Genomic DNA, 144179 nt, shown 5'->3' with positions numbered 1-144179 from the left:
CCTCCACTCCTCAAGGGCCAGTTTGACCGCTAGCAGTTCTCAATCCCCCACATCGTACCGGGACTCCGCAGGACTCAGGCGGTGGGAGAAGTAAGCGCAGGGGTGCAGCTTTCCTTCCGAATGTTGAGAGAGCACCGCGCTGACACCACTGTCCGAGGCGTCCACCTCCACGATGAATGGTTGGGAGGTGTCCGGGAGGACCAGAATGGGTGCCATGCAGAAGCGGTCCTTGAGGTCTTTGAACGCCTTTTCCGCCTGAGGAGACCAGACATAAGATCCACCTGTCCCTTTGGTGAGGTCCGACATGGGTGCTGCTACAGAACTGAAGTTCCTGATGAACTTGCGGTAGAAGTTAGCAAATCCTAAGAACCGCTGAACCTCCTTAACGGACTTGGGAGTAGGCCAGTCCCGGACGGCCAGGGTCTTGGCAGGGTCTTTAGCAGCCTCTGGAGAACCTGGCGGACATGGTGGCAGTGCTCCTGCACGGTCTTGGAAAAGATAAGGATGTCGTCGAGGTAGACAAAAACGTACAGGTTAATCATGTCCCTTAAGACGTCGTTGATTAGGGCCTGAAAAACAGCTGGTGCGTTGGTGAGTCTGAAGGGCATCACCTGGTATTCGTAGTGCTCAGACGGGGTGTTAAAGGCAGTCTTCCACTCGTCTCCCTGTCGGATACGGATGAGGTGGTATGCGTTCCGTAGGTCCAACTTGGTGAAGACGGTGGCGCCTTGGAGCAGGTCGAAAGCTGTGGACATCAGCGGAAGGGGATATCGGTTGCGCACAGTGATCTTGTTCAGGCCCCTGTAGTCAATACATGGTCAGAGCCCCCCATCCTTCTTGCCGACAAAGAAGAAGCCGGCACCAGCAGGTGAGGTGGAGGGTCGAATGAACCCAGAGACCAGGGCGTCTTTGAGGTATTCCTCCATGGCCTTGCATTCTGGCTGAGAGAGGGAAAACAGTCTGCCATGAGGAGGGGTAGTCCCAGGGAGCAAGTCGATGGCCTGGTGCGGAGGAAGAATGGCGGCCCTGCTCTTGCTGAAGATCTCTTTGAGATCCCAGTACTCTGTGGGAACTTGAGATAACTCTGAGATCAGGGGGCTCGGCCGGAGACACAGGAAAGCTAGAGAGCAAACAAGAGGCATGGCATGCAGGGCCCCATTCCACAACCTGGCTTGTTACCCAGTCTATGCGAGGGTTGTAGCAAGTAAGCCAAGGAAGGCCTAGAATAACAGAACTCAGGTGAAGGAATCAGGTGCAGGGATATTTCTTCCTTGTGACCTTGAGACTGGAGGAAGACTGGAGAAGTAACTTGGGTGACTCTTCCATCACCTAACGCTTGGCCATCGAGGGTAGACACAGACAGAGGGACTTCAAGAGGTGCAGTCGGAACATTGATACTTTGGGCGAAGTGAATATCCATAAAGTTACCAGCTGCCCCTGAGTCTAACAAAGCTTGACAAGAATGGACAGACTCACCCCAGGAGATGGAGACCGGGATGTAGATTCCTTGGCCAGGGAGTCTGGGAGAGAGGGTAGGCCCCGTCACAACCCTCCCTCGGCTGGACGGGGCGGTCCTTTTCCCGAGAGTTCGGGACATGATGCTCGGAAGTGACCAGGCTCGCCACAGTAGATGCAGTACTTGTCCCTCCTTCTGCGCTCCCTCTCAGATGCGGAGAGGCAAGTACGACCCACTTGCATGGGTTCTGGACAGTCACTGAAGGAGGTAGATGGGCTCCAGGTAGAGGTAGGGAGGCTGGGGGGGCTCAAGACTTGGCTGCGTTCTCTAATCCTGTTGTCCAGACGAATAGCATGTGAAATGAGAGTTTCGAGGTCACTTGGGCATCCAATAGAGGCCAGACCGTCCTTGATGGGGTCAGACAGACCATGGTGGAAGGCTGACACCAGGGCAGTCTCGTTCCATCCACTTACTGCTGCTAGCGTCCGGAACGAGATGGCGTAATCTGCGATGCTTCCTCCTTGCCAGATGGACATGAGCTTTCGGGCTGCGTCGGTACTGATGTCTGCCTGATCGAAGACCCGAAGCATCTCTTCAGAAAACAGCTGGAAATCAAGGCACTCAGGTCCCTGTCTCTGCCAGATAGCAATAGCCCAGGCTCACGCCTTACCAGCTAATAAGGTTATCACAAAGGCAATCTTGCAGCGATCCGTAGTGTAGGTGGTAGGCTGAAGCTCAAAGGTGAGTTGACACTGGGTAAGGAACTCTCGGCACTCACTGTGCTTGCCGTCATACCTCTGTGGTGCAGGAAGGCTGGATTCGCGAGGTGAAGAAGGCAGCATGGCAGGAGGCACTGGAGCAGGAGCTGGATCAGGATGAGGAGAAGCAGGCAGAGATGTCAGCTGTGCCAGGGTTTTCCCAATTTGCTGAAGCAGTTCCTCGTGGCGAGCAAGGGCCTCACATTGGCTGGTGAGCGTACGTCCATGAGCGTCCATGGTCGCTCCGAAGCATGTCAAAGCTGCCATAATTCCCTGAAGTTGGCCGGGTAGACAGTTGAAGCAGCCTCTGCTTAGTCGGTCATGATAGTCCGGGAGCCATGGGGTCGGACCTGGAATTTTTGGTTAAAGTTTTTTTTTTTTGCTTTATCTTATAGATTTGAGGTAGCTCTTCAAGATTTAAGAGGGTGCCCGGTGATATCCCTTGGGCAATTTAATATATTAACCCTTTAAATGCCCTATATGCCCAAATAATGGAATACAAAAAAAAAATAATATCAGTGTAAATACTGATATTAAATGCACCAAGTTGGCTGTATCTGATAGGTATTCACATTTTTCTCTATATTTGTCATTCAAATACATCAAATGTGGATTAATTAACCCTTTCATAACTTTTCCAAATTAGTGATTTTTATACAAGTATTGCATAAACTCTACAGTTAATACAAAATAATGATCAATATCTATGTAAGAACTATACAGCATGCAAAAGAACTATATACAGCATGCACACACACACTAATGACCAATAACTATGTAAAAGAACTATATACAGCATGCATACACTCACACCAATGATCCACTATGTAAACGAACAATATACAGCATGTATACACTCACACCAGTGATCCACTATGTAAAAGAACTACAGCATGCAATAGAACTATATACAGCATGCATACACTCACACCAGTGATCCACTATGTAAAAGAACTACTGTATATACAGCATGAAATAGAAATATATACAGCATGCATATACATTCACACCAGTGATCCACTATGTAAAAGAACTATATACAGCATGCATATACACTCACACCAGTGATCCACTATGTAAAACTACAGTATGCAATATATCAAGCATGCAAAATGGCATATACAGCATGCACACACACAATAGCAAAAGATACTGATTTTCAATTAACCAAATTGGCTGTACAGTATTCACGCTTTACTGTCATTCAAATTAGTCAAACGTGTAATTGACCCTTTCATAAATTTGCAAAATTAACAATTTTGATACAAGAACTACAGTACATAAAGCATGTACATGCATACGCACACTAATGAGCAATAATGTAAAATTACATACAGTATGCAAACACACAAAACAAAAACTATTTAAGGAAAGAACTAAGAGTTCAGATGAAAAAAAAAAAAACCCTCTAAACCCTTTGCCATTGCTTAGTGTCTAAAAATATGCTTATGTACTGGATGCCAGCTAGTACAGAGGAGAAATGTTAAGTAAACCTTACTCCCCAACGTTTTAAAAGTCGTGATAGTCAGTGGAAGAGCAGTGTGGTTTGGAGTGGGGGTGAATCGGGGACAATGCCCTGAATTTTACTAGGGAACCAGGAACATTACTATTTCAACAGTCAATATCGTTAAAATAAGCAATCTATTAGCTTAATGTATTAGCTTAAAAAAATCAGTGACTAGCATTTACTAGGTAAGAGTTGGGTGTGCTAGCCAGTGTTGTGAAACTATGGGTCTAGTTCACTGGTGAGCAGTGAGTACATGTCACTGCTCTTTCATGATTACAGTCAAATAGTTTCTCTGCTTAGCTTATGCGTGCTGTGATCTTTTGGGGGCAGTGAGATTGACAGAGTTAGCAAGATAGCTACACAAGTTGGCTTGAATTAGCCAATTGTGTCCCTCATATGCCCCTGCAGAAGTAAACACAAGGATGACAATGGAGTGTATGCCTAATAATTTAAGGCTCGCATTAACAACCAAAGTAATAGAGTAATAAAGGGCTTTTTGGTATAAGCCCCACCCCCAACCATGGCTGGAACCCCAACCCCAGGCCTTAAACTCATCCTATTATGTTAACAAACACAAAAATAAGTATGACAGACTTTGGTGAACATAAAGTGAAGAATGTCAAAATGTCAGAATTTAGGCTATGACTGCAGCACATCCAACAATAAAGGGCCAATATCCGGAATTGCCCAAGGGATATCACCGGGCACCCTCTCTTATCTTAATGAGTAGACCTTGGACAACAACAAACAGCAAAAAAAAAAAACTTTAACCGACGAAGCCAGGTTCAGCCAAATTTGGGCCTTTGGCTCCCGGACTATGATGGAGTCTTTCAGTTAGGGTTTTGCTGGGATTCAAACCTGGTTCGTTAGTGTGATAATCCAGCAAACCCCCACTAGGCCACCAGGGGGATGACTCAAATGCAGATGTGTGAGGCAGAAGTAGAAAAAAGTACCAAAAGGTTTATTTACAACATACACAAAACAATCCAAAAAGTAATAATCCAAAAACGCTCAGAAGATAAAGGGAAAAAATAAAAAATCCAAAAGTACAAAACAAAAGCCAAAAAACAGAAAAAAGGCAAAAATACCAAAGCTCAGAAGATCCAAAAACACAGTAACTACTAGGTCCAAAAGCAAAGCAAAGTGCAAAACAAAGAACACGGTACAGAGGAAACTGGAGATAAACATAACAGCACAAAGACTCCGTGACAAGAGGACTGAACTCAGGGGTATAAATACACAAACTAAATTGAACACAGGTGAAAATAATCAGGACTAAACAGGCAATTAACACAAACACAAAACACAGGAACAGTGGCGGCCTCTAGAGGCCAAAACAAACATGACACGAAAAGGAAATAGCGGCCTCTAGAGGCCAAAACAGTCCTAGTCCTAACAGCTTGTCCAGGGTGTACCCCACCTTTCGCCCGTAGTCAGCTGGGATAGGCTCCAGCTTGCCTGCAACCCTGTAGAACAGATTAAAGTGGCTAGAGATAATGAGATGAGATATTTACTCAGCTACACTCTTCCATGTTATCTCCTGGGTCAGGATTCCAAAAGAAATCCCGACGGACCAAGGCACTACATTTATGTGATGCACACTGTGTGAACTATGAGGTTTTGGTTATTAAATCTATCCGCACCAGCATCTATCACCCACAAACGGATGGTTTGGTGGAGCAGTTTAATCAAACACTTAAATTTAATTCGGAAATTTGTAAGTGAAGACGCACGTAATTGGGATAAATGGCTTGAGCCCCTGTTACTTGCAGTACGAGAGGTCCCACAAGCCTCTACGGGATTTTCACCATTTGAATTTTTATATGGGCAAAAGCCACACGGCATTTTGGATGTGCTACAGGAAATGTATCTGTGTAAACAGACATTAAACCTGAAAAGCAAAAGGAAAATAAGTGTGAATGTCATCTCTCGCTTCTGCACTCCACCTACATCAAGGATTTATTACACACAGATTTACAACAGCAGTTTAATCCCAGTGGCATTCATTGCAGGTGGGGCCACATTTTGTTTCTTAGCAACTGTGAAGCTAATAATAATAATAATAATAATAATAATAATAATAATAATAAATTGCTTATAGCACACAAATTAACATGAAATATATGATCAAATGCGCATTACAAGATATTATAAAAATATGGGCATATACATACATGTGGCGTGCGCATTGCAAGCACATGCCACATGTATGTGTGACCGGGCGCAACCGCAACCACAGCACACAATGGAACCCGACTATGCCACCCCAAAGGGACAACAAGGTTTTGCCAAGAGACGGCACCTCTAACACATCAGCATGTACTGGCACACAAGTTTACAATCAATAAAGGCAGCAGAGACTCAGTGTTCAAGTTCAAGCAATAATTTATTTTTAAGTATATGGAAAGTGGATGTAACTGAATGCGGATGGAGCTGGAAGCTAAAGCAGAGTAGTCAATGCAAAAATATATGTTTATTACAATATTAATTTTACGTAAAATTGAGCCTCATATTTAAATAGACTTATAAATATACACACATTTACATAGCCAGCTGAGCCTACCAGCAGGGGGAGTAGCCAGGTACAAACCACTGAGAGCGCACAGAACCAGAGGAGACACCCAAGACCTGTGATGGAAATAGTCACACGCGCACACGCACAGCAAGTCTATCCACACGCACTGCAACAATACAGAAAAAGGGTGAACACTACAAAAAGCCCACTAAACATGCAGTGAACTAAAAGCGTTGAGCTGACAGAAGAAGCCAAAAAGATCCCGCACTCCAGTGGACCTGGCAATACCTGCGGCAGAACTAAGCACAAGCGGCAAGGGCTATGCAATGCAACATGGTCAAGATAAAAAAAAAAAAAATAGAACCCCACAGTTGGTTTGAAAATTAAATCAAAAACACCGTTACACCTGGACCATGACGGGCGCGAAGCCCCAGCTGAACAGTCTGTATTCAGTCTCCCCGCACTCACACTCACGGGGAAACAGAATAGAATAGAGGTGCGGCAGACAGACTCGCGAAACAAATGGGGAAAGTCATAAAGCAAATCGGAAAAATAAATACGAAACAAAACTAAACAAAGCAAAGCAGCAGTAGTGCAAAGCAGCTCGAGTCTTCCCTACAAAGGAACAAAAGCGTCATTAGACCGAGGCATTAAAAAAAAAAAAAAAAAAAATCACCAATCACCGACTACAATGTCACACAACATTACCTTGCCTCGGTACTAATGACGCCAAGTCCCTCACTCGGTCATCACCGTGCTGAGCCCTCCTGCTAACAAATCCCAAAGGAAAAATTAAAACCAACTTAAAAAATAAAAAAAAAAACTTTTAAGGGGATAAAACGCACCTGCACAAGGAATCAGCTGGCTTAACGCGATAGAGGCCCGCAGTGCATTCACGCGGGACTCACAAGCCACAGAAACCTATCAGGCAAAATACACAGATAAGTAAAAATTAAACTAAATAAAAAAAGTGTGCACTACAGACCTTGCTCACCTGCTAGCAACAAAAGTCTAGGGCCAAGATAGTCCAAAAAATCAGGCTGTGCACCGAACAGGAAAAAGGCTGCTCCTATAAAGCCCCTGCAATTAATTAACTGAACACAGGTGCGCTACAATGCGGGCCTGCACTGTAAAAAAAAAATCTTGTCAAATTTACAGTGAAAAACTGGCAGCTGTGGTTGCCATTTTTTCCACCGTAAAAAATACAGTGACAGTGTATATGGCTTTACGGTAAGGTATATCAACACTTGTAAAAACAACAGTTTGAAAATGTTCAATTTTACAGGTATTCAATGTACAATAATCAATACATAACTGTTAATTTTACGGATATTCATTGTACAATAAACAATGATGGTTACAAGCAATGATCTACTAGACAGATATATATATATTTTTTAGAATTTTTTTACCTTTATTGGATAGGACAGTGCAGAGACAGGAAATGAGCTGGAGAGAGAGACGGATCTGGAAATGACCTCAGGTCAGAATCGAACCCGGGTCCCGGATTCATGGTATGACACCTTAGTCGACTGAGCCATGACGGTGGGCATGTTTTTATTTTTTTAACAGGGCAATGATGTAATTTTAACTATCACATTCTGTTTTAGTATTACAGTTTGTCTGTGTTTAAACTACAACAATTTGTAAATTCTACAAAAAAATATGATCAATTCAACATATTCTTACTGTTAAATTAACAGTGGTATTTGGTGAGGAGTTTTACAGTATCTCGTCTCGTCTCGTCTTCTTCCGCTTTATCCGGGACCGGGTCGCGGAGGCAGCAGTCTAAGCAGGGAAGCCCAAACTTCCCTTTCCCCAGACACCTCGGCCAGCTCCTCGGGAAGAACACCGAGGCGTTCCCAGGCCAGCCGAGAGACATAGTCCCTCCAGCGTGTCCTGGGTCTTCCCCGGGGCCTCCTCCCGGGGGGACATGCCTGGAACACCTCCCCAGGGAGGCGTCCAGGAGGCATCCGAAAAAGATGCCCGAGCCACCTCAGCTGATTCCTCTCGATGTGGAGCAGCAGCGGCTCTACTCCGAGCTCCTCCCGAGTGACTGTGCTTCTCACCCTATCTCTAAGGGAGCGCCCAGCCACCCTGCGAAGGAAACTCATTTCGGCCGCTTGTATCCGCGATCTTGTCCTTTCGGTCATTACCCAAAGCTCATGACCATAGGTGAGAGTCGGAACGTAGATCGACCGGTAAATTGAGAGCTTCGCCTTTTGGCTCAGCTCCTTCTTCACCACAACGGACCGGTAAAGCGACCGCATCACTGCGGAGGCTGCACCGATCCGCCTGTCGATCTCACGCTCCATCCTTCCCTCACTCGTGAACAAGATCCCGAGATACTTAAACTCCTCCACTTGAGGCAGAACTTCTCCACCAACCTGGAGAGGGCAAGCCACCCTTTTCCGGTCGAGAACCATGGCCTCGGACTTGGAGGTGCTGATTCTCATCCCAGCCGCTTCACACTCGACTGCAAACCGCCCCAGTGCATGCTGAAGGTCCTGGTTTGAAGAAGCCAACAGGACAACATCATCCGCAAAAAGCAGAGATGAAATCCTGTGGTTCCCAAACAGGATTCCTTCTGGCCCCTGGCTGCGCCTAGAAATTCTGTCCATAAAAATTATGAACAGAACCGGTGACAAAGGGCAGCCCTGCCGGAGTCCAACATGCACTGGGAACAGGTCTGACTTACTGCCGGCAATGCGAACCAGACTCCTGCTCCGTTCGTACAGGGACCGGACAGCCCTTAGCAAAGAGCCCCGAACCCCATACTCCCGAAGCACCCCCCACAGAATACTACGGGGGACACGGTCGAATGCCTTCTCCAGATCCACAAAGCACATGTGGACTGGTTGGGCAAACTCCCATGAACCCTCGAGCACCCTATGAAGGGTATAGAGCTGGTCCAGTGTTCCGCGACCAGGACGAAAACCGCATTGTTCCTCCTGGATCCGAGGTTCGACTATTGGTCGAATTCTCCTCTCCAGTACCCTGGAGTAAACCTTCCCTGGGAGGCTGAGAAGTGTGATTCCCCTATAATTGGGGCACACTCTCCGGTCCCCTTTCTTAAAAAGAGGGACCACCACCCCAGTCTGCCACTCCAGAGGCACTGTCCCTGACCGCCACGCGATGTTGCAGAGGCGTGTCAACCAAGACAGCCCCACAACATCCAGAGACTTGAGATACTCAGGGCGGATCTCATCCACCCCCGGTGCCTTGCCACCGAGGAGCTTGCAAACCACCTCAGTGACTTCGGCTTGGGTAATGGACGAGTCCACCTCTGAGTCATCAGCCTCAGTCTCCTCAGTGGAAGACATGACGGTGGGATTGAGGAGATCCTCAAAGTATTCCTTCCACCGCCCGACAATGTCCCCAGTCGAGGTCAACAGCTCCCCACCCGCACTGTAAACAGTGTTGGCAGAGTACTGCTTCCCCCTCCTGAGGCGCCGGACGGTTTGCCAGAATTTCTTCGAGGCCGACCGATAGTCCTTCTCCATGGCCTCCCCGAACTCCTCCCAGTTCCGAGTTTTTGCCTCCGCAACTGCCCGAGCTGCAGCACGCCTGGCCTGCCGATACCCGTCAGCTGCCTCGGGAGTCCTGGAGGTTAACATGGCCCGATAGGACTCCTTCTTCAGCTTGACGGCATCCCTTACTTCTGGTGTCCACCACCGGGTTCGGGGATTGCCGCCACGACAGGCACCGGAGACCTTGCGGCCACAGCTCTGAACAGCTGCGTCCACAATGGAGGTAGAGAACATGGTCCACTCAGACTCAATGTCCCCCGCCTCCCTCGGAAGCTGGGAAAAGCTCTCCCGGAGGTGGGAGTTAAAGACCTCCCCGACAGAGTGCTCGGCCAGACGTTCCCAGCAGACCCTCACCATACGTTTGGGCCTGCCAGGTCTGTCCAGCTTCCTCCTCCGCCAGCGGATCCAACTCACCACCAGGTGGTGATCAGTTGACAGCTCAGCCCCTCTCTTCACCCGAGTGTCCAAGACATAGGGCCGGAGATCAGATGAAACGACTACAAGGTCTATCATTGACCTCCGACCTAAGGTGTCCTGGTGCCACGTGCACTTATGGACACCCCTATGCTCGAACATGGTGTTCGTTATGGACAAACCATGACTAGCACAGAAGTCCAATAACAAAACACCACTCGGGTTCAGATCGGGGAGGCCGTTCCTCCCAACCACGCCCCTCCAGGTGTCACTGTCATCTCCCACGTGAGCATTGAAGTCCCCCAGTAACACAATGGCACAATGGTGTTTTACAGTATATTGATGTAAATTACACACTGCTTCATTGTTTTTGTATTTACAGTTTTTTTATGTCATGATTTTACATAAATTCACTGTTAATTCTACGGACATTTTTTACAGTGTGCACTTCAGACTTCGGAGGCGGGGCACCCGGCTACATATGCATACATACATATAACATGCACGCATACACACATGCGCATACACATAAAAAACTTAGAAAAAATATTAATAGTAATCCCTTATATAAAACTAGCTAGTTGTAAACTCTCTTGAATAGAAATGTCTGAACTAATTTCTTAAAGTTGTTAAAATCCTTCTCCTGTCTAATCTCTCGAGGAAGTGTATTGAAAAGTGCTGGCACAGCTGCTGCAAAGGCCCTATCGCCCAGCGTCTTCTTTGTCTTAGCACTGAATGGTGTAAGAGAAATTTCATGGTTTCTGTGTAACGCATATGTGCTACATGACTTAATCTGAACCAAATTATAAACGTATGCTGGTGCAAACCCATGCATTGCCTTGAAAGTTAAAACTAACATTTTAAAAACTATTCATTCACTAACCAGGAGCCAGTGCAGATAGCGCAAAACCGGAGTAATATGAGAAAAACGAGGCATAGCTGTAATAAGCCTTGCTGCTGCATTTTGGACTTGCTGTAATTTGCTAATAGACTTGGCCAGAAGGCCATACAAAAAACTGTTGCAATAGTCCAATCTACTTGTTATAAAGGAATGAGCTAAGATTCTAGAAGTATCAGCAGAAAGATATTTTCTTATTCTCCTGATGTTATGGAGATGAAAAAATGCAGTCTTACAAGTGTTATTGATATGAGGTACTAGACTCATATTACTGTCAAATATTGTTCCTAAATTCTTGGTGGTTGAGACAGGTGCAACACTAACTTCACCCACTGTTAACTTGTGAATGTTAACCTTCTTGAGCTGATGTTTAGTCCCTATAATTAAGAACTCAGTCTTCGCATCATTCAATTTAGTCTTGTCCATTGCCATCCATGCGCGTACTGCTTTGATGCACCTCTCCATTGCGGCAATGCGCTCCACTTGACTTATACTGCAGTCCGGCTTGAACGACAGATATAATTGGGTGTCATCTGCATATGCATGTGCCACTGGTAAGTGTTCCTTGATGATATCAAACAACTTACTGGCATATAGTGAAAAGAGTAAGGGTCCTAGACAGGTGCCCTGTGGCACTCCACATGATAACTAGAACTTGTCCAAAAGACCCTTGCCATATACCACTCGCTGTGCATGGCCCGACAGATAGGAAGCGAACCACTGAAGTACTCTTCCTGTGATACCAAATGATGTCTCAAGTCGACGGAGGAGGATTGTATGGTCGACCGTATCAAAGGCCACACTCAGATCTAACAGCACAATTAAAATGACATGCTGACGGTCCATGCTCAGTAAAATATCATTTTGCACTTTTAAAAGTGCTGTCCCCGTGCTATGGCTCTTTCTGTAGGCTGACTGTAGTTCAGGAACTAAGCTATGAGTTTGCAAGTAGTCAGATACTTGTTCACAGACTATGTATTCTGTCAGCTTAGAAATGAACTGTATGTTGCTAATTGGGCGCAGGTTGTTAAACACAGCATCTAGTCCCGCTTTCTTTAGCAATGGCTTAACAATAGCCTCCTTCCAGACTTCAGGGAAATATCCATTAGCCAATGAGGAGTTGATCAAGTGAGTGACAACTGGTAGTAATATATCCAAACATTCTACCAAGACTGGCGTAGGCACTGGATCCAATTCACAGTACTTCTTAGCAGAGATCATGATGAGTTTTAATGTCATCCTCACTAAGCTGACGAAAGGAGGACAACGCAATATTGCAATCCACAATCCTCTTGTCATCAGGGGCCATGTCACGAGAGGATGATTCCAGATGCATGGCATCAACTTCACTCCTAATTCTTGAGATTTTATGCACAAAGAACGAGCCAATATCATTAGACAACACTGTGTCATCAGAAGAATTTGGAAAGCAAAGTTCACTTTTTGGTATTAGTAACACTTTTGCAGCTCGAAAGAGTTTGCTTTGATTATCACAATTTTCAGAGATGAAGTCAGTGTAGCAGGCTTTCGTCTAAACAGGGGAACAGGGGCGCTGCGCCCTCTTACTCTCGGCGTGCGCCCCCTTACTGACTCCATGAAAACATCCCAGCAACACTACGTGACAATGTGTCTGATCATCAAATACGTTATAATTGCTCCAAAAATATTCCAATCATAGTAGATACACCGCCAGATGGTGCAAAAACAATCCGAATTGGCGTTTTCCAGACTGAGGCGCCATGTTGTTTAGTTGTCGCGGTGGCGGCACGGTGGTGTAGTGGTTAGCGCTGTCGCCTCGCAGCAAGAAGGTCCGGGTTCGAGCCCCGTGGCCGGCGAGGGCCTTTCTGTGCGGAGTTTGCATGTTCTCCCCGTGTCCGTGTGGGTTTCCTCCGGGTGCTCCGGTTTCCCCCACAGTCCAAAGACATGCAGGTTAGGTTGACTGGTGACTCTAAATTGACTGTAGGTGTGAGTGTGAATGGTTGTCTGTGTCTATGTGTCAGCCCTGTGATGACCTGGCGACTTGTCCAGGGTGTACCCCGCCTTTCGCCCGTAGTCAGCTGGGATAGGCTCCAGCTTGCCTGCGACCCTGTAGAACAGGATAAAGCGGCTAGAGATAATGAGATGAGATGAGACTTGTCGCGGCTGCTCTCGCGAGATTTGACATGGGTTACATACAACGTCAGCTGACTTGTAGAGCGAGATTTCTCGAGACTGAATGACCTTTCACCCACCGGCGTGGGAGTTTTTGACAGAAGTAGTTCGCGAGTTGCTTTTGTTGACACTTGGGCATTTAAAGATGTCATCCCGCGGCACGAAACGGAAGAAAGCCAAAGACTGTCCGGGGCAGAAGAAGATTACTTCTTTCTTTTTCAATGTTGACAGACAATTTGTTACAATTTCCCTCTCAGATAGCCTCAGAATGCCCCATTGGAGCATTTTTCAAAGGCTTTGCATGGCGGGGGGGGGACAACCGGCACCATCTCCCCCCCCCCCCCCCGCCCCCCCTCGCTCCCTCGCCATGGTGAGCGCCCTCATACTAAATTTTTCTAGAAAAAACCCTGGTGTAGTATGTCTTTTTCGCTTCGTTTATCAGACGAATCGCATGATTTCTCTGGGCCTTGAATAAATTAAAATCTTCAGTTGACTTGCTCTTCCGCCACGCCCTTTCAACCTTCTGTCGATGTCTTTTTGCAACATCAATCTCCGCGTTGTACCAAGGAGCAGTCTGTCTCACTCTGAGTATCTTAGTCTTCAAGGGGGCGTGCCAGTCCATTAATTCAATCAAGGTAGAATTGTAAACATGTACAAGAGCATCAATTTCCTCTGCTGGCTGATTTTGTGACCAGCCAAGGTCAGTTGAACACAGTGTAGATTCAGACACGTCTCGCCTCAGTGCATCATAATCAGTAGACTTCAACTTCCGGTAAGTGACTCTGCATTTCAATGGCAAGGGCTTGCCTACATGAAGGTTGCAAATAACAGAGACATGATCTGAAATAAAGCTTAGGTGGGTTTCCAATGAATTTTTTTTAATATAAAACCAAAATAAAATGACTTCTTTCTTCTTCATCTTCCTTCCAGTGATGGATTTAAGATGCCACTTTTAAAAATGTGCAACGTGCACTCTAGAGCAGGGCTTCTCAACCTTTTCTGCTTTGAGGCCCACCTATTCATACTTGTAACGAGTCAGGGCCCATTAAAAAAAGATCCCTAATTATTTTGGCTCATCTATTCTATTAGAATCTAATAATCTATTGTAACATGTATTAATGGGATGCAACATCACTCCCTGTTGCAGATGGGAGTCCAGGAATTAAATAAATGCAATAAAAACAAACTGTTTTTAATTGTAGGTTTTGTATTTAAAACTGTATGGATGTGCCAGAAGTCAACATAAAACCATGCATGCATGGCATTCTCAGTCAAAAGGTATTAATGATCCAAAAGTGGAGTCTGATTGATTAACACAAGAACTTATTGCAGTGTTTGTGTACAGCAAACAAGCAGGTTATTAAAACCAAGGAGTGGATATAGAAACCACTCAATGTGATAGATCCTTACACGCTAACAAAGAAGGATTTTTCCTAAGAAAGAAAAATTTACTAGATAAATATGACAGTAGAATACATTTTGATCCTATTGTAGCTGTAACTAAATGCAAAAACAATAGTTATGCATACTATTAATTAACTTAATGTGAAGATAATTAACAGATAATCAACAGATTTAAGATTTTTTTTAAAGATTATGTATATGTTTAGTCTTTTGTATTTGTAACTATTTGTATCTGTACACAACCCCACCAGCTCTGCTGATCAACTTATCGTGTTTAAATAAAGTCATTCATTCATTCATTCATTCATTCATTCATTCATTCATTATGAGTTGGAAAATTATCCATCCGTTGAGTTTCCCAACATCTCAAACTACCTGGTGCTGCAGACATCATTCTACATGAACAAACAGATGAAAACCTGGAAGACCATGGAGGAGAACAACTTTTTATATGTGGCTGGGTTAAAGATCTGGGTATCAGGACACCACAAAATAAATCCTGTATTGTTTCTGCCTGGGTAAATAGGAGTTTCTGAGCTTCTTGTACGCGTCTTTGAGAAGGTTGCTAGGATGGTACAAGTTTTAGTATCGGGTGTAAACACACCACAGCCACTCGATTCTCAACCCTCCCTGCTCTTCTCTTCCAGCAGGCATCACAGATCCATATAATTTACCCACAAATGTATTTATTTATTCAGCCTGCCTCTCTCTCTCTTTCTTACTCTGTGCATGCGTGAGTGGGAATGTGACAAAATAAAGGCTTGTTCTTCTTAATTTACCTACAAATGTATTTATTCCATTTGGAAAAGTATACGGTAAACCAGCTACTGGATTTGGGACCCTACGACATCCTGAACTATGTAGTATCTGGCTTCAAACTTGGAAAAAATTTCATGGCCCACTAGACCACGCTAGTGGGCCATGGCCCAGTGGTTGAGAAACACTGTTCTAGAGCCAGTGTTTGGCTTGTCCGTTCTGGGCTACTGTAGAAATGTGGCAGCCTCTGTGGAAGAGGACTTGCTCCCAGTGTAGATATAAAGGGCACATTCTAAGCTTACAAAAACACAGAGATTCATAGTTAAAGGTGATTATACACTAATGAAAACAATTATGAATACTATATTCGATTTTTTTGTTCATGGAACCCCTTAATCCTAAGCAACAGACCAAGAGAGAGACTTTGAATACAATATTGTACAAAATAAAGAAAACATAACACAAAAAACACAAACAGTGGGCCTTAGTGATGGCCAAACGAGGCTCCGAAGTGTATATTGAGTATAGGGGGTGGGCTAGACAAAGCCCCGCTGCATGGCGTGCAATGTTTAGCAGAAAACCATGTGACTGACAACAAATGAGGCCTCAGGTGTGATTCAATAAAAGGTTCATTCCTCAAAGTCTCATTCACAGAGTTCACTCATGACACCTGCTACTAAGAGAAATGTATAACATGTTTTAATTTCTACATCATATCAGTGATATGCCACTTTGCACAATGCTCCATTTTAAAACAACTGTCATGTAATAAGGTTTTTTTTTTTTTACAATCCCAATTCCAAAAAAAGTTGGGAGACTGTAAAACATAAATAAAAACAGCATTTGATGATTTTCAAATCTTGGAAACCCTATAATTCATTGAAAATAGTACAAAAATAACATAAAATGTTGAAACTGAGAAATTTTGTTTTTTGAAAAATATATACTCATTTTGAACTTGATGTCTGCAACAAGTTTCAAAAAAGTTGGGACAAGGGCAAAAGAAGACTGAAAAAGTTGTGTAATGCTAAAAAAAAAGAATTTGGTTATTTGGCAACAGGTCAGTAACATGATTGGGTATAAAAAGAACATCTCAGAGAGGCTGAGTCTCTCAGAAGTAAAGATGGGGAGGGGTTCACCACTCTGTGAAAGACTGTGTGGGCAAAAAGTGCAACAATTTAAGAATAATGTTCCTCAATGTAAAATTGCAAAGAATTTAGGGATCACATCATCTATGGTAAGTAATATCATTAAAAGATTCAGAGAATCCATAGAAATCTCTGTATGCAAGAGATAAGGCTGAAAACTGGCATTGGATGCCTGTGATCTTCAGGCCCTTAGGCAACACTGCATGAAAAGCAGACATGGGTCTGTAGTGGAAATCATTGTATGGGCTCAGGAACACTTCAGAAAACCATTGTCTGTGAAAACAGTTCATTGCTGCATCCACAACTGCAAATTAAAACCATATATAAAAAAAATATCCAGAAACACCGCCACCTTCTCTGGGTCCAAGGTCTTTTATGATGGACTAAGGCAAAGTGGAATATTGTCCCCAGGTCTGACGAATCAAAAGTAGAAATTCTTTTCAGAAATCATGGACACCATGTCCTCCAGGTTAAAGAGAAGAGGGACAATCCAGCTTGTTCAAAAGCCAGCATCTGTGATAGTACAATGTCTTGCAAAAGTATTCATTCCCTTTGGTGTTTGTCCTGTTTTGTCACATTACAAGCTGGAATTAAAATGCATTTGGGGGGTGTGGTAAGCACCATTTGATTTACACAACATGTCTACCACTGTAAAGGTGCCAATTGTTGTTTTATTGTGACACAAACAATAATTAAGATGAAAAAACAGAAATCTGGAGTGTGCATAGGTATTCACCCTCTTTTGTATGAAACCCCTAAATAAGAGCTGGTCCAACCAAGTCACTTCCTAAGTTACATAATTAGTTGATTAAGATCCACCTGTGTGCAATCAAAGTGTCACATGATCTGTCACATGTCAGTATAAATCAACCTGTTCTGGAAGGACTCTGACTCTGAGTATCTCAGAAGAGCAAAATTGATGGAATTTAAGAATTTAATTCTTTTTCTTTTTTCCCCTCCCCAAGACAAGGTGAAGTTAGATATCCTGATCCACACTCCATACAAGTTGGTGGTGGTAATGCACCATAACGTTGTTTGCCAAAAACCATAAAATGCCAAGAAGAAGAAGAAGAAGACGACCCTGACTCTGCAACACTACTAAGCAAGCAACATGAAAACCAAGGAACACTCCAAACAGGTCAGAGACAAAGTTGTGGAGAAGTTAGTTTTTTTTTTTTAATTCCAAAGTTTGAATATCCCATGGAGCACCATTAAATCCATTATAGCAAAATGGAAAGAATATGGTACCACTACAAACCTGACAAGAGAAGGCCACCCACTAAAACCCACAGACTGGGCAAGGAGGGCATTAATCAGAGATGCAACAAAGACACCAAAGATAACACTGAAGGAGCTGCAAAGATTCACAGTGGAGATGGGAATATCTGTCTAGAGGACCACTTTAAACCATACACTTCACAGAGCGGGGCTTTATGGAGAATGGCCAGAGAAAAAGCCATTGCTTAAAGAAAAAACAAACAAACGTTTCAAGTTTGCCCAACAGCATATGGCAGACTCCCCAAACACATGGAAGAAGATTCTCTGATCAAATGAGACTAAAATTGAACTTTTTGGCCATCACTGGAAACGCCATGTGTGGCACAAACCCAACACTTCCCATCACCCTGAGAACACCATTCCTACAGTGAAGCATGATGGTGGCAGTATCATGCTGTGGGGATGTTTTTCATCTGCAGGGACAGGAAAGCTGGTCAGGATTGAAGGAACGAGGGGTGGCGCTAAATACAAAGCAATTCTAGAGGAAAACCTGTTTGAATTGACCAGAGGTTTGAGACTGGGATGAAGGTTCACATTCCAGCAGGACAATGACCCTAAACGTACTTGCTGAAGCTACACTGGAGTGGTTTAAAGGGAGACATTTAAATGTCTTGGAATGGCCTTGTCAAAGCCCATACCTCAATCCAGTTGAGAATCTGTGGCATAACTTGAAGATTGCTGTAGACCAACACAACCCATCTAACTTGAAGGAGTTGGAGCAGTTTTGCCTTGAGGAATGGGCAAAAATCCCAGTGGCTAGATGTGCTAAGCTAATAGAGACATGCCCCAAGAGACTTGCAGCTGTAATTGCAGCAAAAGGTGGCTCTACAAAGTATTGACTTCAGGGGGTGAATACCTATGCATACTCCAGATTTCTGTTCTTTTTTTTCATCTTAATTATTGTTTGTGTCACAATATATTTAAAAACTGCCTTTAAAGTGGTAGGCATGTTGTGTCACTCAAATGGTGCGAACCCCCCAAAAATCTATTTTAATTCCAGCTTTAATGCGACAAGACAGGACAAACACCAAGGGGGATGAATACTTTTGCAAGACACTGTATGAGGGTGCATTAGTGACATGCCATGGGTAGCTTGTACATCTGGGAAAGAATCATTAATGCTGAATGATATATACACATTTCAGAGCAATATGGTGCCATCCAGACAAAATCTTTTTCAGGGAAGGCCTTCCTTCTTCCAGCAAGACACTGCCAAACTGCTTTCTGCACATATTAAAACTGCATGGCTCCACAGTAAAAGAGTCTGGAGGCCAAACTGGCCTACCTGTAGTCCAGACCTGTTTCCAATTTAAAACATTTTGTGTATTATGAAAGGCAAAATATGACAAAGGAGACCCCAAAATGTTTGGCAAATGAAATTGTATATCAGGCAAGAATAGGACAACATTTCTCTTTCAAAATTACAGCAACTGGTCTCCTCAGTTCCCAAATGTTTACAGAGTGTTGTTAAAAGTAGAGGTGATGCCACACAGTGGTAAACATGCCCCTGTCCCAACTTTTTTTGAAATGTACTGCTGACAGCAAATTCAAAATAAGTATATATTTTAAAAAAAACAATAAAATTTGTCAGTTTCAACATTTGATATATTGTCTTTGGACTACTTTCAATGAAATATAGGATTTCGGCAGCACGGTGGTGTAGTGGTTAGCACTGTCGCCTCACAGCAAGAAGGTCCGGGTTTGAGCCCCGTGGCCGGCGAGGGCCTTTCTGTGCGGAGTTTGCATGTTCTCCCCGTGTCCATGTGGGTTTCCTCCAGGTGCTCCGGTTTCCCCCACAGTCCAAAGACATGCAGGTTAGGTTAACTGGTGACTCTAAATTGACCGTAGGTGTGAGTGTGAATGGTTGTCTGTGTCTATGTGTCAGCCCTGTGATGACCTGGCGACTTGTCCAGGGTGTACCCCGCCTTTCGCCCGTAGTCAGCTGGGATAGGCTCCAGCTTGCTTGCGACCCTGTAGAACAAGATAAAGCGGCTAGAGATAATGAGATGAGATGAGATATAGGATTTCCATGAGTTGCAATTTCTCACATTCTGTTTTTATTTACAGTTTGCACAGCATCCCAACTTTTTTGGAATTGGGGTTGTACGTGCCTTTATTTGGTGTCTACTTGTAACGGTTTTAATGAAGGGCAGAGCACAGAGGACGGCAGGACAGAGATCAGGTTCGTGAACTGGGGTTTTTATTGCCACACTTTTCAGTGAACATTAACTAACACAGACACACACACACACACACACACACAACCGGTGTCTGGTTCAGGGATGAGCTCCTCTGCTCTCGCTCTCCCTCCTTAAGTAGGGCGAGGTCACTGGGAAGACACACAAACACAGGTTAATTGACCTCAGGTGTAGTGATTCTGCCACTTACCTTCCCTGACCCCGCCCTCCTGTCACAGACTGGCACTTGACCACGCCCCCGCTGCCACATAACCCCACCGCCCGACTCAGGCCGGGCGGCTGTCCGGCCTGCAGCTGACTCCCCCCCCCTTGACGGGAGAGGAAGTCCGCCACGACCATCTGCGCCCCCGGCCTGTGGACCACCTTGATATTAAAGGGTTGGAGTGCCAGATACCAACGGGTGATCCGCGCGTTGGCATCCTTCATGCGGTGGAGCCACTGGAGGGGCGTGTGGTCCGAACAGAGGGTGAAAGGGCGCCCCAGCAGGTAGTAACGGAGGGCAAGGACCGCCCACTTGATTGCCAAGCACTCTTTTTTGATTGTGCTGTAGCACCCCTCACGCACCGACAGCTTCCTACTGATGTATAAGACTGGGTGGTCCTCCCCCTCCACCTCCTGGGACAAAACAGCCCCCAGCCCTCTGTCCGACGCATCCGTCTGTAACATAAAGGGGAGAGAAAAGTCAGGGGAGTGTAAAACTGGCCCCCCACACAGTGCGGCCTTTACCTCAGAGAAAGCCCGCTGGCATTGCTCCATCCACTGGACCGGATCTGGTGCCCCCTTTTTAGTGAGATCAGTCAACGGGCTGGTGACGTCCGAATAATTAGGTATAAACCTACAATAATAGCCAGCCAGCCCCAGGAACTGTATCACCCCCTTTTTGGTCTTGGGCCTCGGGCAGGCCGCAATTCCTGCGGTCTTGTTAATTTGGGGACGCACCTGCCTGTTGCCCAAGTGGAAGCCCAGATACCGTACTTCCACCCGTCCAATCGCACACTTCTTTGGGTTGGCTGTGAGACCCGCTCGCCTCAGCGACCTAAGGACGGCCCTCAGATGTTCGAGGTGCCTCGGCCAGTCATTACTATAGATGATAATGTCATTGAGGTAGGCGGCCGCATAGGTGGCGTGGGGGCGGAGGACCCTGTCCATCAGCCGCTGAAATGTAGCAGGCGCCCCAAACAGCCCAAAAGGAAGTGTGACAAATTGGTGTAAACCGAACGGTGTGGAAAAGGCCGTTTTTTTCTCGGGATAGTGGAGTCAAGGGGATCTGCCAATATCCCTTCGTTAAATCCAGTGTCAAATAAAAGCGAGCAGTGCCTAGTCGATCAAGCAACTCATCAATACGAGGCATTGGGTACGCGTCAAATTTAGACACCGCGTTGACTTTCCTATAGTCCACACAGAACCAGACCGACCCGTCGGCCTTGGGTACCAAGACCATCGGGCTGCTCCAGTCACTGTGGGACTCCTCGACGATGCCCATTTTGAGCATGACCTTGAGTTCTTCCCGAACCACTTTTTTTTTGTGTTCGGGTAGCCTGTAAGGGTGGCTATGCACTACCACCCCCAGGGGCGTCTCAATGTGGTGCTCTATGAGGTTGGTGTGGCCGGGCAGGGGCGAGAACATGTCCGAAAACTCGGTCTGCAACTGGGCAACCTCCGCGAGTTGGGTCGGGGAGAGGTGGTCTCCACAGGGGACCGGAGAGGTATGCGATGCCAATGAGCCCTTTTGAACCTCCGGTCCCAGCTCCGCCTTCTCTGGAACCACCGACACCAATGCTACGGGGACCTCCTCGTTCCAGAGTTTGAGTAGGTTGAGGTGGTAAATCTGTAGCGCCCCACCCCTGTCCGTTCGCCTCACCTCATAGTCGACGTCCCCGACTCGCCGTGTGACCTCAAAGAGTCCTTGCCACTTGGCGACCAATTTGGAGCTTGACGTGGGCAACAGTACGAGTACTTTATCTCCCGGTGCGAACTCCCTAAGGCGCATACCCTTGTTGTACAGGCGGGTTTGTCGTTTTTGGGCCTGCCGCAAATTCTCCTGGGTTAGGTGGGTGTGTGTGTGGAGTTTTGCGCACAGGTCCATAACGTATTGAATTTCGTTTTTACTTTGTGAAGGTCCCTCCTCCCAATTTTCGTGCAGCGCATCTAGGATGCCGCGCGGCTTACGCCCATATAATAATTCGAATGGGGAGAACCCCGTGGAGGCTTGGGGGATTTCTCGCACTGAAAACAACAAGGGCTCGAGCCACTTATCCCAATTATGTGTGTCCTCACTTACGAATTTTTTAATTGTATTTTTGAGGGTGCGATTGAATCGTTCAACTAAACCGTCCATTTGTGGGTGATACACGCTGGTAAGGATCGGCTTAATCCCTAATAACCTATACAGTTCATTCAGTGTCCGTGACATAAACGTGGTGCCTTGATCAGTCAGAATCTCTTTCGGGATTCCAACTTGGGAGATGACGTGGAACAGCGCCTCCGCAATACTGCATGCTGAGATATTGCGGAGAGGCACTGCTTCCGGGTATCGCGTTGCATAGTCCACCAGAACTAATATAAAGCGGTACCCTCGTGTTGACCGATCTAATGGCCAGACGAGATCCATCCCAATTCTTTCGAACGGGGTCTCGATTAATGGTAGAGGGCGCAAAGACGCTTTTGGAATGGCCGCTGGATTTACTAACTGGCATTCGCGGCACGCCATACACCACCTACGGACATCGCCGCGAATCCCTGGCCAATAGAATCGGGACATTATTCGGGCTAGTGTCTTGTCCTGCCCTAAGTGTCCAGCCATGGGATTAAAGTGAGCCGCCTGGAATACCAATTCCCAGCGGCTTTTTAGAATCAAAAGCTGTGTGATTTGCTCTTTCGTCTGAGTGTCCTGCGTCACTCGGTATAATCTATCCTTCATAATAGAAAAATAGGGGAAGGATGGGGTGGCATTCGGCGGGAGCGTTTGACCATCCATTACTCTCACTTGGTCAAACGCATGCCGCAGAGTCTCGTCTTGCGACTGCTCTAATGGGAAGTCCATCAGGGATTCCCTGAGAGAGGGAGGAGGAGCCTGTGGCTCCTCCCTCTGACTCGGAGATGACGTAGACGGCTCTGTGACAGCTGCTCCCGCCAAGGCGACACCGGGACCTCCCCCTACTGAAGTATAGCAGGACCCACTCTCCATTAAATGGCTCATCAACTCCCTGAATCCCGGCCAATCAGTCCCCAAAATTATCGAGTGGGTGAGGTGAGGATTAACCGCCGCTTTTACTACAAATTTTTCCCCTCGGAAAATAATGTGGACCGACACCAAAGGGTAGCTGTGAACATCCCCGTGCACACACAACACCTTCACCCCCTGTGCTCCCCCCAATTTCTCGTCTTGCACCAGGCTTTGGTGAATTGAGGTCTGATTACAACCAGAATACACCAATGCCTGATATGTATCCCCTTGAATACTCACCGGTATGTGATACGCTCCGGCCCGATCAAGGGCGGCTCCTGGCATGTGGGGGATCTGAACCACCGCGCCCACCTTCATTACCGTGCACTGTTGTTGGAGGTGGCCCGGCTCCCCGCAGTGCCAGCAAACCGGCCCGGGCTTCCTCTCCACACCGGTGTTCTGGGGCTCACTCACCTGAGGGGGGGAGAGACAGACACAGAAGGGAGAAACGGGAGGGCACCGTGGGTGCGGCGGGCCGGCATGGGTGGCGCCGGCCCCCACCTCCGCGGTGGGGGAATGGGGCGAGGATGAGACACAGGAGGAGAGGGAGAGAGAGAGAGAGAAGAGGAGAGGAGAGAAGAGGCTGTCTGCTGTCCTGCTGCCAGGACAGCCACCAAATGGTCCTCCGCCAGCTCGATTGCCTGATCCAGCGACGCCGGGCGGTGGCACTGGACCCACTCCGCGGTTCCTGCTGGCAAGCACGCGATTTATTGCTCCAGTACCACCTGGTCGATGATCCCCTTGGCGTCGCGGTTGTCGGCCTTCAACCACCACCAGCAGGCTTCCCGGAGTTGCTGGCCAAACGCGAACGGCCGACCGACTTCCTCCAAGCGCAAAGCGCGGAAGCGCTGATGCTGCTGCTCAGGGGTACGCCCCACACACTGGAGGACGGCCCGGCGAAAGTTCGCGTAGGCCAGCCGGCGGTCAGTGGGGAGCTGTAGCGCATCCAGCTGCGCCTCTCCCGTTAGCAGGGGGAGGAGGCGCGCCACGCGCTGTTCCATCGGCCACCCCGAAGTCTCCGTGACTTGCTCGAAGAGCGTGATGAATGCCTCGGGGTCATCCTGTGGGCCCATCTTTGTTAGGGTGAGGGGGGATGGGCCCGCGGTGGGAGCATTGGTGGACCCCGCCGACGCGAGGAGGTGCCAGAACGCCTGACGATCTTCTTGCTGGGCCAGCACCAGGGCCTCGAACCGCTGTTCCTGCTCCTTTTGGAGGGTGACTAGCACCTGGTGCTGGCTTTGCTGGGCCGTGGCGAGGGCGTGGACCAGATTGGCGAACGGGGAGGACTCCATGGGGCTGTTCGGCTTCTGCGCTCCAGTCCAAGGTTTCGGCACCACTGTAACGGTTCTAATGAAGGGCAGAGCACAGAGGATGGCAGGACAGAGATCAGGTTCATGAACTGGGTTTTTTATTGCCACACTTTTCAGTGAACGTTAACTAACACAGACACACACACACACACAACCGGCGTCTGGTTCGGGGATGAGCTCCTCTGCTCTCGCTCTCCCTCCTTAAGTAGGGCGCGGTCACTGGGAAGACACACAAACACTGGTTAATTGACCTCAGGTGTAGTGATTCTGCCACTTACCTTCCCTGACTCCACCCTCCTGTCACAGACCGGTGCTTGACCATGCCCCCGCTGCCACACTACTTTTCTTATTTTCACACCCACCCACACAAGCACTTTATGTCTTTGTATGAATTTATACTCAGTGTAATTTTGTCTGCACAATAAAAAAGATGCACAAAAACATGTTTGTGTTTAGTGCTTGTGTTATGGAACTACAAGTGCTACTGCAGCCGTCGACTGCACATAGTAACCTTTAGGAGAACCTTTATTGCTTTTTGTTTAGGAACAGAACTTTTTCACTGTGTTTGGATCGAGACAGTTCCTTTTCTTAGAAATTACTTTCCCAGCTGTGGAAAACACCCTCTCACGTGGTACAGAGGATGCTGGTGAACATAAAAACTGAAATGCCAGCTGGTAGAGGTGGAGGTACATGTTTTTGTTTATGCCAATATACAGGGTGGCATGGTGGCGCAGTGGTTAGTGTTGTCATCTCACAGCAAGAAGATTCTGTGTGGAGTTTGCATATTCTCCCAGTGTCGTTGTGGGTTTCTTCCAGGTGCTCCGGCTTCTCCCACAGTGCAAAAACATCTTTTTCTTGATACATCATTCCAGGTTGTCAGCCAGCTGCTTTGCTACATCACTATTTATTCTCTCTGAAACACTCAGTATAGAGTGCTGTAGAATTTTTAGCAAGGGTATGGCCTTTTGAAGCAGATACTTTTTTCTCCTCAGATAGTTCCACAGTAGCCTGGTGGATTGGGGCCAAAACATGGAACCTATCTCCAATAGCTTGATTTTCCTGGGCACTGACTGGGTAGATGACTGTCTTTAGAGATGCCATGGCTACCCTCACTGGTTCTCGTTCATTATAAAGGCATTCTAGTATGTAGAATATGATGTTGCAGTATGTATCTACCTCTGTGATCATCTTTAGAATCCACCTCCCTATTTGCTTCTGTAGCTGGCATAGCCTTTCTTTTGCTGTAGTACTTGTCCAGGAAAAAGATATGTTTTTTTCTGGATTTTGAGATGTCATCAAATGAAGTTTGCACTATTAAATTAAGTGTGCAGGGCGGCACGGTGGTGTAGTGGTTAGCGCTGTTGCCTCACAGCAAGAAGGTCCAGGTTCGAGCCCAGTGGCCAGCGAGGGCCTTTCTGTGTGGAGTTTACATGTTCTCCCTGTGTCCACGTGGGTTTCCTCTGGGTGCTCCGGTTTCCCCCACAGTCCAAAGACATGCAGGTTAGGTTAACTGGTGACACTAAATTGACCATAGATGTGAATGTGTGTGTGAATAGTTGTCTGTGTCTATGTGTCAGCCCTGTGATGACCTGGCGACTTGTCCAGGGTGTACCCCGCCTTTCGCCCGTAGTCAGCTGGGATAGGCTCCAGCTTGCCTGCGACCCTGTAGAACAGGATAAAGCGGCTAGAGATAATGAGATGAGATGAGAATTTAAAACTATAGCCTATTTAATTGTCAATGCAACTTAAGTATGTTATTGAAAAAGTATATTTTAGAAGAATTAATTTAAAGTATACTTTATTTCAACTTAGGATGTATGCACTTAAGTGAATGTATTTCTTCATGTACTGAAAAAATACTTAAAAGTATGCATGAGTAGTAGGCCTCTGTCAATCAGAACTGACCATGGATAATACACCCTAGTTGATTTCACTGCATCTGGAGCAGCGCTGTCTCTGGCTGATGAGCCTGATGCAGGAATGACAGTCCCTGTTGCAGTGGCTGTAGCAGTGTTTTGTCTCTGGATGACTCTGGGAGGCTTGCTCTTTCCTGTTGCATCTGCGCTCTGCAGCTTGGCTATGAATTTTCTCCTCCCCTAGATGGAGCTTTTGGCATAGGAGGCAACACCAGCTGCTGCGGTCTTCTGCAGTCTGCTCCCAGGTTTTGGAGTCAATTTTGCGGTCTACCACATTGCGCTTATAGCAGTCCGTGTAGCACAGGTGGAAGTGGCCTACTGTCCTCTTGCCAGATGCCACATCACCATAGAGGAGGTCTTTTGGTGTGTGGCCATCCTCCTGATGTGGCCCAGCCATGGAAGTCTGCATTGACATAGCATGGTATACATGGTTGGAAGGCTTGTATGTGCCAGAACCTCACTGTTTGGTACCTTGCCTTACCATGAAATTACAAAGATGCGGCAAATGCAGCATAGATGGAACATATTTAGCTGCTTCTTTTGCTTGGCATACTTTGTTCATGCCAAACTACCATAGAGGAGAGTGCTGATTATGCAGGCATTGTATACTGCGGCTTTGGTTTTCCAGGTCAGTTTGGCGTTTTCCCAGACGTGAGTGCGGGATAGGGTTGAAGCAGCCTTCTCCATAGTTTGTTGACTTCAGCATCCAGGGAGAGGTTGTCAGTGATGATGGAGCTCAGATATGTGAACTGAGACACAACCTCTAATACATAGTCAGTGATGGTGATGATAGGTTGGTTTGCTGTGCCTTGTGCCATAACATTGATCATCTTCAGAGTGATAGTGAGGCCAAAGTTGTTACAAACATGGGAGAACCAGTCCACTGGAGATGTTACACACTGTGGGTGACAAGTGCAGCAGCATCAGCAAACAGCAGATCTCTGAGAAGGGTCTTATAGAGTTTGGTTCTGGCTTTCAACCTGGATAGGTTGAACAGCTGACCACCAGACCTGGTGTGCAGATAGATACCCTCAGCTGCTGTTCAGAAGGCATGTTTCAGGAGCACTGAGAAGATGCCAAAGAGGGTAAGTGGCAGATATCAGCCTTGTTTGACTCCACTGTGGATGCCGAAGCTCTTGTACTGTCCTTATATTGGACTGTCCCTTGCATGTTCTCATGAAATGACTTGATCAAGCTAAGGAACTTTAGAGGGCACCTGATCTTTTGAAACACCTGAAACAAGCCATTTCTGCTGACCAAATCAAAAGCTTTTGTGAGGTCTATAAAGGTGATTTATAAGGGCAACCATTGTTCATGACACTTCTTCTGAAGCTAAAATAGAGAAAATACCCTGTTCACAGTTTATCTCTTGGCACGGAAGCCACACTGGGACTCTGGGTAGATACGTTCAGCCAGTCTCTGTAACCTGGCTAGAACAACACATGCAAAGAGCTTGCTGAATACACTAAGCAAGGCTATCCCCCTGTAGTTGTTACAGTCACTCCTATTTCCCATGTTCTTGTATGTTCTTGGTGCCTCGTACGTATGTCCTGGGGAATGCTTCCCTCTTTCCAGCACTGACAGAGGATGTTATACAGGGGGCCCAACAGGGTGATTTTGCAGCTTTTTATCAGATTGGGGGAATATCATAATTTCCTGGGGCCTTGCCAGGTGCCAGAAAGTCAGTAAGCTTACTGAGCTCACCAATGGTTGTATCTGCATCAAGTTCTTCCATTGTTGGCAGGGTTTCGATAGTGTCAAGTACAGAGCTGGTGACAGTATTTTCCCTAGAATAAAGATCAGAATAGTGTTCTACCCACCTCTCCATCTGTTGGCTTCTGTTGGTGATAACTACCCCATCAGCTGACTTCAGGGGAGCTATTCTGCTCTGAGTGGGACCAAGGGCCTTCTTGATGCCATCGTACAGGCACATCCCGCTGATGTTGCCCATTTCAGCTGCTGTCTGAATGTCATTACTGAGTTCTTGCCAGTAGTCATTCACAGCCTTGCTGTTTGCTGGACTTTACTATGGGCACTCCTAAGGGCATACCTGTCAACCTATAAGGAATAGCTGTAAATCTTATGGATTTTTAGATATTTGTCAGGCTTACGGGTGTATTTTAATAGTCATGGATTCCTAGGGTTTTTTTATTTTTGTTTTTTTGCTAAAATGTTCTTTTATTCTGAAGTATTTCTTAGTGGGGTGCATTACATGCGAAACAAGCAATAGACCAGAACCAGAAACCATTGTGTTACGCAGGCACAGACGGCCTCATTTAATATTTTCATGCCATTGGATTATGAGCTGAACAAGAGGGCCTAGAGCCATTCTGTTTTTCCAGTTGAGTAGTTTTTAAAATGTCTTCAACACAGAGAGAGAGAGAGCAGTGGGAACCCTGGTGAAAAGAATGAGGTACAACAGGAGGTTTCTTCCTGAATGGGCTGTCCTATTTAAAGGGTAGATTGTTCCCATGAAAGATGAACAGTATGCTCACTGCAGTGTGTAATCGTGACAAAGGTGGAGGCCTCTAGGATTTACAATGTCAATGAACATATGAAATCATATCTCCACCAGTGAAATCAACATCATCACCAGAATCAGCTGCGGATGACTATGTTTGTGAAACCCAACCCTGAGAATACACAGTCAAAATGTTCTGCATTGTGAAGCACTGAGTAATTTTATTGCTCAACGCAATCTACTGCTTGCTGTGTCAGATCATCTCTCTGACTTGATTAAAGAAATTTGCCCAGACAGTGAAATTGCAAAGAAAATGACTTACAAATGCACCAAAACCACACAAGTAATCAAGAGATGCCTGGCACAGGATGCAACACAGAGAGCGCTTGACCAGTGCAAAAACAAAACCATTTTCACTGATGATTGATGAGTCCAGTGATCAGAAATGGGAGAAGAGACTTGCGATTCTAGTCAGGATTTTCAACCAAGAAATTGGTTCCAAGTCTAGGATTTTTTACATGCTTTTCTGCAGCATTGGAACTGTAGAAGCCATCTTCACCCAACTAGATGATGTGCTAAGGTATGTTGCTAGCTAATGTCAAGATGTCGAAATTAATATATTATTTCTTGCTGAGTGAACCGTAACAAAACAAATAATTTATGATGTAATTTTTTCTTGTTAAATCTCAAAATTGGTTCACAAGATGACTTCATAATGTCAATATACCTGACCACAGAAATGATAAGATCTTGTATTCATTTTAATTTGTAATGCCCTGATCATAAATTTTTTCTACCTTTGTGTGTTTCAGAAAACTTAAGATTCCTTGGGCCAACTGTGTGAGGTTTGTCTTGGACAACTGAAGCATCATGATTGGAAGAAAAAAAATTCTGTCCTTATCAGAATCAAAGAGAAACAGTCTGACTGCTTCAACATCGGCTGAATCTGTCATCTCGCTAGCCTCTGTGTCAGTGTGGGTGCCAAGGGACTAACACTGAAAGTTGACAAGCACTTTATCAACATCCACTTCCATTTCAAACACAGGTATTTATGTTAATTGAACTGAAGTGGAATTTACACTGCCCCCTCCCCCCCCCCAAAAAAAAAGTCGCTATTTGAATTTACATAAGTACATACACATAACAGCCTTTGATTGGATAATTACTGCAGTGATTAATGTGTTTCAGCTGGCAACAATTCTTTTAACCCTAAATGATGCAGTGAGTAGCTTCTCATTTCTTAAACAAATATATCAGAAGACATATTCCGTGCTCATGTAAAAGATGTGACTGTGTTTCATAAGGGTCAAATTATTGGAGATTGCAGAAATGACTGGAATTGGGTTAAGAACTGTCCAATGCATTATTAAAACCTGGAAGGATAGTAGTGAACCATCAACCTTATGGAAAAAATGTGGTTGGAAAAAGATCCTGACTGACCATGATCAGAGATCACTTAAATGCTTGGTGAAGTGGAATCATTAAAAAAAAAAGAGCAGTAGAACTCACAGCTATGTTTAATAGTGAAATTAAGAGCATTTCCACACTTACAATGTAATGAGAGCTCACAGGATTTGTACTAAACCACTGTGTGGCCAGAAGAAAACCACTTGTTAGTTAAACTAATCAGAGGAAAAGGCTTCAGTTTGCTAGGGAGCATAAAGATTGGACTCTGGAGTAATGGAAAAAGGTCATGTGGTTTGATAAGTCCAGATTTACCCTATTCCTGAATGATGGGTATGTCAGGGTCAAGTCAAGTTTATTTTTATATCGCTTTTAACAATAGACATTGTCGCAAAGCAGCTTAACAGAATTTTAATGACTTGAAACTTGAGCTAATTGTATCCCTAATCTATCCCCAGTGATCAAACCTGTGGCGATGGTGGCAAGGAAAAACTCCCTCAGACAACATGAGGAAGAAACCTCGAGAGGAACCAGACTCAAAAGGGAACCCATCCTCATTTGGGTGATAACAGATAACATGATTATAACATTTTTAACAGTTTTCACATGAAGTCTGTTTTGTTGAAGTTATAAACTGTTCATTGATGGAAACTTGAGTGCAAAACTATTCATGACAACTGCAGTCCTAAAGTTAGCAAGTCAACTGTAGTCCTCAGCCATAAAAGCATGACTGTAAGTATCCAGAGCGTCTTCCAAGTGTGACTTTCAACTGTCCATATGGGGCCGTCCTCCACAGGAGCAATGTGATGAGACTCAAGCCAGACTTAGGGCATCAGGATGGATCAAGCAGGTCTGAGGAGCAGAAGAGGTCAAGATCTTGATTTCACAATTGACATGTAACTCAGAGGGACAGACAGAGTGTGTGTGGGGGAGAAAGAGAGAGAGAGAGAGGGAGAGAGAGAGAAAACACAGGTTGTTAAATATGCCCAATGTCACCTGATAAATAGGAACAGTATACATTTTGTGCTGAGTGCAAGCAGGGAACTAACTATGACAGCATAACTAAAAGGGGAGAGCCAGAAGGTAACACAGGCATGAAGGATCCCTGGGACATAAAGCAGCAGCCATTACAATGTCAACAAACTCAAGTGAGCAAGTGAGTGGGGGACTGACAGCATCCATACATCCCAGTTTACCAAAACATTCTATGCCTGAGGACCCTCCAGATCTACTCCTTTACCTCAAACACTTGTAGGGATGGATTGCCATGCCGTAGCCATAGTAACCATTTATGAACCGTCTTCTCCCTTTCACTGTACAGCATTGAACACACCAATCCCTGTACTCGATGCCATGTTCTATCTCCGCCCATTCTTCTGACTTTTTATACCCAGTCATGTTAATGACCTATTGCCAATTGACCTAATGAGTTGCAATTTGGTCCTCCAGCTGTTCCTTTTTTGTACCTTTAACTTTTCCAGCCTCTTATTGCCCCTGTCCCAACTTTTTTGAGATGTGTTGCTGTCATGAAATTTCAAATGAGCCAATATTTGGCATGAAATCTCAAAATGTCTCACTTTCGACATTTGATATGTTGTCTATGTTCTATTGTGAATACAATATCAGTTTTTGAGATTTGTAAATTATTGCATTCCGTTTTTATTTACAATTTGTACTTTGTCCCAACTTTTTTGGAATCGGGGTTGTACATTAGCATGGTGACGTGCATATATTATTACTCAGACACATTTTGTATAAGATGAGATAATGATCTGAGATAACTTCAGACTGTGGAAGTATGACTATATTTTCTATATTTAACCCGAATGTTAGTATTAGATCAAGAGTATGGCCACCATTATGGGTAGGCCCTATGACATTCTGATTAACCCCTTCTGAATCTAAAATGGATGCAAATGCTGTTTTCAAAGGGTCTTCTGGGTTATCAAAGTGAATATTAAAATCTCAGACAACTAAAGCTTTGTCTAAGGAAATAACTAGGTCTGAGATCAAATCTGCAAATTCAGAAAGAAACTCAGAATATGGCCCAGGGAGCCTGTAAATAATAAGTAATGGAATTAACTGGGTAGACTTATTTTTTGAGGCTACATACATTATATTAATATGAAGAACTTCAAATGTATTAAATTTATAACCAGGTTTTTGTGTTACACCTAGATAATCATTATAAATAACCGTGACGCCTCCTCCTCTGCCAGTTAGACAAGGCTGGTGTATATAACTGCATCCAGGAGGACTAACTTCATTTCATGCTATATATTCATTAGGGTTAATCCATGTTTCTATTAAACACAGTACATTAAACTCCTGATCAGTAATAAGTTCATTTACAATTAGTGCTTTAGATGCAAGAGATCTAATATTTAATAGCCCTACCTTTAGATCAAAGGTGCTGGCAGTGGCTGTACTGTCAGTATGATCTAATTTTATATTGATTAGATTACTGGAACAAACTCTCTGAGTATTTCTACTTTTTTGTATAGCTCGGGGAACAGACACAGTCTCAATGTAGTGGACTCTGAGTAACGACTCTGTGCAGCTAGCAGACAGTTGATTTAGCCTGTTTGTCTGCTCCCTGGCCTTGGCTCTGGATTGTCAAACGCTAACTAGACCTGTTCTGAGACTATGAGCCATGCTGCAAGAAATGAAAGCAGCACCTTCCTGAGTGGGATGGATACCATCCTGCCCTAACAGGCCAGCAGTGCCCTCAAAATTAGTCCAATTATCTATAATGCCCACACTGTTTTCAGAGCACCACCTGGACAACCAGCAGTTTAGCAACTATAACCTGCTGTAAGCTATATCACCACACCACATTGGGATGGGGCCAGAGCATACTACAGCATTGGACATTGCCTTTGCTAATTTAAACACCTCTTCAAAGTTACTCTTAGTAACCTCAGACTGACAAAGGCGTATATCATTAGCTCCTACATGAATAACTACAGTATCTTGAGAACCTGTGCTTGCCTAGGACCCTAAGATTACCTGCTATGTCCGGCACCCTAGCTCCCAGTATACACCTGACTAAAGCTGCTGGTGCCCCTAAAGGCCTAGCTAATTTCACATGCTATATGATAGAGTCCCCTATAACCAGAGCTCTTTCAGGTTTCTCAGTGGGTGCATCACTGAGGAGATCGAACCTGTTTGACACGTGAAGCTGAGAGGAGTGGTGCTCCCATGGGCGAGCCTCAGCGGTAGCTTTGGCTCTATTCTTATGCCGCCGAGTCATCACCCATTCGCCCTGCTGAGAGGATTCTAATGCCAGAGTTGGGGGATTACTAACTCCACTTTGGGCATCCAGACTTTCCCCAACAGAAACGACACTGTTCTCATTCTCACTAACCTTCTCTGAAGTCTGGATATGCACCTCCAAAGCTGCAATCTTCTCTGTCAGAGAGCTAACTAATCTGCACTTATCACAAATAAAGCTATCACTAGTGACGGAGGAATAATGACTAAACATCCTGCATTCAGCACACTGAACAAGCTGAAGGTGTGCCATAATGAAAAGATTCACGTACTGTAAATCGAGGATTTGTTGATATTAAAGCAGATCTGATGTGGATGGCCTCTGCTTGCAATCTTTATGTGGGAGGAGAAAGAAAAAAAAGAGAAAGCTTCCGGTCTTGGCGTTCTTCTGAAAAAATTAAAAATGTGGAAAAAGGAAAGTGAAAGTACAATCCAAAATGAAAAGGATACTGGAAAATTATTTGTAGAGAAAATAAAAAAAGATTAGCGATTAACGCCAACACTTGCAGAAAAAAGACTCGTCACAAGCAACTTGGAAACCAGGGAAGTATGTCACACAGAATGCCTATGCGCCCAGGGTAAAAAGGGAAGCACATAAAGTGATGCATCCATCATGCATAGTTGTCACTGTACAAGCCTCTGGAGGCAATGTTATAATCTGTGTTTGCTTCAGTTGGTCAGGTTGAGGCTCAGTAACATTATGGGGCAATAAATTGAAGTCACCTGATGACCTGACTGTAATGAATGACCAGGTTGTCACATCAATGGATTTTTTTTCTTCCCTGATGGCACAGGCATACAATTAGGGTTCAGATTGTGAAAAAGTGGTTCAGGAAGCATGAGCAGGGACGCCGCCAGAAATTTTGGGCCCCATGAAAGATTAGAATTTTGGGCCCCCCAACTTTGCCCACCCTCGTCACAATTGCACTATTGTCATTATTTGACTTTTGATAGCCCATGGACCTTGAGTTTGTGACTTTGTTATTACATTTTATGTATTAACCTACCAGGGACGAGATTATTACCATTATTACCGTTATTAACTAGATTACCGGTGGCATGGTGGTGTAGTGGTTAGCGCTGTCGCCTCACAGCAAGAAGGTCCGGGTTCGAGCCCCGTGGCCGGCGAGGGCCTTTCTGTGTGGAGTTTGTATGTTCTCCCCGTGTCCGCGTGGGTTTCCTCCGGGTGCTCCGGTTTCCCCCACAGTCCAAAGACATGCAGGTTAGGTTAACTGGTGACTCTAAATTGACCGTAGGTGTGAATGTGAGTGTGAATGGTTGTCTGTGTCTATGTGTCAGCCCTGTGATGACCTGGCGACTTGTCCAGGGTGTACCCCGCCTCTCGCCCGTAGTCAGCTGGGATAGGCTCCAGCTTGCCTGCGACCCTATAGAACAGGATAAAGCGGCTAGAGATAATGAGATGAGATGAGAACTAGATTACCGTTATTAGCAACACTTTAATCTAGCAAACTGTATATGGCGCTCGCTCATTAAAAACTTCAATCCTAAAGCATTTTTGGGTTGTATTGCTGTTTACCTCCTTCTCCAAAGGGGGGTTCAGTGGTTTGGTAGGGCGGAGGCCTCCCTGAGGCTGAATCTGTGCATATTTAGGGCACCCCATTAGTTATGAAACTGGTTATTAGCACCAGCATAACGTAATATTTCATCTTGTTTATCACACAAGTCAGTTCAGTTATTAAAATGGAAAAAATGTCACTGTACAAACTGTAAAAGTGTTCTCTTGATAGGCTAATCCAACCACATTCATACTGTTCATTTACCATTCACTAATATTTTGAACACACATGTGAGCGATAGCTACCTTTCTTTGGGAAAAACTGAGTGACCAGTTGCCTGCCTCCCCGGTCCCTCTCAGCTTTCAGCTGCCTTTCTTTACGTTTTTGACAGCCACTCTTCATATTTAGTGATCATAGACTGTACGCACTCCACTGCTGGCTGGCTGGCTGCTGCACCGCGAAACAGCAGCAAGTAGCGTTGCACTGATCAGCACACAGATTTAATGCATCGCGCTTCTACCAGAACTGGACCGTACCATTTCACAAAAGGGGGAGGGTTAAATGACAATATGTTGAAGAACTCAAGAAATAGGCAACCTTGTTCAATTAGCTCATTTTACCAGATGGAATATTGCATTGTTGTTATTTCAAAAGTCTTATTAAAATCATTAAAAGCATATTATCAGCCCCTTAAAGGGCCCCTTGGCAGTGCTGGGCCCCTAGAATTGTTCTAACCTTTCCCCCCCGGCGGCGCCCATGAGCATGAGGAATCATTTTCACACATGAATTGGCCACCACACAGTCCCGATCTTAAGCCCACTGAGAATCTTTGGGATGTGCTGGCGAAGCCTTTACGCAGTGGTTCGACTCTCCCATCCTCAACACAAGATCTTGGTGAAAAATTAATACAACTCTGGACTGAAATAAACGTTGTGACATTGCGTAAGTTTATCGAAACATTGCCACTGCAAATGCATGCTGTAATCAAAGCTAAAGGCGGTCCGACCAAATATTAAAGTGTGTGACTGTTTTTATGGCAGGGCAATGTATTTTCTATATCATTATTATTGAATGTTTGATTTTAAAGTGGGTGCTTCCTTAAACCTGATCATAAAATTTCCACCACCAATTTTTAAACCACCAATTATTGTGATGATTCACTCAAAACATTCTTTAGTTTAATCTTTTTTCACTATGTAACATATCTGATATTAGAGGTTTTCTGCCTACTCCGATATGCTTATATAGTTTATATTATTATATGTTGGACTTTTGAGGGCCTTCCTTTGCGGAGTTTGCATGTTCTCCCTGTGTCCGCGTGGGTTTCCTCCGGGTGCTCCAGTTTCCCCCACAGTCCAAAGACATGCAGGTTAGGTTAACTGGTGACTCTAAATTGACCATAGGTGTGAATGGGAGTGTGAATGGTTGTCTGTGTCTATGCGTCAGCCCTGTGATGACCTGGCGACTTGTCCAGGGTGTACCCCGCCTTTCGCCCGTAGTCAGCTGGGATAGGCTCCAGCTTGCCTGCGACCCTGTAGAACAGGATAAAGCGGCTAGAGATAATGAGATGAGATGAGATGTTGGACTTTTTATTTTTTCAGTTCAAAGAGGAAGCAACGATACAACAAATTCCAGGACTTCACAGATGTTGAGCATCTTGAAATCCTGAAACACTGCTAGACTTGCTGGTTGTCCCTGCAAAAGGTTGTTTGACGCATCCTCAATCAGTATCCAGCCCTGTTCGACTATTTTCAGAGCCATGAGGATGTTGAGAAGCCTGGGAGAGTGGAGAGGATCAATACCCAAGTGTCATCTCCTCTAACCAAACTGACACTGCACTTCCTGGAATATGTTCTGCCATTGATCAATGAATAGTCCACTTGCATGTGACGTCACAGCCGATCCAGATTGTAAACAGACGCCGTCTTGTCGGTCAAACGCCATATTTCCGCCATCGCAATTTACCGACACTGACTTTCGTTGTTTTTCGCCCAAATCTGCAAATATTACCGTGCCACAATGCCGGAGAGTTGTATGGCATATAATTACCCCTGTGGGAAATTGTGAGAGTGATGCAGTGCGCGTAGCAGCCACAAGTGCAGGAGCTCCACTGAACTGTGTGAATGTGTGACTTGCCCTGATGCTACAAGCCTGTGTCTCTCTGAGAGGAAGCAGCATCTCCCTCCTGTGTGTGTGTGTGTGTCTGTGTGTGTGTGTGTGTGTGTGTGTGTGAGAGAGCGAGCATCCCCTCCCCCACCCGCGCGCTGCGCTTAGAGACACAGAAAGGCACACAGAAAGGGCAGCATTTGCTCAGAGTGCACCCTCCAAACAATGGGGATTTACACAAAATCAGAAGGAGATATTCACAAAATTTTTTCACATTGAGTGCCACAAGGCTCTCCTGAACACGCTGATGTAATTTTTTTTGTCTATAGTGTAAAAAATGAGGATGCTAGAGCAAGGACGCGTTATCCTAATGGGCTTCATGGGCAGCTGCCCAGGGCCTCAGCCACTAGGGGGCCTCGGAGGTAGCGAGATCGGAAAATATGAACCGATATTTTCAGAAGTTTTGATCATATTGATAACATTTTTGATGCATTTCGCCACTCGTAAGGAAGCCCACCTTGTCCCGTCGCATAAATCACCCGTCATTGTCAATATGATCACTGTCCACCATGTCTTCACACGCTACGCCAGCTTGAGTTCAATGATTTAATTAATGACTTCGCTTTACAGAAAAGTAGGAAAGTGCCCTTGTAAGTTGACCCATGGCTGTCAAACTGAATGCGCAAAGCTGTGTGCCACTGCTGTTTGGGACATTACGTGTGTGAAAGGATGAAATGTTTCACATAGCCTAACATTTTGAGATTTATTTCTGAGAAGCAAGATAGAGCCCTGCACTCCCGCGGGACCCGACACAAAGCAGTGCGGCGCGGGACAAATTTTGAAAGCTCATTGCGGGCGCGGGCGGGAGTGCACAATGCGGGAGCGGGCGGGAGAGGTGATAAGCTGCAGTCCCGCTAACTAAAAACGTGTTTAAAATAAAATTTATAAATTATTAATTTATGTCTATCATATATAATTTGTGCTGGATATTTTATTTGGCATTAATAAAAACATTTTAAGATGCCTAAATTTGCGGATGTGGTCTAATCTCGCGTACGTTTCCGATTCCTTTCCGCTCTTCCGTGTTTGAGATCTCCGATCATGGCAGAAGAGCAGAGCTCCTCTAGTGAAGCTCACAGTGCGTCAGAAGTAAGTGCTGCTTTAAAAAGAGGTACATTGCTTGAAACGCACCCCTGAACGTGAGCTGTAGATATTTATGCTCAAATCCACTCAAAGTAGGGGGCGGGGCACCATCACGCTGTGTCTTTAAATTATATTAATTTCTTATAGGCCTACTTGTATTTCCTAGAATGTAAATGTGAGGAGTGACATATAAGCTATGTGCAATGTACAATATTCTTAATATCCACTGTAGATTTTGGTAGGTGTGTTCGGTATCTCTGTAAAGCCTCAGCTGCGCATGCCGCCTGGCAACGCGCACCCTCGCTACGTGCGCTAGGTGAAGGATTGGTCAGTGGAGAGCTCAGCTAAGCTCAGCATGTTTAATTCCTCAAGCCAATGACAAGAACTTTCGTGAGAAATAACGCGAACGTCTGCATCATGCGGGATTTGCGGGCGGGAGCGGGACAAAATATGGCAGGCGCGGGCGGGAGCGGGACTGAAAATCATAGTTCTTTGCGGGAGCGGGATTGCACAATGTGGGAGCGGGACTGAAAATTCTGTCCTGCGCAGACCTCTAGCAAGATATTTTTCTTTCTTTGTTATCGCTCTTTGTTTTCACAAGTTAAAAGCCGCCTGGATTCCAAAATGAAAACGAACGGTTATATACCAAATGAATGTTCTTGTTCTGAATACTACAGAAACTGTTGTAGGCCTAGGTTATGTTCTTGACATGTTGTTCATTGACTCATTCATTCAAAGGCTTCTTGAGGCTAAACTTTAGTTAACCAGACTTGTTAACCGTGATGTCTGATGGATTTTTTCACCATGCAATTGTCTTTTTCACCATTGCTTTTTCTCGATTAAATAGGTGTTGATGGATATAAAGTTTTATCGTTCAATAGTATTTCTAATTGTGCCACTGTCATTATTTAAGTTTCTGTGTCTAGTTAGACAGGCATGTCTGAGGGGGTGAATTTGCTGAGTGCAGTTGACAACAGGCGGGGGCGGGGCCTCAGGGGGGTGTCTGCCCAGGGCCTCGGCAAGGGTTAACGCGGCCCTGCGCTAGAGAGAGTTAGAAACGAGTGACTTTTCTGATTTTGCAGTACAAGCGCTGCCACGTTTATAATGGGAGTCTATGGGGAAGCGCGCCTGTCCTCTCCTTACTTTAAGGCTTCTCATTTAAAAACTGTAGGGGTAATCGATAAGGGTCACTAATCTGTAGGTCGTTTATTTTAGACATATATCTAGTTATCTGTTCATTAGAAAAATGAGCCGTGTAGTCCGTCAGTTGAAATTGATCCATTTTGTATACGAGTGCAACAATATTCAGCTGTGTTGTTGACCGACAAGATGGCGGCTGTTTACATTCGAGCCGGGATTCGGTCACGTGACTGCAAGAGGTCTATTCATCAAACAATTCCAGGTTTGTGTTTGCTTGAGTGAAATAGAATTATTGAGATTGGAAAAACAAAGACTTTTGTAGACTACAGTACTTCATGAATTTCAAATTTCCATTTTCTGATTTCTCATTCGCATTTCAAATGTTTTACTGTTCATTTTGTTACAGGCCCTGTATTTATGGCTGGTGTCTTTCTTTCTCATGCATGTAGGTGGCTCATCTCTAATCATCTGTGGTTACCTGCAGGTGTGAGCTGCCTTTAAAATCTGGACACACCCTCCTCTTCTGGCTCCCTCTCACAAATGCTGCTGCTGCTGGTTGCCTGGCAGCAGGATTTGCTGCTTGCTCGCCATTTATCTTTTCCCTTTTTTGTGTTTAATCAACACATTAACGTAAACTTTGTTTTGTGTTCTCCTTGTGTTGCTTCCCTTTGAGCCGGAGTTGTCACATAATGGGGGCTTGTGGTGGAAAAGTGTAATAAAACTCCAGGCTGTTAGGAAGAAACAAACAGAAATATGAATTTATTGAAAAGATGAATTCAAAGTATACCACTTGCAAGGGGGTTTTCTTTAATGAAAAATTTTAACCCAAAGAGGCGCATCCTGCCTTTCCACACCCATTGTTATATATTTGTCAAAATAACAATAGCACAATAGATATCTTCTTAATGTCAGGGTGTCCAGCCTCGGCACCCTCTCTATCACAAAACACTGTCTCTGCATGTACGCATGTTTTACTAACCTAGAAAATAGAACATAAACAACATTCTTAAACAAGAGACAGTGTCTGACCTTCTAAGTCTCAAAGAGACACGAGTTCTCTAAAAATTATATTCTTCCCCTACACAGTGTCTTTCAAAGCTTACCTTTCTAAAGATCACTAAAAGCATAAGAATAAATCTAAAAATTAGATTTTCCTCTACACATTCCCCCTTTTATCAATTCTTTGATAACTACAATATAATGAAGCAAAAAGTCTTTCCCTCATACAATCTTCCTTTTCTTGTCTCTCCTATACAGGTTTTCCAACAGGCACATAATTTTCAGGGAAAATAGAAATGGTTATACTGCTGGTTTTGTGAGACATAGACATCTCTAGACAAATGGCAAATTAACAGATAAGAAAATATGCAGAACCACACTATATAAATCAAACATAACTATCATTATAAACATTACATTTCATAACAAAAATCACTATTCAGCCAACAATAAGCATAAGTAAAAAAATCTCTACCGTTCATAATCATCCACATTTGAAAAAGGGAGCTCATCACTCTCACAAGGCCTCTGAAGCCAAACCATGAGCTCCTCTGGATACAGCTTCACCATCTGGTAATTCTTCATGAAAGCATATATCATTTTCTTCATCATCTCTCATACATTGAAGAACACACGATACAATCAAACATGTCAAAAGCAATACACATATTACCGGTGTAAGTATACAGTGCCATGAGAAAGTTTGGGCACCCTTGACAAATCCCAGTATTTTTCATTCATATATAATTGGGTGTTTGATTCTACAACTTAGTCTTGACATATGAAATAAATAAAAGACACAGACATATTTCAGCATTGAAGAGAAGTTTATTGGGCTAACAGAAAAAGTGCAATATGCAGCAAAACAAAAATAGGCCCGTGCATAAATTTGGGCACCCTAACAGAAACATTCCATCAATATTTAGTGGAGCCTCCTTTTGCAAAAATTACAGCCTCTAGACGCTTTCTATAGCCACCAATGAGTGTATGGATCTTGGACGAAGGCATCTTGGCCCACTCCTCCTTGCAAAACATCTCTAATTCCTTGAGGTTTGAAGGTCTACGAGCATGGACAGCTTGCTTCAATTCATCCCACAGATTTTCAATGATATTCAAATCTGGGGACTGGGATGGCCATTCCAAGACATTGTACTTGTTCCTCTGCATGTATGCCCGAGTGGATTTTGAGCAATGTTTCGGGTCATTGTCTTGTTGAAACATCCATCCCCGGCGCAACTTCAACTTTGTTACAGACTCTAGCACATTATCCTCAAGAATCTGCTGGTATTGAGTGGAATCCATGCGACCGTCAACTTTAACAAGGTTCCCAGTACCAGTACTCGCCACACAGCCCCACAGCATGATGGAACCTCCACCAAATTTCACTGTGGGTAGCAGATGTTTCTCTTGGAATTCTGTGTTCTTTTTACGCCATGTGTATTGCCTCTTGTTGTGACCAAATAACTCGATTTTTGTTTCGTCAGTCCACAAGATCTTATTCCAAAAGGATACTGGCTTGTCCAAATGTGCTTTTGCATAGTTCAAGCGACTCAATTTGTGGCGACTGCGAAGAAAGGGCTTCTTCCTCATCACTCTCCCGTACAGTCTTTCCTCATGCAAATTGCGCTGTATTGTTGCCCTATGCACAGTGACCCCATCTGCAGCTAGATCCCTTTGCAAGTCTCTGGTGGTGGTCTGTGGGTTGTTTTTAACAATTCTCAGCATCCTTCGTCTTTGCCTCCCTGAAATTTTTCTTGGCCTACCACTTCTGGCCTTGACAAGGACTGTGCCTGTGGCTTTCCATTTTCTTACAATGTTCCTCACGGTAGACACTGACAGCTGAAATCTTTTGGAAAGTTTTTTGTAGCCTTCCCCTAGTCCATACTGCTCTATAATCTTCGTTTTGAGGTCATGAGAAAGTTGTTTTGAGGCCCCCATCTTGCAGCTCTTCAGAGGACAGTCAAAGAGAAAGAGAACTGGCATTTGGCCACCTTAAATAGCCTTTGTCATGATTGGATGCACCTGCCTATTAAGTTCAAGGCTTAATGAGCTCACTTAACCAACTTGATGTTTTCAATTACTCTGTGATGATTAGTTACAGGTTTTCAAAGCAACAAAATGTCAAGGGTTCCCATACTTTTGCACAGCCTATTTTTCACATTTGATTTAATTTCATACAAAGGAATACACCAATAATTAAAATCAGTGTCTGCAAAACAACCCAGCACTTGGCTCTGATGGGCAAAGGAAGGACATGCCACTAGGGTGTTTTTCTGTGGAGACAGAGTCAATTATTGTACAACCTCAGACGGGGTGCCCAAACTTTCTCATGGCACTGTAGTTAATAACCAATGTCCCCATCCATTACCCCATTGGAGAAACCATGAATACCAAAAATCATCGACCACCGGTGGAGTCATCACTGCTTTTCGCATATGAGCAATGATGGAGGAGATGTTCTGATAGTTGTCTGGTATATGGAAACAACAAGAAGTGTTTAATTTTTTATACACTCCACTTTTTTCTGCAAGTGTGAATGGTTGTCTGTGTCTATGTGTCAGCCCTGTGATGACCTGGCGACTTGTCCAGGGTGTACCCCGCCTTTCGCCCGTAGTCAGCTGGGATAGGCTCCAGCTTGCCTGCGACCCTGTAGAAGGATAAAGCGGCTAGAGATAATGAGATGAGATGAGACCTTTTTCTGCCAACAACATGTCAAGTGCAAGTCTGTTCTGAATCACAGCCCTCCTAAGGGCATCTTGTTCGTTATTTATGAGTGTGAAGGCTGACTTTGTCTCATTGGCTAACCTTAGCAACTGCCATTCCAACATTCTGTTAATCTCATTTAATGCTGCTGTTGTTCCTCCTCCCAGGAATAACAACCACCCCACATTTGCTCGACGTGATGTCCAGGGGTCAGCAAGGACATACCCATAATGTCTAGTGGGGGTTAACCTTCTCATCATATGGTGAACCTTCTTCTGAAATGGGTTATCTTGAGCAATCATTAGGCCATTTGCTGTCTGATGTATATCCTTAGGCATGTTTGTACTATGAAGTAGTTGCTCTATAAAAATAATTAATTGCATACTCTCACCCAACCAGCATTTAGTCTTATCCTTGTTGAGCTCCCCAGCCATCTCATTATCTAGTGGCACATTAGCCCAGTTTGAATGCATGAGTCACTAATTGATAAATTCTTTGCAGCTACAGCCAAGGCACATGCTGTGTTTTTGTGACACTTAGTCAACGACTCAATTACTGCCATCACCCCATTTATTACCATGAGAAATAGGGTTAAGCTTAGAAATAGATTTATCACCACCACAGAATTTATGCTTGACTTTTTGGGTCTTTAGCTGTGTTGTGTCAGTTGTATTACCTACTAATGGTTGTGCTTCGCCCTCAGGAAAACACCTACCACAACTTGGTGAGTGCCCCAGCAACTTACAAAACCAGATAACGGGCGATTGATATCGCGGCGTCAGGTAAAGAAACATTGATAGGTGCTGTTAGGGGGTGACACTTCGCCATTCTTGACATATTTTGGTGCTACGAGTGCAGGCACGCCCTTTCGCATTCTTCCCACCTCACCAAACTCCATGACACCCCACTAGCCTCACCCACTCACTGTTCTCTTCCTCCTTTATCTCCGATGGTTCCTCTTCATCCTCCTCTGTTCCTCCTGGCAATGGGATGCACTTGCAGTGTGAGGCGTGAATCCAAGTGGCTCTTTCCCCCAACCGTAACAGCTGTTTGCATCATCAGCAGCACCTGCTATGGTCTCAACCACCACAATCCTCCTCAGGTCCTTCATTGCAATCCAATCACCATGGTCTGGATGTGTGTCCTTCATCAACTTATGAGTGATAGTGAGAGCAAAAAAGAAAAAAGGGAAAGAGAAAGATCCATACAATAGCACAACATTTCATCATCACACCACACAGTTAGGGTTTGTGGTTTAGGCCCTGAGCTCATGCCAGTATTGGGTAGTCTGCCAAGAATTTCAAAGGGGCTGAGATTGTTTTATTTATTTATTCATTCTCACATGCGTTCTTATACGAAACAACACAATAGGGATGGCCTTCACCCAATTCAGGCCCGTATCGTCACAACATTTGGCCAGTTTATTCTTCAATGTGCCATTCTCTCTCTACTGCACTGGCACTTGCCAGGTGATAGGTATAGTGGTGTCTTAGGTCAAAGCCCATCACCTCACTTACTTGTTTCAATGGCTGATTAACAAACGAAATACCATTATCACTGCTAATTTTCTTTGGCCTGCCCCAATGTGGAATAATTTCAATCAGCAGGGCCTTTTCTACTGCACCTGCATCTTGTTTGGAGGTTAGAAACCCACTTAGACAATACTGTATATCAACAATCACTAGACAGTACTTTTTCTTATTCGGCAAGAACTCAATGAAATCCATCTTCAAAGAATCAAACGGCATGTCTGGTGTTGGGGGCGTACTGTAGCTGTAGGCATAGTCTGACTTTTTCCTATATTGTGTACAGCACAGATGGGACACTTTTCACAAACTTTTTTGAGAAAAAACTGAAAACCCCTTTGTAAACCAATACTTAGCTATATAACTCATAATTCCCCCTTTTGAGACATGGTCCCACCCATGTATTAACTTGGCAACCATGGGGAAATAATAACTACACAGACAGGGCATTCCCTCATGACCTATCAGGACCATACCACACCCCATTACATTTTACACAACTAGTCTTTTCCCAGTATGCTATCTCCTGTAATGTGGCTGGTGACTGGACCTGCTCCAGCATAGCAAACCTGAAAAGAAGATTCTGAAACACAGTTAGGGTTAATGCAAGCGCAAAATGGGGAAACCCTGGAAGCAGCTGTGTTTCCTGCAGGGACAAGATCAGTCGAGTGAGTGAGTGAGTGAGTGAGTGAGTGAGTGAGTGAGTGAGTGAGTGAGTGAGTGAGTGAGTTAGTAGGGCATCATGTTTACAAATGGAAACCTGCTTAGGGAGTAAAATGTCATCTAACATGTCTGTAATAAATGTATAATATACTATAAGTTTATCTGTAGGTGTTAGCAATCCATGATGGTTCCACAATGTACCCAAATCATGTGATACTCCAAAAGCATACCTACTCTCTGTGGATATCATCACTGTCTTTCCTTCTGTGAATTTGTAGGCCTCTGTGAGTGCCATTAGTTCAGCAGCCAAACTAAGTGATTTGGAAGTGCTGAAAGGTGACTTGGAAGCAACTCTGAAACAAGGGTTTACCTGAGTCTGTTTTTTTTTCAAAGCAGAGCCATCCACGAAAAGCACTAAATCTGGGTTTTGCAAAGGAACCTCGCTGAGATCAGAGTGAGGCGAACAAACCTGGAAATACTGTAGATATGCAATAGTGAGGTTCACTGTCATCCTCAGTGGGTAACAGCATCGCAGAGTTTAAGATAGAACAGTTTCACTGTGATATTAGTCATTTAAAGTAACACAGCATTGTGTCTGAGCCAGCAAGCTGCTGACAAATGAAATGTTTTTGTTCTAGAAGAAAAGCATTAACAGCATGTGAATCATTAACTCTGAATAGCCCACTATGTCTCGTGAGGCTACTACAGCCTGTTCAACTGTGACAACAGCTCTGAGACATCACGGTAATCTTGCTGCCACAGGACAATAATATGCAATGAGTTGTAACTTATCTCCATACTGTTGTAGTAATCCTGATGTCATACATCCTCTGAATTCTCCTCAACTGTCTGGATGAAAAGATGCCCCCTGGATGCCTCCCAAGGGAGGTTTTCTGGGCATGCCCCACTGGGAAGAGACCCCGGGGCAGACCCAGGACACGCTGGAGAGATTACATCTCTCGGCTGGCCTGGGAACACCTCAGTATTCCCCGGAAGAGCTGGTCAGGGAGAGCGAAGTCTGGGCTGCTCTGCTTAGGCTGATCCAGATGAATAGAGGGATATATATATATATATATATATATATATATATATATATATATATATATATATATATTACATACACACACACTGTATATATAGTATACATGACCCAATATATTGGCCATAGAGTCATGATGGGCCATGTCTTCAAATTTGATTGACACATAACTTTGAAATAGATAGTCACATCAAAATTCTTTGTAAAACTTTGTGTAAACATGGTATACAGATGATGGATACCAATTTTTCTGAGAATGGGATGAACAGCCTCTGAAGCATTCATTTTAATTTCACTTTTGTTTCTTGAAAATGATGGGAAATTTAATTTGTGGAAACGAGTCCATTAGATTTGGGTGCTTCCAAGGAATCAGATGGAAAAAAAAATTGTTCTTACCCATACAGTTCCCAAGATATGAGTAAAAACTTAAAACTTTATTATTAGAGACATATGGAGGTAATTACACTTTTCTGAGATCTCTCCTAGGTCAGGAACCTGTATACCACTTTGGGTGCCTGTATGACTTAAGGTTTTTACTGCGCACATACTTTTATGAAAGAAAAAGGAAAACACCACCACCACTAATAATAACAACAGCTAAAACAACAACAACAACAACAACAACAACAACAACAACACTTACAAAAGCGGGTTCTAGAAGCTTCACCACTGGGACCCCAATAATAATAAGTATACAGTGCCATGAGAAAGTTTGGGCACCCCGTCTGAGGTTGTACAATAATTGACTCTGTCTCCACAGAAAAACACCCTAGTGGCATGTCCTTCCTTTGCCCATCAGAGCCAAGTGCTGGGTTGTTTTGCAGACACTGATTTTAATTATTGGTGTATTCCTTTGTATGAAATTAAATCAAATGTGAAAAATAGGCTGTGCAAAAGTATGGGAACCCTTGACATTTTGTTGCTTTGAAAACCTGTAACTAATCATCACAGAGTAATTGAAAACATCAAGTTGGTTAAGTGAGCTCATTAAGCCTTGAACTTAATAGGCAGGTGCATCCAATCATGACAAAGGCTATTTAAGGTGGCCAAATGCCAGTTCTCTTTCTCTTTGACTGTCCTCTGAAGAGCTGCAAGATGGGGGCCTCAAAACAACTTTCTCATGACCTCAAAACGAAGATTATAGAGCAGTATGGACTAGGGGAAGGCTACAAAAAACTTTCCAAAAGATTTCAGCTGTCAGTGTCTACCGTGAGGAACATTGTAAGAAAATGGAAAGCCACAGGCACAGTCCTTGTCAAGGCCAGAAGTGGTAGGCCAAGAAAAATTTCAGGGAGGCAAAGACGAAGGATGCTGAGAATTGTTAAAAACAACCCACAGACCACCACCAGAGACTTGCAAAGGGATCTAGCTGCAGATGGGGTCACTGTGCATAGGGCAACAATACAGCGCAATTTGCATGAGGAAAGACTGTACGGGAGAGTGATGAGGAAGAAGCCCTTTCTTCGCAGTCGCCACAAATTGAGTCGCTTGAACTATGCAAAAGCACATTTGGACAAGCCAGTATCCTTTTGGAATAAGATCTTGTGGACTGACGAAACAAAAATCGAGTTATTTGGTCACAACAAGAGGCAATACACATGGCGTAAAAAGAACACAGAATTCCAAGAGAAACATCTGCTACCCACAGTGAAATTTGGTGGAGGTTCCATCATGCTGTGGGGCTGTGTGGCGAGTACTGGTACTGGGAACCTTGTTAAAGTTGACGGTCGCATGGATTCCACTCAATACCAGCAGATTCTTGAGGATAATGTGCTAGAGTCTGTAACAAAGTTGAAGTTGCGCCGGGGATGGATGTTTCAACAAGACAATGACCCGAAACATTGCTCAAAATCCACTCGGGCATACATGCAGAGGAACAAGTACAATGTCTTGGAATGGCCATCCCAGTCCCCAGATTTGAATATCATTGAAAATCTGTGGGATGAATTGAAGCAAGCTGTCCATGCTCGTAGACCTTCAAACCTCAAGGAATTAGAGATGTTTTGCAAGGAGGAGTGGGCCAAGATGCCTTCGTCCAAGATCCATACACTCATTGGTGGCTATAGAAAGCGTCTAGAGGCTGTAATTTTTGCAAAAGGAGGCTCCACTAAATATTGATGGAATGTTTCTGTTAGGGTGCCCAAATTTATGCACGGGCCTATTTTTGTTTTGCTGCATATTGCACTTTTTCTGTTAGCCCAATAAACTTCTCTTCAATGCTGAAATATGTCTGTGTCTTTTATTTATTTCATATGTCAAGACTAAGTTGTAGAATCAAACACCCAATTATATATGAATGAAAAATACTGGGATTTGTCAAGGGTGCCCAAACTTTCTCATGGCACTGTAGCTGCAAGCAGCGATCATCAGGGTCCAAGCACCATTGCAGAATTCACAAATAATGGTGGAATTAGAAGTGGTTCAACATCTTCAACAGCATAAGTGACCAAGTACAACCACACGATTTTAAATGCCTAGCTGAATTGGTTCTCAAGATATTGCAATATTTCATTTACAGCACCCTCTATGGACAAAATGTCACAAAATTTGATGTACTTCCAAGGAATATAATGCTGATGAAGTGTATCAAGTTTCCTGAAATTTTAACTTTTATGTCACAAGATATTGGCCATAGAGTCAATAGGGGGCACATCTTAATATTTCATTGGCTCATAACTTTGAAATGGCTTGATAAATCAAAATTCTTTTTACAAATTTTCTCAGTATGCGTTTTAGATGATGTACACCAAAATACATGCAAATTGGACAAATGGTCTAGGACAAGTTGGAAAAATTCATTTTTGAAAATATTGACTGCTAAAATTTGATTATTGTTGGCCATTTTTGTTGAGCAAAGGAGAGTAGGGAAGACTGCAAAAACTTTTATGTACAAAAGACAAGTATGGACAAAGACTATAAAAGGTGGAGCTGAAGGTACCAGATTTGCTCTTGGTCCTCTACAATTTCTGTACTGAGGTGTTAGCATATAATTTGCAGGAATTAGATTCACTAACCCTGGTGTTCAATCAACTACATTACCACTGCAACTCTGAAGAGCATCATAAAGCTCATCTCCCAGAATCATACTAATGATGTTAACCTTATACTAATGATGTTAACCTTATATTATAGCATTCAATCACTTGCCATCACCCACCATAGGAGATTTCTCGATTAGTTAAAGGGCCAAGAACATTTAATAGATGAAGCAGGTGGAATATTTTCCATAAATTTTATTCTGAATGCTGTTTTTGGTTTTCATCCTTGTATTTATTATTATTATTATTATTATTATTATTATTATTATTATTATTATTATTAACATATGTTGGCAAAAACCTGTGGACTGTCTTTGAATTGCATAACATGAGGAACTCACCATAAATAGATGTAAAGTGACAAAAAATGCACAGGAAGAGAATATGTTGATGTGGCTGAACATGATCTGGTATTTGACAGTGGCAGACTCCACCAGAATCTCCTGTCAGCACTCCATAAAAGGATTGTGTTGGCATTATAGAAGACTGTCACTGCTTCATGAAAGATTCCCTAAACTGCTGCTGAGTGGTAAGTGTGTTTTTGATATAATTTTTGAGCAAACTTAATGTATTTTCCCATTCTTTTAATATAGTGTTTCCCACTAATATTTACCCTTTCTTGTCAACAGGTTATTTATGCCTTACAATAACAACAATGTTGGCCAGTCACTTATTCTATGAGGCCCATTGATAACCTTCACAAGAACCTGCAAACCATCACCCTTAAGAGAAGATGCAATCTGGCCAAAGACCTTGCTGTTATAAGAGGCACAGTCCTACATCTACAATGGGTCTGTTGGCAAGGAAGCTCATGGCTGCTAGTGACAATTCCATCATCATTACTAGCATTGGTTGTATCTTGCCTGGACTACTGCAATGCACTACTAACAGGGCTACCAGCATGGACCATCAAACCTCATTAGATGATCCAAAATGCAGCACCTGGGCTCGTTTTTGATTAGCCCATAAGGATAGTCCAAACCACTCTTCACTTCTCTGCACTGACTTAAAATCAAGGTACTGATGTTTATCTACAGTGTAGCCACCTTGACATGAACCAAACTTAACTTCCTATTCCAGATGTAACAGCCATCTCGGCAACTGTACTCTGCCTCTGAGCAACACCTAGTAGTGCTTGCACCATTTGCCAAAAATCCCAAGCAAGGCTTTTTGCCTCAGTGGAATGATTGCCCATCTCCACACTCCACACCAACTCTCCCACTATTCAACAAGCAGCTGAAGACCCATCTCTCTCACGACTTCCTATAAACTTGAATCTCAATTATTGTTTGTTTAAATCTCTCTTTTTGTAAAGACAGTGGGCTGACAGCTATCTTCTCCCTATCTGCAGGTGCTCCTTGCTGCGTAGTGGTTGTGGTGCTGCAAAGACAGCACCCCGCTCATTGCACTGAAAGCAAGCAGTGACCGTTCAGCACCACAGGCAGAAAACAGCACACACACACACACACACACACACACACACACACACACACACACACACACACACAGGGAGTAATGGCTAAACACGGCACAGCTGGAAGATACTAATTATGGAGCATGCATTCACCCTCCAGGAGCTTGTGGCAGATTATATCAGGGCTGTGCACAGCATAGTGAGTGAGTACAACCCCCAGAACACTCATTCTAATGACCTGTGCTTTTGTGTGCCAGACACCAGTTCAGACAATGCACTCACACGCTGGAAAGACAGAAAAGCTGTTTCCTCCAAGTAAGAGAAAAAGCTCATCACTCTTTCCCTTCTGGGACCATCTTCGCCCACCTCCCCTCACCTGGTTCACCACTCACATGCTGCCTGGCTCACTCCACTACAAAAGAAAATAAATAATAATAAAAAAAACCCACCTGCTTTGAACTTGTCCATGTCACTCCCTGCCACTAGGGGCACTACACTGATGTGGGCAGCAGTTGACAGAGACTCTGGTGCCCTGGCCATGGACCCTGTGGTGAGCCATATCTTGGATGTCAGTGTGCAGCAGGGGCAGATGTTCCAGGAGTTAGCCCACGGCCTCCACACTGTTACCCAAGAGCTTCTTAGCTTAAGACAAATGCTGGCCACAGCCATGGACCCCTTCCCCAACCCATGATGCCCACTTGCAACTCTTACCATATGACATCCAAAGCTTTTAACCACACAATAGCAAGTCTGTGTTTAGTAGTTAAGTGCTCCACAAGGATAATCAATGGTAAAGAAAAAAAAACAATTGTGGTTACAAACAAGCTCCTCTAAATATTTGAACTCATAAATTGTTCCTCAGCTCAGGTTAATGGAGCTTAGTGTAAAAAAAAAAAAACGGTGTAGAGTATCATAAATTCAAGCTAAGTAATACAATATATTTCTCAATGATCTTAGAAAAATATTTCTAACAGGCTAATGCACCTTTGTTTCTAACAAAAACACATTCCAGTTTGACCTGTTGACACTTGTATCACAGACAGCCTGGCACAAAGATAACCATGGTCACAGAAACAGAAATCTTAACACAGTTTGAAGCACTAAATAGTAATCTTAGAGATCTAAAATAATCCTACATTCCCCCTTTTCTGACTGACAAGGCAGACTACAACAAGGAATCTAGGGGCTGGTAGATTCCTCCATGATGCCCTCCTGAAGCACCTGGGCTACTTTCACTTCGATAGCTTGGCAATGGAGCACTTGCATGTGACGTCACAGCCGATCCAGATTGTGACAGACGCCATCTTGTCGGTCAAACGCCATATTCCGCCTTCTACTTCTGGTTCTACTTCTGCTTTTACTTCTACCTTTTCTTCTGGAAAACCCTACTATATACAATTCTACTACAACGGCTGCGGCTACAAGCTCTCCCTACCTGTGCACGTTTTTTATGTTTTTTGTGTGTATTTTTGCGTGTTGTTCGTCTGTACCAGACCTCAATATCCACTACAACTGTATGGACTTACTGGACATTGGTTTCCAGCAGAAAATGATGGTTTATAGCGATTTCCATCGCATGCACAACATTCCGGACGAGAAAAAAAAAAAAAATTCCGGACGAGATAGCGAGACCAGCGGGGTCTCCGTGGATTGTTATCAGAAGCAAAGCAAAGGAGGCGGTGCCGGGAGCGGAAGCAAAAGTGAGGCTGCAGAGCCGGCCTGTTGACTAAGCTCAGAAAACAGCCACTCAAATCTCCACTGCCAAGCCTCTATCTCTCCAACGCCAGATCCATGTAAACAAGACAGACGATTTGGAATTACCTTATTCTATTCTATAATCGGCTGGTCAGTGCTATACTTAATACTTAAGTGACTTACCCATCCAATGAGGATTCTTGTTTACAAGATGCCACATCTGAGTCGCTGACAAATCCTGAATTTCTGTAAAGATAACTGTCCAGAGATTTATAGGCACGCAGTGCTTCACCACTGAACAGCGAGGGAAAGTTAATGAGGTAATTATACACGTCCGGGTATTCCGCTGACAGTTCAAAATCCGGTCGTGAAAACTCCGTCTGGTAAGCCATAAGGGTCACAAATCTGTAGATCGTTTATTTTAGACATATATCTAGTTATCTGTTCATTAGAAAAATGAGCCGTGTAGTCCGTCGGTTGAAATTGATCCATTCTGTACACGAGTGCAGCAGTATTCAGCGGTGTTTTTGACCGACAAGATGGCGGTTGTGTACTTTCCGGTCACGTGACTGCAAGATCTCTATAGGCCTCTGGGACTCAGTAGAGCCCCTGTGGGTTGACTATTCCTGGAGGGGTCTTGATGTACTGCATGATGCAAGTATGCCCAGGCTCTGCAGAGAGCATGTACCTAAACTGATCATTCAGTTCCCTCAGCTCTTGTAGCTGGGCAGGTATCAAATCCTTACCTTTGTTGACCTTCTCTGGCCCGGTGGGACTTGCAAAGGGACAGAGAATGCTGAGAGAACAGGCACTGGTTCAATCCAGCATTTCAACAGGTTAAATGTGATATATAGGTAGTCGTCGACTTACGACCTATGCGACTTACGACCGATCAACTTTACGACCGTCTGGTTATGACTGGCAAGTGTTTCCCAGCTGAGCTAGCTGAGCGTATGACAGTTTCCGCCCCAACTCCCGGCAGCACCTCTCGCCGCGTACAACAGTGCCTCTCGCTGCGTACAACAGTTTCCGCCCCAGCTCCAGGCACATGCACAATCTCTCTCGCATGCCCTCGCGCACTCCGTCATACAGTTTCTGCCCCAGCTCCAGGCACATGCGCAGTCTCTCTCGCGCGCCCTCGCGCACTCCGTCATACAGTTTCTGCCCCAGCTCCTGGTTTATGAAACGAGCAAATGCTCCCGCCAGCCCAAGCGCTGCAACAGCTGATGATGACGTAGACAACCCACAGCCAAGCACCAGTGATGCCAGCGGTCACTAAATTTTGTATTTTGCTATGTTTTACATTTGTATTTTGCTATGTTTCCAACTAAAATGTTTTCTATTTTTCACACCTGTATTTCGTATTTTTTGTTTTGCACATATGAAACGAATTGTACTGTACGCAGTGTAGTATGCAGTGTTTGACTTAAACCAAATAATGAGCCAAGGTAATGAAATAAGAAAATGTTGATAAAATAAGACTTTAAGATGATTACAATATCATTACACATCACAATATACTTATGTTCATTTAACATAGGCCGACTTACGACCAGATCGGTTTACGACTGGTCAGTCGTGACCAAACGCAGTCGTAAGTCGACGACTACCTGTAGTTGGCTGTGAGGTCTTTTATCTGGCTGCTGCACATGGTACTTCACAGGACCCACTCTCTTCTGACCAAGGTAAGGGTCTTGCCAAAGTGCAAGGAACTTGCAGCTCACACTTGGGAAGAGAAGGAGCACATGGTCGCTGGGTTGGAACTCTGAAGGCTGGGCTGGCTAGTTGTAGACCTTTTGCTGTTCCCTTTGGGCTGCCCCCATGTGCTTCTGTATGATGGGGGGGCACCCTCTCAATCTGCTCTTGCATATTCTGGACAAAGTCGATGAGGGAGCAGAATGGGGATGGCTGCTCCATCCAGGCTTCCCTGACAGTGTCCAGTAGGCCCCTGGGCCATTGGCTGAAGAGGAGCTCAAAGGGTGTGAATCCTGTGGGGGCCTAGGAAGTCTCCTGCATGGTGAAAAGGATATAATGCAGGAGTAGGTCACTGTGGCAGTTTGGAGCAGGTGGGTGGAGCACAGAGGACGGCAGGACAGAGATCAAGTTCCAATTTAGTATTTATTGTCACACTTTTCAGCATAACATTCACTCACAGACACACACACACACAACGGGTGTCTGTTCAGGCAAGAGTCCCCTGCTCTCTGCTCTCACTCCCTATATAGGGCGCGGTCACTGGGAAGACACACAAACACAGGTTAATTGCTCTCAGGTGTAGTGATTCTGCCACTCACCTTCCCTGACTCCGCCCTCTTGTCACAGACCGGCACTTGACCACGCCCCCGCTGCCACATACCCCCACCGCCCGACTCAGGCCAGGCGGCCATCCGGCCTGCAGCCGACTCCCCCCCCCGACGGGAGAGGAAGTCCGCCATGACCATCTGCGCCCCCGGCCTGTGGACCACCTTAAAATTAAAGGAGGGTGAGGACCGCCCACTTGATGGCCAGACACTCTTTCTCTATGGTGCTGTAGCGCCCCTCATGCACTGACAGCTTCCTGCTGATATACAGGATGGGGCGGTCCTCCCCCTCCACCTCCTGGGACAAAACCGCCCCCAGCCCTCTGTCCGACGCATCGGTCTGCAACATAAAGGGGAGAGAAAAGTCAGGGGAGTGTAGAAGTGGCCCCCCACACAGTGCAGCCTTTACCTCTGAAAAAGCCCGCTGGCATTGCTCTGTCCACTGGACCGGATCTGGTGCCCCCTTTTTAGTGAGATCAGTCAGCGGGCTGGTGACGTCCGAATAATTAGGTATAAACCTACGATAATAGCCAGCCAGCCCCAGGAACTGTCTCACCCCCTTTTTGGTCTTGGGCCTCGGGCAGGCCGCAATCGCTGTGGTCTTGTTAATTTGGGGACACACCTGCCTGTTGCCCAAGTGGAAACCCAGATACCGTACTTCCACCCGCCCAATCGCACACTTCTTTGGGTTGGCTGTGAGACCCGCTCGCCTCAGCGACCTAAGGACGGCCCTTAGGTGTTCCAAGTGCCTCGGCCAGTCATTACTATATATGATGATGTCATCAAGATAGGCGGCCGCATAGGTGGCGTGGGGGCGGAGGACCCGGTCCATCAGCCGCTGAAACGTAGCGGGCGGCCCAAACAGCCCAAACGGAAGTGTGATGAATTGGTGTAACCCAAACGGTGTGGAAAAGGCCGTTTTTTCTCGGGATAGTGGAGTCAAGGGGATCTGCCAATATCCCTTCGTCAAATCCAGTGTCGAATAAAAGCGAGCCGTGCCTAGTCGATCGAGCAGCTCGTCAATACGAGGCATTGGGTACGCGTCAAATTTAGACACCGCGTTGACTTTCCTATAGTCCACACAGAACCGGACCGACCCGTCGGCCTTGGGTACCAAGACCACCAGGCTGCTCCAGTCACTGTGGGACTCCTCGACGATGCCCATTTCGAGCATGGTCTGAAGTTCTTCCCGAACCACCTTTTTTTTGTGTTCGGGTAGCCTGTAAGGGCGGCTACGCACTACCACCCCCGGGGGGGTCTCGATGTGGTGCTCTATGAGGTTAGTGCGACCAGGCAGGGGCGAGAACACATCCGAAAACTCGGTCTGCAACTGGGCGACCTCCGTGAGTTGGGGAGAGGTGGTCTCCACAGGGGACCGGAGAGGTACGTGATGCCAATGTCCCTTTTTGAACCTCCAGCCCCAGCTCCGCCTTCTCCGGAACCACCGACACCAACGCCACGGGGACCTCCTCGTTCCAGAGTTTAAGCAGATTGAGGTGGTAAATCTGTAGCGCCCCACCCCTGTCCGTTCACCTCACCTCATAGTCGACGTCCCCGACTCGCCGTGTGACCTCAAAGGGTCCTTCCCACTTGGCGATCAATTTGGAGCTCGACGTGGGCAGCAGTATGAGCACTTTATCTCCCGGAGTGAACTCTCTAAGGCGCATACCCTTGTTGTACAGGCGGGCTTGCCGTTCCTGGGCCTGCCACAAATTCTCCTGAGTTAGGTGGGTGAGCGTGTGGAGTTTTGCACGCAGGTCCATAACGTACTGAATTTCGTTTTTGCTTTGTGAAGGTCCCTCCTCCCAATTTTCCCACAGCACATCTAGGATGCCGCGCGGCTTACGCCCATATAATAATTCGAACGGGGAGAACCCCGTGGAGGCTTGGGGGACCTCTATCACTGAGAACAGCAAGGGTTCGAGCCACTTATCCCAATTACGTGCGTCCTCACTTACGAATTTTTTAATAATATTTTTGAGGGTGCGGTTGAACCATTCTACTAAACCGTCCGTTTGTGGGTGATACACACTGGTGCGGATCGGCTTAATCCCCAATAACCCATACAGTTCGCGCAGTGTCCGTGACATAAACGTAGTGCCTTGATCAGTCAGAATCTCTTTCGGGATTCCAACTCGGGAGATGACGTGGAAGAGTGCCTCTGCAATACTGCGTGCTGAGATATTGCGCAGAGGCACTGCTTCCGGGTATCGCGTTGCATAGTCCACCAGAACTAATATAAAGCGGTACCCTCGTGCTGACCGATCTAATGGCCTGACGAGATCCATCCCAATTCTCTCAAACGGGGTCTCGATTAACGGTAGAGGGCGCAAAGGCGCTTTTGGAATGGCCGCTGGGTTTACTAACTGGCATTCGTGGCATGCCGTACACCACCTACGGACATCGCCGCGAATCCCCGGCCAATAGAATTGGGCCATTGTTCAGTCTAGTGTTTTATCCTGCCCCAAGTGTCCAGCCATGGGATTAAAGTGAGCCGCCTGGAATACCAATTCCCGGCGGCTCTTCGGAATTAAAAGCTGCGTGACTCGCTCTTTAGTTTGAGTGTCCTGCGTCACTCGGTATAATCTATCCTTCATAATCGCAAAGTAGGGGAAGGACGGGGTGGCGTTCGGCTGGAGCGTTTGACCATCGATTACTCTCACTTGGTCAAACGCATGCCGCAGAGTCTCGTCTCACGACTGCTCTAATGGGAAATCCACGAGGGATTCCCCAATAGAGAGAGGAGGAGCCGGCGGCTCCTCACTCTGATGTGGGGATGACGTAGACGGCTCTGTGACAGCTGCTCCCGCCAAAGTGACACCGGGACCTCCCCCTGTCAAATGGCAGGACCCACTCTCTACTAGGCACGTCATTAAACTCCGAAATCCCGGCCAATCAGTCCCCAAAATTAAAGAGTGGGTAAGGCGAGGATTAACCGCCGCCTTCTCTATAAATTTTTCCCCTCTGAAAATAATGTGGACCGACACCAAAGGGTAGCGGTGAACATCCCCGTGTACACACAACACCTTCACCCCTTGTGCTCCCCCCAATGCCTCGTTTTGAACCAGGCTTTGGTGAATTGAGGTCTGATTACAACCAGAATCCACCAACGCCTGATATGTAGCCCCTTGGATACTCACCGGTATGCGATACGCTCCGGCCCGATCGAGGGCGGCCTCTGGCACGTCGGGGATCCGAACCACTGCGCCCACTTCCATTGCTGTGCACTGCTGTTGAAGGTGGCCCGGCTCCCCGCAGCGCCAGCAAACCGGCCCGGGCTTTCCCTCTGCACCGGTGATCTGGGGCTCACTCACCTGAGGTGGGGGGAGAGACAGACACAGAAGGGAGAAACGGGAGGGCACTGCGGGTGCGGCGGGCCGGCTGGGGTGGTGCCGGCCCCCGCCTCCGCAGTGGGGGAATGGGGCGAGGATGGGACACAGGAGGAGAGAGAGAGAGAGAGAGAGAGAGAGAGAGAAGAGGAGAGAAGAGAAGATGCCATCTGCTGTCCTGCCGCCGGGACAGCCGCCAAATGCTCAAAGAGCGTGATGAACGCCTCGGGGTCGTCCTGCGGGCCCATCTTGGTGACGGTGAGGGGAGACGGGCCCGCGGTAGGAGCGCTGGTGGGCCCCGCCGACGCGAGGAGGTGCCAGAACGCCTGTCGATCTTCTTGTTGGGCCAACACCAGGGCCTCGAACCGCTCTTCTTGCTCCTTTCGGAGGGTGAGTAGTGCCTGGTGCTGGCTTTGCTGGGCCGTGGCGAGGGTGTGGACCAGTTCAGCGAATGGGGAGGACTCCATGGGGCTGTGAGGCTGCTGTGCTCCAGGTCCCGGGTTTCGGCACCACTGTGGCAGTTCGGAGCAGGTGGGTGGAGCACAGAGGACGGCAGGACAGAGATCAAGTTCCAATTTAGTATTTATTGTCACACTTTTCAGCATAACATTCACTCACAGACACACACACACACGACGGGTGTCTGTTCAGGCAAGAGTCCCCTGCTCTCTGCTCTCACTCCCTATATAGGGCGCGGTCACTGGGAAGACACACAAACACAGGTTAATTGCTCTCAGGTGTAGTGATTCTGCCACTCACCTTCCCTGACTCCGCCCTCCTGTCACAGACCGGCGCTTGACCACGCCCCCGCTGCCACAGTCACAGCTCTGGCCATCTTCATCTTCCACCCTTTTCAGCATGCATTTGAGGGTCTGGTTGAATTGCTCCATGAAGCCATCAGTTTGAAGGAGTTTGCTCCTCCTACTCAAGCGAGTAGGATGCTTTTTGCTTTGCTCCTGCTTGAACTCCTCTTTTCTGCTTTTTTCACTATTTCTCTATTTTTTCTTATTTGCTTTCTTTTTACTTACATTCAACAAGATAACCTAGAAGTTAGACAAACCTACAGTCTATGAATACCACCAGGCTGAAAACTACAGATATACACAGCCCATTACACTCCAGAACAGATTTCAGTGCCTTACAGACATGGAACCAGTAGTTCCTAGAAAGTGGCAGAATTTGAATAACAAAAATAAAGCTCACAGTAGAGGTAGAAAGCAGCCGCCAACACCTGTTAATCCTACAACCCTTGTTGTGGGTGATTTCACTGTGGAAAATATTGGAGGAGAGTCCATGGTTGTGTGCTGTTTTCCTTACGCTTCCATCTCAGAGACTATAGACAACATTTCAAAAATGCTGTCAAACTACAAATCAATTAAACGCATTATTGTGCATATTGGAGCAAATGATGTTTTCAGGGAACAGCTCACTGTGAGGAAATCTTTCAAAGACCTTTTTTCTGCCCTAAACGGACTTGGAATGCCTTTTTTTTTTTATCAGTGGTCCATTACCAGGATCTGTGATCGGTAATTACGGGTTTTCCCGACTGCTCAGTCTCAACACCTGGCTTGCAAAGACATGTTTTTCATCTGGCATTAATTTTATTGACAACTTTAACCTTTTCTGGAAACGCAAAGCCTTTTTCAGCCCAAATAGCACAGAACTCAGCTGGACTGGTGCCAAAGTCCTGGCAGACCATTATCAACACTCTGTCCACCATTCCATGCCGACCTTGGGTACACTCTCTGATAAGCGCTCTGTAGCTGCACTGAAAGGAGCTAACAACACTGATACAAACTCTGTTTGGGTACAAACTGAACCTTCCAGGGACATCAACAAAGGCTCAAAAACAATACGGAAACACACTGCTGAGGTTCAAACTCAAGCAGTGAATCTGCAGGCAGAAAGAAGCGGGACTAACGCTCACTCTGATGGATTCAAGCAAAACTCCTTGTCACCAACGAAGGCAACTAAGCCCCCAGCAACTACAGAGGATCATGCTGACTCATCTGCCCCAATACAGTTCAGGAAAATGATCAGAGGGTGGATCTATCACCACACACATCCCCGTCACTTTCCAAGGCTAGCAACATGATATCTGAGCTAACGGGTAAGCTGGCAGAACTATCAGAAAGACAATCAGATAAACAAGCATCACCACAACCTCCTGAGACTGGCAATAGGCAATCACCAACAACAGCAGTGGATGTAACCCCAAGCCCCTCTGTATCTCCTTCACCCCCCAGACTGCGTTTTCCTGAGAAAATGGAGAGACTATTGTCTTTAAGCCGAGTGTCTTTGGCAAGCCCAAGAGGACACTCAAATCAAGTACCATACACAGAGCTGTCTCATGGTCAGGCCTTGTGTACCCCATAATCTCTAATGATATATCCAACTGCCACAGCACCCAAGAAACAGAGGGCACCACCTCCCCCTGTGATTACAGATAAGACTCAAGGACCATGTGCACAGCTACAGTTCACCAGCAGCAGTGAAGACCTTCATGTTGGAATGAACTGATATAATCTGGGTCCAGATGGTAGTTTTGAAAATAAGCTGGGACCCACGACGTACTTTTCTATTCCTGTGCTAACAAGAAGGAGAGGTGATCTTATTCATCCTATCAATGGGGTAAACTCATCAAATCTCCTTCCAGTTCCAAAACAACCACAGAATGCTTCTGTGGAAATTATCCCCACATTCACTGTAAAACTAGCTCTTCAGAATGTAAGATCACTTAATAAGCCTTTTTTAATTAATGACTTCATCAGTACACACAAACTGGATTTTATGCTTCTTACTGAAACTTGGCTTGAACAATCAAGTAGCTCTATTACTCTTATTGAAGCAACTCCCCCACTCTTTGATTTCATGAGTGTTGGAAGAGCCAATAAACGGGGAGGAGGAATAGCAAATATATACAAGGCATGTTTTCAGTACAAACAGACAACTCTTGGTGATTTTACATCTTTTGAATACCTAAGTGCAATCCTAAAATGTTCTTCTAACATATTAGTGTTGACTATTTACAGACCACCAAGACTTTCTGCACCACTGTTCCTAGAGGAGTTTGGGGAACTGTTGTCAAATATTTGTTTAGAGTTTGACAATCTTGATGACCCTTGTCATCACTAAGGGTCTTAATGTATCTACTAGTGTCATGGACCTGGGTATATCTGATCATTTCTGTGTTTTCTTTGATGTTTCCATTTCCCCTCACTTTCAAAACAAGTCTGTGACTGTAAAAAAGAGGGTAATTACCAATGGCACAGCAGCTCTTTTTGAGCAGGCGCTCTCAGAACTCCCATGTCAATCTTCAGATTGTGCAGATGATAATTTTTAATTCAAGAATGAATCATATTATGGATGCTATTGCTCCTTTAAAAACCAAAAGAGTCATAGACAAAGGAAAAGCACCCTGGAAACTAAATCCAACAGTTAAAATGTTAAAGAGGGAATGTAGAAAGTCTGAAAGAAAATGGCGTAAATCTAAACTCCAGATTCATTATCAACTCTACAAAGGGATGTTATGTAAATACAACTTAGAAATTTCTAAAGCAAGACAGTCTTTTTTTACTGACATTATTAATAGGAATATCAATAATACCCGTGTGCTATTTTCTACAGTTGAAAAGCTAACAAACCCATTAAAACAAATGCCTTCTGAATTTCTCTCAGTTAACACATGCAACGACTTTGCATCTTTTTTCAAAGGAAAGATTGATAAAATACGTATGAATATAGCCACACAGGTGCAAACACTTCAAAATCTGGAACCATTGGATAACAAGAGAGGGGGTCGTAATACAATGTCAACATTTAGTTTAATTGATGTTGAGACTCTGAGAAAAACAGTACAAAGTCTCAGCTCCTCCACATCTGAACTGGACATTTTACCTACAGTCTTTTTCAAATCTGTTCTTCACCTAATATCAGACGAGGTACTTCAGATTATCAACACCTCCTTACGAACTGGCATGTTTCCCTCATCTCTGAAAAAAGCGGTTGTAAAACCCCTACTGAAAAAGAATAACCTGGATGTCTCAGTACTCAACAACTACAGGCCCATATCCAATTTGCCATTCGTTGGTAAAATAATTGAAAAAAATTGTTTATCAATTAACTGCCTTCCTGACATTAAACGGATGTTTTGATAAGTTTCAGTCAGGTTTTTGTGCCAATCATAGCACTGAAACAGCTCTTACTAAAGTCATGAATGACCTACACCTTAATTCTGATGCTGGTAAAACATCAGTCTTGGTGCTTTTATGGCCCTTTTCCACTACCCTTTTTCAGCTCACTTCAGCTCGCTTCAGCTCACTTCAGCCCGACACGGCTCGCGTTTCGACTACCAAAGAACAGCACGACTCAGCTCGCTTCAGCCCTGCTTAGCCCCTAAAACTTGCACGGTTTTGGAGTGGGGCTGAAGCGAGCCAAACCGAGCCGAGTGAGGCTGGGGGCATGAGCAGACACTCCCCTGTGCACTGATTGGTGAGGAGGAGTGTCCTCACACGCCCACACACGCCCTGCGAGCACGCTGGGATCTGTAAACCCGGAAGAAGAAAAATTACGAATTACAAGAATTTCTGAAGCCTTATGCGCCTCGCCTCATCTATACACTCTTGCCAGTATCTGTTGGCGTTGTCGGTGACAACAAGCCACAGAACCAAGACCAGCAACACTAACAACTCCATGTCCTCCATGTTTATTGTTTACTCTCCGGGTCGTGAGACTACCACTTAAAAGCTCACTGATGTCACTGTTTGCGCTGCTTAACGACATCACGTGACGTCCACCCACTTTCGCTAACTCCACCCAATGTGTCCACCCACTTCCAGCCAGCACGGTTCAGCGCGGTTGTAGTAGAAATGCAACTTCAACAGCCCCGCTCGGCTCGACTCAGCACGGCACGGCTCAGCCCAACTCAGCCGCGTTTGTAGTGGAAAAGCGGCATTAGACTTAAGTGCTGCATTTGACACGGTAGATCATTCCATACTGTTACATCGACTGGAGTATTGGGTTGGATTTACTGGTATAGTAATCAACTGGTTAAAATCTTACCTACAACAAAGATTTTTTTATGTGGCCATTGGAGGCCACAGTTCATCAGCCGTGTCCTTGAACTGTGGGGTTCCCCAGGGCTCAATCCTGGGACCATTACTATTCAACCTTTATATGCTCCCACTTGGACAAATTATTAAGAATAACTCAATAAACTTCCATAGCTATGCAGATGACACTCAGCTTTACTTAGCTATGTCACCTAATGACTATGCCCCTTTTGAGTTTCTTCATAGATGCATTGACCAAATTAACAAATGGATGTCTCACAATTTTCTTCAGCTGAACGCAGATAAAACTGAAGCAATTATATTTGGCAAAAAGGAGGAAAGGCTTAGGATTGCCAATGTTCTTGAAACTAAGGGGCTTAAAGCAAAGGATACTGTAAAAAACCTTGGTGTCCTTATTGACAGCGAACTTAACTTCAACAGTCATATGAAAGTGGTAAAAAAGTCTGCATTCTATCACCTAAAAAACATTTCTAAACTCAGGGGTCTCATGTCAAAACATGATCTAGAAAAACTTATTCATGCTTTCATCTCCAGTAGGGTTGATTACTGCAATAGCCTTTTCACAGGTCTTCCAAAAAAGACCATCAAAGAGCTTCAACTAATCCAAAATGCAGCAGCAAGGGTTCTTACAAGAACAAAAAGGGTAGTCCATATCACTCCAATCCTAAGGTCTCTGCACTGGCTCCCAGTGAGCTATAGAATTGACTTTAAGGCATTACTTCTTCTATTTAAAACATTAAATGGGATGGGACCCAGCTACCTACTGGATATGTTTCAATTATATGCACCAACTAGGTCTCTAAGATTACAGGAGAAAACCTTGCTAGTAATACCAGCTGTCAAAACGAAGTGCAGTGAAGCAGCCTTTAGTTGCTATGCTGCTAAGCTTTGGAACCAACTTCCAGATGATATAAAAAATGTTCCTACTGTTGTTAGTTTTAAATCCAGGCTCAAGACAAAGCTGCTTTCAGATGCTTTCACTTGATTAATTTTTACCTAAGTAATTAATTTCCTTTAACATAATTTCTTTTAATTTTGATTTTAATGATTTTACTTTATTTTAATTTCTTTTTAATCTTGGATTTTAATGATTTTACTTTTACTTTAATTCTTTGTTACTGTGATCCTCGTAGATTTTGTCTGCGGGACGATTTTTGGTGATCCTCGTAGATTTTATCTGCAGGACGATTTTATTTGGTGATCCTCGTAGATTGTGTCTGCGGGACGATTTTTGGTGATCCTCGTAGAAGAGCCACGGGAAGAGCGTGCTTTATGTGATCCTCGTAGATTTTGTCTGCGGGACAATTTTATTTGGTGATCCTCGTAGATTGTGTCTGCGGGACGATTTTTGGTGATCCTCGTGGAAGAGCCACGGGAAGAGCGCGCATTATGAGTTAAACCCATAATAATAATTAATCTCGAGGCTGATTCCTTTTTTGAACTTTTATTTCATTTTATTATTTTATTTCTACTATTGTTTAATTCTTATTTTTCTTCCCCAATTATTTTATGTAATTTTATTTTCTATTGTTTACTGTTCTGCTTTTACTTCTGTAAAGCACATTGAACTGCCACTGTGTATGAAATGTGCTATATAAATAAACTTGCCTTGAAGGTGGTAGATTGAGGTCCTGAGGTGTTTGATCTGCAATAACGGACACTGGTTCACCATGAGCTTGGAAATAAGCTTGCGTTCATTGGTCCATAGGCAGATCTTTGAGGAGTCTGACCTGAGGAGTCTAGCTCTTTGCATAACAGCAGCCAAATTGGTTTGTCTGACCACCACTTCATTCATCGGAAGTAAACTCACAAGCAAGTCACGTGACTGAATACAACTGATGGTCAAGTCAAATCAAGTTTATTTTTATAGTGCTTTTAACAATAGACATGGTCACAAAGCAGCTTTACAGAATTTAAATTACTTTAAACATGAGCTAATTTTATCCCTAATCTATCCCCAATGAGCAAGCCTGTGGTGACGGTGGCAAGGAAAAACTCCCTCAGACGACATGAGGAAGAAACCTTGAGAGGAACCAGACTCAAAAGGGAATCCATCCTCATTTGGGTGATGACAGACAACATAACATTTTTAACAGTTTTAACATGAAGTCAGTTTCATTGTTATAACCCTTCCTTGATGGAAACTCGAGTTCAAAACTGTTCATGACAATTGCAGTCCTAAAGTTAGCAAGTCAACTGTAGTCCTCAGCCATAAAAGCATTACTGTAAGTGTCCAGAGCATCATATCAATTGTCATATCGATTGTCAATAGGACGATGAGAAACACCGGACCCAAAAATGCAGACAAGCTGAAGGCCACCATCAAAGCAACCTGGGACTTCAATAACAAGTCACCAATGCCAAAGGCTGATCACCTCCATGCCACACCACACTGATGTAGTAATTTGTGGTAAAGGAGCCCCAACCAAGTATTGAGTGTATGAATGAACATACTTTTCAGAAGTTGGACATTTCTGTATTGTAAATTGTTTTTTGATTGATCTTAATAATTTGAAATACTTGATTTCTGATTTTCATGACCTATATGCAATAATCCTTAAAATTAAAACAAAAAAGGCTTTTCACATTGTGTAATGAATATAAAATTTTAAAGTTTACCTTTTTTAATTAAATTACAAAAAAAAGAATGGTATTCTAATGTTTTGAGGTACAGCAGTTAGCTTGATTGATACAAGCATGTACTTTTACTATTCCTTGTACAAATCTATGTATGTACCCCTTGTCCCCAAACAGTAACCTTTATGTCAGCAAAATGTTTTTATTGAAATGACAATACAATTCTTAACAACATAAACAGTAGTCAATATAACATGGCAAATGTCATGCAATTTTTAAAAGAATGATAAAATTTTATCTTCTCATTTGCAAAATTGTTAAACCTGTTACTTAAAAATAAGTAGCATTGTGAATATTCATTGTAGCATCAGATAAGCCCATTTCCTTATACATATTTTTAAAGTAAGCATTATTCTTCTACAATTTGTAGAATGGAGGAAAGGGAATTAAAATAATCTGAAATCACTGAACAGGTATTGGATCAAAGATTTCATGAAAAAGTAAAATTACAAAAAGTAGACAGGGCTAGAGCATGTTTAAAGAAATGTTTTAGATGGGCGAGTTGTTCATTCAAATGGCCCCTACTGAAAAATAAGGACTTCTAAATAACCAAAATAAAATGAAGTAATTGCGTCCCAAATTACAAGCCTTCACAAAAACAAATACAGAAATAATATTTTACAGCAGAGTAACATGAAATCCTAGTATATTCTGTTGAGATTTAAACTCCTCACATCCGTTTGTTACATGCTTTACATGCAACAATTCTATTTTATCTAAGCGCTCATCTACATCAATGCAAACGAAAATTACAGCAGATATAAATTCAAGGAAAAGATAATGTGGGGGAAAAAACCCATTTAATACTCATTAAGATGCATAATGTGAAGCAGCATGGGTCAGCTGTTCAACCAATATGAATTGACTTGGCTGGTGACTAGTAAAAGTTAAGAGTGCATTAGAACCTGTCTAAAAGGCACCTAAAGGGTCTGTAAGAAGTAGGTCTACACAGGCACCAAAAGTTTAGGTGTATTCAGATTTTAAATAAAATCAAATCAAAAGGCCATGGGCATCCTGTTTAGATGTATATGACCTTCTGATATTGGGGGGGAGGGCTTTTCTTTATTATTCTCCAAAAATGTATCCACATACAATATTTGTAACAAATGTGACTCTATAACGAGCAACATTTTTATTTTATTTATTTTTTAATTATACCAACACAAAGGCTATATAGTACAACAAAAAGACAAAAGCTTATTGTTCCAACAGTGTGAATGACTAAAGTGTGTTTGTAACAGCTATTATTGCCCTCATACATTTTAAAAATGTCTTTAGCTTTCCCAAGGGAAATGATGTCTTGGTTATATGCTGGTGAACTGAAAATATAAAAAATATATTTGAAACGCAATGCTATAGAACTGTACTTGCTTAACTGTTATGTCGCTGTTGTGTAAAGTACTAATTGTAAATTTTGACAACACCAGCCTTTGAAAATTTCAAGGAAATTACTGCAAGTTGCTGTTGAGTTTGGTCCACTCGAAAATATCCTGCTCACATACAATGTCTGTGTTGATAAGCAGGTAGCGGTCACCAACACAGAAGTGCTTCTGACAGGCTGCACATTTGAAACACTCAAGGTGGTACACTTTGTCACGGACCCGCATAGTCATTTCAAATGCCCGGATCCTCTTCTCACAGGAAGCACAGAGTCCATCCTGACCAAACAGTCTGCAAAGGAAAGAGGACATCTGACTGAGTTTATGCACCTCACAGAGTCCCACAGTTATGATTTTTTTTTTACTGGACATTTATAGAAGTTGTATACACTGGGCCTCATTTATCAATCTTGTAGTGAAGCGGTGTGTGAATATTTGCGTGAACAAAGCCAATCTAAAGTTTATCTCCGGATTTACAAGTTTTCAGAAAGGCTGATTTACTTTGTACACAAGTGTGCATGTTGATCGCCCATAAACTGCAAAGAGCATTTCCAACACCTCTTATTTGCATTTTGTGATACCCAGAAAACATTCAAGTGCACAGAAAAGAATGATCAAGGTAAAAGCCAAACTACAGAAGTGGAAGTAATTTTGACTCCTATGCCAACCAAAGATTTTATAATAACTTAACAAAAAAATAAATAAATAAATAAAATAAATAAATAAATAATATATATATATATATATATATTTTTTTTAAATCGGGGGCAAGTGAGTGTTCAATTCCCTGGACTCGATTTCACAAAATTTCACTTAGTCCCTGTACTAGTGAACTAGCATATAGCACTTGGATGTGTTTTTGATCGACTCCAAAGCGCTTCCAGTCAGTCTTGATAAGGGCATCTGCTAAATGCTCAACATTATATTCCATATATAAAACTGCAGGAATACATGCAAGAGTTAGAAGCTGAAATTGATCAAGTTGAGGTTTACACTTGTTAGTGCTTTTATGCATAAATTTTCACACAAGAGCATGAGTAGGATACTCATTTCTTGAGTAAATGCTCATATGAATGACTTGTGAATAAATCTGTATCCAGTTTAACGTCTGAAACTCAGACGTTTCAATGTGCAGAAAAATATGCAAATCAGGTTTAAATGTTTTTTTTTAATTATTAATATATTTTTTTTAAACTACACCTTAAAACCACTTAAAACAGTAAATAAAATTTGCTTACCCAGTATTCAGTTTTGAAAATACTCTAGATTGCAGTCATGGTCCTTGGAATGAATATGCTTCACACTCACCTTAGGTAGTCTCTTCGACATAGCTTCCTACCGAGCTTGTAGTACAATCTTCGGCCAACCTCACCCAGCCGGCAGCCACAAAGATCACAGCTTAGGCAGTCCTCATGCCAGTACTGCTCTATGGCCTTCAGGAAAAAACGGTCTGCAATGCTCTGCTGACAACCACCACACATTAGCATTGACGGAGGCATCTGGAGGACCTCATCCACTAATTCTCTGTGGAAGGGGACAAAAAAAAACAAACAAAAAAACCCCCAAACATTATAATTTTTCCTTGTATTGGTTGTCATATAAACTGTACAGTTCACTAAACAGCCTACAGCATTCAGCATCCAAACTGCTGTGTCTAAGTATATAAGAAGAAATAAGAAATAAAGCCATATAAAGAAAAGTAGTCATTCACCAGAACATAAAATGCTACATTTACATTACAGGCATTTAGCAGACACTCTTATCCAGAGTGATGTATAACATACCCAGAGCAGCCTGGGGAACAGTTGGGGGTTAGATGCCTTGCTCAAGGGCACTTCAGTCATTCCTGCTGGTTCAGGAAATTGAACCAGCAACCTTTTGGTCCCAAAGCTGCTTCTCTAATCTTTAGGCCATGGCTTCCCCACAATATGTTTATTCCATTGCCCCTTGTCATACCAACACCTGCTATCTTTAAGATAATGTCGAAGTTACTAAATGCCTTACATGAAATATTCATTACTTATAGCCAGTAGTAATGAGCTAGTCAGCTAACTATTATCTAAAAGTCCAGTGAACACAATTCAGACTGCATTACAAAGCAGATCTCAAATAACATGAAACTCAGGAGGAAAACAGGCATCAACACGTGTGCTACCTCACTGCCTCACAAAGACTGGCTGTAGAACTTCTCAGGAAGTCTGGAGAAAAAAAGTACAGTCACACCAAAGAGACAGGGATCTGCTGGTCATGCATGCACAGATGGCTGAAAGATCAGTGCAAAGCAATCCCTTTTCTTCATTTTCTACCATTATCCTCAGAGCAGCAAAGCTATATGGTCTTGGGGTGCATATAGGTAATTGCTCCATGCTGCATAGCACAGGTTCATCATGCTTTTGGGTTCTTCCACTTCCCAAACTAACATGACATAGCTGACTTGATTAAATCAGCTATAGTGCCAGCAGCATTTGCCTTGTAAATGACCCGCAGTATTAGTGCCAGCTACTGTTCTTAGCTGGCACAACAAAACTTGCACAAAATAAAAATAGAATATAATAGGAGCCTGCTTTATTACCACATACTAATATACAAGAGCCCCAAACAAGTAGAGTATAATTGATCATACTTTTCAGATGTTGGACATTTCTGTATAATCCTCTTTTGATTGATCTTGGGAAATATTCTAATAATTTGAGATACTGGATTTCTGACTTTCATGACCTATAAGCCATAATCATCAACATTAAAAAAAGGGCTTGAAATTTCACTTTGTGTAAAGAAATTAAATTACCGAAAAAAAAGAAAAAAAATTCATGATATTCTAATTTTGAGATGCACTAGCATACATTACATGGGTTCAGGAAAAATATTCAGACCCCTTCAATTTCCATTTCAAAGACATGCAGGTTAGGTTAACTGGTGACTCTAAATTGACCATAGGTGTGAATGGTTGTCTGTGTCTATGTGTCAGCCCTGTGATGACCTGGCGACTTGTCCAGGGTGTACCCCGCCTTTCGCCCGTAGTCAGCTGGGATAGGCTCCAGCTTGCCTCTGACCCTGTAGAACAGGATAAAGTGGCTAGAGATAATGAGATGAAATGAGATCAGATGTGGTAGATCAGTCCTGGAACTGTTGTATTGCCTCTAATTTCTTAATGCACGGTCAGGCTGATATATGGTTCCGTAGTTCGACTCGACCACATGTCTGTGGTGGAGGCAAAAAACTCCACCAACGACAGTGTAGCTGCTAGTTTGTTGTGGCATGCCTCATACATTGCAGGCAAGGATGTCTTTGAAAAATATTGTCTACCTGGTATGTTGCATCTTGGGTCAAGCTTTCTAACCAGTTTCTTAAAGCCCTCCTTTTCCACCGTTTAGATTGGCATCATATGCGTGACCAAACAATATGTAACTGCTTCAGTAATTTCCATCCAACATTTGCTCTTCCTTTCATATGGAGCACAACTAAAATACTCCAGCAATGCTTGGTTGAATCATTTGTTTACTTTTGGGCCACACATCACCAGCTGCTAGCATCTCTTTTTTTTTTTCATAACTTCATAGCCTGGTTGTACTCCGTGTTTTTTTGCTTTAAGTAGTGAAACAAGTTTGTTGCATTTCCACCTTTAGCGGTAACCGTTTTCTTGCATATTTTGCAAAGTATTGTGCTTGGCTGGAGGTCTGCGCTCCTGTAGCCAAACCACTTCCATACTATTGAATTAGCTCCCTTTTTAGGTACTAAATCGTCATTGGAAGCTGAAATGCCGCTCTTGCTCTCAGACATGTTTGGGCTCGTGTTGTTGTGCACTAAGGAATGTAAATGCGTTGTGTCGATACATCAGTATCATGAGATGACACTACCACATAATTTATACTGGCGTTATCTTGGGCAGTATGATATGGCACAGCCCTACTGCAGACCAGCTTGCAGCAGCAACAGGTGACTCAAAAGCTCAGTGTACAATCCCCAGACAGCTGGACTCGTTCAGTGGTTCAAACCAGACCTTCAAAAGGATGCTCCAAAGGGTAGTGAAATAAGATGGGTAGAACTGGGACCTCCTTTTCCCTTTTGTCCTGTTCACCATTGAGCAACACCTCAGGTCTCCACTGGCTTCACCTTCTTCGAGCTCCTTTATGTAGCCAAGGAAACCTGTGAGGAACCGGAAGGTGGTGAAATGCGTGAAGATGCAGGGGCAAAATCAACAAAAGTCTCTTGTATTGTCAGACAGCACATGCAGGAGACCCAAGTTGCCCAAATGCCAGGTCTACAACGAGCCCAGCCCAGCCCCGGGAGTTTCAGCCAGGCAGTAGAATCTTACTGCTGTTCCCCTTGGCTAACTGCAAGTTCCTGGCACACTGTTCACCTCAACCAGCTGAGAGCAGTACTGGAAGAGCTCCAGAGGGCTGGTTTGACCACAAACCCCCCGCAAATGCCACCTGGGGTTGACTGGATCACTGTATCTGGGATAATGTACAAGAAGAGAACTGCTCAGGCCCCGCAAAACGATCATCAAGGTGGTAAAGGAGTACCCCCAGCTGACCACTACATGCCTTTCTGGGTTTGTTGGGCTATTATACAAGGCTTGTCCCCAATTTCTTGTCCTTCGCATCCCCTCTTTCAGATCCAACAAGAAAGGTGACCAGGTCAAGTGGTCCACCAAGGCAGAGCAGGGATTTCAGGCCCTGAAGATGGCCCTTATTGACTCTCCCATATTGCATTATCCTGACTTTGAATGGCCTTTCTCCATGCACACAGATGCATCAGAGACAGGCTTGAGCACCATGCTCTCCCAGACATTCGAAGGAGCGGAGCATCCCATGCAGTCAGCCAAAAGTTGATAAAAGCACCACTACACTCACAATCATGCAGTTATACTAAAATATCAGCTGATATTCCCTATAACCCCATGATTGCAAGTGTAATATTGCTTCATTACACACACACACACACACACTTGTGCCTTTCTAAATCTAAAACCAACTGAATTTGCCACAGGTGGACACTAGTCATGTTCAGTCACTTCAAGATAATTAAAGCAAACAGGATGCACCAGAGCTCAATTTTAGTTCCTTAACCAAGGGTCTCAAAATTTAGCTACATTAAAATTTTTATTGTTAATAAATTTGCTAAAAACATGCTTTTGCTTTGTCATTATAGATGTGTACTAGTGGCAAAAAAAAAAATTAATCCAATTTTAAATTAAATATAATACAGTAAAGATGATTAAATTTATGAAAATCACTGTACAAGTCTTTGCCTATATTCTTGTGAATTGGTAACCCAAGTTGGAAATTAGTTGAGAGGTTTGAGTGAGAATTGTACTGCATCTAGACAATATTCCATTGCCGTCTACCCTAATTATATCTGCCAACATTCAATTTAACATTGGAGTACAATAGTATGAGAGTGATTATACATCAAGAGAGGTCCTTTTTCTGTTCATAAAGATCAATGCATGCTGATCAACATATGAAACTGGAATGATCCATGCAAGCATTCTGAACTTTCTAATATGAATCGACACCTCCTGAAACCCCTGCCCTCTCCACCCTTTTCTGACATGCTGCTTCCCTTGTTTTTGACAAAATGAGGATACGTTGAATTCAATAAGTGTTTAAAAAAATAAATAAATAAAAATATGGCTGATTTTAGGATTGAACAGGTACAGATTTCATATCTGAAAACTGTGCTTACTAGGAAAAACTAGCCAAAGATTGTCAAAAACTACTCTTCAGGTTTTCAGCTGAAAGAGGAAAAGCACTTTGACCTAAAAGATTAAAAATAGGCCTGCAATGACATGTTAAGTCTGACAGTTTACAATTCATGCTAATGGTGATGATAATTAGAAATAATTAAATATGCTTTTTGTTGACTGGCGTTCTCCTGCACTCTCTTGCTCAACACTTGAGTATCATCAACAGTGCAAATGTTGGCCATGTGTACATTAGACCAGTGGTTCTCAAACTTTTTTCACCAAGTACCACCTCAGAAAATACTTGGCTATCCAAGTACCACCATAATGACCAACATTAAAATACAGTAGCGTAGTAGGCCTAAGTATTCATTAAAAACAAGGCAGAGGTTTTATTTAACAAGTATATTTAATATTGTTGGCCACTGTAACATTACACACAGTGCTTTGAAGAGTAACAGTGTTTAAATATAGGAAAATAAAACACTGTACTTAAATAATGAATCAAATAAAATTAATTGCACATAAAAGTGAAATAAACATTGTACTAAAATAAATATTAAAAGACAGTTAAAGATTAAATGAAAATGTACTTAAAAGTTAAATAACTGTACTTAAATTTTAAGTAAAAAAAAAAAAAAACACTGTACTTGATAAAAATCAAAAGAGGCTATGCATAGCTGCAGTTCTTGCCGTTTCTTAACTCCAGTGACTGCTTTCTGAAACAGAAACACACCCCCACAAACAGAGGAAGAACAATAATATTAAGAATAAAACAAAAGTGAGGAAAAGCATTAAGAATAACAGCTTATAATGTTAAATATACACAGACTATTGACTGACTGACTATTGATTGACAACTTACTGAGCTTAATGTGATGGGTGTACATGCCTCTGTGAACACAGTCCTGCAACGTCTGGGTCAATGGTCAGCTTCAGTCTCAGGTTTGGCTCAGCATCCACCCTGCTTCTGTACTTTGTTTTTATGACAAGTGAAGAGAAGCCTCTCTCACACAGGTAGGTGGTCACAAAAGGAAGGAGAAATCGCACAGCCTTGTCAGGAAGCACAGGGTATTCACTGTACTGCTTTATCCAAAAGTCCAACAGAGTGTGCTTTCTGAAAGATGCCGTCAGTGTTTCATCACAAGACAGCTCTATTAACCTCTCCTGCTCAACAACAGTTAAGTCCATTGAGGCCATGTGAGAGGTGTCGATGTTGAAAGGGTTTCTCATCCAGCTGCTAGCTTCATATTTAGGCATCACTGGGAAATAATTGCAGAACTGTTGTCTGAGTGATGTGAGCTGTGCAGCGATGTTCTCCCTGACTCCATCATCAAGCATCAGGTCATTGTCAGACAAAAAACTCTCCAAAGCAGGGAAAGCTGAAACATCACCCGTCTTGACTTTGATTTCAAATAACTCCAACTTTTTCAGCAGTGCATTGATTTTGTCCTGCACATCAAAAACATTGATGGAGAGTCCCTGTAGTCCCAAATTCAGGTCATTTAAACGTGAAAAAAATGTCAGACAAGTATGCCAATTGACTGAGCCACACAGTATCCTCAAAAATGTCTGACAGGGGGAAATTTGTGTCCTGCAAGAACATCTGGACCTCTCTGTGCAATTCGAAAAGCCTTGAAAGCACCTTTTCTCTTGAAAGCCACCTTACTTCAGTATGAAGCAAGAGTTGGACATGCTCACTGCCCATTTCCTCGCAGAGCACATGAAATAAGCGAGCATTCATCGGACTGGCCTTGATGAAGTTCACAGTTTTTACAGCACAATCCAGCACGGACTTCAGGTCATCAGGCATTCAGGTCAGCGCCTCACGATGGATGCTGCAGTGAGTCCAGCACATCTCAAGTGCCACCTCTCGGATGCGAGCTGCTACCCCGCTGTTGCGACCCGTCATGGCCCTCGCTCCGTCAGTACATACACCCACACACTATTCCCAGTCCAAGCCATGCTCCTGGATGAACTTGTTCAGTAACTGGAATATTTGCTCTGATGTAGTTCTGGTCTCCAGTGATTTACAAAACATAAAGTCCTCCTGTGCCACACCATCATATTCATATCTCACATAAACCAATAAATTGGCCAAATCTGCAACATCTGTAGTCTCATCAAGCTGTATGGTAAAATATCTACTGTTCTTAATGCGCTCAATCAGTGTCTTTTTAACATTGTCAGCCATGTCATTTATTCTCCTTGACACGGTGTCATTTGAAAGCAGCACCAAGTTTAACACTCTGGCAGTTTTCTCTCCACACATGATACATGTCATCTCTTTGGCTAATGGCAAACACAGCAGTTCCCCGATTGTGTGCGGCTTACCGGCTCTGGCGATCAGGAGGCTGGCACGATATGAAGCTTCCTGTGCTTTGGCTACGGGTGTACCATAGGACAGAATGGTGGACTTGGACTGCTTCAGTTCATCACGTTTTTGTAAAAAAAAAAAATCCATTGGTTTGTCTTTTAGTGCTGTGTGTTTGGTTGTAAGATGCCGTTTGAGATGCGATGGTTTCATGGACTCATTGCTCAGAACGTCCCCGCGTACAACACACTGCGGCCTGGGCAGCTCCTCCGTCCCGCTCCAAATGAATCCCAGTTTTATGTATTTTTCGTCATACTTCCTCCTTACTGGTTTCTGCCGTTTGCTAGCAGTTCTGGGGCTGGTTTTGCCACTGTCGTTAGCATCTGCGCTCGGCTCACACGCGTCCTCTTCAGTTCTCCCTCTCTCCTGATCCACGCTCCCATTCATGGATTTAAGCCACGACAGTAATTTTGTCGTACTCGTCATAATTAGCAAAGCCACCTCCACCTTTTCCCATCACAGCCTAGTTTACCAATGGCAGATAACCGTCTGTCAGCGGAACCGGCGGGAATGCGTACATACGCTACATATGGCTACCCAGAAGCACTTGCAAACTTTTTAAAATTATTAACTTAATTTGTATCTCCTTTCATTTTCTTGTCATCGGTTGATAAGATATTTTCATCCATTCGGATATTATGGATAGTATTTCACGTTTTATTTTATTTTTTAAATTTTATTTATATTTAATTAAGTGATTCTTTGGTGTACCACTAGAATGGAGCCCGCGTACCACTAGTGGTACGCGTACCACAGTTTGAGAATCACTGCATTAGACAATTATAATAAAAAAAAAAAAAAAACCACTGGCATTTTTAAACAACTGTTTACTTCACATTAATGCAGAATCCCTTAAAATCCACTATGCAGTATGCCATGCTTCTCGACTCTCACATCTGGAAATATGTTTCTACTCTCCTTAAACCTGAAATAATGGAAAGGCTAGGGCTACAACAGCAGAAGACCATGTCAGGTTCCACTTCTGTCAGGCAAGAACAGAAAGCTGAGGCTGTAGTGGGCACAGATTGACCAAAACTGGATAGTTGAAGATTGGAAAAAATATAGCCTGGTGTGATGAATGTCAGTTTCTGCAGAGGCACACAGATGGTAGGCTCAGAATTTGTCATCAACAGAATGAATCTATGGACCTAACCTGCCTTGAGTCAATAGTCCAGGCTGATGGAAGTGGTGTAATGATGTGGTGAATGTGTCCTTGGCACACTTTGAGCCTGTTAATACCAATCATTTACTGAATGCCACAGCCTATGAGTACTGTTTCTGACTATGTGCATTACTCATGGCAACAATTTACTGATCTTCTAATGACTATTTCTAGCATGCTAAATGCACCATGTCACAGAGCAAAAGTAATCTCAAGCTATTTTCATGAACATGACAATAAATTCAATGTTCTTGACAGAGAACCTTTGGGATGTGGGAGAAAGATCAGATTTGTAGCAAGGAAATGGACCAGAAAGATTTGCAAAAACCGTGTGATGCAATGATGTCAACATGGACCTGAACCTCAAAAGAATCTCTCCAACATCTTGTAGAATCCATGCCATGAAAAACTGAAGCTGTTTTGACAGGGCATTCCTTTGCCATCCAGTATTAGTGCAACATTCCAAATAAAGTGGTGTGTGTGTGTCCCTTATATATGCACAGAAATGTTTTGCGGGGGGGGGGGGGGGGGGGGGGGGAGTTTCTGATCAAATTAAAATATACAAAGAACCAAAAGTAGTGCGCGTGTTTATTCATTCAACCAACAGTTAGTTCCAGTCTACCAATTTGATTGAACAGCATTCCAAGAGTGTTATGATGTACAAGTATTTTCAATTTCCACCCATATCTGCAGAGGTTTTCTTTCCTTGTGGTTTTACGTTTGTGGCCAGTTGCTTATAGAGAGGCAGGATGAGTACTTGGATTATGTATCTGTCTGTCAGGATTCCATCACAATATAACTGCATAATCATCCCACACCTCCAAATACTCATACTGCTTTACTATATACAGCACTACTTGAAAATTTGTCAACCCTTTCTAATTTTCTGTATTTCTGATTTATGCATAAATATGACCTAAAACATGATCAGATTTTCACACAAGTCCTAAAAGTAGATAAAGAAAATTAGTTAAACAAATATTATACTTGGTCATTTATTTATTGAGGAAAATGATCCAATATTACATATCTGTGAGTGGCAAAAGTATGTGAACCTCTAGGATTAGCAGTTCATTTGAAGGTGAAATTAGAGTCAGGCGTTTTCAAATCAAATGGGATGACAACCAGGTGTGAGTGGGCACCCTGCTTTATTTGAAGAACAGGGATCTATCAAAGTCTGATCTTCACAACAAGTTTGTGGAAGTGCATCATGGCACGAACAAAGGAGATTTCTGAGGACCTCAGAAAAAGCATTGTTGATGCTCATCAGGCTGGAAAAGGTTACAAAACCATCTCTAAAGAGTGTGGACTCCACCAATCCACAGACAGACAAATGGTGTACAAATGGAGGAAATTTAAGACCGTTGTTGCCCTCCCCAGGAGTGGTGGACCAACAAAGATCACTCCAAGAGCAAGGCATGCAATAGTTGGAGAGGTCACAAATGACTCCAGGATAACTTCTAAGCAACTGAAGGCCTCTCTCACATTGGCTAATGTTCATGAATCCACCATTAGGAGAACACTGAACAACAATGGTGTGCATGGGCAGGGTTGCAAGGAGAAAGCCACTGCTCTCCAAAAAGAACATTGCTACTTGTCTGCAGTTTGCTAAAGATCACGTGGACAAGCCAGAAGGCTATTGGAAAAGTGTTTTGTGGACGGATGAGACCAAAATAGAACTTTTTGGTTTAAATGAGAAGCGTTATGTTTGGCGAAAGGAAAGCACTGCATTCCAGCATAAGAACCTTATCCGATCTGTGAAACATGGTGGTGGTAGTAGTATCATGGTTTGGGCCTGTTTTGCTGCATCTGGGCTGGGACGGCTTGCCATCATTGATGGAACAATGAATTCTGAATTATACCAGTGAATTCTAAAGGAAAATATCAGGACATCTGTCCATGAACTGAATCTCAAGAGAAGGTGGGTCATGCAGCAAGACAACAACCCTAAGCACACAAGTCGTTCTACCAAAGAATGGTTAAAGAAGAATAAAAGTTAAATGTTTTGGAATGGTCAAGTCAAAGTCCTGACCTTAATCCAATCGAAATGTTGCGGAAGGACCTGAAGTGAGCAGTTCATGTGAGGAAACCCACCAACATCCCAGAGTTGAACCTGTTCTGTACAGAGGAATGGGGTAAAATTCATCCAAGCCGGTGTGCAGGACTGATCAACAGTTACTGGAAATATTTATTTGCAGTTATTGCTGCACGGGGGGGGGGGGGGGTCACACCAGATACTGAAAGTAAAGGTTCACATACTTTTGCCACTCACAGATATGTAATATTGGATCATTTTCCTCAATAAATAAATTACCAAGCATAATATTTTTTGTTTCATTTGCTTAACTGGGTTCTCTTTATCTACTTCTAGAACTTGCGTGAAAATCTGATGTTTTAGGTCATATTTATGCAGAAATATAGAAAATTCTAAAGGGTTCACAAACTTTCAAGCACCACTGTAGTTTGCAAAAAGCACTATACCATAATTTGTAGGGTGTCCAAATCAATGAACTAGATTAACTCTGTCCAATGTTCAGAATACACAGTAGGCAATTAATAGGAGTCGAACAGCACCCAGATGATCTGCTACATATGTAGTATGTAAAATGTACCAAAACATACGGTAATGGTCAGATAGTTGGTACTTAACCAAGGTTAGTGCATACTGAATATTTGGACTTAGCCATAGGTTTTACTTAGACTGGAGGGACTTTAATTTGGCAATACATTTTAGCAAATACTTATGAAGAACGAGAATCTTTGTGAGCGACAGCTAAATAATAATGAATATAATGTACTGTATCACTAAAAGGGACCACATTGTGCTGGAATAACTTGCCAAATAGCAGACCACATGAATGGAGAGCTATACACCTTACATGTAATTGTCAGCAGTACCATGACAACATGAAGCACTGGAGTCCAGTCAGCACATTCAACTTCGTCATAGTGCTCATTTCTCTAGCCCGCTTAATTGATTATTAAAAGGACATTAATAGATTGTGTACATTTGGTTGTTTTATTTTCCTGTCAGTGACAAACAAAATTGCCTATTAATTTCTATTAATCAGAAATCACAGTCTCAAAATTTAAAAGCAAGTTGTGGCTCCCTTCCTTTTTTTTTTTTTTTAATTTTTTTTATATAAAGTCAAAAACTGTGCAAGCGGAGAAGATTCACATGAGTAATACATATACCAGTGTGATCCAAAATCACATGTAGCAGACCAATTTTGTGCCAGCAGGTAATGCCAGCACTTTCTGCCAGCTTCCACAAGTACATTTCCATTCAGATTCCTAGTGCAGTCACATCAAAAGATTATTAAAAATATAACATTACCAGGGCGGCACGGTGGTGTAGTGGTTAGCGCTGTCGCCTCACAGCAAGAAGGTCCTGGGTTCGAGCCCCATGGCCGGCGAGGGCCTTTCTGTGCGGAGTTTGCATGTTCTCCCCGTGTCCGTGTGGGTTTCCTCCGGGTGCTCCGGTTTCCCCCACAGTCCAAAGACATGCAGGTTAGGTTAACTGGTGACTCTAAATTGACCGTAGGTGTGAATGTGAGTGTGAATGGTTGTCTGTGTCTATGTGTCAGCCCTGTGATGACCTGACGACTTGTCCAGGGTGTACCCCGCCTTTCGCCCGTAGTCAGCTGGGATAGGCTCCAGCTTGCCTGCGACCCTGTAGAAGGATAAAGCGGCTAGAGATAATGAGATGAGATGAGATAACATTACCAGGTCACCAGTGGACAGATTAATGTTTCGACTTTACCATTTTGCTTCCAAGCCCACATGACAACATTACAGCATAACAGTGATAAATAAATGGTTTTCGGTGTCCAGGAGAATGGGATAAATGCAAACTAGCTAGGCAACATGCTATAAAGCAGATGTGGCTTCTTTAGGATCTGCTCTGGGAACGGTCATAAAAATAAATGGAACCTTTGGCCATAGTGTCCAAAATATCACTTACTCAATATTTATTTCTTATTTATAGACCTGTTGAATAAAAGCAATATCACATTTGAGGTCATACTAATGTGATTAGCTGTGCCATGCCGATATTCAAATACAGCACTCTCGTGTGATATTGTGTTCTGTGTGGCAGCGGGGGCATTGGTCGAGCGTTGGTTGTGAATGGCGAGGAGGCAGGTTGAACCAGCAGGTAAAATATGATGAGGTGCACCTGTGTCAAATTACTGGCTGTCTATTAAGCTGCGTCTCTGTGTGTCTTTCAGATAGTCAGGAACAAGAGAGAGCTGTAACACCCCGTCATGTGTATGCATGTTCACTGAAAAAAAAGTGTGCAAAAATAAAGCAGCTCATTTGTTCTGAAGCCTGCTTCCCGTTCCTCTGTTTCCTCAAAGTCTGAGAATCGCTACACTGGTGCCAAAACCCAGGACTGAGGAACAAATGCCTCCATGGGATCCGAACTGATCCAAGAACTCCTCCAAAACGCTCACTGACTACCTCCAGTGCCAGCAGCACACCCTCGTCACGCTGTCCGTCAACCTGGGCCAGCACTTACGGGATCTGCTTGCAGCCCTGGCAGAGGATCGGCAGGTAAATACGGAGCTGGGTCCAGTCTGCAGGTGCTCCAGCCAGCATTCCTGTGGCCAGCCTGCCCATCCAGCTGGTGAAGATGGGGCAGCAGGATGACCCCAATTGCCTTCATTGAGCTGTTTGAGCATCTCACGGAGGTGAGCTCCTAGCCAACCTCACAGTGGGCGGCTCACCTTCTCCCACTCCTGTCAAGGGAGGCCCAGCTCATGGCTTGATAGCTCCCGGCCTCCAACATGCTGGAGCACCCCCACCTGGAAGCAATCCATCCTACAGCAGGTCGGATGAGGCCCAGAAGAGCAGCACCAGAGCTTCCGTATGCTAGCTTACGGCGAAGTGGGCTGGCCATTCGCATTCACCCAACAGCTCCAGGATGCCTGCCGACAGTAGCTTCTGGCTGGTGAGCGTGATGTCATTTTAATCAATCAATCATTGAGTGACACTGAAGCAGTTCATTGCTCAGCTGCTGAGCAGGACATAAGCGTGGGTCCGGTGTCACCAACCGATGTTGCTGGAGGAGGCAGTCCAACTGGCTGAGGATCATCTGGCAGCATATCTGGAAGCAGGCTCTAGGACAACTCTCTCCCTCTCTCTCACACACACTTGCTTTCTCCTTCCCCTTTTCCCTCTCCTCATCCCTCCACTATCCCAGCCCCACAGAAACGGGGGCCAACTCCTCCAAAGCCCACTCCCTGCACCTGTGTTTATCCTCATGTTTCTACTCTCCATTCTCCTCCTGTGTCTGTGCTGCCATTAACCCCCCTCCAGATAAACTCCATGCCCACCAGAACCACAAGCAGGCCCGGGCAGGTCTGTGAGCGCTGAGGAAAGGCAGGGAATCAGCATTTCTGCAAGAAGGCAGGGCTACTGGTTCACGTCCCCAGTGCACTTCAGGCTTCTGATTGAGCAGGGGTGTACAGGATAACGGAATTCAAGGGGGTACACATTAGGCTTTGGTGTATTCAGGTTGTAATCAGACCTCCATACACCAAAGCCTGACTCAATGTGGGGCACTGGGAAATGCACGTTTGGTGAAGGTTAAGCGTGTGCACAGTGATGTACACTAATATCCACTGATGCCCGTCACTATCCACTTCCGGGGAGAAATTCATAGCGTAGAGACTGCAGTTAGTCCGAGTCTCTCTCACCCACTGATCCTGGGGACCAATTGGCTGGGGTTTAAAGCATTAATGAAACAAATAGTAGTAGTGGGCAAGTCCTGCAGTAGCACAGCCTGAGGGGGATTCCGCTGCAATGCTGGCTGGGGAGGCGGTCTCAGGCACACCCGCGTCAGCTCCGCGTCATGATGACAGAGAGGGGGAAGAGCCCTCTTCCCTCTCTTGGGAATCCCTTAGAGGACTTCCCATTGGAGCAGGCATGTGACGAGTCTCTGAGACACCTCTGACCAAATGAAAGTAATTGGTCAAAACCCTCCAGCCTAATGTTGCACTTCCTTCCCATATTTTTGTATTATTAAGGATAGGTTGTATAGGAGTGACATAGGACACTCAAACTAAAAAGATGACACAGTTGTTGGTCCCAAAGAGCCGCAGGGAACTTTTATTCCGTGCGGCTCATCATAATCCTATGGCTGGGCATTTAGGGCAGGATAGAACACCGAAATCATCTCATGGCCCATTTCTATTGGCTCGGGATTCGTGCCGATGTGTGGCATGTCATGAATGCCAGCTGGTAAATCCAGCGGCCACACCAAAAGTGCCACTGCACCCATCTCATTATCTCTAGCCGCTTTATCCTGTTCTACAGGGTCACAGGCAAGCTGGAGCCTATCTCAGCTGACTACGGGCGAGAGGCAGGGTACACCCTGGACAAGTCGCCAGCTCATCACAGGGCTGACACAGACACAGACAACCATTCACACTCACATTCACACCTACGGTCAATTTTAGAGTCACCAGTTAACCTAACCTGCATGTCTTTGGACTGTGAGGGAAACCGGAGCACCCGGAGGAAACCCACGCGGACACGGGGAGAACATGCAAACTCCACACAGAAAGGCCCTCGCTGGCCACGGGGCTCGAACCCAGGACCTTCTTGCTGTGAGGCGACAGTGCTAACCACTACGCCACTGTGCCGCCCGCCACTGCACCCATCGCCATTAATTGAGATCCCCTTCAAAAGAATTGGCATGGATCTCATCGGGCCATTAGATAAATCTGCATGCAGGTATCACTTTGTATTAGTCATGGTGGATTATGCAATGCAATACCCAGAAGCAGTGCCTCCCCGCAACATAGCACACAGTGATGTAGAGGCATACTTCTGCATCATCTCCCGCATCAGGATTCCAAAAGAAATCCTGACTGATCAAGGCACTACCTTCATGTCTCACACACCACATGAATTATAGGGGATTAAATCGATTCATACTAGTGTTTATCATCCGCAAACAGACAGGCTGGTTGAACAATTTAACCAAAACACTTAAGAACATCATTCGTAAATTCATTCATGGGGATGCGAAAAATTGGGACAGGGGGCTTGACCCTCTGCTGTTTGCAGTGCGTGAGGTCCCACAAGCCTCTACCAGGTTTCCCCCCCATTTGAACTGCTGTACGGGTGCAAGCCCTGTGGTGTCCTAGACATCATAAAAGAAAATTGAAAAGAGGGGCCTTCTCAAAGTAAAAATGAAAAAATTCAGTACGTTGTTGACCTGAGAGCAAAACTCCATGCACAGAGTCACATAACCCAGGAGAATATGCTACAGGCCCAAGAACATCAAACTTGCCTGTAGAACAGAGGGGCACGGCTAAGGGAATTTGCACCAGGAGACAGAGTCCTCATTTTACTGCCCACCTCAATTTCAAAATTGCTTGCCAAGTGGCAAGGGCCCTTTGAGGTCACATGGAGAATTGGGGAGGTCGACTATGAGGTCAAATGGCCAGACAGGGGGGACATGTCAAGTTTATCACTTCAATCTCCTGAAACTGTGGAGAGAGGAGGTTGTTCCTGTGTCTCTGGCAGTGGTAGTTCAGGAGAGGGCAGAGCTGAGACTGGAGGGAAGTCCAAAAAGTGTGGCCAAATTCACCCTGGTCCCCTGTGGAGACCACCTCTCACTGTCCCAGAGAGAACAGGTAATTGGGTTGCAGGAGGAATTCTCTGATGTGTTCTCAACCTTCCCTGGTCATACTAACCTCTTAGAACACCACATTGAGACTCCTGGCCAACCTCACAGTGGGCAGCTCGCCTTCTATCGCTCCTGTCAGGGGAGGCCCAGCTTATGGCTCGACACCTCCTGGCCTCCAACATGCTGGAGTATCCCCACCTGTAGGGTGGTGGTGCGCAGCTGCCCATATCAGCTACCCAAAACACACGAAAAATGTGGCTCAGAATTAACTTCAGGCTATGTTTAAGATGGGCGTAATTGAGGAGGTGCACAGCAACTGAAGCAGCCCAGTGGTCTTGTTTCCCCAAGACCAACGGGTCAGTCCAGTTCTGTGTGGACTATAGAAAAGTCAACGTGGTGTCTAAATTTGATGCATATCTGATGCCCCGCATTGATGAACTGTTCAATCGGTTAGGCACAGCTCACTTTTACTGGACACTGGATTTGACAAAGGGATATTGGCAGATCCCCTTGACTCCATTATCCCATGAGAAAAACGGCCTTTTCCACTCTGTTTGGTTTACACCAATTTGTCACCCTTCCTTTCGGGTTGTTTGGGGCTCCAGCAACATTTCAGCATCTCATGGACCGAATTCTCCATCCCCACAATGCACATGTAGTGACCTACTTGGACAATATTTATAGTAGTGATTGGGAGTGGCACCTACAACATCTGAAGGTGGTTTTGAGGCTGCTGAGGCATGCTGGCATCACAGCAAACCAAAAGAAATGTGCAATTGGATGGTTGGAAGTACGGTATCTGGGCTTCCATTAGGGTCATGGGCAGGTGCGTCCCTAAATTGATAAGACTGTAGTGATTGTGGCCTGCCCGCAACCCAAGACCAAAAGCGGGCTGAGGCAGTTCCTGGGGCTGGCTGGCTATCATAGGCAGTTCGTGCCTAACTTTTTGGATGCCACCAGTCCACTGACTGACCTCACTAAAAGGGGGTGACAGATCCAGTCCACTGGACAGACCTGTGGGAACAGGCTTTTGCTCAGGTAAAGGTGGTTTTGTGTGGGGGGCCCACTGTTGCATTCTCCTGACTTTTCTCTCTCTTTTGCTGTACAGACTGACACAGACAGAGGGCTGGGGCCCGTTTTGTCCCAGGTGGTGGAGGGGGAGGAGCAGCCGGTGCTGTACATCAGCCGCAAGCTCTCCATGCGAGAGTCAAAGTACAGCACAATAGAAAATGAGTGTCTGGCCATCAAGTGGACAGTCCTCACTCTCCGCTACTACCTGCTAGGACACCATATGAAGGATGCCAATGTGTGGATCACTCGTTGGTATCTGGCCCTTCAGCCCTTTAAATTCAAGGTGGTCCACAGGCCGGGGGCACAGATGGTAGTGGCGGATTTGGGGGGGGGGGGGCAGCTGCAGGCCAGACGGCTCCCCGGCCTGAGTAGGGCAGTGGGGGCATGTATGTATGTATGTATGTATGTATGTATGTATGTATGTATGTGGCAGCGGGGGTGTGGTCAAGCATTGCAGGTTGAACCAGCAGGTAACATGTGATGAGGTGCACCTGTGTCAAATTACTGGCTGTATATTAACCTGTCTCTCTGTGTGCCTTTCAGACAGTCAGGAACAAGAGAGAATGATGTAATACCCCGTTGTGTGTGTGTGTGTGTGTGTGTGTGTAGTTGTGCATGTTCACTGAAAAGTGTGCAAAAATAAAGGAGCTCACTTGTTCTGAAGCCTGCTTCCCATCCCTCGGTTTCCCCAAAGTGTTAGAATCATGACAGCATGTAATTTTATTTATTTATGGGTCCGTCTCAGAAACTGGTCTCCCATTTGGGATATTATGGTCAAAAAATAAATTTTCTAATTTTACTATTTTTTTTTTTTGCATTTACCTAACCTCAATGTTTCTTTTGTCATGTTTAATAAGAATCTTCTTTATCTGGCCTCCACTTTTTTTGATTACAATTCAAATGCTTTTGTAAAATTGATTTACATATAAAATAACTACATCATGAAGAATTAAAGCCCCTCCTTCACAGATGAGTGAAAATATTGAATAAATTTCCTCTTTTTGATTGCTTGGGTTAAAAATGCCAAGTTATGATGACTGAATTGATTATTCACTTAAATATGAATATGATACATTTTGGGTATTTGATATGGCAAAATAAGGCAATAGGACACAATGGAAAAATCAAGAACACACCGGAAAGATGAGAATAACGCCGGTGGTAAAAGAACAGCGACTGTACCAGCTGAAGGTCATGCGGGTCTCTGCTGTGGCACGCAAGCAACGGGACATCACTACCGCACCGGACGGAGCGCGAGGCGGGGCAAAACGACTGACCATAGATTCTATCAAAAGTTCGATCTAAATTGACCATGGTTGAAAAATATTGGCCAAAAATACGCAAACACTACGAAATACGAAAGTAAGATGAAAAAGAAACAAACATCCTATTACCTTACTGCAAGACAAAAGTCAAAACTCACCTTTTCAGTGATAACGTTTGAACAGATCACTCGCGTAACAGATAGACCGCAAATAGAAGCACGATCAACTTCTAACTTTTGGAGTGGAAAATTCCATTCTACATATGCAAATTGTTAATGTGTGTCCTTCCCCGCACACAAAACACACTATGGGGGGGAAAAAAAAAAAAAAAGACCACAACTCATTTTATAGCTCAGAAATTCATACAAGACCAGCTACCATTGTAACATATTCTGTAAAAAAACAAACATTCTATACCCAACTTTCAGCTTTCGTTTTAAAAAACAAAATTGCAGATTTATAACTAAATTTTTATATGGCGTAGTGATTTTAAGTTACTACTTTTGGTGAGGTAGTGACCTTGACCCTGAGGCTTTCCGTTTAGAGCAAAACACACGATCGTATTGGTTTTGGGTATGCGGAAAATGGAGTTACACCGGTGACCAAATAGTTTGCATCAAGTTTTATTACGGTTATGATTATTCTGAGTGCACCAATCCTTAAGTGTATAAAGTTACAACTTAAAAGTACAATTAATGATAACTGTAGACTTTTCAGTGGACTACAACCTTTTTAAGGGAATGCAATGTAGTCAACCATTTATCATGTCCCAGATCAAGCTACCATTTTTCCACAAATTTGCAGAATTTTTGCCAAATTCTGAATATTCAAATCAAAGATTTAGTTTTATCTGGCCCATTTTATATTTATATAAATAAAATCTCCATATCCATTATCTGTAGCCACTTATCCTGTACAGGGTCGCAGACAAGCTGGAGTCTATCCCAGTTGACTACGAGCGAGAGGTGGGGTACACCCTGGACAAGTCACCAGGTCACCGCAGAGCTGCCATATAGAGACAAACAACCATTCACACTCACACCTACAGTTAATTTAGAGCCACCAATTAGCCTAACCTGCTTGTCTTTGGACTGTGGGGGAAACCAGACCACCTGGAGGAAGCCCACGCAGACACTGGGAGAACATGCAAACTCCACACAGGAAGGCCCTCATCGGCCACTGGGCTTCTTGCTGTGAGGCAACAGTGACCACCACTACACCACCATGGAAAAGTTCTTTTTTTTTTTTTTGTAATTTAATTCAAAAAGGTAAACTTTAATATATTCTATATTCATTACAAGTGAAATATTTCAACCCTTTTTTTGATACGTTTTATTTAGTTTTTCAATTTAAGAAAAAAAAACAAGAAAAACAAGTTGACAACAGGCTGTCAAGAAAATAAATAAAACAACAACAACAACATGGGGGCTCCTCGATCGATAAATCTATATTAAATGTCCAGTGTCTTTACTAGTTAATGTGAAGCGTCCTCAATTGTTTTGATAAAAGCAGTCCATTTCTCCCATTTCCTATGAAAGGTTGCTCCTCTAGATCTGAGAGAGAAAGTCATCTTTTCCATTAAACACATTTCCTCTACTTTGTCCATCCATTGCTTAATGCTTGGAGACTCAGCTTTATACCAGCATTTTGTTATAGCTTTTTACAAGCCATCAGCAGTATTTTACATAGATACCAGTCTTTTAATAATCACATTTTCATTAAAGACACAAAAATAGAGGATCTTCACATTGTTAGGAATTGTGTATCCCAAGATTTTTCCCATCGTAATACATACATTACCCCAGAAAGTTTGAATTTTGGGGCATAGCCAAAATATATGGGAGTAGTCTGCGCTCATGTTTCCGCACTGCCTCCAGCACTGTTCTTGTGATTGAGAGAATTTGCTCTTTATAAGGGGTGTAATGAAAAAAACGAATCAAAATTTTCCAGCCAAATATTCTCCACTTCCTTGAACTTGTAGATGAATGCTGTGCACACCACATAAAGCGCCACTCCTCTTCTGATATTTCTATGTTTAGTTCTTTCTCCCATTTTGCTTTAATGTATCCTGTGTTGATCCCATTTTGTTTCTGAAGACCTTGATAAATTTTTGAAATTATTTTTCTATTCCTCTTTTTATAGGCTTCAGTCAGAATATCTATCACTGTATTGCCCTCTTTGGACAATGTTGGTCTGATTCTTTTATCGTAATAATCTCTTATTTGCAGGTATCGGAAAAAAAGTCTTTGTTTTCTAGTCCAAATTCTTTTTGTAACTCTAAAACTTTTAAAGAGCCCTCTGTGGACTAATGTGCATATTGCTGTAATGCCCCTGTCCCACCATCGTCTGAATTCAGCATCTCTGATTCCTGGTTCGAATCTGGGATCTAGAGCAGGCCAAATTAATAATTTGATGTCACCCTCCATATTGTATTCTTTTACCATCTTGTTCCAGATAACCACTGTTTGTTTGATAATTTCATTCTTGCTTTGCTGAGCCAATTTATTTCCTACGTCCCCTAATATTGGCTGAATCCGACAACTTTCCATCTTGGCCTCTATGTCTTTCCACCTTGCCTGATATAGAGGGCAGCATGTACAGACCAGGAACCTTACTTGAGCTGCGTAAAAATATTGCTTCAGATTAGGCAAGGACAGTCCCCCCTCCTCTTTTGGTAACTGAAGTGTCTTATACTTGACCCTCGGTCTCTTTCCGGCCCAGATAAATCTAGATACACGTTTGTCCCAGTATCTGAATTGTGTTTCTGGAATCAACTGTGGGATGGATTAGAAAAGGTATAACAGTCTCGGTACCACATTCATTTTTATTACCTCAATTCTTGTCTCAAAGTCCATGTTAAAGGCCGACCACCGCCCGATATCGGTCTTGACATTATTGTTAAATGTTATTATAATTTATTTCAAATGTTTTCATGTGGTCTTTTGCCAATACCACACCCAGGTATTTAATAACTTTGGAATTCCATTTGATTTTGTATTTTTCTCCAATTTCTCGACCTGGAGAATAATTCAGTGTAAGAATTTGTTTTTGCTATGTTTAATTTATAGCCTGAGTATTTACCATAGTCTTCTAATATCGACATAAGATTAGGAAATGTCCTATCCGGGTCTTGGAGGGCCACAATAACATCATCAGCGAAGAGCCCTATCCGATGCTCTTGCTTTCCTATATGGATTCCTTCTAAGTTGTCGTTTTGCCTTATCATTTGTGCCAGCGGTTCAATAAATATAGCAAACAAGGTAGGGCTTAAACAGCATCCTTGGCAAGTTCCTCTCTGTAAAATAAATGTCAGTTAGGTGTCCATTAATTTTTATCCTTGCTGTTGGTTCATTGTAGAGGCCTTGGATACATTGTATTATCTGTTTATGAATCCCTAGTTTTCCCAAAACCTGATACAGAAACCTCCAACTGACGCAGTCAAAGGCCTTTTCTACATCAAGGCTCACTAGTACTGCTCTCAGGCCCTGTTTTTGAATCTGATCTATTATGTGGAGGATACGTCTAATGTTATCCTGAGTCTGCCTACCTGTAATAAAACCTGACTGATCCTCGTCTATCAAGACGGACATAAAATTTTCAAATCTTTTGGAAATTATTGAAGTAAAGATGTTATAATCCACATTTAGAATTGAAATAGATCTATAGGATTCAAAGTTCTTTATTTTTGCCTTGCTTTGGAATAACTGAAATTATGGCCTCTCTCCAAGAGGGGGGCAGTTTGCCCTCTGTCAGAGTCAGATTGAAAGAACTCAGAAGTAGTGGGGTTAATTCCTCCCTAAATGTTCTATACCACTCGCCAGGGAATCCATCACTACCCTGGTGTTTTGTTTGGTTTTAATCTGCTAATTGCAGCATCTAGTTCTTTTTTTGTGATGCTGGAAATTAATTTTCTATTTTGCTCTTCTCCAATAGCAGGTAAGTCCAAAGAGTCAAGGAAATCTTTCATTTCACACACTCCCTTTGCTGTGGGTTGGGTGTATAAGTTTTCATAGTAATCTTTAAAAACCCTTTCTATTTCTTCAGGTTCAAATAGTAGTTGTTTTTTCATTAGGCCAAAAAAAAAAAAAAAAGGTGTGTGTGACCGACCCTAAACTTTTTTTTCGTTTTTTTCCCAGTCGCGACTTTTACATATAACCCAACCGCGTGAACCGGAAGTTTCTGTCACTCACTGGGAAAATCAGGGCTTTCCGCAAGCGCCGGCTGCCGGCCATACAGCTGACTACACAATTAAGTCCAGCTGGCTACTTTAATGACTTCTTTTTGTAGCCCACAGGCTCTAAATATTAATTTTCGATTTTAATAAAATTAAATGTTTATCTAACGGACTGACAATAATGTCAAACTGAACCGCACTCATTTAAGTTGTGATTCGCGCTGTTTGTACCGATAATAACCACAAATTCCCCGCTGACTTCGTTGATCAAGGGAGAGTAACTCATCCGCAGCCCCGACATGCGGTGTGCGCGCGCGCACTCGGCGGAGGCAGTAGTGTGTCGGGGCCGTCGGAGGGAACAGAAGCAGAGATAATGATTATTTTGTCTTTCACCTAGAGACATGATTCAAACTTTAAAACGGAGACAGACTTCTCCTGTGTGGATATGGCATTCAACTTTTTTGCTAGGCTCTATACTTTTTGATCAGTCACAGATCAAACACCATGAGCAAATCTGGAGAAATTCAGGCTTTATAATGGGTGTCTATGGCGTTACACACCAGTGGAGCTCAGGAGTTTAGAGTGTAGGCAGCTTGAAAAAAAAGCTCTAACTTTCTCATTTAAACTGTTTTCTCAGCCACAATTTTCACTCTACACACACAATTTTCTCAAAAGTTGTAGTCACACATTGTGTGAATCAAGACAAGTGTCTACCTGAGCGATAGGATTTACAGTTTTTGAATGAGAAGCCTGAAAGTAAGGAGAGGACAGCCGCACTCTCCCATAGACTCACATTATAAACGTGGCAGCGCTTTTACTGCAAAATCAGAAAAGTCACTTGTTTTTAACTCGCTCTAGTGTCCACATTTTTTACACTAGGGACAAAAAAATTACATTAATGTGTTCACGGGAGCCTTGTAGCACTCAATGTGAAAGAATATTGTGAATAGCTCCTTTCGTTTCCGTGTAAATCTGCGTTGTTCGAGGAGAGGGAACTCTGAGAAAAAGCGCTCTTTGCTTGTTATATTGTGTCTTTTCCCTGCACCGTTACCAAGGCGACGAGCTGCACTCAGGGAGCAGAGAGGGGAAGGGCTGCTCTCTCTCTCTCTCTCTCATGGTGTATTGAGCTGTTATATTTACAGAAAAATTCATGTTAAAAGGTGTCTCATGCTGCATCAGATTCATCAGAAGGTGGTAACTCAGGTGACCTGCAAAGAAATTCATTATATTTTGTGAAATTATTCCTGTCTAAATATAGGTTATGGCAGCCATCTTGAAAAAAAAAATTAAAACAAAAGCCTGCCTACCGACTCTAGTTTTGAAATCTACGTAACCGGAAAAACACACTTTTTTTGGCCTTATGGGGTCTCTAATCTTGTGTATTGTGTGAGAAGCTTGCTGGACCTCAAGTCTTCTTGCCAAATATTTAGTTGCTTTAGAGCCAGATTCGTAATAGGTCTGTTTAATGAATCTTAGTTTTTTCTCAACCTCTTGACTTAAATTGTCATCTATCTGCCGTCTCACATTGATTATTTGTTGTAAAGCTGGTTTATCTTTATTATTTTTATGTTGCTGTTCCAGCGATATTAGTCGATTAACCAACTTCTTATAGTCTTCCTCTCTAGTCTTTTTTGGTAAGCTGCCCTCACTATAAAACTCCCTCTCATTACAGCTTTAACCGTGTCCCATAGTATGGTAGAATCCACTGGGCTGTTCAAGTTGTCCTCCATGCAGTGTTTAATTTCTTTCTTCACCTCCTCCTGTGTTTTTTGGTTATTCAGCATACCCACATTTAATCTCCATAATGCATTTTTATTTCTCCTAGATAGTTGGATATTGAGGTAGATAATACTGTGATCGGCCAAGTCAGTTACCCCTATTTTACATTCCTGTACTCTATGTCTGTCTATTGTGTTCATAAAAAAAAAAATAGTCTATTCTGGAGTACATCGAGTGTGGGGCAGAGTAATGTGTGTAATCCCTCTCTAATGGATGGAGTTCTCACCAAACATCGAACATCCCCAATTCAGCTAGAGAGGTGTTAAGTTTCGATAGACGAGTCTTAGATCTCTTATTTGTTGTGTCCAGTTTAGCATTCAAAATCATGTTGAAATCCCCCGCACATTAGAATTCCGTCATTTTCCTGGGCTATAATCTCAAACAATAATTTCAAAAACGTTTGATCAGAGTTAGGTGGCACAGACATTGACCAAAGTAACTAGATTATTATCCAGTTTCCCTTTTACTATTACATATCGCCCCTCTTTGTCGTTTATTTCTTTGATGACTTCAAAACTGACAGAGTTGGAAATTAATGTGGCGACTCCTCTCTTTGGACCTTTCTTAAATGAACTTAAAAAAACAATTTTTAAATCCAAATTTCCTCAATTTTTCGTGTTCTTGTTGAGTTAGATGCGTTTCTTGTAAATATATCACCTGGATTTTTTCTTTCCGCAGTTTTGCCATTACTTTTCTTCTTTTAATTGTATTGTTTAAGCCATTCACATTTAAGGACGCTATTCTCATGTTACATTGCATCACTTATAAGAATTAAGACAAAGGAAAACATTGATAGCCCCACTAACAATGCCAAAACGTTGGCATGAAACAAACAGAGCAAATATAACAGATTGACTTCTAAACAATTGAGGAACTCTCCGTCCTCACACAGTCTGATCCCGTTGGTGGATCTAGGGAAAACCCTCTTAAGTAAAGAGGGGCCTAACTTAGTAATGATAGGTCCTACAGAGAGGGTTATAGTCATTCTAAAGGAGTCCAACGTTAGAACTTGGAAGAAAAACTTAAGTAACCCAGGCCTCCAATAGTCGCTTTTCTTTTAGCATATGAATAGCAGGGTAACCATTATTCTGACAACTAAAAACACAGGCTATCAGAACATTCCTACCGGTTATTGCTTCATTGTATAAATCACTCATCTTAGTCAAAGAATCTTCGGAACTCTTTCAGCTTTCCTTGGCTCGTGCAGCTGCTGTTGTGTAGCTCCTCTGGGGGGGATCCCTCATTGGGCTGCCACTCCATTGCTGTGCGGAGCCGTGACTCCAGCCCAGCCGCCGCGGTTGGCGTCAGATACTTCTCTGCGAGTCCGCGTCTCTCTAGCTCCTGCTTCACCTCCTCCGCGCTGTTGTAGGTTCGGGGTCCCGTCTCCCAGTGGATCCTCATCCTGGTGAATGGTGTCTGGAACCGGATGCCCTTCTCCTTCAAGATTCTTTTAGCAGCGTTGTACTCCTTTCTCTTTTGCACAACTTGTGTCGTGGTCAAATGACAGGACTTTGTTTCCCAGCTGCATTTTCTTTTTCCATGCCTCTCTCAGAACTCTCTCTTTGGTAGAGAATTCCAGAAAGTTCACAATAATGGGTCTCGGTTGGGCTCCGTCCGCAGGTTTCTGTGCAAGCAATCGATGCGCTCTTTGAATTTTAAAATCTTCCGGCAGGTGGAGCTCACGTCCGAGCAGATCTTGAACAAACTTGGCCGCGGACTCACCCTCTTCCCCCTCATTTACTCCGTATATACGGAGATTATTTCTCCTCGATCTGGATTCCAAATCAGTTAACTTATCCTGAAGGGCTTTTTGTTCCCTCAATGAGATGAGAAGAGCATTGTTAGACTCCTGTGCCCAATGTTCCAGCTTTTCAATCCGCGACTCAGCCTCATTAATTCTGTCGCTCTGTAGCTGCTGTTCAGTGGCGACTTTAGTGAGTTGTCGGTTTATATCCTGTCTGAAATCATCCAAGTCTTTTTTCACGTCGCTCCTCAACGTTTCACCAAATGAGCGAAGGGCATCTTTTATTTCTGTTTTTAAATCCCTTATCTCCTTGCTGATAACTTCTAGATCTGAGCCCATTTCTGCCTCGCTTCCAGTGAGGTGTGTTGTTTCATGGCCGCCGTCGTCTTCCATTACATGTTTAGCTAGCGGATCCTCCATTTCTTCTGTCGTCGGGTTTTTAGCCTGAGCAAGTCGAGTTTTCCTACCCATCACAACTTACCCCGTCACATTACAGTTGGTATGATTTCTAGCTGTGGTTAATCGAGTTATCGGGGTTTTTTTTTTTTACACTTGACTATCAGAGCTCTGATGCCACGCAGCCTACCACGCCATGTCCAAACCGGAAGTCTTCAACCCTTTTTTGTTTTAATTTTGATTATGGCTTATAGCTCATGAAAATCAGAAATCCAATATCTCAAATTATTAAAATATTTCCTAAGATCAATCAAAAAGAGGATTTACAGTACAGAAATGCCCACCTTCTGAAAAGCATGTTCCTTTATACACCTCAATACTTAGTTCAGGCTCCTTTACCATGAATTACTGCATCAATGCTGTGTGGCATGTCAGCCTCTGGCACTGCTGAGGTGTTCTTGAAGTCCAGGTTGCTTTGATAATGACCTTCAGATTGTCTGCATTTTTGGGATGGGTGTTTCTCATCTTCCTCTTAACAATACCCTATAGATTCTCCAAGGGGTTCAAGTTCAGGCGAGTTGGCTGTCCAATCAAGCACAAAAATATCATTGTCAGCAAACCATTTGGTCGTAGTTTTGGCAGTAGTGCCAAGTCCTGCTGGAAACGGAATTCAGCACCTCCACAAAGCTTGTCAGCAGATGGAAGCATGCAGTGCTCTAAAATTTCCTGGTAGATAGTTGTGCTGACTCTGGACTTCATTAAAACAGAGTGTTTCAACACCAACAGAATACATGGGACCCCAAATCATCAGACTGCATAAATTTCACACTGGCCTTCAAACACCTTGGATTCCGTGCCTCTCCACTCTTCCTCCAGACTCTAGGACTTTGATTTCCAAATGAAATGCAAAATTTACTTTCATCTGTAAAGAGAACTTTGGACAACTGAGTAACAGTCCAGTTCATTCTCTCATTAGTCCAGGTAAGACACTTCTGAAGTTGTCTCTGGTTCAGGAGCAGCTTGATATGAGGAATGTGACATTTGTAGTCCCTTTCCTGAAGATGTCTGTGTGCAGCAAGAGCCACCATGCAGACACCAGCCTCAGTCCACTCTTTGTGAAGCTTTCCCAAGTTCTTGAATTGACCTTTCTTGACAACCCTCTCAACACTGATGTCATCCCTGTTGCTTGAGCACCTTTTCCATCCAGCCTTTTCAGCAATGATCTTCTGTGGCTTACGCTCTCTTGCCCAGTCTCTCAGGTCATGGAGGAACTAGACAACCAGCCCACTTTAGACGAAGTCAAAGCTATAGACTGCCTAGCTTGTGGGAAAGCTCCTGGACAAGATGGCATCCCATCAGAAATCCTGAACTGCAGGAAGCCAGCACTTCTAAAGTACCTACACAAACTTGTGTTTTTGTTGGGAGAAAGGCTATGTTCCACAGGACATGCATGATGCCAATATCATCACCCTATACAAAAAGTGACCGGGGTGATTGCAACAATTATCATGGCATTTCCTTGCCAAGTACGGTTGGAAAATTTTCGCCCACATCATCTTGGTGCACCCGCAGAGACTTGCCTCGAGAGTCTACCCAGAGTCACAGTGTGGTTTCAGAGCTGGCAGATCTACAATAGCTATGACCCCCTTATTATGCCAGCTCTAAGAGAAGTGTCAAGAACAGCAGAAACCATTGTACATCACATTCATCAACTTGACCAAGGCCTTTGACCTAGTTAGCAGAATTGGGCTTTTTAGTCTCTTGTGAAAGATCAGTTGTCCTTCAAAGTATGATAAAGTCATTCCATGAGGGACTTGCATGGCACTGTTTCAATGGTACAACCTCAGATGCTTTTCCTGTGAACAGGGATATGAAGCAAGGGTGCATCTTGGCACCAACCCTGTTCAGAATTTTCTTCTCCATGCTCCTCCAGTACACCTTCACAGACTGCAATGAGGGAATTTTCCTTTGCACAAAAGATGGGGAAACTCTACAACATTGCCTGACTCTGCTCCAAAGCAAAAGGTCAAGGAGGTCCTCAAACACAAGTTGCTATTTGCAGATGATACAGCACTGATGTCACACAGTGAAGCTGGATTGCAGCTGTTAGTTGACCGTTTGCCTCATGCCTGTAAAGAAAGAGTCGGGCTGACTATCAGCATAAAAAAGAAACATCTTAGCCCAGGATATCATCACTGCACCAGGAGATTACCAGACAATACCAATCTTGAAGTGGTAGACTCCTTCACCTACCCTGGGTCTACCATCTCAAGCTCCCTTTCCTTTGATGCCAAAGTGAGCTCCAGAATAATCAAAGCTACAGCCGTCATGGCCAGACCAAATAAGCGAGTTTGGAACAATAGCCATCGGACCAAGACGACCAAGCAACATGTCTAGAAAGCTTGTGTACTCCACACACTTTTATACGGCAGCGAGCCTTTGACAACATACACCAAACAAGAGAAGCGACTCAACAGCACCCATCTAAGCCATCTCAGATGTATCCTCCAGATCAAGTGGCAAGAAAAAATAGCTAACACTGAGGTCCTTACAAAGATGTCTGCAAAAAGGAACATGCGGCTAACCGACATCAATACTAACTGGGAATACATCGCAGTCATGATGAATGGACAGCTCTAGTCAGAGGTGGAGTACAGAGGGCAGAGAACCACAGAAATGTCCAGCTTGCTGAGAAGAGATTCAGAAGGAATGCAAGTGCAGCCTCAGAGCATCATCTACTTTTTCTGCAGATAGTGAAGAGACTCTAAAGTGGGTTGACAGCCATGCTAGAAGGTGCTCTTCCAACTCCTAGCGCTATACCATCATGAGAGACCAATGTCAGCAACATTATCCATCTCTGCCCCCCCCCCCACACACACACACACAGCTGGAAAATGTTAGGATGGTATGTTTGAATTAAAACTGAAAATAATGATTTGTAAATAACAGTTGACCTGCACTGTATTCAAAACAAGGCAGCACATTATCTTTCACCTCATGAATTTTATTGTTCATTTCAAAATAAAACATTTCAATTTTGATTCTTCTGATAGACTTCCAAAAAGTTGGTATGGTAAAGCATTTAGCACTTTTTAAAATGTTGCCATTCCTTCTCACAGCACTTGGAAAAAATGTTTAGAGACTGAAGACACCAGGCTATGTACCATTTCAGTTGTTGTTTATCCCATTCTTCCTGCAAACAGGTCATAAGGAGTGCAACAAATACAGGGTCATTGTGGTCTTTTTTTTTTTAATTCAAAATTCACCACACATTCTCTATTGGGGACAAAGTGGAAAGGTACCCTCTTCGACCACAGCCTTGCCTTTGTAATGTGTGCAGAATGTGATTTTGCATTGTCTTGTTGAAGCATCCCTGGAAAAGATATTGTCTTGAAGGCATAATATGATGCTCCAAATCTCAGTGTACTTCTCTGCATTAAAGCTGCCATCTCAAAAGTGCAAGTTACGTTTACATTAATTGCATTTAGCATACACTTATCCAGAGCAATGTACAACATACCCAAAGCAGCCTGGGGAGCAGTTGGGGGTTAGGTGCCTTATTCAAGGGCACTTCAGCCACTCCTGCTGGTTCAGGGAATCAAACTAGCAACCTTTTGGTCCCAAAGCTGCTTCTCTAACTTTTAGGCCATGGCTTCCCTAAAGTTACCTTTGCCAAGGGCAATCCCACAATGCCATACCATGATAGACCATGGCTTTTGGACTTGTTGCTAGTAACAGTCTGGATGGTCCTTGTTGTCTTTGGTCCAGAGCACACAATGTCCATTGATTACAAAAAAAGACCTGGAATATAGATTCATCTGACCACAATACATGTTTTCACTGTGTGATGGTCCATTTCAAATGCGTCTGATCCCAGAAAAGTGAAAAGTGCTTCTAGATATACTTGACATAAGGCTTTCCTTTCACACAGCAAGTTTTTAACTAGCATTTGTGGATGTAACGCCATATTGGTGTGCTTGACAAAGGTTTGCCAAAGTAATACTGAGCCTATGTGGTTATAGTGTCTTGCAAAAGTATTCATCCCCCTTGGTGTTTGTCCTGTTTTGTCACATTACAAACTAGAATTAAAATGGATTGGGGGGGGGGGGGTAAGCACCATTTGATTTATACAACATGCCTATAAAAGTGAAAATTGCTGTTTTATTGTGACAAACAATAATTAAGATTGGGGGAAAAAAAAAAAAACAGAAATCTGGAGTGTACACAGGTATTCACTCACTTTCATATGAAACCCCTAAATAAGAGCTGGTCCAATCAATTAACTTCATAAGTCACATTAGTTGATTAAGATCCACCTGTGTGCAATCAAGGCATCACATGATGTATGTATAAGCAAGCAACATGAAAACCAAGGAGCAATCCAAACAGGTCAGAGACAAAGTTGTGGAGAAGTATAGATCAGGGTTGGGTTATTAAACATATCCCAAACTTTGGATATCCCAAGGAGCACCATTAAATTCATTATAGCACAATAGAAAGAATATGTCACCACTACAAACTTGACGAGAGAGGGCCATCCACCAAAACTCACAGACCAGGCAAGGACGGCATTAATCAGAGATGCAACAAAGACACCAAAGATCACACTGAAGGAGCTGCAAAGATCCATAGCAGAGATGGGAGTATCTGTCCAGAGGACCACTTTAAGCCGTACACTTCATAGAGCAGGGTTTTATGGAAGAATGGCCAGAAAAAAAAATTTAATTGCTTAAGAAAAAACACATTTGGAGTTTGCCCAACAGTATGTGGCAGGCTACCCAAACACATGGAAGAAGATTCTCTGGTCAAATGAGACTAAAATTGATCTTTTTGACCATCATGGGAAATGCCATGTGTGGTGCAAACCCAACACACTGAGAACACCATTCCTACAGTCAAAGCATGATGCTGCCACCACCATGCTATGTGGATATTTTTCATCTGCAGGGACAGGAAAGCTGGTCATGAGTGAAGGAAAGATGGATAGCATTAAATACAGGACAACTCTGGAAGAAAACCTGTTTGAGTCAGCCAGAGGTTTGAGACTGAGATGAAGGTTCAAGTTCCAGCAGGACAATGACCCTAAATATACTGCTAAAGCTACACTGCAGTGGTTGAAAGGGAAAACATTTAAACGTCTTGGAATAGCCTGGTCAAAGCCCAGACCTCTATCCAACTGAGAATCTGTGCCATAACTTGATTGCTGTATACCAACGCGATTCATCTAACTTGAAGGAGTTGGAGCAGTTTTGCCTTGTGGAATGGGCAAAAATCCCAGTGGCTAGATGTGCCAAGCTACAACCCCGATTCCAAAAAAGTTGGGACAAAGTACAAATTGTAAATAAAAATGGAACACGATGTGGAAGTTTCAAAATTCCATATTTTATTCAGAATAGAACATAAATTACATATCAAATGTTTAAACTGAGAAAATCTCATATCATCTCTAGCCGCTTTATCCTGTTCTACAGGGTTGCAGGCAAGCTGGAGCCTATCCCAGCTGACTACGGGCAAAAGGCGGGGTACACCCTGGGCAAGTTGCCAGGTCATCACAGGGCTGACACATAGACACACAACCATTCACACTCACATTCACACCTATGGTCAATTTAGAGTCACCAGTTAACCTAACCTGCACGTCTTTGGACTGTGGGGGAAACCGGAGCACCCGGAGGAAACCCACGTGAACACGGGGAGAACATGCAAACTCCGCACAGAAAGGCCCTCGCCGGCCACGGGGCTCGAACCTGGACCTTCTTGCTGTGAGGCGACAGCGCTAACCACTACACCACCATGCCACCCAACTGAGAAAATGTATAATTTAAAGAGAAAAATTAGGTGATTTTAAATTTCATGACAACAACACATCTCAAACTAGATATAACTCTACGCTAACGGCGTTGATGGGGATGCTTCCGCCCGGTAGACTACATGCCTTATTAAGTTGTGATTTGGGGATGGACATTTGACTCCACAGTAATCTTGACCTGGTGAAATTACGTGCATCAGCCATCTGGAAAGACACCATCAATGCTGAAAGGTATATCCAGGTTCTACAGCAACATATGCTCCCATCCAGATGACGTCTCTTTCAGGGAAGACCTTGCATTTTCCAACATGACAATGCCAAACCACATACTGCATAAATTACAGCATCATGGCTGCGTAGAAGAAGGGTCTGGGTACTGAACTGGCCAGCCTGCAGTCCAGATCTTTCACCCATAGAAAACATTTGGCGCATCATAAAACGGAAGATATGACAAAAAAAAGATCCAAGACAGTTGAGCAACTAGAATCCTACATTAGACAAGAATGGGTTAACATTCCTATCCCTAAACTTGAGCAACTTGTTTCCTCAGTCCCCAGACGTTTACAGACTGTTGTAAAGAGAAAAGGGGATGTCTCACAGTGGTAAACATGGCCTTGTCCCAACTTTTTATTTATAATTTGTACTTTGTCCCAACTTTTTTGGAATCAGGGTTGTAATAGAAACATACCCCAAGAGACTTGCAGCTGTAATTGCAACAAAAGGTGGCTCTACAAAGTATTGACGGGGGGGGGGGGGATCATGCGACACCTTCATTGCACACAGGTGGAGCTTAAATCAACTAATTATGTGACTTATGAAGTGAATTGATTGGACCAGCTCTTATTTAAGGGTTTCATATGAAAGGGGGTGAATACCTATGTACACTCCAGATTTCTTTTTTTTTTCCAATTTTAATTATTGTTTGCGTCACAACAAAACAATTTTCACCTTTAATGTTATAGGCATGTTGTGTAAGTCAAATGGTGCTAACCCCCCAAAAATCCATTTTAATTCCAGCTTGTAATGCAACAAAACAGGGCAAACACCAAGGGGAAGAATACTTTTGCAAGACACTGTACATCAGCTATAGATGAATGACTTCTTGATGCAATGATATCTGAGGGATCAGAGATCATGGGTGTTCAGCTTAGGCTTGCGCCCTTGCCCTTAACACATTCCGCCAGATCTTTGCTCCTCAAAGACAAAACCGCTCCTGAATATTGATTTTGTACCAAATCATGACTACAATCTGTTCACATCACTGGTTTCGAAATCAACATTATTTTAATGGTTTTACCTCATTACTAAACCTAAATTGACCCCATGCCAACTTTTTTGAAATGCATTGCAGGCCTAAAATTCAGGAATTGATGAATATAAAAAAAATGAAATGAAATCGACCAAAGCATGAAATATTTTGGGTTCATAGTGTCTGCAGTGAAATACAAGTAAATTTAGAATTCACTGCTTTTTTATTTTAATTTACATGTTCTATACCATCCCAACTTTTTTTCTGATTTGTGGTTTATCCATCTATTATATAAACACATACAGCTCTTTCAAAGACAGCAGTTCATATGAGCAAGGTCAAGCAGCAGACATTGAGGACAACAAAGTTACAAACTGGCAGAGGGCAAAAACGACTCTCCGCTGACCGGGATGATCGTCAATTCCTTCCAACATCACTCAACAACTGTAGAATGACATCAACTGACCGACAAAAAAGGCAAATAGCAGCCGGGGTTAAGTGCACAGCAAGGATGGTTTGAAACAGGCTCCTCCAAGCAGGGTTGAAGTCATGCAAAGCAAGAAAAAAGCCCTTCATCAATGAGGATCAAAGAAGAGCCAGGCTAAGGTTTGCTAAAGACCATACGGATTGGACCGTAGAGGACTGGAGTAAGGTCATCTTCTCATGAGTCCAGTTTTCAGCTTTCCCATCACCTGGTTGTCTAATGGATAGACAGAGACCTGGGGAGACCTACAAGACACAGTGTCCCACACCTACTGTGAAATTTGGTGGAGGATCGGTGATCTGGGGTGCTTCAACAAGGCTGGAACAGGACAGATATTTTTTGTGAAGTAGGGTTGGGCGGTATCCAAATTTTGATACCTTTAAACTGTCTCTGTGTTTTCCCGGGGTATACGGTATTACCGAGAAAAAAATAATATTTTGTTTCGGCCTACTGTGTAACGTGCGCCTATGCCTCAAATGTACTATTTAAAAGCAGCATAGCGAATTGTGTGCATTGTGGTATGGATTAAGCAGCAAAGCGAATTTTGTGCATTGATGAATGGATTAAGAGATATTTCAAAGCATCACGCAACTCTTCCTTCATCTTGAAAATAGCATTCAACTGTCGTTTACACATGTCTGCGTTGAAACGCCATTTGCAGCACTATTTCACCTACTCCATCAAAAAAAAGTACACGATGAGCAGGATCATACCCTTTCAAGCATGGGAAATAAAAAAAAGAAAAAGAATCAACCAACACCCAAGTCCGTTTAGACTGCGCGATAAACCATATTCTTCAGCGCAAATGAGGCGAACCTAATTCAAATGCGTGATAGCTGCACAAGGCAAAATCATATGGGCCCACGTCATGCCATGGCGGGGAAATTAATAATCAAATGGCCTTACCTTGCTTAAAACGTCTTGATCACATAACTCCTTACAATTATTCCACTTAAATCCATATGGTTTAACACACCCAACAAAGATAGCAAGCGCATTGCTAATTCCCACCAGAAACCTAACAGTTTACGCTACGATGTTTTCTTCCGTTTCTTCAGTAGATGACATTTCAAACGTTTATTACCCACATCCCAAATGTCATACGTTATATTATTTTACCTTGTTGTTACTCATGTAACCTACTCAAAACACAACTCATTGGAGAGATCTCGTGGAAGTGGAGTACCCCAGGCTATGGTGTGCCTTAGGGGACATATTAGATTTTTCGTTTGGTTTGAAACCAAAATACTGCCACACTGCCGATGTTGTATTTTTTTTTTGCCACTAACTCGTTATCTTGACTTGCCATCTTTCAACCGCGGTCTCAGTCTCTTTTTTTTTTTTAGATAGGACAGTATAGAGAGACAGGAAATGAGCGGGGGAGAGAGAGACAGGATCGGGAAATAACCTCAGGTCGGAATCGAACCCGGGTCCCCGGATTTATGGTACGGTGCCTTAGCCATCTGAGTCATTTTTTTTAAATGACGGTAATGAGACCGATACCGTTGGTACTTTTGGATACCTCAGGATACCTTCTTACCGTAATACCGCCCAACCCTATTGTGAAGGACGCATGAATCAAACCATGTACAAAGTTATCCTGGAAGAAAACTTGCTTCCTTCTGCTCTGACAATGTTCCCTAGCTCTGAGGATTGGGATTTCCAGCAGGGCAATGTTCCATGCCACACAGCCAGGTCAATCAAGGTGTGGATGGAGGACCACAAGATCAAGACCCTGTCATGGCCAATCCAATCTCCAGACCTGAACCCCATTGAAAACCTCTGGAATGTGATCAAGAAGATGGATGGTCACACGCCATCAAACAAAGCTGGGCTGATTGAAATTTTGCACAAGGAGTGGCAAAGTTACCGAAGAGCAATGTGAAAGATTGGTGCCAAGATGCCAAAATGCATAAAAGTGGTGATTAAATGTCAGGGTTATTCTACCAAATACTTATTTCTGAACTCATCCTAAGTTCAAATGTTAATATTGTGTCTAAAATTGAATATGATCTTGATTTCTGTGCATTATCCAAGGTCTGAAAACACTTCATCTTTGTTATTTTGACCAGTTGTCATTTTCTGCTATTAAATGCTCTAAGTGACAATATTTTTATGTGGAATTTGGGGGAAACATTGTCAGTAGTTTATGGAATTTAAAAAATAAAAAGTTAATCTTCCTCAAACACATACCTATAAGTAGTAAAACAAGATAAACTGATAATTTTGCAGTGGTCTCAATTTTTCCCAGAGCTGTTTTTATTTTATTGTGACAGTGGGGGCACGGCCAAGCATCAGTTTGCGAATGGGAGGAGGGGCCAGGGAAGGTGAGTAGCAAAGTCAGTACACCTGTTCAGGGCTCTACATTAACTTTTGAAACCACTTGTCCTGTCAGGCAAGTTGAAAGGAAATTTACTTGTCCGAATGTGAAGTTGACTTGTCCGAAGAAAAATTTGAGAAAAAAAAAAAAAAACCACAAAAACTATTTGTAATAAACTAATTTCACCAGAATTACTTTAACACAATCTATTCACTGCAGAAAAAAAAATTGGACTCCATCAATCATTAATTTATGAGAAACTGAAAACCAGAAAATTACAATTACACAGTACATTTTCATTTTTAAATTATTAACTTTGAATATATATCCTTCACTGATTAATTGTTGTCTAATTATTCATTGTGGTTCCTGTATGGTATTTAATGGTTGCGATGAAAGTTGCGGTGTTTTTTAGGTTTTTGCTGCAATTGCATTGCGGGAGGAAGTGAAAGTTGCGAGAAATTGTTGCGATTTTCTCTTTTTGTGATTAAAATTGAGTGATATGTTAAATATTAAGTTATTACTAAAAAACTATTGATTAAAAAAACGACACTGAGAAATGGTCCTATAAACAACTTTACCAATATAAAAGATTACCAGGACTACAAAAATGCAGAAAAATAGGCTTTACTTATCCAAATGCACCTGTTGGTTCAAAAGTTAAAGTGCATAGAACCTCACAGCACAACATGACGTTAGCTTAAAATATAAAATATAAATGCCTCAGCTTTCATGTAAGAAAAAAAACTATTAATACTAGTACTGTGTACAGGCAATCTCTCCTGAAGACTAAATTAAACAATAATTATAAACTAATAAAATAAATGGGGGCGGCACGGTGGTGTAGTGGTTAGCACTGTCGCCTCACAGCAAGAAGGTCCGGGTTCGAGCCCCGTGGCTGGCAAGGGCTTTTCTGTGCGGAGTTTGCATGTTCTCCCCGTGTCCGTGTGGGTTTCCTCCGGGTGCTCCGATTTCCCCCACAGTCCAAAGACATGCAGGTTAGGTTAACTGGTGACTCTAAATTGACCGTGAATGTGAATGGTTGTCTGTGTCTATGTGTCAGCCCTGTGATGACCTGGCGACTTGTTCAGGGTGTACCCCGCCTTTTGCCCGTAGTCAGCTGGGATAGGCTCCAGCTTGCCTGCGACCCTGTAGAACAGGATAAAGTGGCTACAGATAATGAGATGAGACGAGATGAAAATAAATGGCTCAGGCTTCATAGAAGAAAAACAAAAAAATTTGAACAGAATCTTACAGTATGATGCTGAAGCTGCCTAAACAATGGAAAATAAAATACCATTTTGCTAAAAATGTTGGCATCCATTAATTTCTTGTATTAAGTAAAAAAAATAAAGTGCACACAGTCCTTCACTGTAAACATAACACACTTTCAGTAACAGAACTTAAGCCTATATAAACACTGACTCGCACATGCTGCTTCTCTTGAACGTATACATGGAAGTAAGGCGGAAGGTAGTTTGTAGACGTCACCTCAAGACGACGCCAACGATTGGTCAAATTTGCGGAAACGTTGCGGTGATTGGATATAATTGCAACACTGCCCTGAATTCGCGGGGATTGGTTGAATTTGCGTTGAAGTTGCAAATCGCAACATCGCGAAACCCTGGAGGGTCTGGTAAACGACCGTTTACTTTTCAGCTCAAATACACGAAGTGGTATTGGCCGGTTTCCCAAGCGGAATATTGCGCATATCGCTCTTTCCGAAGAGAAACATCCGGCGATTCATCAAAACAATATGTCGAGTGAGATGCTTCGGAAATCGTGTGAATAAACTGATAAATCTGATATGTAACCCGAATATCGGCGTATTTTGGCACTTGTCAAATCAGACAAGTAACTGAGACGATGAACTTGTCCGACATAAAGGATCACTTGTCCTGGACAAGCAGACAGCCGTTAATGTCGAGCCGTGCTGTTGTTGATTTAATGTTGTGTCTGTATGTATTTTGCAGTGAGGATGGAAGGTAGAAAAGGATGAAGAGCGCAACGAGAGGGGATCTCTCCTGACCAGAACACGTGTGTGTGTGTGTGTGTGTGTGTGTGTGTGCACATGAGAGAGAGAGAGAGAGAGAGAGAGAGAGACCATGCAAGTGAGATTAGCAAAGCACGAAAGCAAAAATAAAGACTGTTAACATCGTTTCCCACCTGCTGCACTTCAATATTCCACCCACATCAGGGACCCGTGACAATTTCTTTTTTTGTATATACACATACATATAGGGGCACAGTGGTGAGCACCGTTGTCCCACACCAAGAAGGTTCTGGGTTTGAGCCCAGTGGCTGACAGGGGCCTTTCTGTGTGGAGTTTGTATGTTCTCCTCATGTCTGCATGGGTTTCCTCCAGGTGCTCTGGTTTCCTCCCACAGTCCAAAAGACATGCAGGTTAGACTAATTTTTGGCTCTAAATTGACCACAGAAGTGAATGTGAACGGTTGTTTGTCTGTATGTGTCAGCTCTGCGATGATCTGGCACCTTGTCCAGGGTGTACCCTGCCTCTCACCCAACATCAGCTGGGATCGTCTCCAGCTTGCCCACGACCCTGCACAGGATAAGTGGTAACGGATAATGGATAGATGGATATATCTCTCACACACACATTTTACTGGAAAATACGCCACTCGTACTTTTCATTTGAACTATAACATTTTCCAATATCCTCACTCATGAGGGTCTCGATGAATTGTTTTAATAAATTTGGGTACTTTTTGTTTGTGAATGTGTCTATATAGTAAAATCACTTGTTTACTTGAAGTTTATATTCTCATGTTGAAAAACTCTTATTTTTCATGCAAGACACTGAGCGACATTTCCCGATACTTCATTCTGATGACGGCACTCCCAGTGTTTTCCTGCTGAATAAACGTGCATTGTCAAAATGGTGAACCGGTTCAAAATTTAAGTTCTTTTTATTAACTTCCATATTTTTTGTGGATGTGTCCATATAATATAAAAGGAACATTACATGGTCACACGAAGATATGAAGTTTATCTTCTCATGTTGAAAAATATTTCACTCGTTTGCTTCGCTCACTCATGAAATATACATTCACTGCTTGAAGATAAACTTCATATCTTCGCACAACCATGTAATATCATATACACACATACACACACACACACAGAGTTAGTCAAAATTATGTTAAACACTTAAACGGTAGAAACCATTTATTCACAAAACATACATCATATGTGCAAGATGATTTACAGAAGACGGTCTCAACCATCATGTTCAACACATGAAAACCAGTGAGCAACAGTACCATTTAAAGAATAAAATATATATATATATAAATAAAACGGGGCGGCATGGTGGTGTAGTGGTTAGCGCTGTCGCCTCACAGCAAGAAGGTCCGGGTTCGAGCCCCGTGGCTGACGAGGGCCTTTCTGTGCGGAGTTTGCATGTTCTCCCTGTATCCGCGTGGGTTTCCTCCGGGTGCTCCGGTTTCCCCCACAGTCCAAAGACGTGCAGGTTAGGTTAACTGGTGACTCTCAATTGACCGTAGGTGTGAATGTGAGTGTGAATGGTTGTCTGTGTCTATGTGTCAGCCCTGTGATGACCTGGCGACTTGTCCAGGGTGTACCCCGCCTTTCGCCCATAGTCAGCTGGGATAGGCTCCAGCTTGCCTGCGACCCTGTAGAACAGGATAAAGCGGCTAGACATAATGAGATTTTATATATATATATATATATATATATATATATATATATATATATATATACACACACACACATGTACCAATAAACATCTATCCGTGGGCCATATTTGACAAGACATTCCCGTGCTGAAGACTTTTGCTCATGCTTCAGTATTTGACAAGATGAGAGTGAAAACGAGCTGGACTCAGATAATCTGTTCCAACGAACGGACGTCAATCGAAGTCTTTCAAATTACAATTATAGGATTTTCAGGACGACTCGTAGGAGCTCAGGAATATCATTTATAGGAGTATTTAACTTCGCTGACGCAACAGTATTGCACAGTGAAAATAAATTTGCATTCTTTTTCCCCATGAGGCATTCCATTTCTACTGAAAGACTTCCATCCCGGTAAACTGGTGCTTCGCATATATTTTTAATCTTTAAAATAAATCATCATCATCTTGAATTTCACACTGTCAGTTGCGAACACAGTACACACAAACACAGTCGTTAATTAATGAAGCTTGGTGAGACGGTATACGTTAGGGTGGAGAGTTCTGGACAACCAAAAAGCCACTCACTCGTTAACTTCCATGGTCTTCCTCTCAATTGTAGTAGATGCCATGTTTGGTCGGACTATGATTCCCAATTGTAGCAGGACACACTACAGCGGATTTGGAGGTGACACTTCAAAGAGGAAATGCTTACTCGTCGATTCTACTTCTACTTCTGGTAAGCAAAGCAAACATGCACAAAATGTGCGTTTAAAAAAAATACACCTGCGAAGCGCTATTATTCAGCTTGTCGACAGCATGCTGTAAAATTCGCCCATTTCTACCGTATGTGGCACGTTACAACGTCCCAAAGATGAACATATGGGTGCCGCTTAGATATGAAACAGAGTCACCACTGGCTATAGACGTCTTGTATATCACGCCGTCAGGGGGGGAAAAAAAACCGAGTTCATCCGAACTATTAGAATAAAATTGCAGGCTTCTAAATACTGAAAGTCAAACATCATGAATACTCAGCATTTTTTTTTTTCTGATACGCTCCAACTCCAAGCGGAACTTATGTCCTTCGTTTTTGTACTGCAGGTATTTTTAAGTAGCCCCACCCACCCGGGCTGTTCTGCTTTCGTTTCCCATTTCCTGCTCACGATATGGTTCGACAACAAGAAAAAACAGAGCGTTTTCACAAGGAAGCAATGGGCAAGTCGTGATACAGTCTGTTGCTTCAGTTACACGAGCTGTATCGCTACAATGGTTCAGATGTAAGATACGAAGATACAATGTAAACTTTTGCAATACGTTCTGGAGTTTTATGGAGAAGGAAGGATCTCAAGATCATACAGTGTTGCTTCCACGCTTTATAAGAATTATCCTTATTAAAATTATAATGGCCAAAGGACCTTAAATCACGTTGATTAAAAAATAAATAAGGTTTTTGTGTCTTCCAACAGACCAGCATACATATTGAGCATTGCTATTCAGTACTGCTGAAACTACCACCTAATTATCTTTGCAGTAATTAATTACTTCAGTTAGTTTAAGAAATACATCTGATTCATCTGAAGAGCGTTGTTTTAGACTTATTGCAAGTCACCATCCTGGTAATATTAATGCCTTATAAGGTGAAAACATTTTTAATCATATAAATTTAGTTTGTATTTTATTTCATAATGAAATGTGGTATTTCATATTCTGTCAACACAACATTGATTGTATTAAGACTATTTTATGGGCTCTTAATTTGTCACTTTACATCCATCTCTGCCTAATATCGTTGAGGAAAAAATCTTATCTGCTGCCAGTGCCAGGTTCACTGAAGCAGACAGGCAACTGGACCTTGAGATAAAACAACAAATTCAGTGTGGTTTGACCACTCCCATTTCCTCAGGGGGCATTACATGGCCTGTTGCCAAACACAGAGATAACAGAAGTTGTGTGTGTGTGTGTGTAATTTTTTTTTTGTACAATCTGGACCAAGCCAGCTAAATTGGAATTCACCACTGAAAAAAAATATTGGAGTGAAATTTCTTCAAGAAAAACGTGGTAAATATTTCCACACAAGAAGTCTTAATAAATGTAACTAAATATATTTTAAGTAATGTTTATATGGCACCGATGATTATTCTCCTTTTTAAAAAAATAAATTTAACTAGCAATTTTCTTGTATTTTAAGTATATTTTATTCAAATCTGAGTTAAATGAACTACATAAACGTTAACATTGTTCAAGGTACACATCAGCTAAAACATCGTTAATATTTAAGGGTCACTAAAACCTTGAACAGTTCCTAACAGAAATAGCATGCCAGAGAGTAAATCCAGTCATATTAACCTTCATATATACTGAACTGGCAGAACCCTGATATATTAGCTAAACTGTATGTGCGTGCACACCATATATCTGATAGAAGCATAAAAAGAGTGAACCAAGAAAACTTTATTAAAACACTTGCTCTTTTGAAACATTTCATGATACAATAGCCTTAGTCCTTAAAGCTGACACAACACGAAATTCTGAAAACAACCCTTCCATAGCTGTATGAAGTTGGCACCCCATGTGATGAGAATGTGACTAAAAGTATTTTGATTCACTTGTGCATCATTTGTGCACTGTTAAATATTTTAATGATGTGACATCACCGGCATCCCATTAATGGCCAGATGACTCCAAACGTGTCTGATTTGTTTGTGTATCATTTTTGCACATTTGTTCAACTAAAATAAACATATTTACTTAATTATTTCTGATGCTATTAAGCATTATTTACTTCACAGGTGGCGTCAGTCATCACCCCATGAACATCCAAAGTAGTCTCATTTGTTTGTGCATGTAAAATAATTTAAAAAAATTTTGCTCCAACCATTTTGGACAAATTAAACTTTAAGGTTTAATTTCTAAGGTTAAACATATGTTTATTGCACAAATGAATCAGCAGAAGGGTGGCATGGTGGTGTAGTGGTTAGCGCTGCCTCCTCACAGCAAGAAGGTCCGGGTTCGAGCCCCGTGGCCAGTAAGGGCCTTTCTGTGCGGAGTTTGCATGTTCTCCCCGTGTCCACGTGGGTTTCCTCCGGGTGCTCCGATTTCCCCCACAGTCCAAAGACATGCAGGTTAGGTTAAGTGGTGACTCTAAATTGACCGTAGGTGTGAGTGTGAATGGCTGTCTATGTGTTAGCCCTGTGATGACCTGGCGACTTGTCCAGGGTGTACCCCGCCTTTCGCCCGTAGTCAGCTGGGATAGGCTCCAGTTTGCCTGCGACCCTGTGGAACATGATAAAGTGGCTAGAGATAATGAGATGAATCACCAGAAACAGTGAATAACCAGATCAGATATATTTGGAGTCATTTGGACATTAATGGGATGATGGATGACATCATGTCATTAAAACATTTTACAGTTAATTTTTCTAAAACTGAGCACAAATTTTAATTTTGCATACACAAATGAATTGAAATACTTCTATTCATGTTCTCATCATATGGGGTGCTAACTTCACAGAGGTCCCATACATCTCATCTCATTATCTCTAGCCGCTTTATCCTGTTCTGCAGGGTCGCAGGCGAGCTGGAGCCTATCCCAGCTGACTATGGGCGAAAAGCGGGGTACACCCTGGACAAGTCGCCAGGTCATCACAGGGCTGACTCATAGACACAGACAACCATTCACACCTACGGTCAATTTAGAGCCACCACTTAACCTAACCTGCATGTCTTTGGACTGTGGGGGAAAACGGAGCACCCGGAGGAAACCCACGTGGACACGGGGAGAACATGCAAACTCCGCACAGAAAGGCCCTTACTGGCCACGGGGCTCGAACCCGGACCTTCTTGCTGTGAGGCGACAGCGCTAACCACTACACCACCATGCCGCCCAGGTCCCATACATAATGCTCAAAATTAAATCAGTTTTAATTTGAAACTGTATGCAAATGTAGTTAAAAAACCATGCCCCCACATTTGTATGCAATTGGTTCAAGTAAGAATTACTTCTATTTTTCTAGTTTTGTGAGCACTTGCAAAACAACATCTGAGTTTTTAGCCACAAATGTACATTAATTAATTTAGTACACAACTTAAAGCATTTAAGCAATTCTAATAATTTGCTTTTTGTGTAAAAATCACAGATTTGTTTTTATCATATTCATTGAACCACTGAATAAGTTTTTTGAAGCTTGGCTTGATTCTGCTGAATCTTCTTGACTTAGCTGATACAAACTATTTTCATTTGCATATTTATGAATATATCCAAGTGCATATAAGAGATATGGACATATAGGCCTACTGTGTATGCTCAATATATTTCAAATATTTTGTGTTTCATGACAGAATGCATTCCAAGCACTGTCTGTTGGAGTACATGTCTGGTAATTTGAAGGTTTCTTCATAAACCATGTCTGGAACCCTAGGGTTTCTTACACATTATCACTAACTCAGAATCAAGACATTTCACATTTGTCCTTCTTTTCTTGACAGACAAACTTTAGTTGGTTGCAAAACACCCGTCTGGAGTTGTTTCAACCGCAATCTATTACATATGTGTGACAGACTGGGGGGGAAATGATTGTCAACACTACTCCAGGGTTAAATAGTTGAGAGGTAAATGATGAGTACCATGTAGTAAACTGTAGTTAATCTACAGAACTCAAGTTATTTATAGCTTGTCGCATATAAACATACATTGTTTGCCGCAATTCACTTGGTTACATATCCACTTAAATGTTATGATACAAATGTTTTATAGAAACTGTGTTAAATCTGTGTGTATAATCCATTAGCCACAATAAGTTTTTATAAAGACCTTAACAAACAGTAATCTTTCCAGTAATTGGTTAATTGGTAATGGATAGAATGTGGTAAATATCCAAGTTCTCTAGCCAGGATTTATTCATTATTAATAATTGTTCAGTGCTTTGTTCTAACCATTTATTGTATGTTAGAACAAAATGCTATCAAGAATGCCTACCATTTCCTGTGGCTTGGAGACAGCAAACACAGGGGATGTACAGGAAATGAGCACAGAGCAACTTTCTACTCCCCTTGCTTTGCCTTTCTGCTGTATCATCATTAGCTGGATTTCTCCAGATGGCTCAAAAGATAATACAATGGCTTTTGAGAAACTGTATAGTATTTAAAAAGTATCTATCTTAGAGAGTATGAGGATGGCCAACATAAGGGCACAGAGCAGTATCAACTAATGGGGTCATTAAAGAAAGCACAAGATTCCATAAACTGAACACCAGAAAACATACTGAGCGGGCTGAAAAGCTTCTACATGTGATAGCATTTCAGTTTGGCAGGCTCTGAGACATTCACACTTCCTTTCTACTGACCCACCTGGAACTACAGTGGTGCTTGAAAGTTTGTGAATCCTTTAGAATTTTCTATATTTCTGCATAAATATGACCTAAAACATCATCAGATTTTCACACAACTCCTAAAAGTAGATAAAGAGAACCCAGTTAAACAAATGAGACAAAAAATATATATACTTGGTCATTGATTTATTGAGGAAAATGATCCAATATTACATATCTGTGAGTGGCAAAAGTATGTGAACCTTTGCTTTCAGTTATCTGGTGTGACCCCCTTGTGCAGCAATAACTACAACTAAACATTTCCACTAACTGTTGATCAGTTATGCACACCGGCTTGGAGGAATTTTAGCCCATTCCTCCATACACACACAATGTAGAATAGCCAGTTAACCTTAACTGCATGTCTCTGGGGGAAACTGGATCACCCGGAGGAAACCCACACGGACAGGAGGAGAACATGCAAACACAGAAAGGTCACCGTTGGCCACTGGGCTTGAACCCAGAACCTTCTTGCTGTGAGGTGACAGTGCTAACCACCATGCTACCCCAAGTTTGAGTAAAGCACTATAAATATTACATATTTCTTGGTCTAGTTCAGTACACACAACTACAATCATGGTGAAGACTGCTGACTTGACATTTGTCCAGAAGATGATCATCGACACCCTCCACAAGGAGGGTAAGCCAGAGGAGGTCATTCCTGAAAAGGCTGGCTGGAAAAGGTTCATAAGCAACAGGGATGACCACAGCCATGAGAGGATTGTCAAGAAACCATTAATACTGAATGATATATAAAGGTTTTGGAGCAACATGCTTCTATATAGATGACATCTTTTTCAGGGATGGCCTTGCTTATTTCAGCAAGACAATGCCGAACCGCTTTCTGCACATATTAAAACTGCATGGCTCCATAGTAAGAGAGTCTGGGTGCTAAACTGGCCTGCCTGCAGTCCAGACCTGTCTTCCATTTAAAACATTTGGTGCAATATGAAGCACCAAACTATTAGAAATATGCTAGTATATGCTAGAAATATTAACTCTCTTACATCTAAAGAGCTGATTGTTAATGAAATTATTACTGATTAGGAGTTTAATATACGAGTGCATCTCAAAAAATTTTAATATCATGAAAAAGTTCAATATTTTCCATCAGTTATTAAAGAAAGTGAAAATTTAATATATTCTAGACTCATTGCACAAAACCAAAATGTTTCAAAGATTTTTTTTATTTTAACTTTTATCATTATGACCTACAATGCAAATAATAATAATAATAATAATAATAATAATAATAATAATATGGTGCTTAAAAGTTTGTGAACCCTTTAGAATTTTCTATATTTCTGCATAAATATGACCTAAAACATCATCAGATTTTCACACAAGTCCTAAAAGTAGATAAAGAGAACCCAGTTAAACAAATGAGACAATATATATATAAAATACTTGGTCATTTATTTATTGAGGAAAATGATCCAATATTACATATCTGTGAGTGGCAAAAGTACGTGAACCTCTAGGATTAGCAGTTAATTTGAAGGTGAAATTATGGCCCTTTTCCACTACCCTTTTTCAGCTCACTTCAGCTCGCTTCAGCTCACTTCAGCCCGACACGGCTCGCGTTTCGACTACCAAAAACCAGCACGACTCAGCTCGTTTCAGCCCTGCTTAGCCCCTAAAACTCGCACCGTTTTGGAGTGGGGCTGAAGCGAGCCAAACCGTGCCGACTGAGTCTGGGGGCGTGAGCAGACACTCCCCTGTGCACTGATTGGTGAGGAGGAGTGTCCTCACATGCCCACACACGCCCCGCGAGCGCGCTGGGATCTGTAAACACTACAAACCCGGAAGAATAATAATTATGAATTACGAGAATTTCTGAAGCCTTATGCGCCTCGCCTCATCTATACGCTCTTGCCAGTATCTGTTGGCGTTGTCGGTGACAACAAGCCACAGCACCGAGACCAGCAACACTAACGACTCCATGTCCTCCATGTTTATTGTTTACTATTCGGGTCGTGAGACTACCGCTTAAAAGCTCACTGAATCAGTGACATACAGAGCATCGTGGACGAGTTCGCGGAGCGCAAGGCTCGCCGTATGCCCTTCAAATAATGCGCGCAGTAGGCTATTGATGTTTTATTATGAGCCATGTACAGTATGTCGCCTAATGTTTTTTTGTTTCTGAGTTACATGCTCGTTTGAAGGACTTAATGTACAAACTAACATAGTTGCACCCCGGAGTGTTGAAATTGGTAAACACAGTGCATTCAGTGAGGTTTGCACCGCCCTCCTTTTATTTCTGACTCTTCCTGTCAGCGTTGCAACCTCTGAGCGCTCATTCGTATGCCCTTCAAATAATGTGCGCAGTATAGGCTATTGATGTTTTATTATGAGCCATGTACAGTATCCTAATGTTTTTTGTTTCTGAGTTACATGTTCGTTTGAAGGACTTGATGTACTAAATAACATAGTTGCACCCGGTAGTGTTGAAATTGGTAAACACCGCAGTTGCGGACATTTTGTAGCCTAAAATGATGTTATGATAAGCTTTAATAAAGGGCCCGGTCATTTGCCCCGCCCCCGGCCCGGCTCTGACTTGTTCCGCCACTGTCACTGATGTCACTGTTTGCGCTGCTTAACGGCATCACATGACGTCCACCCACTTTCGCTAACTCCACCCAATGTGTCCACCCACTTCCAGCCAGCACGGTTCAGCGCGGTTGTAGTCGAAATGCAACTCCAACAGCCCCGCTCAGCTCGACTCAGCTCGACTCGGCACGGCACGGCTCAGCCGCGTTTGTAGTGGAAAAGCGGCATTAGAGTCAGGTGTTTTCAGTCAATGGGATGACAATCGGGTTTGAGTGGGCACCCTGTTTTATTTAAAGAACAGGGATCTATCAAAGTCTGATCTTCACAGCACGTTTGTGGAAGTGTATCATGGCACGAACAAAGGAGATTTCTGAGGACCTCAGAAAAAGCGTTGTTGATGCTCATCAGGCTGGAAAAGGTTACAATACCATCTCTAAAGAGTTTGGACTCCACCAATCCACAGTCAGACAGATTGTGTATAAATGGAGGAAATTCAAGACCATTGTTACCCTCCCTTGGAGTGGTCAACCAACAAAGATCACTCCAAGAGCAAGGCGTGTAATAGTCGGCGAGGTCACAAAGGACCCCAGGGTAACTTCAAAGCAACTGAAGGGCTCTCTCACATTGGCTAATGTTCATGTTCATGAGTCCACCATCAGGAGAACACTGAACAACAATGGTGTGCATGGCAGGGTTGCAAGGGGAAAGCCACTGCTCTCCAAAAAGAACATTGCTGCTCGTCTGCAGCTTGCTGAAGATCACATGGACAAGCCAGAAGGCTATTGGAAAAATGTTTTGTGGCCTGATGAGGCCAAAATAGAATTTTTGGTTTAAATGAGAAGTGTTATGTTTGGAGAAAGGAAAACACTGCATTCCAGTGTTAGGGTTTTGCTGGGATTCCAACCTGGTTTGCTGGTGTGATAATCCAGCAAACCCCCAGCGGAAGGTCCTTAGTGGACAGCCAAACCCGCTGCCCAGGGCGGAAAGCGTGTGCAGGTCTTCTATGGCGGTTGGCCTGAGTGTGGTTGGTACTGGAGGTCTGGATGAGTGTCCTCCTGACCTTGCTCCAGGTCTTGCGACACCGTCTCACATAATGGTTGACCGAGGGCACCCCAGCGTCCTCCTCCTGGTCCGGGAACAGAGGTGGCTGGAACCCGAATTGGCACTGGAACGGCGACAGCTTGGTGGCCGATGACTGCAGGGTGTTGTGGGCGTACTCTGCCCATGGCAGCCAGGTGCTCCACGATGTCAGGTTATCCATAGCCAGGCCTCGCAGGGTGGTTTCCAGGTCCTGGTTGAGCCTCTCCGTCTGGCCGTTGGACTGGGGGTGGAACCCAGAGGAGAGGCTGGCAGTGGCCCCGATGCTCTTGCAGAAGCCGTGCCATACTCGGGAGGAGAACTGGGGCCCCCGGTCAGAGACGATGTCCTGAGGGAGACCAAAAACTCGGAAGACATGAGTGAACAACAATTTAGCAGTGTCAAGGGCAGAGGGGAGTTTGCACAGTGGAATAAAGCGGCAGGCCTTGGAGAATCTGTTCACTATGACCAATATGACAGTGTTACCTTGAGACTCAGGGAGACCCGTGATGAAGTCGACCGCCACGTGGGACCAGGGACGCCGGGGAATAGGCAGAGGATGCAGGAGACCCTGGGGATGCTGTCGCGGGTTCTTGGTTCTGGTGCAGACCTCACAGGACAGGACGAATGACCTCACTTCCTTCTCCATGTTAGGCCACCAGAAGGGTCTTTTCAGGAAGTCCAGGGTCCTCCGAGCTCCCGGGTGGGCGGTGAGAGGGGAAGAGTGACCCCACTGGAGAACCTTGGCCCGGACTTGACGAGGGACGTACAGGAGGCCCGGTGGCCCCATCCCAGGATCAGGGTCCTGGCGTTGAGCTTGTCAAACGGTCTCCTCAATACCCCAGCGGACAGGAGCCACAATCCGGGATATAGGGATGATAGGCCCGACTTCACTCTCCCTGTTAGTGCAGAGAACAGCCTGGACACTGCGTCAGGTTTGGTGTTCTTGGAGCCAGGGCGGTACGATAGGGTGAAGTCAAACCGACTGAAAAACAGGGCCCACCTAGCCTGTCGTGGGTTCAGTCTCTTGGCTTGCTGGAGGTACTCCAGGTTCTTGTGGTCTGTCCAAACCAGGAATGGATATTGCGCTCCCTCCAGCCAGTGCCTCCACTCCTCAAGGGCCAGTTTGACCGCTAATAGTTCTCGATCCCCCACATCGTACCGGGACTCCACAGGACTCAGGCGGTGGGAGAAGTAAGCGCAGGGGTGCAGCTTTCCTTCCGAACGTTGAGAGAGCACCGTGCCGACACCACTGTCTGAGGCATCCACCTCCACGATGAATGGTTGGGAGGTGTCCGGGAGGACCAGAATGGGTGCCGTGCAGAAGCGGTCCTTGAGGTCTTTGAACACCTTTTCCGCCTGAGGAGACCAGACATAAGATCCACCCGTCCCTTTGGTGAGGTCCGACATGGGTGCTGCTACAGAACTAAAGTTCCTGATAAATTTGCGGTAGAAGTTAGCAAATCCTAAGAACCGCTGAACCTCTTTGACGGACTTGGGAGTGGGCCAGTCCTGGACGGCCAGGGTCTTGGCTGGGTCCATTTGGAGTTGGCCTGTCCGTACAATAAAACCCAGAAAGGAGACCTCAGGAACATGAAATTCGCATTTCTGGGCCTTGGCGAACAGATTGTTCTGTAGCAGCCTCTGGAGAACCTGGCGGACATGGTGGCGGTGCTCCTGCATGGTCTTGGAAAAGATAAGGATGTCATCGAGGTAGACAAAAACGTACAGGTTAATCATGTCCCTCAAGATGTCGTTGATTAGGGCCTGAAAAACAGCTGGTGCGTTGGTGAGTCCGAAGGGCATCACCTGGTATTCGTAGTGCCCAGACGGGGTGTTGAAGGCAGTCTTCCACTCGTCTCCCTGTCGGATACGGATGAGGTGGTATGCGTTCCGTAGGTCCAACTTGGTGAAGACGGTGGTGCCTTGGAGCAGGTCGAATGCTGTGGACATCAGCGGAAGGGGATATCGGTTGCACACAGTGATCTTGTTCAGGCCCCTGTAGTCAATACATGGTTGGAGCCCCCCATCCTTCTTGCCGACAAAGAAGAAGCCGGCACCAGCGGGTGAGGTGGAGGGTCGAATGAACCCAGAGACCAGGGCGTCTTTGAGGTATTCCTCCATGGCCTTGCGTTCTGGCTGAGAGAGGGAAAACAGTCTGCCACGAGGAGGGGTAGTCCCAGGGAGCAAGTCGATGGCACAGTCATAGGCACTGTGCGGAGGAAGAACGGCGGCCCTGCTCTTGCTGAAAACTTCCTTAAGATCCCAGTACTCTGTGGGAACTTGAGATAACTCGGTGAGATCAGGAGGCTCGGCAGGAGACACAGGAGAGCTAGAGAGCAGACAAGAGGCATAGCAAGCAGGACCCCACTCCACAACCTGGCTAGTGACCCAGTCTATACGAGGGTTGTGGCAGGTAAGCCAAGAGAGACCTAGAATAACTGGGAACTCAGGTGAAGGAATCAGGTGCAGGGATATTTCTTCCTTGTGACCTTGAGACTGGAGGAAGACTGGAGAAGTTATTTGGGTGACTCTTCCGTCACCTAAGGCTTGGCCATCCAGGGCAGACACAGACAGTGGGACTTCAAGAGGTGCAGTCGGGACATTGATACTTAGGGCGAAGTGAATATCCATAAAGTTTCCAGCCGCCCCTGAGTCTGACAAAGCTTGATAAGAGTGGACAGACTCACCCCAGGAGATGGAGACCGGGATGTAGATTCCTTGGCCAGGGAGTCCGGGAGAGAGGGTAGGCCCTGTCACAACCCTCCCTCGGCTGGACAGGGTGGTCCTTTTCCCGAGAGTTCGGGACATGATGCTCGGAAGTGACCAGGCTTGCCACAGTAGATGCAGCACTTGTCCCTCCTTCTGCGCTCCCTCTCAGATGCAGAGAGGCGAGTATGGTCCACTTGCATAGGTTCTGGACAGTCACTGGAGGAGGTAGACGGGCTCCAGGTAGAGGCAGGGAGGCCGGGGAAGCTCAGGACTTGGCGGCGTTCTCTCATCCTGTTGTCCAGATGAGTAGAATGTGAGATCAGTGTTTCGAGGTCACTTGGGCATCCGATAGAAGCCAGACCGTCTTTGATGGGGTCAGACAAACCATGGTGGAAGGCTGACACCAGGGCAGTCTCGTTCCATCCACTTACTGCTGCGAGCATCCAGAATGAGATGGCGTAGTCTGCAACGCTTCCCCCTTGCCGGATGGACATGAGCTTTCTGGCTGCATCTTTACTGATGTCTGCTTGATCGAAGACACGCAGCATCTCTTCAGTAAACAGCTGGAAATCAGAGCACTCAGGTCCCTGTCTCTGCCAGATAGCAGTAGCCCAGGCTCACGCCTTACCAGCTAACAAGGTTATCACAAAGGCAATCTTGCGGCGATCCGTAGTGTAGGTGGTAGGCTGAAGCTCAAAGGTGAGTTGACATTGGGTAAGGAACTCTCGACACTCACTGTGCTTGCCGTCATACCTCTGTGGTGCAGGAAGGCTGGGTTCGCGAGGTGAAGAAGGCAGCATGGCAGGAGCGGATGGTGGAGCAGGAGCAGAATCAGGCGGAGGAGATGGGGGCAGAAAAGTCAGCTGTGCCAGGGTTCTCCCAATCTGCTGAAGCAGTACCTTGTGGCGAGCAAGGGTCTCACGTTGGCTTGCGAGAGTCCGTCCATGAGTGTCCATGGTGGATCCAAGGCGTGTTAACGCAGCCATCATTCCCTGAAGGTTGGCCGGGTAGACAGGTGAAGAAGCCTCTGCTGAGTCGGTCATGACAGAGTCTTCCTGTTAGGGTTTTGCTGGGATTCGAACCTGGTTTGCTGGTGTGATAATCCAGCAAACCCCCACTAGGCCACCAGGGGGATGACTCAATTGCAGAGGCGTGAGGCAGAAGTAGAAAAGTATCAAAAACAGTTTATTTACACTATTTACAATCTAAGGGAAAAAACAAAAAGAATAATCCAAAGCTCAGAAGATAAACCAAAAATAAAAATATCCAAAGGAACAAAGTCCAAAATCCAAATAAGAAAAAAGGCAAAAACTCAAACGCTCAGAAGATCAAAAAAGGTCAAAAACAAAATCCACAAAGTCCAAAAGAAAGAAGCAAAAACCAAGAATACAAAGACACAGGCAAGGTACATGGGACAGAGGGAACTAGCACTAACAGCATAACATCGGAAAAAGACTCCGTGACAAGGGAACAAACAGAGGGGTATTTATACACAAACTAATTAAGGACAGGGCGGGGCAGGAAACAGGCAATAAGACAAAAACAAAACACAGAACACAGTGGTGACCTCTAGAGGCCCAAAACAAACATGACCAGAAAAGGAAATAACAGTGGCCTCTAGAGGCCAAAACAGTCCCAGTCCTAACATCCAGCATAAGAACCTTATCCCATCTGTGAAACATGGTGGTGGTAGTATCATGGTTTGGGCCTGTTTTGCTGCATCTGGGCCAGGACGGCTTGCCATCATTGATGGAACAATGAATTCTGAATTATACCAGTGAATTTTAAAGGAAAATGTCAGGACACCTGTCCATGAACTGAATCTCAAGAGAAGGTGGGTCATGCAGCAAGACAACAACCCTAAGCACACAAGTCGTTCTACCAAAGAATGGTTAAAGAAGAATAAAGTTAATGTTTTGGAATGGCCAAGTCAAAGTCCTGACCTTAATCCAATTGAAATGTTGTGGAAGGACCTGAAGCGAGCAGTTCATGTGAGGAAACCCACCAACATCCCAGAATTGAAGCTGTTCTGTACAGAGGAATGGGCTAAAATTCCTCCAAGCCGGTGTGCAGGACTGATCAACAGTTACCGGAAACGTTTATTTGCAGTTATTGCTGCACAAGGGGGTCACACCAGATACTGAAAGCAAAGGTTCACATATTATTGCCACTCACAGATATGTTATATTTGATCATTTTCCTCAATAAATAAATGACCAAGTATAATATTTTTGTCTCATTTGTTCAATTGGGTTCTCTTTATCTACTTTTAGGACTTGTGTGAAAATCTGATGATGTTTTAGGTCATGTTTATGCAGAAATATAGAAAATTCTAAAGAGTTCACAAACTTTCAAACACCACTGTAAATCCTTTAAGCTAGCAGTTATAAAACCCCTGATTAAAAAACCTGACATTGACCCTGTCAGCTGTCCGACTGTAGGCCAATATCAAACAACCCCTTTATTTCTAAGATCCTTGACAAAGCTGATGCACAGCAGTTGCTCATATTTACACAGGAATGATATTCATGAAATCTATTAGTCAGGATTTAGGCCTCATCATAGCACAGAGACAGTACAGGTTAAAGTAGTAAATAACCTACTACTGGTGTCACGAATTGCAGCATAGAGATGGATGTAAGTGCAGGGAGCTGTTTATTTCCAGGCGTGAGCTATATACAAGACAGTGAGGCAAGGTCAGAGAAACAAAAACTAAAACAAATGAAACTGAAATGGAACGAACAGAAAGCAGAGTCATTTAAACAGAACATAAACCAGAGCCATAAACATGGCAAGGACCAAAGGTGTCAGAGACACAAAAGAGGGTTACTACTTCACACTGTGCATGAGTTCTCAGTATCCTTTTAAGCATATGCTGATTGTGCTCTAAAACTGCAACAGGTGCATGTAATTAATCAACTATCCCAAGGGCACACGGAATGTGCTCCTTGAGCAGGAATGAGAGCAGGGTGCTGGAGCTGATGCACACTCGAGCATGCGAAGGCATGAAAGACCCCCCAAAGTCCTCCTTAGGCTGCCTCAGGAAAACGGGCATGGCAAGAAAAGATGTCCCCCTCAGAGCTTTGCACAGGCTCTGGGCATACGTGGCACCAGAGCCTGGGCTGAGGTGGGGGTTTGGGATCGGGTCAATATGGCAAGGAATAACCCTGACAGAGACACAAAACAGGGTTAATACTTCACACTGTGCATGAGTTCTCAGTGTCCTTTTAAGCACACACTGATTGCACTCCAAATCTGTAACAGGTGCGTGTAATGAACCAATTGTCCCAAGGGGATGTGCAATGTGCTCTGTGTGTGCGCGCAAATGAGAGCAGGGCGCTTGAGCTGAGTCAGGCTTGAGCACGCAAAGATGTGACAACTGGCCTCTGATCTGGGCTGGTTTGAGCTACTTAGTGCAGCTTTTGACACCATTGATCATACTATTCTCCTTGATAGACAAAAAAAAGTTGTTGGATTTAATGCAATGGCTCTCTCCTGGCTCAGGTCATATTTAGCTGATCATTGTCAGTTTGTAATACCCAGCCACTGGGGTTACACAAGCCAGTGCATACTTAGTGCTGGTCCCAAGCCTGGAATGATTGGGGAGAGTTGTGTCAGGAAGTGCAGCCGGTGTAAAACAATCTATGCCAAATTAAAGGGGTTGAAAATCAATTGGGGCTTTGCCCTGTATTGTTCCCCTGTTATAAACTATGTGAACTATGTGACAGATCAAATAAACTTAAACTGTAGATTTAAAATAGCAACTTCTCTATGCATAGGGGGGTAAAATTTGGTGTTCCGCAAGGTTCTGTCTTAGGCTCACTTTTTTTTTCTTTATATATGCTAACTTTGGGTAATATTATTCGTAAGCATAGAGTTAGCTTCCACCGTTATGCTGATGACACACAGTTGCATGTTTCAGCAAAGCAGGATGAGAAACACCAACTTAATAAAACTGAGGAATATGTAAAGGATATTAGACACTGGATGCTTATTAACTTTCTTCTACTTAATTCTGACAAGACAGAGGTACTTGTACTGGGACCACATGCACCTAGAAGTAAGCTTTCTGATTACATTGTAACTCTGGAAGGCTTTTCTGTTTCATCATGTGCAACAGTAAAAGGCCTGGGTGTGGTTATTCACTCCATTTTAAGCTCATGTAGATATTACTAGGATAGCCTTCTTTCATCTCAGAAATATTGTCAAGATGAGAAATGTCAGTACACAGTGCAGAAAAACTAGCTTACTTTTGTTACCTCTATGTTAGATTATTGTAATGCCTTACTATCTGTAACAAGCTCCAGTTAGTCCAGAATGCAGCAGCAAGTGTCCTTCGTAGAACCAGAAGATATGAACACATAAAATTTTGCATTGATTATAAAATACTACTATTGACCTATAAAGCACTGAATGGTCTCATGCCACAGTACATTAGTGAATTTCTGGTATGATCTGCCACTCCTACATTGATCAAAAGTTGCAGGCTATTTGGTGATACCTCAAATAGTGAAGGCTATAGCAGGGTGCAGCACGTCCTCTTACAAAGCCCCACATTTATGGAACAGACTTCCAATCAGTGTTCAGTACTCAGACACAATATCAGTGTTTAGGTCTGGACTGAAAGCATATTTGTTTCATGACTTTTGTTTATAGCTTTTTATTAGACAAAGGAACAGCTCTTGAGGCTTCTTAGGCATAGGAGTATTTTGGTAAACTGGGATGTTTGAATGCTGGTGCCCCTGCCCCCCTCTCACGTGTTCACTCAGGTTTGTTGACCATGGAATGGTTGGCTGCTTTATGACCCAGGGTACTCTCGTGTCTGTATTACCTTCTGGCTCTCCCTTTTCATTATACGGTCATATGTAGTCTTGCTTGTACTCAGCACAAATTGTACACTGTTCTTCACCATTATGTGACAATGAGCATACCTAACAATCTCTCTCTCTCTTTCTTGAGCTACACATGCCACTCTTGACATACCAATGATACTGACCTCTCCTGTTCTCCAGACCTGCTTAATCCATCCTGATGCCCTATTTCTGGCTGGAGTTCATCACTTCGCTCCTGCAGTGATGGCTTCATGTGTATAGTTCCTGATCCATCCTGCTGCCCTCATTCTGGTTAGAGTTCTAATCAATTTGCTCCTGTAGAGGATAGCCCCATATGGACGCAGGCACAGTCTCCATACTTAGAAGAGAGCTTTGGACAATTAATACAAACAGTTTAACTATGATGGCTTAGAACGCCAATTGCCATGATTTTGGACTGCTGTTACCATGAACAGTTTTGCACTCAAGTATCCATCAGTTAGCAGATGATAACTTCAACAAAACTAAGTTCATGTTAAAACTATAATGAATTTCCTGGTTACACAATTGTATTTTTTGGCCATATAGAAGTTATAGGAGCAAGTTATTTATGCTCATGCCATCTGTTATCCAAATGAGGCTGGGGTCTCTTTTGGGTTTGGTTCCTCCCAATTTTTCTTCATGTTGTTTCAGGGAGTTTTCCTTGTCACCATCTCCTCAGGCTTGCTCATTAGGAATAAATTTCTAGATTTAAAGTTTATATATGGAATGTATATATTCTGTAAAGCTGCTTGGTGACAATGTTCACTGTTAAAAGTGCTATACAAATAAAATGAACTGAATTAACCCAAATGAGCATGCATTTCTCTTCATGAAGACAAGACTGGAAGGAGAAACTCCCATCACATACAACTCCCCATAACAGACAACAGTAGAAGGTGTGGTACAAGCCTGGAAAAGCATCACAAAAGAAGAATGCAGCAGTCTGGTGCTACAAGTCGGTTGCTGGCTTGATGTAGTTATTGCAAGCAAGGGATATGCAACCAAATAGTAAGTCTTATTTACTTTGAGACTATTTGTTCTAATACTTTTGCTAACCTAATTGTAAATTAATAAAATGGATGGTCTGTCACCAAAGGGGCCATGTTTTAAGTTGTTTAATATGTAAATATCAGTATATGAAAGCTGTAATTGTAATCTCATCGCATCTCATCTCATTATCTCTAGCCGCTTTATCCTTCTACAGGGTCGCAGGCAAGCTGGAGCCTATCCCAGCTGACTACGGGCGAAAGGCGGGGTACACCCTGGACAAGTTCAAGGTCAGTCTCCCATATTCTTACTGTTCTATTAACCTATCCTCATTATTATTAGTAACAGGAGGCTTGCCCAGTACATGGCACCTGGAATATGGACAAAATCATTCTGCAATAACATTCTGATAGGTTTATACACAACATTTATTTATTCGTGCTCCATCCCAGACACATATACAGCCCATCTGAAAGTATTGGAACGGCAAGACCAATTCTTTTGTTTTTGTTATATATTGACATTTAGGTTTGAGATCAAAAGATGAATATGAAATATATTACAATTACAGGGGCGGCACGGTGGTGTAGTGGTCAGCGCTGTCACCTCACAGCAAGAAGGTCCTGGGTTCGAGCCCCGGGGCCGGCGAGGGCCTTTCTGTGTGGAGTTTGCATGTTCTCCCCGTGTCCGTGTGGGTTTCCTCCGGGTGCTCCGGTTTCCCCCACAGTCCAAAGACATGCAGGTTAGGTTAACTGGTGACTCTAAATTGACCGTAGGTGTGAATGTGGGTGTGAATGGTTGTCTGTGTCTATGTGTCAGCCCTGTGATGACCTGGCGACTTGTCCAGGGTGTACCCCGCCTTTCGCCCGTAGTCAGCTGGGATAGGCTCCAGCTTGCCTGCGACCCTGTAGAAGGATAAAGCGGCTAGAGATAATGAGATGAGATGAGAAAACTGAAGCTGCTTTCTGGTGGAGGGTCTGGGCCACTCTACCACTGCTTGGATTTTTCTCTGCATCAGCCTTCACCTGCCCACTTTCAATAATATAGTCCAAGAAGCTCACAGAACTGGCATGGAATTCACACTTCTCAGCTTTCATGAAATGTGTATTCTCCAGCAACCTCTGGAGAACCTGGCAGACACGTGAGACGTCAGAATACTGTTGAGGTATACAAACACAAAGCAATTCAGGATATTGCTCAGTACATTGTTGACTAGAGCCTGGAAGACTGCAGGAGTGTTGGTTAACCCAAAAGCCTTTACCAGATACTTGAAGTGTCCAAGGGGTGTGTTGAATGTGGTCTTCCATTCATCTCCCTCTCTGATCCAAATGAAATGGTAAGCGTTCCTGAGGTCCAGCTTAGAAAATGCTGTGGCATCTTGAAAGGGCTCAGAAGCAGAGGTGATTAAAGGGAGAGGGTATTTGTTCTTCACAGTGATGTTATTTAGCCCACAGTAGTCAATACAAAGGTGTAATGTGTGAGCTTTCTTGGAAACAAAGAATAAGCCAGCACCAATAGGAGAGGAAGATGGTCTGATTATACCTGCAGCCAAAAAGTCATTAATTATTTCCCCATAGCCTCCATCTCTGGACCAGAGAGATTGTAGAGATGATTAGTAGGGAACCAGGTAACAGATCTATGGCACAATCATAAGGGTGGTGCGGAGGCAAAGACAGAGCTAGAGCTTTTCTTAAAACTTCACTCAGATCATGATACTCAACTGGAATGGAAGACAAATCTATGGGCTCAGATGTCTGTGGAGGGACGGTGACCTCTACTGGAGGCAGAGCAAATTGTAGACAAGAAGAATGGCAGAATGAACTCCAGCTGATAATTTTAACAGCAGACCAGTCAGTCAATGTGAGGATTGTGTTTTTTTCCAACCAGGGACGGCCCAGAACCAAAGGAGTTTTAGGAAAGGAGAGAATCTTAAACTCAATACTCTATGATTGCCAAACAAGATCAGCGTTACAGGAACAGTACAGCAAGTGATTTGAGCAAGAAATTTTCCATTTAAAGCACTGGCAGTGTGTGGAGATTTAAGCTGTTCAAGGGGAATACCAGATTGGAGGGCCAACTCTTCATCCAAAAAATTATCTTCAGCATCAGAGTCAATCAAAGCAAGGAGAGGCATGGAAAACTGCTGATGACAGGGTAGCTTGAATTTGCATCTTTGTGGAATTTGGGGCAGAGGGAACGGTTTGGCTTACCAGTACTCCCATAACTACTGGTAAGCCCTGGTTTTCAGGTCAGACTGGACAGGCAGCTAGGAAGTGACCAAGCTTTCCACAGTAAATACACTCACTTGCTCTAAACCTGCGGAGATGGTTGGCAGACGAAAGATCTCCCCAACCCAACTGCATGCGTTCCTCTTCTGAAGTAGTGGGAGGCGAAGAGACTCGAGTCTCAGGGCTTGAGCGAACTCCAGTTCTCACAAGGGAGGGCACAGGATGAGAGGTGAGTGGTGTTGGAAACTGGCCAGCCTTCTCCCTGCATCGTTCATGCAGACAATTATCTAATCTGATGGCGAGGGAGACAAGAGAGTCAAAGTTAGTTGATTCATCACAAGAAGCCAGTTCATCCTTTAATTGCTCACAAAGTCCATTCCAAAACACCCCCTGTAAGGCTGGGTAATTCCACCCAGCATTAGCGTCCTAAACTCCACTGAGTAATCAGCCATAATTGTCCCCTGGCAGAGATTTAGCAGATGTTTAGAGGCTTCTACACAATGGCCAAGATGATCAAACGCACTTAAGCTTAGCAACAAACTCATAACAGCAGGGAGCACTGGAAAAGGAAGCCTCTGCATTTATCCAAGTCTCCAGCAAAGAGTTCTGGGTCTGGAACATATAATTCTCTGGGTGAAGGAGACACTGAAGGTGGAGTCATAGGAGCAAGCTTACTGGGCTGAGCTGCAGGAGAGTTGAGTAGTTAGCAAGGTAACTTGATTGGTTAATTGAGTCATTTGAACTACCATTTACTGATGGTGGTTTGTGAGGGTCTGAATGAGCTGTTTATGTTGTCTGAGTAATAGTCTTTGACTGGAAACTGCCTTTAGAATGGTGGCTGGTTCTGGGTTTGAATTCGCTGGGTTCATGCTGGCCAGATCATTCTGTTGTTATGTGTGTAGAGAAGACTGGACCCAAATGCGAGACTCAATACTGGCAGTTCAGCAGGTAAGGTTGATGAATTAAACAAAAGCTAGCAGATGATCAGGGGGTTTCCAGGGGATCTGAGCAGACAGGTGGAGCAGGCAGACTGGTGTGGCTGGCAGACAGGTAACAGGAAGGCAGTGGATCTGAAGCATAGGAGATTTACAGTTGGCCTTCATACAGTACCAAACTAATAGACTGAACAATCTGGCAACAGCTGGATTGCAGAGCTGGGGTATAAATACTGCTGGAGCTTGATTGCTGGATTGCAGGTGTGCAAACAGATTGACAGCAGGAGTTGATTGGCTAAAACAGGAGAGTAGGAGAGTCACACTCACACCCACCCACAGCTACAGAAACACACACACACAATGAGAAACAAAGGGGAGGGGAAACAGCTAAGACATGAGGAGGAGACATAACTGGACTACGACACTTGCTGTCAGTTGAAACAGAAAGATACATCAAAAAACTGAACAGAGTTGCATTGAATTATTGTCTGTATTTGATGAAACACTATGTAAATGATCCAACCTAATGGCCTGAAGTGTCATTCCTGGACATTTTTTTTACTATTTAAGTGAGTCGCCTGGTAAGACACTTACACTATTTACCATGTTTAGGCTATCATAGCAATCATTAAGTAGACTAATCATACTAACATCACTCTATAGCCATGTATGCAATGATCTGGCATGGATTTAAAAGGGGGCGCACCCAGCGCACGCCCCCATTCTAAACAAAAATAGTTTTAGTATTGCAAGTACCAAGATCTGCCTGCCGTTTTTCATTTAATTAATGAGGTTTAAAAAAAGTAAACAAAATACAGTGGTGTTTGAAAGTTTGTGAACCCTTGAGAATTTTCTATATTTCTGCATAAATATGACCTAAAACATCATCAGATTTTAACACAAGTTAAACAAATTTTAACCCAGTTAAACAAATGAGACAAAAATATTATACTTGGTCATTTATTTATTGAGGAAAATGATCCAATATTACATATCTGTGAGTAGGAAAAGTATGTGAACCTTTGCTTTCAGTATCTAGTGTGACCCCCTTGTGCAGCAATAACTGCAACTAAACGTTTCCGGTAACTGTTGATCAGTCCTGCACACCAGCTTGGAGGAATTTTAGCCCATTCTTCCATACAGAACAGCTTCAACTCTGGGATGTTGGTGGGTTTCCTCACATGAACTGCTCGCTTCAGGTCCTTCCACAACATTTTGATTGGATTATGGTCAGGACTTTGACTTGGTCATTCCAAAACATTAACTTTATTCTTCTTTAACCATTCTTTGGTAGAACGACTTGTGTACTTAGGGTCGTTGTCTTGCTGCATGACCCACCTTCTCTTGAGATTCAGTTCATGGACAGATGTCCTGACATTTTCCTTTAGAATTCGCTGGTATAATTCAGAATTCATTGTTCCATCAATGATGGCAAGCCATCCTGGCCCAGATGCAGCAAAACAGGCCCAAACCATGATACGACCACCACCATGTTTCACAGATGGGATAAGGTTCTTATGCTGGAATGCAGTGTTTTCCTTTCTCCAAACATAACACTTCTCATTTAAACCAAAAAGTTCTATTTTGGTCTCATCCATCCACAAAACATTTTTTCCAATAGAGATCTTAAAGTCACGTGACCGGAAAGTACACAGCCACCATCTTGTCGGTAAAAAACACAGCTAAATACTGCTGCACTCGTGTACAGAATGGATCAATTTCAACCGATGGACTACACGGCTCATTTTTCTAATGAAGAGATAACTAGATATATGTCTAAAATAAACGATCTACAGATTAGTGACCCTTATGGCTTACTGGACGTAGTTTTCACGACTGTGTCAGTGGATATTGAACTGCCAGCGGAATACCCAGACGTGTATAATTACCTCATCAACTTTCACTCGCTGTTCAGTGGTGAAGCACTGCGTGCTTATAAATCTCTGGACAGTTATCTTTACAGAAATTCAGGATTTGTCAGCCGCGGCATCTTGTAAACAAGAAAATAATCCTCATTGGACGGGTAAGTCACTTAAGTATTGAGTATAGCACTGACCAGCCGATTATAGAATAGAATAAGGTAATTCCAGCTGTAATTCCAAATCGTCTGTCTTGTTTACCATGGATCTGGTGTTGGAGAGATAGAGGCTTAGCAGTGGAGATTTGAGTAGCTGTTTTCTGAGCTTAGTCAACGGGCCGGCTCTGCAGCCTCACTTTTGCTTCCGCTCCCGGCGCCGCCTCCTTCGCTTTGCTTCCGATAACAATCCACGGAGACCCCGCTGGTCTCGCTATCTCATCCGGAATGTTGTGCATGCGATGGAAATCGCTACAAACCGTCATTTTCTGCTGGAAACCAATGTCCAGTAAGTCCATACGGTTGTAGTGGATATTGAAGTCTGGTACAGACGAACAACACGCAAAAATACACACAAAAAACATAAAAAACGTGCACAGGTAGGGAGAGCTTGTAGCTGCAGCCGTTGTAGTAGAATTGTATATAGTAGGGTTTTCCAGAAGAAAAGGTAGAAGTAGAAGGCAGAAATATGGCGTTTGACCAACAAGATGGTGTCTGTCACAATCTGGATCGGCTGTGACGTCACATGCAAGTGCTCCATAGCCTTCTGGCTTGTCCATGTGATCTTTAGCAAGCTGCAGATGAGCAGCAATGTTCTTTTTGGAGAGCAGTGGCTTTCTCCTTGCAACCCTGCCATGCACACAATTGTTGTTCAGTGTTCTCCTGATGGTGGACCCATGAACATTAACATTAGCCAATGTGAGAGAGGCCTTCAGTTGCTTTGAAGTTACCCTGGGGTCCTTTGTGACTTCACCGACTATTACATGCCTTGCTCTTGGAGTGATTTTTGTTGGTCGACCACTCCTGGGGAGGGTAACAATGGTCTTGAATTTCCTCCATTTGTACACAATCTGTCTGACTGTGGATTGGTGGAGTCCAAATTCTTTAGAGATGGTTTTATAACCTTTTCCAGCCTGATGAGCATCAACAACGCTTTTTCTGAGGTCCTCAAAAATCTCCTTTGTTCATGCCAGGATACACTTCCACAAACATGTGTTGTGAAGATCAGACTTTGATAGATCCCTGTTCTTTAAATAAAATAGGGTGCCCACTCACACCTGATTGCCATCCCATTGATTGAAAACACCTGACTCTAATTTCACCTTCAAATTAACTGCTAATCCTAGAGGTTCACATACTTTTGCCACTCACAGATGTGCAATATTGGATAATTTTCCTCAATAAATAAATGACCAAGTATAATATTTTTGTCTCATTTGTTTAACTGGGTTCTTGTTGTCTACTTTTAGGACTTGTGTGAAAGTCTGATGATGTTTTTGGTCATATTTATGCAGAAATATAGAAAATTCTAAAGGGTTCACAAACTTTCAAGCACCACTGTAAATTGTTATGTGGGATTAAGCTGAAGAGTTTATGGGATAAATTTATATTTAATAGTAGGTCCTAGCTTCATTTTTTTCACTCGTGACACGATTGCAGTGAAAAGCAAGCTGGACAAATCCTGTTGGATTTTAACAGGGCGTGGGAACTTCGTGTATCTACATAATCTACACCACCCATAACCTCCCCCCCTTTCCCATTTTCCTGGATCCACCCCGATGATGAAATGGACTAGCATGTTTTAGTCAAGTCAAGTCAGTTTATTTGTATAGCACTTTTAGCAACAAACATTGTTGCAAAGCGGCTTTAGAGAAAATAAAAGACTTTAAACATATGAGCTAATTTTATCCCTAATAAATGTATTTATTCCTGATGAGCAAGCCTGTGGCAATGGTGGCAAGGAAAAACTCCCTCAGACGACATGAGGAAGAACCCTTGAGAGGAACCAGACTCAAAAGGGAACCCATCCTCATCTGGATGATCACAGATAGCATGGTTATAAATAACTTGCTTCTATAATTGTGTCCTGTATAGTCCGAAAGTCCAACTATGTAACCAAAAAATTCAGTCTAGTTTTAGCATGAAGTCTATTTTTTTAAAGTTATTACCTGTTCAATAATGGAAACTTGAGTGCAAAACTATTCATGACAACTGCAGTCCTAAAGTTATCATGGCAATTGTTGTCCTCAGCCATCATACAGCAAAATTGTAAGTGTCCAGAGTCATCTTCCAAGTGCATCTTTCGACTGTCTATATTAGGCCATCCTCCACAGGAGCAAAGTGATGAGACTCCAGCCAGACATCGGGCATCAGGATGGATCAGGCAGGTCCCAAATCTGAAAAGATCTGGCTGTGGGTCATTCTAGAAAAAAGGGGCCTATGTTGGAGATACCCAGCTGTATGCAGTCAAATGGTATGACAACAGGGCAGTCACCCTCCTCAGTAGCACATAGGTGCTCACCCTGTATCCCATGTTGACAGATGGGAAAGAGACCAAAAGAAAACCAAGGCTCCATGCCCTGCAGCAGTATTGACATACAATCAGCATACGGGATGTGTTGACTTGTTGGATTCACAAACTGCTTTATATGGCACCAACATCAGGTCAAAGAAATGGTACCACCACCTTGTCTTTCATTTGATAGATATGCTAGTAGTGACATGTTGGCTCATCTACAGATGAGATTTTGCTGACAGTGGAATGAGAAGAAAAGACCACATGCACCTTTATGCCCAAATTGCACACAGTCTGCAAATCCAAAAAAGATACCAGGAAGAGAGTGTGAACCAGTGGTGGGATTTTCTAACAGTATGAGGAGAAGAGGAGGAAGCAGGGGCCCCCAGCTCCCATCCCTAACCAGGATGTCTGCTTGGACAATACCTCACAGTGGCAAATAATTTGTGACAATAAGGGAAGATGCAGGGTTCCTGGGTGCCCAGGAACACCCAAAGTGATATGCAAAAAGTGTTATGTATACCCTTGTTTCACAGCACATAAGAAATGCTTTTTGAAGTTTCACACCAAGTGAAATCTCATTCCATGAAGTCCATGACATGACACACTACATGACACAAACCTTTCCTAAAATATCTGCATGACATGAACCTATCCCAAAATATCCCAAAATGAACCAGAAATGGGGCAGCACGGTGGTGTAGTGGTTAGCGCTGTTGCCTCACAGCAAGAAGGTCCGGGTTCAAGCCCCGTGGCCGGCGAGGGCCTTTCTGTGCGGAGTTTGCATGTTCTCCCCGTGTCCGTGTGGGTTTCCTCCGAGTGCTCCGGTTTCCCCCACAGTCCAAAGACATGCAGGTTAGGTTAACTGGTGACACGAAATTGACCGTAGGTGTGAATGTGAGTGTGAATGGTTGTCTGTGTCTATGTGTCAGTCCTGTGATGACCTGGTGACTTGTCCAGGGTGTACCCCGCCTTTCACCCGTAGTCAGCTGGGATAGGCTCCAGCTTGCCTGCGACCCTGTAGAACAGGATAAAGCGGCTAGAGATAATGAGATGAGATGAACCAGAAATCAAGTGGAATCAATTTTATCATGTACCAGCAAAATGTGTGCAGTAAAGGGTTAATATACAATGAATATGTACATATCATGAATATGTTTTACATGTTCATTTTATTCATTAATATAAAATGAATAACAATGAATAAAATTATATTTGTAACAAAACCAAAATATTCCAAATATTTTGGCTTTATTAAAAGCAAAGTTTTATAACTGTGGGTGTAAAAGAAAATGCACAAAAAGGTTATAGCTACAAAACTACCAGTTTATTGCATTAAAACAGTGGTCTCTGGCATTCACCAGCATGACAGTGTATTCAGCAGTATGAGTGACTTTTGTATTCTTCGTTTGCAACCACGTGACAAAAACTGCTTGCGTCACTGACCGCTTCCATGTTGGAGGATATACAATATACAGTAAATATATACAGTGGATAAGATATACAGTGGTAAGAGTACAGACTGGAAGGTAAAGAGGAGTTACATTTAGAAACTTGTAGTCATTTCTCAAATCTGTTTTAAAAATAATTTTGACTGCTTCAAAAAGATAGGTATCTAACACACTATATAACATATTTGGTTATAAAAGAGCACTCACTGGGTGAGGAGGCTGCAGTATTTGAGGTAGTGGATTGACATGAATCTTGGTCAACTGACTGTGATCATTTGGGAAGATTCTTCAGTAAGTTTGTGTTTCTTTCTGTGCTCCATAAGCCTAGCATTTCGAGCTACCGCTTTAGTACCACGTTTGATTTTGTTATGGATCCAGCCTGGATCCGTAAAATTGTAGAGATCAGTTGGTTTCCCTAATGGAAAGAAAAAGCAAAATAAAAGTGTCATCAAAAATTATATACAGCTCTTTTTAAACTTAAATAATTGTAGAAGCCTTTAATTGTCGAATCACATACTTGATGATCACAGCTTTGTCACGTTTGACAGCGGCGAGTTTCTGCACGACCAGGCTATTAAACGATCCAATATTTCTTATATATTGCAATCTTTCATTAATAGCTACTTTGTAGCACTTACCATTGATAAAATGTTCACTGCAGACTCATGTGGTTTTTGCTTTCTCATCGTTTAGATAGCCCGGTTTATGTTGGACCGCCATTGACATCTACACTCCATGAACAACTCTCTTGTTTTTTTCTCCTTGATTATTTACAGTGTCTTGCAAAAGTATTCATCCCCCTTTGTGTCTGTCCTGTTTTGTTGCATTAGAAACTGAAATTAAAATGGAATTTTGGGGGGTTAGCACCATTTGATTTACACAACATGCATACCACTTTAAAAGTGAAAATTGTTGTTTTATTGTGACACAAACAATAATTAAGATGAAAAAACAGAAATCTGGAGTGATAGCCATGGTATGTTAGCGTGTTCGCCTGAACATGTTAGCATGCTAACTATTAGCATGTTAGCCGTTAGCATATTAACATGTTAGCATGTCACCCTCAGTGTGTTAGCATGCTAACAGTTAACGTGTTCTCCATTAGCATGTTAGCCTGCTAGCTGTTAACATACTAGCTGTTAGCATATTAGCCTTAGAGTGTTACATGTTAACAATTAGCATGTTAGCCATTAGCATTTTAAGATGCTAGCTGTTAGCATGTTAATATTCACATGTTAACATATTAGCTGTTAACATGTTAGTATTAGCATGTTAGCATGATAGCTGTTCTGTTACAGCTCAGCAAGCACACTGCATTTTCTCTGAGGAAATACAATCTAGTTAGTATGCTTGCTGCACTATTGTTCTTAAGTTTACTTTATTATTATTATTAGTGTGCTTGCTCAAGCACACCATTGTTGTTCTTAAGTTTACTTATTCTGCCTTATTCCAACACGTTTTTTGGATCCACTCCTCCTACTAGGGCGTTCGAGATAGAGACACTGTTCCAACTCTGAGACGTCTGGCCCGAAGTGGTGTAGTGTGCTTGTATACAGCTTTTGGATCAACGCGACCGTTCTCTTGTTCTTGTCATTTTTCTTTTGTTTTTTTCCCATAGAGAATGAATAGGGCTCATGAATCGTCCTACTCGGACACGCTCCATCGCAGATGCACCAAACCTCATGTGATACTTTAGGCCAACTCCCCTGACACATACATGCAATCGGTTCTGACCCACACTCATATTTTTCCTTTCTTTTTCCTCATCCCTTTTTCCTCCATAGGCTTGCATCGATTTTTGGCCCCATTGAAAATGAATGGTGTTTCAGGAGAAAAACTTTCACTCTCCATCAATTTTTTTTAACCAAGTGACCAAACTTCAAGAAACTTGACTTGGCCTGAGGCATCAAGTGCCCGCACAAATCCATCCCCTCATCTGAGACCTGCACTCGTCTTTTCCTTGGTTTTCACGCATCTCTTTTTACCTCCATAGGCTTCCATTGATTTTTGGCCCCATTCAAATGAATGGAGTTTTGCTCGGTAACACTTCACCAAACTTCATATGGCACCTCAGGCCAAATCACCCATCACAAACACGATATCGGTTCTGACCCGCACTTGTCTTTGTCTTGCCTTTCATCCGACCATTTTTTCTCCATTTTGCCGCTAATCAATGGAAGCTTGACTGAGTCATTCCTCCCTTCCCCCATAGGTGATGATGCATTTGGCAAGGATCTGCTCATTTGAGATTTTGACAGCAAATCAACTTCAACTCAATGGTAGGGTGACCAGATGTCCCGGTTTTACCGGGACAGTCCCGATTTGGGGTTGTGTGTCCCGAGTCCCGACAAAAGTCTGTCAGGACACGGATATGTCCCGGTTTTCGCCACTCGCAACGTTTGCGACTGAGCAGCGTGGGAATCATTAGCGGAGAAATGTCTGCATTTAATATTTTGATGAATTGACAGGAATCGCAAACTTTCCTGGTTACTGCCCCCTGGCCCTGTGGCATGGGTGTTTATTTAGCCACATTATTCCAGACAATAGAACGTGTTGCCATGCAACAATAAAATAAACATTAACTGGCGCGAATGTTCTTTGTCTAGCAGCTAGCAGCAGTAATGCCGCAGCAATTATGCCGAAAAGAAAATGTACCTTTTCCAAAGATTTACAGGGCACCCACCCCTTCCTCCGAGAGGTGCAGAACAATGCACACGAAGCCTACTGCACACACTGTGTTTTGTTCTTGTATTGAGTTGGGTAGCCTATGTTGCAAATGCTGTGCGCTCCTGTGGGGGCTTTCCTCGGGCTGTCGCCCCTCTCCTCCTTTATTGCGGTTTTGTTTGAGTGTATATTTACGGAAGCCGCGAGAGGCCCTTCATATAATCTTTTTTAATTCACCTTGTTATCCTGAGATAACGACATAATTAATTCAGGATCTCGAGAAAACACCACAACTAATTTGAGATCTCGAGAAAACAAAACAATTATTTCATGATCTCAGCTGGATCACTGTATCTCCGTCGGTAGAGACGAAGCCGGGCCAGTCTTCTGCGGAGGTGCCGCGGACTAATTTTGAAATTATCCCTTATTAAAAGACTTAATGCAATCTCTCCCTGTGTCAACCCCTGATCAAAATATTGCCTTATTAGGTGATCGATTATTCCAGACATTCTAATGACCAAAGTTGCGTCTATACAGAATGAGAAATAGCCCCAAAGTCAGCACAAGTCTCTTGGCGCACCTGAATGAACCATTTCTCAGCTGTTTACTCGAGATCATTAAATAACGGTTTTGTTTTCTCGAGATCTTGAATTAGTTGTATTGTTTTCTCAAGATCCTGAATTAATTATGTTGTTATCTCGGGATAAGGTGAATAAAAAAGGATTATATGAAGGGCCCCTCTCGGTTTCCGTAGTATATATTCTCAAATCACTTGTCCCTTTTTTGTTTCTGTTTAACATACCATTCTGACAGTTTGGCCATATTGCTGTGTTGAACAGCTTGTTGCACCTTCCATTAAAGTGTTCACTTTTGTAAGGTAAGCGTACCCAATAAGCCCATGTACCATTTAAGCCCACTTTCAATTTTGAGGTCAAATTACAAAAAAGGAAAACATTTTTTTTTTTGCCAAAAGTTACTTCATTCAATTAAATAATTTGTTCTTTACGAAGTGTTTTTTATTGCATACCAATAACATTTTGTATGGTTGAATTAGCCCCGCCCATGTGTATACAGTCCCAGGACAACTGACAAGACAACACAGATAAACTTTGCACTTTTGCAACCTGTTAGAAATCCCCAATTTTCAACACTTTTCAGCTACATCTTTGGTAGGTATATTGATATGTCAAATAAGAGGCAAATGTGCTGATTTTTATTGAAAAAAATAATGTGTTTTCTTAAATTATATATTTTCTCTTTTAATGAAAAGATGAGTTTTGTGAGCTTGCAAAAGTAGCTAACCTCTCAAAAAAACGCTAGTGTTGCTAATCCTTCTCCAGCAGAACAGTTAAAGTTGTTAGATAGAAATAGTGACCATTTTATGATTTGTTTAACATTGATATTTAAATATATGTATCATAAAAGGCCCTGTTTAGTTGTGTGTTTACATAAATTAGCCTTTTGTACAGGTGGGCTTAAATGGTACCACCCATTGAAATGTATGCAAACTACAGCTAGCAAATGCTAGGCAAAAGGGGCAGTGCTACAAGCAGCATCATTTTGAAGCATTATATATGTAACGGCCAAAGTAGAATTCATATAGATGTGAATTACAATTTATGTTAAAAGGTATATATATAATTTCATTTGAGTGTGTAATTTCATATAAGTAGTTTATTTCATGATTAAGATGATGAATATGTGGCAAGGTTAAAAGAATTAGAATCAGAATGCATATGTTAAGAATTAGAACTGTCTCACGCTTCTTAAGAATTCATATGTGAAGAATTAGAACAAGAATTAGAATTCATTCAGCTATATAAGAATGGTCTCACGCTTCTCAGGGGAGATCTCAAGAAGCCGTGGAAGCGAACAGTTTTTCTTATCTGACTGACTCACCGACTCTCTGTATCTTAGAACCTTTGTAATTGTTAAACGAGGATTAAAGTTCAACTTTCAAGACGTTTCAAGTGGATTTATTGCAAGGCACACGGACACAGAGTGGAAACAGTTACTTTGGGACAGAGACTTCGTCAGCGTAAGCTATAGCACTTTTCTCAAGGTCTCACTACAAACGAGCCTCTACAATATAAATATTATATAGCGCGAGTCCTCAATGAGTCCACGCCACCAGAGGGTGAGACGTCTTACGTCATGAAATTTCTTGACCGGGGCCCAAACAACACGCACCATCTCCCTTCAAGGGAGAAGGTTGAAGATGTGGAAAAAAAGTTCATACTGTGCAAGGCAAACCTAGTGGGAGCTGGCCCATTCTACCTCAGCAACTACACTGAGGTGGAAAATGTATACAAACAAAAACTTATGATCAAATCCGCTCGCTGATCTGCTTGCCTGAAATGAAACAAAATTAGATGAAATGATTCATTGTTCTGTTTTGTCATGTTTGTCAGTTGATCAGATGGTCATATTTATGAAAAAGAATGTTTACAGCACACTTTCATTGTTATTTCATGTATTGATATTTATATTTCATTAAACATTATTCTATGAAATATGTTGAAGTGGGCTTATTAGGAACACAAGTGGGCTTAAAGGGTACCATCGGTACCATTTTAGTAAAGCCAGACTTTTGACTTTACTAAAATATCTTGTGTATTTTGAAATTCACATCAACTCATCTCAATGCTTATTGATGAGAGGTAAATCTTACTATTTAGCAAATCATTTCACCAAAACATTGTGTGAATATGGATGAAAAAAAGAAATTTAGATTTTGGTGGGCTTAATGGGTATGCTTACCTTACATATCTTCTTGCTTTATTCATTCAGTTGTGGGGAATGGTTAGTAAGGCTGATTCTGACCTAGGCTATGTTGAGATCACATATCTACTTTAAGTTCATGCTATAGTGCATACAATTTTAGAGATATAGCCTACATGAGCATATGCATTCTTCTTGGTGTTCTCACAAACAGGTGAAATAAAGCAGTTTAAATTTGGCCTGTGGACATAGCCTGGCCTATTCTCAGCCATTACAAAATCTGTTGTCTGACCATAATTTAACTGATCTGTATACCACTATGCTACTAGATAACAAAATGCCTGTTTGTTTCATTTCATGTGAGATGTTGATAAATGCGAGCTTCAACAAAGAGCACCTCTGAGCATCACGTTTAAAAAAAAGTGCGCATGCACGTGCGCAAAAGTGTCCTGGTTTCAGACTAGGGACATCTAGTCACCCTACTCAATGGCCACTTTATTAGGAATACTTACATGCACACGATAGCAATTAGCATATCAGCATTCACGTGTTACCATGCTAGCTATTAGCATGTTATCATGCAAACTTAACATGTGTTAAGACTGCCTGGCTCAAGGCAACCTCAACATAAAGGGATACCACACCGTAGCATCAATTAGACCAAACATTTATTTACATACAAAATGTCAGTAATGAATAAGTGTAATACGTGTATGCAAAAGTATGCCTAATATTAAAAATCATAAAAAGTATTTTCAGGAGGGAGGGATAAGCCTGGTGCCGCAAGTCAAGACCGAGAGAGAAGGGAAGACACCCAGTATCTTTATACTGGCCTCAATCAGGAAGAACACACCACACCTGTCTCACACTCTGAAAAGAAACAAGCACAAACAGGAGGGGGCGTAGCCCAAACAAGCATTAGTGCAGCCGTAACATACCCCCCCCTCTTAAAACAGAGGCCAACCAAAGTGGGACTCTGCACTAAACATTTGAATAATTAAAATTTACTTAGACATAGCAAATCAGCAGTTTCAACTATATCAGCTACATCACTGTATTCTGGTAGCAAAATTCCACAAACCACCTTTTACATCTCAACCTCTCCCCAGTGTCTAATCACACCCATGACATACATCAACCATCACCAAGTACATTGCCGATCCCCAAAACCTCCTTCCCCTTCACCAACATACCCCAAACCCTGGGAAAGCAATTTAAGGAAAGGGGACAGGAAGAGAGGAACAGGAGAAACAGACAAATGAATGGGACAACATAATTATGCATTTGCAATAGAGCGGGACAATGCGTCATCAACCACATTGTCCGGCCCCCTGATGTGCCATATGTTCAGTTGGTAAGGTTGCAAGAATAAGGTCCAATGCATAAGACGCTGATTTGGATTGTGCAACACATGTAGAAATATGAGTGGGTTATGGTCAGAATACACAATTATGGGTGGCACCCCACTGTCTACATAGACCTCAAACGCTACGTTCACACTGCAAGGCTTAATGCTCAATTCCGATTTTTTTGTGAAATCCGATTTTTTTGTGAGGTCGTTCACATTAACAAATATATGCGACTTGTATGTGATCCTCAGTATGATCGAAAAGCGACCCAAGTGTGTTCCGCATGCGCATTGCAGGATACGACGACATCACATGCAGTGAGCATGGCCAGTGTTTACGGAAGTAAAACCGCCCAGTTGCGGTATGACTCATCCAATCTAGCTTGAATAGCTGCATCCCCCCAAATGGAAATCAGCTCCCTAACCTCTGCGTCCTTCCATTGAGAAGATTCAGAACCTTCACAGCCCGAAGCGTCCCTCGCATTGATGTCATGCGCAGGGGCGCAGATACGTTTTTTGAACTGGGGGGGACAAAAAACTGGGGGGGGGGGGGGGGGACAAAGCTGCCAGCAAACCAACCCCAACATGCCTGTCAAACTTGTTGTTAGTAACCATAGCAACCAAGCTCGAGCTTGCAACCTGTGCAGGCTGCGCAGCTCAACCAACCAAATATCAGTCTTTGTTTTGTTTTATGTGAGTTGTTGCAACTATATGTATACACTGCTGTGCACCTCAATAAACCGAATGGTAATTAGTCTTTTGATTTTTCCGTGAGGTTTGCCTTATGCAAAGAAAGACAGCATAGACGTTTTTTCCTCCCTATAAGTGTGTGTGGGGGGGACCGAACGAGGTGAATTTAAATATGACTCGTCTCCCCCTCTATCTGCGCCCGTGATTATGTGCCATGTTGTTGTAACTTTTTTTGAGAGACCCACCGCCTACTTCAGCGCAGAATAGTGACGTTTGTGGCTTGTTGATGACGTGTAAGTCGGATGAATGCGACCTGGCGGTTCAGACTGAAGTCGCATATGAAAAGAGCGGATAGGAATCGGAATTAGCACCACATAACCAAACGGCCTGGGTCGGATTTGAAAAAAAATCGGATCTGTGTCGTTCATATTGTCAATAAAAGATCGGATACAGGTCACATATGGGCGAAAAGATCGGATTTGAGTCACTTCAGCCTGCAGTGTGAACGTAGTCAAAATGTTTTAATGCCCAAACCAAGGCCAGAGCCTCTTTCTCAATAGTGGAATACGAAATTTGATGTTTATTAAATTTCTTAGAGAAGTAACATACTGGACAGCTAACCCCCTCCTCATCCAGTTGCAACAACACGACCCCAGCACCCACCTGAAGTTGAAATGCCTGATCTAGTCGAGGTGCTGCCAACACAGGTGCAGTGGTAAGCAACTGTTTTACCTTCTCAAATGCCTTTTGGCAAGGGGCAGACCAAACAAACTTAACACCCCCCCCAAGAAGGTCAGTGAGTGGACACAATGGTGGAAAAATTTCTACAGAAGCTTCTATAATATCCCACCATCCCCAAAAACTGCTGCAACTCTTTCCTTGTCGTGGGTGCTGGAAACTGATCAATTGCAAGGACTTTGGCCTGCACTGGGCAGACCTGACCCTGGCCTACTACCTTCCCCAGGTAAACTACAGTTGCATGGGCAAATTCACATTTAGCCAAATTAACTGTTAATTTTGCTTGTACCAACCGTTCAAAAAAATGCCCGTATACAATCCAGATGCTCCCCCCAAGTATCAGACACTATCACAGCATCATCAGGGTACACTGTACACCCTGGTAGGCCTGATATCACCCTATTCATTAGTCGCTGAAAAGTTGTGGGTGCATTCCGCAACCCAAAACTCATTACCCTATATGAATAGAGGCCAGAGGGAGTGATAAATGCTGATCTCTTGGGCACGTGACGTAAGAGGGACTTGATAGTAGCCTTTTAACAAGTCAAACTTGCTAACATATTGAGCAGCACCCACCTGATCTATACAGTCATCCACTCGGGGCAGCGGAAACGAATCGGCTTTAGTCACCCCATTAACCTTACGGTAATCCGTACAAAAACAGGTGTTATCTGGCTTACCCACAAGCAGACATGGAGAAGCCCAACTGGAGTGTGAAGGCTCTGCAAGTCCATGATCCAACAAATACTGTACCTCCTTATCCAATATTTTCCTTTTTTCCAGCCCCACCCGGTAAAACCACTGGCAAATAGGCAGAGACCCCCCCCAGTGTCAATGTCATGCTCCATCATCAGTGCATGACTGTATCTGAAAATAGACACTGATAAGACATTATTAAAGACCTCAACTCTGCACTCTGCTCTGCTGACAGATGAGCCACCAAGTGAGACAGATTAGACAGCGTCTCAGAATTCTTAAGCCTTGGCTGCATAAACAAATCTGAACCAGCCTCATCATCGGCAGTAACCAAAGGATGAAACGGGACCCCACTAGCCACCATCACTGCTGCAGATAACACACTCCCCCCTCCTAAAGATGAACCTGGGGAGGGATGAGGCTTGAGAAGGTTCACATGGCATACCTGTGTAGAACACTTACGATCTGGAGTTGCTAATAAATAGTCATACTCAGACACTTGTCGTACCACGGTATATGGCCCAGAGAACCGAGCACTAAATGCTGAGCCAGGCATGGGCAACAAAGCAAACACCTGGTCTCCCGAATTGAACTGCCTCCCCACAGCCCGGCCATCATATCGTTTCTTCATATGTGACTGAGTTTTCATTAAATTGTCACTAGCCATTTTCCAGGCCAA

At 43.4% G+C, this 144179-nt stretch overlaps 1 protein-coding gene and 1 long non-coding RNA gene across 2 annotated transcripts; one reads left to right on the top strand and one right to left on the bottom strand.

Annotated features, from left to right (window-relative positions):
- Positions 1 to 65924: 65924 nt before the first annotated feature.
- lmo2 (LIM domain only 2 (rhombotin-like 1)) lies at positions 65925 to 109226 on the bottom strand. The gene is made up of 3 exons (XM_060922983.1): positions 108700 to 109226; positions 68612 to 68827; positions 65925 to 67595 (listed from the first exon to the last, which is right to left on the bottom strand). The coding sequence occupies exons 1-3, from the start codon at positions 108741 to 108743 to the stop codon at positions 67373 to 67375; spliced, it is 483 nt and encodes a 160-aa protein (XP_060778966.1). The 5' UTR covers positions 108744 to 109226; the 3' UTR covers positions 65925 to 67372.
- LOC132887505 (uncharacterized) lies at positions 108653 to 125675 on the top strand. The gene is made up of 3 exons (XR_009654834.1): positions 108653 to 108850; positions 124832 to 124942; positions 125508 to 125675. It is a non-coding gene; the product is annotated as an uncharacterized LOC132887505 (long non-coding RNA).
- The last annotated feature ends 18504 nt before the right edge of the window (positions 125676 to 144179 follow it).

Source organism: Neoarius graeffei, chromosome 6 (assembly GCF_027579695.1).
Source record: "Neoarius graeffei isolate fNeoGra1 chromosome 6, fNeoGra1.pri, whole genome shotgun sequence".
Classification (NCBI taxonomy): Eukaryota; Metazoa; Chordata; class Actinopteri; order Siluriformes; family Ariidae; genus Neoarius; species Neoarius graeffei.
Note: the sequence above shows the minus strand (reverse complement) of the source record. Positions and strands in the feature narration are given on the sequence as shown.

What these genes read in the sequence shown, in the direction of transcription:
- lmo2 (XM_060922983.1), bottom strand. Translation starts at nt 108,743, where the DNA reads ATGGCATCTACTACAATTGAGAGGAAGACCATGGAAGTTAACGA. An exon ending in AAGACCATGGAAGTTAACGA is followed by an intron (nt 68,828 to 108,699) that starts GTGAGTGGCTTT and finishes CCCCTTCCACAG; the next exon opens with AGAATTAGTGGATGAGGTCC. An exon ending in TGTCGAAGAGACTACCTAAG is followed by an intron (nt 67,596 to 68,611) that starts GTGAGTGTGAAG and finishes TTTCCTTTGCAG; the next exon opens with ACTGTTTGGTCAGGATGGAC.